At 42.4% G+C, this 121,896-nt stretch overlaps 1 protein-coding gene across 2 annotated transcripts; it reads right to left on the bottom strand.

Annotated features, from left to right (window-relative positions):
- Positions 1–365: 365 nt before the first annotated feature.
- On the bottom strand, positions 366–65,001 carry Sesn3 (sestrin 3). 2 transcript variants are annotated; one of them, XM_059267328.1, is made up of 10 exons: positions 64,687–65,001; positions 27,616–27,681; positions 25,225–25,422; positions 23,432–23,614; positions 20,629–20,865; positions 19,201–19,375; positions 12,912–13,030; positions 11,981–12,171; positions 9,704–9,848; positions 366–7,982 (listed from the first exon to the last, which is right to left on the bottom strand). In XM_059267328.1, the coding sequence occupies exons 1-10, from the start codon at positions 64,762–64,764 to the stop codon at positions 7,896–7,898; spliced, it is 1,479 nt and encodes a 492-aa protein (XP_059123311.1). In that variant the 5' UTR covers positions 64,765–65,001; the 3' UTR covers positions 366–7,895. The 2 variants fall into 2 exon arrangements, with proteins under 2 accessions (XP_059123311.1, XP_059123312.1); XM_059267329.1 differs by lacking the exon at positions 64,687–65,001 and adding an exon at positions 50,905–51,018.
- Between the last annotated feature and the right edge of the window lie 56,895 nt (positions 65,002–121,896).

Below are 121,896 nucleotides of genomic sequence, written 5' to 3'. Positions count from 1 at the left end.
CAGAATTCATAGATTAGATTACTCCCAGTGCCCCAAAGATACCAGAATATGACAAAAATGGGTTTTAAACAGTTCTGACCCTGTGCTGAGCACCCCTCCCCATTCTAATGATGATATTGGCAATAAGACACTAATAACACTGACTTGCCTTTTCTGAGACAACCCTTTAAAAGTAACAGTAGTTCTACATTCTGAACAACTTATGCTACTGTAGATCAAGAGATAAGAAATCAAGACTCAAAACCACTGGGAAAGACAGCAATTCCCACAACCTTCACATATCCCAGAGTGTATGTTTCAGTTGCTAAGCAGATGCAAACTGAGGTGAGAATATTCTTCATTGTAAGTAATGAGAGAAAGTGGGATCAGTTTTGCCAATTTTATTGAACCAATAAAATTCCTACTAATAACAATGAAATAAATTCTGCAGGTATAAACGTGATACAGTTTAACAAAACCCATTGTTCTGTACCTATAAATAGATTTTCAAAATGTCATAAAAAGTGCAGTTATGAATTGTTAACAGGTTAATACACAGTTCCTTTATTTCAGATGTGTTTGTCTTGATTCACTAACAGTTCCTTCTTTATCTGTTCAAATAATATTACCCATCCCTCCAAAACAAAAACAACAACAGCAGAACAAGAAGAGAGGCGTAAAAGCACTAGGATATTACACACAAGCTGGCCTGTTTGGGTCAGCTTTAGTCAGAACTGTCAAGTCAGCAACATAAGAACAAAACTAAGCCTACCTATACATACAAGAAGCTCTCATGGGTTCTGCCATCTCCAGAACTGCCAATGCATGTGGAGGGCATTATCAGTAACCACCATAGTCTACATCTACAGCAGGGTCTGCTCTGCTAGAACAAGGGTGAAGTGGCTGTTGATAAAGCCTGCTATTTTCAGAGCTGAAACTACAAAGAGGATGCTGCCACTTGACAGTGAACTTGTGGACCCTAAACTGCATCAATAGTCTATTGGAGAAAAGCTTATCCTAACTTAAACTGTATAGTAAGAGACTGATGTGTGTGTGTGTGTGTGTGTGTGTGTGTGTGTGTAGCAGTCTTCAAGATCATGTCATCCACCTTACGTGAGTCCAAAGTCACGTGCTTCATAAGGAAAATTACAGCAACAAAGCACAGGACTACGAAGGCGAAACATCACAGCTTTTGATTACATTGAATATAAAGTACCAAGGAACGCAAGGGTAACGCTGAATTAATACTGATGAATTAAGAACTAGGACAGGTGCTTCACAGCATGCTACATACGTCACTCACAACTCAAGGAGAAGATGTCTACATGGAAAGTCATGAAGTTGGCATCTGACTCGTGCAATTCAGCTACAGTCTTCATGGATACATTCATTATGCAGCTGCCCTGCACAACCAGGATTCCGAAGGATTTTCAAGTTCAACTCCTAGTTCATAGTTAAAAGCTACATCCAGTTCTTCCATGAGAGGAACGCTGCTTTCAGGTTTGAAGGAGGTAAGCCAAGTGGCGAGGCCATGCTTCCAGGGTGGCCTGACAGGTTTTGGTTGACCTTGTCCAGACTCTGTACCTATTCCATTAGTAAGGAGAAGATGCCAAGTGGCACTTGCTTTCACGTCCATCTTGTTTTGGGTTAAAAGAGTAAATGTGACAAGAAAGAGGAAGGAAAAAAAATCCTATTTTCTCTCTCTGCAGAGACATCCAAATACCAAGGAAATGTCTGCACTAGATGCAAATCTGGATCACTTTCCTTGGTGGACAAGGTACCATTTAACTCATCTTCTATTTTGGGAAACCAGTGAGATTTAGGAGAGATGTCTCTGCTTTAGAAAGGAAAACCTTGGTCACTCACCTGATACACTTCCCTCATCCTACCTTTTGTTCTTTTCTCACACTCAGGAGAGCCAGTTAAAGTTTGTATAGATGAATTAAGAAATCAAGTTTCTTCTGGATATAAGTGTACATTTAACTCAGTGGTACCCATGAGTAATGTTAATATTTTAACACTAATGACCACAGACTCTCTCTCTTTAACATTCTTTCTGTAGAAATGATACATTCATTTTAAAAGGTTACTTGGAGTAAGAAATAGACAGTTTTAGCAAAATTTTGCATACCAAAATTATGTTTATGATATTTCAATTTTTACTGTTTGGGCTCCTATGAACTATGAAGTGGGGTGCTCATTCTACAGGGTACTTTGTGGCACATGCTGGTTACCTCAAGGGTTTCCACATGCTTTCAGAAGCACATACTTCTTTACCCCTTCGATTCTGAACTTCACGGCAGTGCAGTCAAATTTAGTCAAAGCTAAATGAACACTTCATGGTGTGTTAAGTCACCAGGTCATTGCCTAACTAGGTGCCTCCTTCACTTTGAGTCTTTAAATGGATTAATTGGGCATTGCAAGTGCAGTGCTCATGACTGGCATGGAAACATCTGAAGATCATCTCAGATCTACACTCCCAAACAGGGGGGTTTACCTTTGGGTTAGGCAGCCATCTATCATCCTGTTAGGAGCCTGGTAGTGGGGAAGGAGCAGCGTTACTGCCTCTGTGCGACATCCTCCTTCTTCATGACAACTATCTGGACTTACAGAACGGGCAGCTAGGGGAGCAAGACTCAAGCCAGCACATTTCCTTCCTATCTCCCAAGGTAAGTTTTTCTCCCAGTGAGAAGGGGAGGGATGCGATTAGAAGCTTAGTTAATTGAGTCAAATGATCCTGTACTCAGTTTTGTGGGATTTTTATCTACATTACACAGCAAATAGGCCAATGTGATCCAATCTGACCCTCTAAACAAACACCTTTAATAATGTCCTTCCATGAGAAATGTGTTTTAGGGTCCAGACAGCACCAGTAAAATGGATGTCTGCACACTGCTCACCTGTCTGCTGGGGATTTCCTGTCCCATTGAAGACTTAGGTTAATCGGGACTGTGGGAGAATTTTAACTCTGCATTCAAGCAACTGGGACTATTACCAGTATTACCATCTAATACAGACCAAGTTAGACTAGCGATTCAATCACTTTGAATTCTTGCTAAATGCTAAATTCTGCATGGTAGAAATAGTTCAATTTCTGTATCATGTATAAATATAAAGGTTCCTACTTTGATAGAAGGCAAACATTTTATGATTTATTTAAAATATGGAGTAGTATTAATGAACAACAGAGAATGAACCCATGAGAAGGCTGGGTGCTCTGCATTTATAGGCTCTTTGGGGATGAGGTAGAGGAGAGCAAGATATTTTGGCAGCTGGGAAGAGGGTATGAACAGCTGGGGGTGAACAGGATACACCGGATGCTGTGATATATCTGGTAAGGTGTCCAAGGCAAAAATATAGATGGATGGTGGAGAGACCGGAAGGGGCTTGGGGAAAGCCATATTCTCAATGATGGGGGAAGACACACTCAGAAAAAGACATCCTGGTAATGCTCAGCGGGTGGCTGGTGATGTTCGATTGTGAAAGGCATTAAGACCCAGAGAGGCTTGGGGAGGGGAGGAGTAGGAGTGGTGGCTGAGGCACTTGGAGGAAGAGAAAGGCAGGAAAGGGTGGACGAAGACTGTGGGAACCTCCACCTAAAGAGCAGGTGCATGCGCCAAGGACAGCCAGAATCTCAGCTTGGTGTTCCAAGTGGTCCTGGAAAACGTTTTCTTCCTCACAGGGCTCAGCCTTGGTGCACATCCTCACTCCAGACCCACTTCACACCAGCCTTTTCTGTTTTTGGTCTTACCTAAGCAGGTGCTGTTGATGGGTCCGAATTAGCAATAAAAGAAACTACAGATGTGTAGGGTAAACACTCTGTAGACTGACAGGATACACTCCTGCTATGGCCTGCTTTAGGAAAGACTGAGTCTGCATCTGAGTCTCCACAGAGGGACAGTAGGGAACAGTGCAGGGTGATGGCCACCTAGAATTGGTTCCAGCTGCATGGACACGCAGCATACAGTACCCTCTTCAGAGGGGCTGCCTTTCTGCTTGCTGGTGAGGTACCACTAAGAATGCTCATGCACTGTGTATGTGGATCATCCTGCATGTTTTTATTCCATGTAGAATGGTCCGTTGTGCAAAGAATGAGAGTGGTGATTTAGAACTGTCCTTAAACACAACAAAGTAAAAACCTCATTTGCGGTCGTCGCAGCACATACCATTTATATGGTACACTGGATTTGTTCTCTGTCCTTATCTTACAGTTTAAAGGAGCCTTGCCATCATACAGGCATGCACTTGTCACTGGAAGTGATGACTATTTTAAGTAGTAATCTATAACTGTTTGCTGATAAATTTACTTTGGTGTGGCATAAAATTCTACGATTTTGGATAAGCAAAACTTTATGAGGTGGGGGAGGGAGTACTTCCCTGGATGATATCCATTAGATCTTAGACTTATGTAAAATCTTTAACAGACATAAATAAAATAGGGCTCTAGTTCAAATTTTACATGACCTTTATATAAATCTTACTTAAGTTTTCTCTTTTAAAAATAGCCCTGTACAACTGTGCTATTATTGGGTTTAAAACTGGTTTAAAAGGCGAAGGCTACATCCTGGACTCTGTGTTAGCAACCCCTGATTTACAGAGCACCCTAAGGGGTGGGGGACAAATTATTCCTTGGACCAAGACAAGGTACTTCTTTTAAAACGTAGTCCATCTCAAAAGCCTTTTCCCATCAGAGTAGCCCGAGTCTACCCAAGGAAGCCACTTGGGAGGCAGCCCCAGGCACTCTGACCACACCTACAGAAAAAGAGCAAGTGGGTTAAAGAGCAGACCCACTTTCATGGGTAAGGGACTTACATATTTCTTTCTCTCTCTTTTTTAATTTTTGAGACAGGGTATCACCATGTAGCTCAGGCTGGCCTTGAACTCACTATGTAGCCCAGGCTGGCCTCAAAACCACCATCCTCTTGCCTTAGGCTTCCATGCATTGGGATTATAGGTATGTACTACCAAGCCTGATTTCCTTGGTGTTTCTGAGGGTGATCTGAGAAATTAAGAATTAGCACAGATGCAGGCAAATGTGAAATTCCAGATTGGACAGCATTGTTCCAGCATGTCCATCAGGGTTATCAGGCTGATTTTAACACAAGGAGCAAGGAGTTGAGGGCTTCCCGATCAGACGTGCTCTTCACACACACTCGCATGCTTATGTTTGGCACAAGGTGAGGCCTGGGTGCAGCTCAGCTTATCATAGGCTCTGGTATTACACCGATTGAGTCACATAGCTCCTTTGAAAAATATCACATTTCAGTATAAAAAGCTACACTATAAATCACTACATTGTAAATTCAATACTCTGAAAAAAATGCCACCCTGGAAAACCGCATCAGAATTTCAAGTTTGCACTGGATAAAGCGGGTTGACTGGCAACTCTTCGAGCAGGGTCCACACCAGGAATACTGGGTGCGTGCTGTAGTGTGGAGGTGGGGCCACCGTCACAAACCAACTCTGTGAGGCCGGTTCACTGAGGTTCACAAATACACTGCTGTGTTTTTATTCACGGTTCCAAGTCAACCTTTTTTCCTGATTATTGATTGGTCTGTTGAACTAAAAGGAAGTTTTGCTAGGAGAGAAGTCTATTAAAGGCACTAATATTTCCACAGTCCAATCTCTACTTACATTTCTGGGGCAACACAAAACCAAAAGCAAAAAGTAAGTAGCCTCTTTACTTAACCCTTTTCTTCCCTTTTGGTCTAAAGCTTATTCATGGTTCTGTGCGAATTCCTCCTTTTAGTCAATACATAAAAACTATTTTCATTCTGTCGTTCAGTTCACCTGACCAGAAATACAGGACTATGAAATCAAAGTTTCCTAACACTTACAAAATGCAATCATAAACTAGATCCTAATGTGAAAGCCTTAGAACTGGGGAAAGCACATGGCCACTCCTGGCACCTCCTGTGTTTTACTGTTCTTCCAAATACTTTCCTTGTAGTTCACACATGGCTAAGGCTGAAATGAAGGCAGTCCACACAACAGATAGAACACAGAACCCTGCCACAAGCTCTCTGAATAATCTCTAGAGAAACCACCCTGTCTTCAAAAATCCTAGTGACTTGTTCCTCACACAGAGGATTTTAAATAAGATCCTGGAGTCTAAAAACACAGAACTACCCATGCTGACAAGTCTACAGCCATCATTGTTCTCTCTGGAACAGAATGCTAAGGGAAAGGAGCTAACATCCCAGAGAAGGATGGCAGACAGAAGGACAGCCTGACAGAACACTGGCCCACAGTTCTTTCCTAAGAGAAAAAGTCCACCCACACACCAGGGAGACCCTCAGTGAGCGCTCTGTGGGAGCTCCCTGGATGTCATCCTAGAGACGGGTATGTTCTAGGTTAGTATGTATGTGTAAGATGACGTCACCTTCCATCAAGCTGAGGTGCTTAAGCCGTGCAGCTGTGTCCTCTGGGTGCTACCGCAGCTCTCTAGGCACTTGACTGGTTCATTAACATAATACAAATTAAAGCTATCAACACATAAGGTTGTGCTCTCTGAAGATAGTCTAATCGAACAACACAAATTGATGCAAAAATGTGACTTTTTGGCTGCCTTTTTTTCTCCCCTATGACAATGCATTTTTTTTTTTAAACTAGTTGTCCAAACAGATTTTTCTGGGGAATGAATGCTTTGGCATGGTGAAATCGTGGTCAAGCTCAACAAGGTAAAACTGAAAAACGCCTAGCACAATAAAGAAATCTGAGGATCATTTCTTTATGGCTCTGTTTAAAAGGACACTTCTGCAGTGACATGATAGGGGAAGCTGAGTTGATTTTAAAAACATTGCACTGTTTTGTTGTTGTTCAATCACATTAATGCACAGAAACACAATTTTTACTTCTGAATAACAAATTATTTAACCTGTTATAAGAAGAAAGTCATGTAAAATAATTTCCAAAAGTGTAACAGGAAATAGGGTGTATTAACTAACCTTCCTCAACTCTCAGAAAAGGAGAATGTGCAAAGAAACATTTGGTCAGTGTTGTGTGGTGTGGGTTTATGTGTGCCAAGAGTGTGAGCTGTAAGCAGCACTGTGGTACCAGCTACTAGAGGTGATGGAGGACCACGGTGCAGGACTCAGGGGACTGTCCTCAGTCTACTGCTACACAGACAGCCTTGTGGGAAAATGAGGCCTCTGTTTTAGAAGACAAAGTAGCTGAATTTGGCATTTCAGTAGCATGCTATAGAATTCATCATAATTAATTTCACATTAAATTATGGACGATGTCTGTATCACATTTCACGTTATTGCCAATAGCAGTGTAAGAAAAAAAAAAAAAAAACAAACAGATAAACAAAACCAGAACAGTGCCTGATCATCTCCGGGGATGCAAGCTGTGTCCTGGGAGCAGCTTGGTTCCACAGCACATGCTTTTCCCAGACTCGGGACACACGTGGGCATTAGAGCGGTAGAGGACACCATTCTTTGCTGAATGTTGGTATCTGAAAAACAACTGCTTGAGCGGATTGTAAGCACTTTTCCTTATTTTTTTTTTAAGTAAAGAAAAATAATACACATACACATGAACTCCAAAGTACTGAAGTGAAGCATTAACAAACCAGTTCATGATTTATGGTCAGATCCAAAAATCCAACTCTAAGCAATGTAAAGTAGTGCTCGTCAGGGTTACTTTTTGCAATTGTTAGCAATGTTAAGCATTGAGAAATATAAAACACACCATTGCACATTACAGCCAGGAAAAAAAAAAAAACCAAACAAACAAACAACCCCCCTCCAAATCAAACCCTAACAACAACAAAACAAAAACAAAAACAAAACCCCGACAGCTCAACTTTGACACTAGGGAACTGAACAACCGCTGAGCTGCATCACAAACAAGTTCGGATGGGAGTCCTGTGGGAGAGGCCCTGACATGTGCTGCTGCTTCCTGGTGGTGCTTCAGGTCAGGTGCTGAGTTATCGCACGCAGGGCGTAAAGCAGCTCAGCCTGCATCCGAGCCTCCATCAGAAGCAGGTTCACGTGCACCTGGAAACCAGACAGCATTGGCTCAGTCACTACACAGCACACTGGAAGGATGCATAGAGGTTCTTAGGTGCCACATTTGCATAGGTTATGTGTATCCTGAGACTACACACAGGCCTGAGTATGCACATATATATGATAAACACTCAAACGTGCATTTGTGGATAGTAAATTTAAATTAAAAATATATTCCTAGCATTTAACAATTTAAATTAAGAAGTAAAGTTAAAAATGCACTCCCAGCTTTAACTGTAGGCCCTAGAGTGAAGCTGCCACTCAACTCGGTTTTTGTGAGTATGTGACCTCACCAGAAGCCCAGCACTTGCACAGACTGTGGTAAAATCTCAGGGCACCTCTGTGGGAAAAACCTCTCAGCTGAAAGGCTGATGTAATACCTCTACACGTTCTAAACTGACTGCAGGGAAATGTTCTAATTCTGAGTTATCACCATGCCTTCCTATCACTTGAACATGTTATTGGGCATATTCTCCTGATGAGAATATACAGTCTCAGGCTGGAGGGATAGCTCAGCCGTTAAAGGCTAGACTCACAACCAAAATAAGAGAATATACAGTTTCTAGAAAGGGAGGAGATCTACTGCAAATATTAAAAACAGCACAAAGATGCATCAAGGCTGAAGATGAATGAGTAATATGCCTGGTGTATGACTAACTTTAAGACTTCAAAAGTTATTAGAAGTTGAGCCATAACATACTTTGCCAAAGCCATACAGCTCACTGGGGACTGTTAGGATTCCAGAATGAGTTTCTTACCTCCAGCTTGAATATGGTAGTATAAAGGAGACTCTTAGATTCAATGTTCAAAGGCCTAGAACCTAAAGCCAGATCTGATGCTAAAAGATTCTTAATGCTTACTAGGTTCTAATCTAAATAATAATTCATATATAGTCCATCTACAGATATTCTTATATAACAATATATTTGGCTCACAGATCCTTCACTATACTGGCAAAATACTAAATTACAACGAGAAACTTTTGTTCTGACAGTAATGTGGTGGCTACCAAGAGTTTCTAAATGCCAGTGCCTTCAGTGCTGGGTACAATTCAACCCAACCCAGCACTGCTTCTTAGTGGGCTTTTTAATAGTCACAATGGTAGATTTATTGGTATTTATAGCCAGTCTCTCAGAGGCTGATGCTAAAATTCATGCTATGCACTGTGTGGGCTAGTTTTTATGTCAACTTGCCAGAAGATAGTCCATCTGGGGAGAAAGACTCTTAATTGAGAAGATGCTTCCATAGGACTGGCCTGTGGGCAAATCTGTAGGGCATCTTGGTTGAGAATATGTGGGATGGTCCAGCTCACTGCAAGTGGTGCCACCCTTGGGCAGGTGGTCTTGGGTGCTGTAAGAAAGCAGGCTGAGCAAGGCAGGAAGCGATAAAGCAATGTTCCCTTTCTTCTAGGCTCCTGCTCTGACCCACATGACCTGAGAGCTGTGAGCTGAAATAGTCCTTTTTCCCAAAGGTGCTTTTCATCATGGTGTTTATCACAGCAACAGAAACCTTGACCAAGATGTACACCATGTTACACAGAGCACACATCTAATATTTAGTGACTAGTCAATCTTCTTCAGATTAATAAAACATGAAAAACAATAGCTAGTTCAATGGCACCAATCTATTAATGCCTCCCTCCCTGTTTCATGGCTGAAATTGTCATGGTGAACACACGTCTTTGAGGACTGCTTGATGATGACACTGACCTTCTCTGAGTGTGTGAACTGCCGCCAGTAGCTGTCATACATGCGCTTTGTGGTTCTCTCAGGGTAGCAGGTCACTGTCTTGATATAAACCTTCAGGCTCCGTTCAAGTAGCTGGTTAACTTCCCCATAATCATAGTCGTCATACCTGTGAGTGACAGCACTGTGATGAGAAACCCAAGCTTCACTGCTTAGACCTTGCTATGCAATGACGTCATAAGCAAAGCTCATTGAGTCGTAGGAAGTATTTCCTGAGTGCCTGGTGTGTCATACATCCTTCTTGTTACTGGGGTTCTGTAGTGAACAGGAGAAAAAAATCCACCCCTAGCATCACAGAGCTTAAACTCTATTAAGGTGTAAAGAGAAAAACACTACAAAGCAAACACAGTTTGCAGGTGGTGATAACTACTTAGAGAAAAATAGGCCAGGTGGGTGGTGAACACCTTCAACACCAGCAATCCAGAGGCAGAGGCACATAGATCTCTGAGTTCGCTGCCAGCCTGGTCTACAGAGTGAGTTCAAGGACAGACAGAGGTACACAGAGAAACCCAGTCTCAAAAACCAAAAATCAAAACAAAACAAAAAAACCAAACCAAAAACCAAAGAAGAAAAAGAAAAATAGATTTGCAGCTTGGGAGGATTGGGCTGTGATTTTAAACAGGACAGGCAGGTGTTCTTTGAAAGAAGCATTTTAGAAAATACTAAAAGGTATTGACTGAGCAAGAGTAAGGCCAGCCAGGAAAGGCTAGTCGGATGTTCCCAGACAGAGGGTGAAACCCTGAGTCTAATGCATTGTTATGAGTCAGGTGACACTTCCGACCGATGGAGCAGAAAACAGCCTTAAAACTGAAATTCTGAACACTCCAAACTCCAAAGCCATGTGAACAAGAAGTCATGTTTACGGTTTGGGCATTTTCTGATTTCTCTTTTGCAATGATAGAGATCAAACCCAGGCCTTGCACATGCAAGGCAAATCTTCAGCTTCAGATGCCAGATGCTTTTCAGGTTAGGGATGTTAACCCTGTAGTGTTCTTTACATAACACGTTGCATTATTATATGTTGATACGTCAGGAATTTTGTGGTGTTTTGGTTAAAACTATAGAAAAGACTGCTTAACAAACTAAATCCCAGTTCCAGTCTATACCACTTTCTTTTATCATAAAGGATCTGGATGCACTAGCTCATGACTGCATAGTTTCTCTCTGCAATTCTATCTCACAAGGAAGTCTGCAGAGCCCAGCTCAGGCAGCTTTCCCTCTAGCCCTCTCCATCTCCTTCCCTCCAGTACTTACGGTCCTCTCCAGCTATCTTCGTCAGTTTAAAGGCTGTTCATTAACTTGTGAGCCAACCACCTCACCTTGGTGTTTTCGAGTGGCCCAGCATTGGGAGGACAGTGTGCCCTAATTATGATTCCTTTATAAGGCAAGCCGCAATAACCATACAGACCTGAATTTCTTTTTTTTTTTTCCCCAAGATTTATTTATTTATTATGTATACAGCATGTATGACTGCAGGTCAGGAGAGGGCACCAGACCTCATTACAGATGGTTGTGAGCCACCATGTGGTTGCTGGGAATTGAACTCAGGACCTCTGGAAGAGCAGTCAGTGCTCTTAACCTCTGAGCCATCTCTCCAGCCCCCAGACCTGAATTTCTTATTGCTACTTGAATAGACACTTTTTTTTTCTCCCCACACTGACCTGTTCTTTCAGGAAGGATTCTTAAACTTGCATCTCAGACTCTTTATTCCCATTTCTTAGTAAAGTCTTCCTATTGTACTTCTGTCATTATCAAGACTCACAACACACTTTTTATTGGTTTGTAATTTACTTACATGTTCATGTACATATGAAGTGCACATGTGGAAGCCAAGGCTGAACCTTAGCACTAGTCTTCAGATGCTGTCCACCTCAGTCTTTGAGACAGGATCTCTTGCTAGGACGTGCAGCTTGACAATCAGGCAAGGCTGGCTGCCCAGTGAGCCCTAGGGACCTCTCCCCACCTTCCCAGTGCTGGGACTACAAGTGGGCATTTAAGTAAGTGCTGGGGATTGAACTCAGGTCCTAATGCTCACATGGCAAGTTTTACCAACTGAGCCATCTCCCTAAATCCCAGACTCATAACACTTTAAATGAAGAAAATAATCTCTAAGATCAAATTAATTTTTAAATCAGGTAGCATTTCCCCCCAGAAAGATGTACTCCCAAACAGGCTATAAATGAAACAAATGCTTGCATTTCTACTCAGAAATGTATAAAATAATCTGCACAGTGAACATACCTGATTCCAAACATACAGTGAACATAGTTGAACAAAGCTCTGCGTAGCGTGGTCGTGTCAACATCCTCATGGGTGGCCATTGTGTTGTAGGTGAGATTGTAGACCATTCGAAACTTCTCATCCAGCAGATGTCCAATGTCAGAGTAAAGCCTGTTTACCAGGGAAAACCCGTGATTTTCCCAAGTGTAGTCCTGTCGCAGAAAAAGGGTCCACTTACAAAATGGGCATTCTCTGTTAAACCCTGCATGTTTTATTTTCAAAATAAAGTAAAACTATTGAAGAAAGTTAGTGGGGGCGTATTTCTAACTCAGGTCTAGGATGGCAGCTTTACCAGGAATGTTTCTGGTCAGGCTGTAGAGTACAGAGCCAGGGTGTGTCTCACAGGATCTAGGGCTTGGCATGTTTGTGATGAGCTCTAGCCACCTCCTTTGGACAGGCACTATGTACTTCCCTGAAAGGATCCAGAAGTTCTTGACTATTGCTATGTTACCAAACTTACTCAGGCATGAAAGAGTCTGAATTTAACTCCCGTCCCCAACAGAGTCCCATTGTACTGTGGGAGGCTGGTCTTGAAGTACAAACTTCTAATGTAGTCAAATATCAAAATGCCTTATTATAAATGTCATCATATTGTTTGATTTCTTCCCTACCCATCCATGAATGGCACAAATATATGTAATTATCCTGCATAATGCAGGCAACTAAATCAAGCATACTGTTTCCTAGTGACTTCCTAAGGGTGAATATGTTGAAATAATTACCTTCCTAGGAGAACATCAAATAGACTGGGTTGAAAACTAGGTTAGATAAAAAGTATTAAGACACTATCAAAATACCTATTGGCTACTTTAGAAGACACTTTATTTACATTTCAACATTGCCTTAGAAGGGCACAACTCCCTAGTTTCTCTAAGTCAAAAGCTCTGTGTACCTGGGCTCGGAATGTTGGCAGATGCTCTTCTCCTCGCCTGGCAAAGTCCTCATAGCCAAAACCTGGGTCTTCGATGTATCGAGAGACATCAGCTGTTAGGATCATGTCATCTTCAAAATCTAAGGGACAATGAAGGCATTCAGGACACTTACACAGCTAAGACAATGAGCCTGAAGCCCAGTTCCCTCCACTTTTTAGATTCTCAAAAGTGACAGTGTTGACTACTTGGCTTTTTTTTCCCCCCCAGAGTTAAAAGCCCAAAGAGGTCAGAGCAGTAGCTGAAAGCTGAGACTTAAAACTGCCTTTCTTACCCTCAGCTGCCGCTGTCGTCATTCCCCTTAGAAAAGAGAGGCCTACTTCCTGTGTGTCTGTCCTTTTATTGACTTTCTGTTCTGCCTTCTCATTGGTTCTAAACCCAACCACATGACCTCCTCGTCACTGCCTTTCTATACAGACCTCCAGGTCTTCTATGGTTGGTATTGAGATTAAAGGTGTGTGTCTCCATGCTGGCTGTATCCTAACACACAGAGATCTACCTAGCTCTGCCAACCAAGTGCTGGGATTAAAGGCGAGAGCCACCATTGCCCAGCTTCTACTATGGCTTGCTATTAGCTCTGACCCCCAGGCAACTTTATTTATTAACATACAAATAAAATCACATTTCAGTACAAATAAAATACCACCATAGTTGTGTGCTACAACACCCAATTTTTTCACTATTTTTCATTCCTCTTTAGAGATTTTTTGTTTTGTCTTGTTTTGCTGTTGTTGTTGTTGCCGTTTTTTGTTTTTTGTTTTTTTTTGTTTGTTTTTTTTTTTTTTTAAATGCCAAATGCCGTTTATTGAAGGAGGGAGGAGGTCTTAAATACAGGCTTACAGCACAATGGGAGAACCCTGGAGGGCAGAAGTTCGCTACAGATGTTTTACAATCTTGCATCTAAGCTGTTAATGCCCATTATGCAGGATACACAGACAAGGAACTTCCCTTAAGCATTCATATTCACATAAAATAAGTTCTAAGTACAATTTCCTTACCAAATATTGGGTATTAAGATTTAATTATAGTTATTTAGGAAAAAAAAACAACTAAGTTGAAATATTTAAACAACAGTAGCAAAAGATCAGTATGTCATATTTACTAATTTAGAAACAGAGGAAAAGGCTTGTGAATCTAAGATCTAAAGCTTGTTTGATCTCTTCAAGGAGATAAAGTGGGATATGGGGAAAGAGAAGGGACAAGGGAGACGATGACTGAGTCTGAAGACAGATCTTTTAGAATTACATCTGATTACATTTAACAGCAAAAATCTCTTCACTCTAGTTCACTGTTACCTTCCAGGAGGCGAGCCAGTCAAGAGATGAGGCGTAGAGTCTCAAGAGAAGGGGCCTTCTAGGTGCTAGGTCAGCCTCTCTGTGAAGTTAGTGAACACTCACACTAGCCCACCACGCACATGGGAGCAGAACACTCCCGTGCTGTTCAGAAAGCCACTGAGGCTGTGGTCAGGGCATCGCCCCAGAGTGCAGGGACACAGGAAGGCAACACCGCTATTTACAATAGGTTCTACATGCTCGATGGTGAAAACCCACGGCTGAGAAACTGCAAATGCTTAGTGCACGTTCTTTTAAGCCAAAGACAATTGTCTTCTAACTCACTGTTTTTTAGATTAGTATCTTTGTAATTATTCCATCCCCTCCCTGACTCCAATTATTTAACAGTGAATAAACAAACTTTGTTTTTCTTTATTCCATAAATGAACATATCATTCTCAAAACAAAAAAGCAGTTCCTATGCAAGGAGTAAGTTCTTTGTAAGTAATTCAATTAATGTTAAATTGATTCCGTCTTTAATAAAAAACTATAATTCTCATCTGGATATAATTTTTAGGAATTTGAAAAACAATCATACAAATTCTTCTGAAAGACTATACATAAAAATTCCAGTAAGAAAAAGTCCCTTTTTATCTTTAAGTTGGGGCCATGGACTAACTTCAGGATGCATGAGAGCAGCAGAGAAGATCAAATTCCTAGGTCACACAATGTTGACCACATGACACTGAAGTCTAACCCTTCATTACTCAGGCAGAGAAGAAACTGACACCTGCTGAGCACTTCCTGCATGGCAGGTGTGATGCTGTAACTAACAGCCGTCACATTTTTCTTTATTTCATTATATTAAAAAGAAAACTCCATTTAAGAAATAAGTAACAATTAGTTCTGATGTGAGGTCTTTCCCCAGTGAGTACAGGGCAAATACACATATAGGCCTTGTGCGTACAGAGCAACTACTACACCCAGGAGCTCTGTCTCCAGTGCCATCTAAGCTTTGAAGTAGTTTTCCTCTATGAGGAAAGCCCTGTATGAGGGCTTACGTGTAATACAAACTCATAACCACTGATTCTCCTACAGTCCAGACTCCATTCAAATTAACGTTAGCACAGCAAGGGAATTTTCAAAGCATCAGCTCCTGACTCAAAGAAGTCATACTTTCTTTCATCTACCCCATCACACCATAATCAAATGACAACAAACATATGTCAAAACGTAATCACAGCCAGACGAGCCTACTCGGAAAATTAGAGTTTTGTGGCTTGCAAAGTAAATCCCACCAAGCATGTCTGTGGTACTGAACTGTCCGTTTCCCTACGTTTCCCTAGCCCCGTGCCACTGATTCTTTGGCAAATGCTAACACTGGACTTGATGGTCACAGTACTTCCTCTGCCTTTGATACTAGTATTTTATTTGCTCATATACAATTTTAAACACTTTAATTTCAAAATAAATAGTAACTAACCACATAAAAGTGTATCCCAGGAAAAACCTCATAACTTAGAAGTAGCAGCAGATAAGACCCGTTTTCTAAGTAATCTGTCCATAAAAAAGGATGTATGGAGGCCCCTTAACTACTTATAGTTTACTACACTTGGGTCTTAACTGTTATTCCAATGTCCACATGGGAAAGGCTGGACCTGTAGGAGGTGGAGCCTCCTATGAGGTGTTTAGGTGGTTAGGGTTCCCTCAAAATAGCCGTTTAGGACCTTGTGTCTTCCTGGATTTGTGTTGCCACAGACCCAAAGCAATGGAGCCAGCCAATCCAGGCTGATGTCTAATAGGTTAGCCAATCCAGGCTGATGTCTAATAGGCCAGCCAATCCAGACTGATGTCTAATAGGCCAGCCAATCACAGGTTGACTATCTCAGTATTTGTAAGAGTCATAGAGAACTAATAGACACCATTCTTTCTAGATTTACCTTGAAGACTTAAAATTACTATTCTGGTAATCAGGTGATCAAAAACCTAAAATTAATTCTGATTTTGCCTAAACAAACATTTAAGTCTGTAATGAAAGCAAACAGCATTTTACACACACACATATATACAACTTTCTGGATTTTTTGGTTTGTTTTTGTTTCTTTTTTTGAGACAGGGCCTCTCTATTATGTGTGTATATATACAATTTTCAATAGATAAGTAGTTAGTAATATGAGACATAAGACACTCCGTTGTAGTAATGGAGTGATTTTCTCATAAAGATAATATAAACTAATACAATAAAGATGTATTTTCTTCAGGATTAAAAGAGTTCTTCCCTACATAGAATCTGGGAGCTTTGTCATACTAATATTTTTTTTAGACAGGAAAAATTAATTCTACTTTCATTCTAAAATTGATAAATATATATTTATATGTATGTGTGTAATTTTCTATCTATCTATCTATCTATCTATCTATCTATCTATCTATCTATTTATCTGAAACTCAATTAGCCACTGTACAGGATCATTTTTCTATACTACCTTTCCACAGTTGGCAAATTTGGTACTGGGATGGTTAATGGTAAAAATATTTAATACAATGGAATGACTGACATAGGATATGGCCTTATTTATTTAAATCAGAATGCAGGAGTTGGAGAGATGGATAAGCTGTTAAGTGCACTTGTTTCTCTCTCTGAGGACCCGGGTTTAGTTCCCAGTACCTATTTGGCAGCTCACAACCCCCTAAAACTCCAATTCCAGGGGATCCAATATCCTCTTCTGACCTCTCTGGTACCAGGCACACATACACTTGTTGCATATATATACACACAGAAAAAACACTCATATATATAAAATAAATCTAAAAAATATTTTAAATTAGAATATAATTTTTGAAATAGGTTCAAATTTTTTTTAGTTAAAATTTCTTCTTAAGTAGTCTGTGTAAGGGTTCAAGAAGTCTACTTAGAGCCTGGGGTGGCAGCGTACACCTTTAATACCAGCACTCTAAAGGCAGGATTCTGAGTTCAAGGTCAGCCTCGTCTATAGCATGAATTCTAGGACAGCCAGGGCCCCATAGAGAAACCCTGTCTTGAAAAGATAAAAAGAAGTCTACTTGGAACCTAAAATATCTTTCTATTATTTCAAAACAACATGAAGAGGTAAAGTATTTACATTTTGAAAGCTCCAGTGATCTTAAAGAAATGGAAAATGTTAGAGTAAATGGATATTAACTCTAGCATCATTGTCTGCCTTTTCTACCAGCAAGACCCCTCACTGCAGTATCAACACACCACTGCATCCCCACTGCAGTATCAACACACCACTGCATCCCCACTGCAGTATCAACACACCACTGCATCCCCACTGCAGTATCAACACACCACTGCATCCCCACTGCAGTATCAACACACCACTGAACCACTTGTTCTCTCTGTAGCTTTCAGTTTGTTGTTGTTAAAGTCGGCTGTTCAGCTCACTGCCACGCACCCAGCTCATTTCTTAGTTTCTGACTCAAGCTCACAGTGAGACATTGATACGTCCCACACTGTTCTCAAGCTTTGGACCCTCCTGGTCTCTGCTCTGCTCCTGGGTGCTGTGCAAAGGTGTTTGGTCTGTAGGCATGGCTGAGGGTGGATAGAGATTGGGGGCTGAGAGATGGCTCTCAGTTAAGAACATCAGCTACTCTTGCAGAGGAGCTGGGTTTGATTCACAGAACCTACATGTGGCTCACAGCCATTCATAACTCCAGTTCCAAGGGATAAACGATCTCCACAGGCACCAGGCACACATGTGACATACATACATACATGTGGGAAAAACACTCATACACATAAAATAAAATAAGTCTAAAAGTTTTATTTAAAATGATCAAGAAAATGACAAATGGTATTCTGTTCTTCCTGCAGCACTTCTGAGTTACTGTTCCATGCTCTTTGGCACACACATCTCTGAAGCACAACTCTCAGAACCTAAGACTGACTGATCTAGTTTCAAGAGGAATATGACTTAGACAACACCTTTGAGGCATTCATATTTGTGTTTAGTCCATGCTGCTGAGGTAGTATTTACTATGTGGTGCTCATTGCCTTTAAAAGATGGAACTGGAAAGTTGCCTACTATTCCAAAATTCCTTAAGCGTAAAAGAATAACTCATTTTTACATATATATAAATGTATGTATATGTATAATAATACATGTACAGTAATATATATGTGTGTGTGTGTGTGTGTGTGTGTGTGTGCACGTGCGCGCGCGTGCCATGGAGGATGTGTGGAGGTTAGACAAAAGCCTACAGGAGTAAGCTCTTGCCTTTCACTATGTGGGTCTCAGGATCAAACTCAGACTATCAAGTTTGTGGTAAGTACTACTACTAGGCCATCTTGCTGACCTCAGCAATTGACCTGCTTTAAATATGTATCCAGGACAGAATAAGGACAACAACCCTACAAATCTCTTTCAGGATTAGTGATAGCCATGTGCTGTGTAACAACACTTTAGTCAAAGGCTGAATGCATATATGAAGGTGGTTCCTCAAGATGACACTGGATCTAGAAAATTCCTACTGCCTCTGACACTACAGCTAACACATTGCAATCTCAGGCATTCCACATTTGTGGTGACAACCCTGTAAACAGACCTGGTGCCCTGCCAGTCACCCAGCATATACCATGATGCAACACAAAAACAGAGCTACTCATTTATGCACTTGCTGTCTGTGCTTCTCATGTGATTGTTGAACACACCCCTTTCCCTCATCAAACATGCACTGTAGAATATCATGGAATGTTCTGCTGGCAGCAGCTGCACACTCCCCTTGTTCAAAGCTGCACCATCTAGGTAAGTGGAAGTGCACTTCATAGTGTGTGCATAACTGCAGCTTTCTCCGAATGCACCCCACTACCAGTGAAGCATGAGTGCATAGGGTAAAAGAAAGATGGCAGCAGACTCATCTTTATGAAGCTGTACGGAAAAACCAAAGGCTGGTGGCTAATGGTCTCTGAACAACTAGCCAAGAGCAAGGAAGAACACACCTGAGTGAGGAAACGGATGGAAAGTCTCTCCAGGGACCACAAAGAGACTTTCTTTCTTTTCCTGTTCAAAACGCGTGGTCATTTCTTCGCAAGTCGTCTCTCCATCTTCCCTGTCTTCCTGAAGCCTTTTCATCCTTTCCATTAAGGCTTCTAGCTCACCCAGTGAATCCACAATCTGGAAGAACATCACAATGTTGGTGCTATGGCACTACGAACTGCTCCAGAAGCCCCTCCTTCTCCAGCTCCACTCTAGTATGCACAGAGGATAGTCATCTAGGCTACAGCAGAGATGCCGGTCAAATGATAGGAACTTTTAATTGCCAGGAACATTTAAAACATGGCTAGGGTAGGCAAGTACATAGAGATAGAAGGTAGATGAGTGACTGCCATGGGCTAGGCATCAGGGAAGAGGACCTGGGGTGTGATGCTAATGGCTATGGAGTTCCTTTTTACACTGTGGTAACATCCTAAAGTTTATTGTTGCCAAACTCTATGATCATCCTCAGAACTATTTGGTTGTACCCTTTTAACGGGCAAATTGGGTGATATGTGATTAACATTTCACTGAAGCTATTTAAAAAATATCTGGAGTTTTTCATTAACTCCACAGCAATTATATGACATACTTAAATATTTTCAGATGTATGAGTCTGCTTCAGGTATAAATATAAAAAAAATTATAGGTGTGGGGGTGTGTGTTTGTGTGTTGAAATACAGAATTCCAGTGTTTGGTTCACAGTAACTTGTAATTTACTGAAAAATCAAGCAGTCTCAAAATTTCTTCTTTCTGCCTCCTACGGTATGTTTTCCTTAGTTGTCCAGCATCCTACAGACAGATGCAGCATTTTGAGATCTGCTGTGTATGGGTGATAAAAGGCTGTGATACTAAATGTATCAATGCTCAGTTTTTGTTATTTCTAACAGTATCACTTTGCTTAAGGTGTCAAGAAGAAAGGTATAGGAAATCCAAAGAAGGATACAGACATCATGTATACAAAGAAATTAAGGCCAAGAAGTCACCTGGGCAGTGAAGCCAGAAAGACATTTAAGAAGAGAAAAAGTTAGTTTAATGATAAATTTCAGTATGATTTTTTACTGTTGGTGGAAAGGTGAACTCTGTAAATATGGGTGTGTGTTTAAAGAAGAAAGCTTAGAGTCTTCCTGGTTATAGTATCTTCAACATTCACATGAGATCATGAATGGGGCTGCTAGGAATCCCAGAGTAATAACAACTTAAAAGTTCAGGTGTGGGTGGGCAAAGGTATTGTATAATAAAGCCCTAAAGTTTAAAAAAAGTCAGAACTTCAGGTACTAATGAAACTGTTACAGTGCTACAAGCATCTTTTAGTACATAACATCCTATCTGGTCACAGCGAACTCTCTAGATAATATCAGCAAGAAAGTTCCGAGAGAGAGTTGAGAACGAACCCCGAAGTTGTTGCCCGCCAGGGATGCGTTGTCGATGTTGTTGTCATTAGCCAGGTCACAGACGCAGAAGCTGTTCACCGAGATTAGTCTGAATCCATTGGAGATTCCCGGCTCTCTCTCTGGGTTGATGCCACTACCAAAAACAAAGCTAGCCAAAGCGTGATAGTGAGCCAGGAGGACCACGGCGTGCACTAGCTCAGGCAGGGACCAATTATTTTCTCCAGTTTTGACAAGTTTCTGAAATGAGAATATGCGCCAAGGTCAACATGGAAACCAGAGGAAGCCACAGTCTCGCATGCTCACTTGTAGTAATGCAAACTAAAACTTCTTTTAAAATCCTTCACACAACAAAGTACCAAAGCCTCACAACATAATTATGTGGTGGCATCGCCTATAATAAATACTGAACTAAAGCACTTTAAAAACATAAAATGTTAAGAGAATCAAGAAACTTTAAAGCTAGAAGGGATTTTGACAATTTCTACCAAAGCCATTCATTTTCAGGCATTTTGGATATGTCCAGTTTAACAGGGTAGCTGTTGATTTCCCTCTAGATAGCATCTGGTGGAGACCCCCACTACCCCATGCTACAGGATTGAATATGACCATACACTTGTATAAAAACTTATGATATGTCAGTACATTTTTCCATATGCTATTTTATTTGGCCTGTATTTAGAGCCACAATTAAACCCATTAAAAACAACAATACCAGCCAGGGGGTGGTGACACACGCCTTTAATCCCAGCACTTGGGAGGCAGAAGCAGGTGGGTGGATCTCTGTGAGTTCAAGGCTAGCCTGGTCTACAGAGCAAGATCCAGGACAGGCTCCAAAGCTACACAGAGAAACCCTGTCTCGAAAAAACAAAAAACAAAACTAAATAAAACAAAAAACCAAAGACAAAAACAAAACAACCTTGTAATGCCCAGTCTTGGTTATCAACTTGACTGTATCTGGAGTCAAGTACAAGGCAAGTTACTGTGCACTCGAGTGAGGAATTTTCTTAACTGGATTACTTGAAGACATACCCTAAAAATGGACCAGGGGGCTGGAGAGATGGCTCAGTGGTTAAGAGCACCAACTACTCTTCCAGAGGTCCTGAGTTCAATTCCCAGCAACCACATGGTGGCTCACAACCACTTGTAATGAGATCTGGTGCCCTCTTCTGGCCTGCAAGGACACATGCAGGCAGAATACTGTATACATAATAAATAAATAAATATTAAAAAAAAAAAAAAATGGACCAGGTCCTGAATTGTATGAAAGTAGAGGAAAGCGAGCCGAGCAGTTGAAATGCATGCATGTATTCTCTCTCTGCTCCTGAAGTGTGGATTTGCTAGCTGCTTCAAGCTCCTGTCTTCACTTCCCTGCAATGACTGATGGACTACAACTTGGAATTGTAATTTACAATACATCCTTTCTCTCATAGGTTGCTTTTTGCAGGGTAACTTCCAAGGGTGAATTTCACCAATACTCCCCAGAGACTCCTTTCCATGAATTCAATATTCATTCACACAGGCAATGCTGTTCTTTTCTTTATTTTAAAAAATAATCATCTTTATATGACCACAGCCATAGACATATATTTTTCTGCTTTTCAAATATGATATTTTGACATGTTCATTTTTTTAAGGTTATACTATTATACTAATTTTAAACACAGGTACAATTGTAATGTGCCTAACTACTTCATTTCTGAATTGATGTCAAATTGTTCTTCTTTCCCCTTCAGTTATTTGCTACAATGAATAGCCTTTTCATGCTACAGCTTCTTTCAAACCCTGAAACGGGTCCTCCTCCTCATCATTACTTGCCTTTGAAATGTTGGCCTGTCCCGCCCTGTGAACAGTCCTTCCTCAGTCTTAAGACCTTAGGGTGATTGTTCCTTCACCTTGACTTTTGCTTATTTTCCCCCTTCTTTCCTTCCTATCTAATCTCCTTCCCATCATTTCTCTGATGTAACTAACACACTGTGAAATCAGAACACAGACCTAGAACAATGCTGTGCTTCATAGAGTCCAAAAGTTATCAAAATCTAATATTTAAAAAAAATGGAAACAGGATACTTGCTTTAAAAACTGGACCAATCACACTGATGTGGTGTAATAGGACAATTGTTTCAGAGGCATTTCTATGTGTTAGCACATTACATATGCATTTGTAAGCAAGTGTCTGAGATGGAGGTGAAGGTCTCCCGTGCTGAACACTGCTGAGCAGCACCGCAGCTGACGGACAGAAGGAACAAGGAAGTGTCTGAGACAGACACTACTTTCTGGTTAGTAATTCCCACACCAGCTGGCAAGCCACCTTTGATTTACAAAACTATTTCTTTATGAATCTTAAAGCTAGTGAAGGATTTAGAACTCACAGATCTCCCCACTTCATGGAATTTACTAACTAAAGCGCACATATTGCTGACAATAGCGGCCAGGAGTCAGGATCTATCATCTCGTGGACAACAGAAGCCAACTTCCTCCACAGCCAGTCACCACAGCACAAGTTCAGGCCAATGAGTAATGCTCACGGAGGATCAGTTTTCATTTGCACTTAAATGAAACCCACTGAATTTCTAATTATCTTTTCTATACGTAATACGCATCTCTTATTTCTCAAGTTGCTAATATATAGGCGTTCAAAATTGTATGTATATATATAATAAACCAATTGTATGTATGTATGTATATATATATATACATACACACACACACACACACACATATGCATGTATAATGGAAAAAGAGGGTATGAATAAACTCTCAAACTTCAAGTGTAACTGAGAACTTGTATAGAAACACCCAATACCTGAATGTGCTCTTTCGTGATCAGCCAGGGCCGGTGTGCCAGCAGCTTGTTAATTTCATTAAGATTTCTCAGTCGTTGTGGTACATATTCCAAGCCGTTCAGCCACTCAGCAATCCCCCCAGTCTTTAAAAATTCATCCACATGCATGTTTATTAGGTAGGAACACTGGTGTCTGGCTGCAGCCTAAAGCACAGAACAAGTTTCCTGAGAACAGTCATGAGCAGGCCTTTCCACAAGCGAGTCATTTAGATGGAGCCAGTACTATTTTTTACTCAGTAACTCTTTTCTCACAAAACCCTCCTTCTTCAAAAACGTTTACCACACTGTTGTTGCAGATTCTTGAATCAGTACATGAGGCGGGTATGCAGTTTTAAAGGCAAATGCTTGTCACATGAAGCCAACAACTTCTTTCTCAGTTTGGTACGCAGAGACCTGCAACTACACTAGCTGTTTTCAGGAAATGTACGGGCATGGTCCAAGGCTGCTTTGGGGAAGCTACAGTATGTTCTATTTAAAATTCAGGAACTTTTTAGTAGCGTGCATCCTAGTCAGGACTCTTGCTTATGTGAGGACCTGTAGCATAGCTGGAGTAACTATATCTGACCTCAGGCATCGCCAGTCCTCTCCGTATGTGGTCAGTGTCAACTGAGTACTGCCAATGGGACATTAAGATGAAGTACTTTTGCCCTCTGTTCTGTGGCTGCTGCTTGTAAAACAATCTGCTTTGTTCTTTCCAACCTCTGTGTCTGCTCTGTCTTATGAGGGAGCATTCTCAGCTGCTTTCAGCCTTTCTGTTAAAATCATAGTACTCATCACGCTCATGTGAGAAAGCACAGAATGCTGCATTTTTGTTCATCTTGCTGACACTCACCTCCTGAGTCCAGGGCAGCTCTGCTGGCTGCTGCTGCCTTTGCCTTCCCACGCACAGCACCATGGCCCCTGCCCCCACTGGCTGGCTAGAGCACAGCTTCTGCCTTCCTCCTACTGCTCCAGGACCTCCATCACAGCCTCCTCCCTGGCCCTCTACAGTGTTGCAGGTAACACTGACTAATTAGCCAACCTGTAGCCAGGTCTACACTGGAAGTGCTGTGATCCACTCACTAATTCTCCTCTTAACAGGTCTGTCACTAGTGACAACTGGTCCTTTTCTCCTACCCCACACCAGGGATCATCTTCATGTATGAGACAAATGGAAAATGCCCACAATCAGCTTATGCAAAAGAAGACCCAGGAGCCATCTTTAATCATAAGAAACTAGATATGAAAAATAATTCTACTGAAGGTTAAACAAGAAACACTTATTAAGTGGCTTAAAGCAGCTCTGAATGTATCCAAGGGATATGATGTTGAAAGAGCCAGAGGCTTCCTCGGCTTTGCCCCATGTAACTATACTCAGCTTCACACACATGCACATACATACATACATACATACATACATACATACATGCACACTCACACACACATATGCATGCATACATACACATGCACTCTCTCACACATATACATACACACAAACATATACACATACACAACCATGTATGCATTCACTCACCCCACACATACACCGCACACACTTACACATACATCCCACACATAAAATCTCTCACACACCCACATACACACTAACCCAACCCATCCCCAAACATTCATGCACACACATTCCATACATATACATACAGTCTTTTACAGGCAGACTCACTCACACCCCTCCCCCAAACACAGACTTTAGAAGGGACACAGAACAGTGGAACCTAGTTCATGACAGTGGGAAATAGCAGGAAGTAAGCACCTACCATGATGGCAATGTAGTGCCTGTCTGGGAGGGGGAGGGGGCCATCCATGCGCAGCATGTAGAACTGGCTCCGCAAGAAAGACTCCAGGTACTGAGTGTGCAAGCTCATCACCTGAGTGATGTTGTCCAGGCGACCGGATGTAGAGTACTCTTCCACAAGGAAGTTTGTTCGTTCATCCACTGTGTTTGCTTGGACAACCTTTGAACCAAGAAGCAGAGGATGCTGTGACCACTGTGACCTAAGACAGCTTTGGTTTACATAGACTCTGCCTCTACTGAAGAAATACGTATTCATTTGATGCTAACAGACACTGAAACTGTGCAGTTGCTCATACTAGAAACAGAAGTTTAAAAAGAGAAAGTACCATTCAGTTTTGGCTTTGGTACCACACTTTATTAAACAACAAATGGTAAGTTATCAAACATTAAACACACAGTTATAAAGCTGAGGAAAGAAGCCTCCATCTGTCTTTGCAGGCGAGCAGGCAGACTCCAGAGCTGTTGCCTGGCCATTGTCACACAGATGTAGAGAGGCAAAGCCAGCAGCATTTGGTCACATGCATTTGCAGCCTACTCTCATCAACTGACAAAGAAAACTAATTCAATTATTTTGTACAAATATCTGATCCTTTGTTGTTTTTGCTAGTCAACATTTTTAAAAGCTTTATGAAATCTGTTTTAGAGATACAGGAACACACGATAACTTGTGGGAAAATATTAGTTGAAAATTAATATGGACACTAGATCCTGTCATTGTTAGCTTAAGCCTATCGTAGTAATCATTAAAATCAAGGCATGAAAATAGAACTTACTTCCTCCATCTAGGGACCAAAAAACTTTCTCAAAATGGTAATATCCAGCCATATGCACCACGCCAGCTTGCTGTCATACACAAACTGGCTGCGGCGATGTGAAGAGCTTGCTAACGCTTGTGGGAAGATGCAGCTCCATGGTAATGGATGGACACGAGTGTGATTCCATTACTGGCTTATTTCTCATTTGTGTTTTAGAGCTATACTTCTAGATGTACGATGAACATGCTTCTCAGTTTAGACATAAGGAAGCGGATTCTGGATTTAATTCAACCTTGTGCATCTAGTTAATAACAAAGTGGTTTGACTAGACCCTGTGAAGTCCAAAGTGATGGTCTTTTAAAGACTCACACTACAGTCAGGAAACTGCTCTCTTCAGAGCTGGCTTCACAGTTCCTTTTACCCCCTGGGAAGTCTTCATTATACAAAGGAACTGTTTATGGATAAAGACTTATTCTTGAATGGCGCATATCTGAACTTGAGGCAGTGAAGAAATGCTAGTTACACTGGCATAAATAACAAAGGCTACTTCACCTCAGCTCATTATTGAACCCTGGGTACTCTCATTTGCCCATTTCTCTGTTCAGTGGCCTAGAGGGACTGAGCTAAGAGGATCCAAACCCAAACATAATTGGGGCTAGAATAGTCTACTATTTTGATTTGCTTTCTCTAGAAGTTTCTTAATTCTCACAGGATGTTCACAATAATCACTAGATTTGTATGCTGCAACAGATCCTAAGAATGCTCCGGAGGTCACTCATATGTGTTAGGCCACCATCCCACAGTGCAGCCCTGAGCTAGGAGGTAAACAGGCACATGCACAGCAGTGCCTCTTGTACTTGAAGCTGCCACGTTTGAGCTCTGGAGATGCACCACTGTCACTTTAGTTTGCGTCAATGACAAGGTCATTACAGCAGGGAAGGAAGGTGAAGTAAAGGCACCATCCTAGACATCCACAGACAAAGACGTCTATGCACAACTAGGGAACAGCAGCCGTGAGACAACTGCATCCCCGCGCACTGGGCACTCCTGAAGCACACAAGTTAAGTCCGTAACAGTGGCTCTCAGCCTGATGACAGCCAAGAGGCATCACAAAGACGCCAGACCTCACTGTCATCAGCCACCAGGATGTCTACCAACAAAACAGGCATAAACCTTACTCTGTACCACTGATAACCTCTCTGCCTTGCACTTAACCATCTCGTTACCAAACCCTCACCAAAGACACACAACTGTTGGACAGTCTATGGCATCCTGTCAATCAAACTTGTAAAGGAGAAGAAAGAGCAAATACAGACAATGAAGGCATTGTCTGTCTTTTAAAGGTATGGTTGGAAACTCACATCTCATTTCAAAATATCTTTTTATCCCAATTATGAGATATAAGTACTGTGAAATACTGGTCTCTTTAAACCTGAAAACCATCAAACTTTCTTAGTGAATCTGAAAAAACTCTGAGTTTTTCTGACATGAATAACATTAAAGAGCAAAAACACATCTTCTACTTTTTCATGAAAAAATGGATGTAGTTTTAGAGTTAGTTTCTGACTAGACAATGTATTAAACACAAATGAACTTACTTCCTTCTCTGGAATAAAGGCACTTGGTCCTCTTGTTAGGGGTTGAGACATTCTGATTCTTTTATCCTGTTTGCAAAAGAAAAGTTCAATGTGTTATGATGTCTTTCCCAGAAAATTTGATTGTTAGACATTTACAGCTAACGTAAGTCAACAGAACTATGTAACCCCGAAGAAGTTTGGGGTCCAGGTCAAAGAAAATCCAGAGCAGCACTGGTTGTGTAGAAGTGAGATAAAGGGACAGACTTCTACCACAGTGCTGGGGGAAACTCCGTCATCATAGCTCACAGGACGTTAGCCCACATTTTACACCACTGAAAGCCATTAACCTCTACAATAAATTCATACCTGTCAGTACACTGCTACGGTTGGACATCGTTGAGGAATATTAATATTTTTGTTCTCACTTAAGTCTCTCTATATAAATCTTGAAGATTCTAAAGAGATTGCTTCCCTCTTCATGGGCAAGCCTAGGTGCAGAGAACAAGGAGCCCTCTTGAATTCCTTAGCCAGGAGAAGACTTGAGGAAAACAGCCACTTCATTTTCTATCAAGGTAACACTCTAAGTTAAGAATCAACCTTTTGAAGTCACAACATGAACTATGGATGACAGCATGGTTTAAAAAAGACTGAGCAGGAAGAGTAAGGAATACAGGCCTTGTGCCTATTAGAAAAGTTTGTTAAGCTTTTGATGCCATAAACCCTCTCGAGGAAACTTGAAGCTAAGAAAGTAACTCCGGGGCTCCTTCTGTGAAAGTAAATGAGCCTATGCTAAGATCCAGACAATCACATGGAAGCTGACTGGTGGCCCATGGGTAGATACCTGGGTATAAACGTTCTGTCCAAACCGAATTACGGCTAATTAGCGTACAATAACAATTCCTCAGGACTACACAGTAGAGTTACATGGACATGATGCAACCAGAGCACTAGGAGAAACAAAATGTCACTCAAATGCAGATGTAGGAGGAAACAAAAGAAAAGCCCCGGGTGGGTATCAACAGAGAAACCAGTGGCGTTGCTATGGATTTCTGGAAAAAAGTAAAGCTTAAACATGGTCATTTATATTCATTCTCTCCCTTCCTCCCTCCCCTTGTTAGTGGGTAACTTTAGTCTTTTGTTCCTTACAAAGCAAAGAGCCTACCAAACACAAAATAGTTATTTAAATCCTTTAAGTCCCTTACTTCATTAGGAAGCAGTTTTAAAACAAATTGGCAAAAGTAGGCAGTTGGATATCCAACAATGATGTCTTTGAGAGCCTAATTGGATATTGTGATAGACCGAGGAGAGGGGTAAGAAAACAGACATAGCCCAACCCTTCTGAGCTTGGCACACACTAGCGAAATGTATACATCACATGACAACTTTAAGCAGCTTAAGTTTCCAAACAAGTGACACATCTAGATTACAAAGCAATGACATAATTCCCAATCGATTGCTCAAGTGCACTAGAGGATGGTACGTGAACTGGATTAATTCAGAATTTCTTTTTTTTTTTTTTTTTTTTTGGTTTTTCGAGACAGGGTTTCTCTGTGTAGCTTTGCGCCTTTCCTGGAACTCACTTGGTAGTCCAGGCTGGCCTCGAACTCACAGAGATCCGCCTGGCTCTGCCTCCCGAGTGCTGGGATTAAAGGCGTGCGCCACCACCGCCCGGCTAATTCAGAATTTCTTATACTGGTATTTCTTGTCTACACTGACCATAATTTAATTTGTCTAGAAAAAGAATTCAAAATGGAAGATGTGTGTTTCCCTAGCTCCCCTCTGCAAATGACAACAGCTAAAATGTCAAGACAATCGTGGAGGTGACACCTGTCCCAGACCAGCCTGGGCTACATAGATCAGCCTGTGCTACATAGACCAGCCTGGGCTACACAGCTATCTGATCTCTAGAAACACAAAAGCAAGAATAAAACCCCCAATGCACCTGTCTGTGGGACTTCATCAACTAGTATGGGAAAATCAAACTTCCTGGATAACTAATCATTTCCAATAAAAAAAGAATCTAAGAAGCTGCTATAAAGGGGAAATCAAGTTTGAAAAGAAAAAGATGTAAGTATGGAGATAAATGAACACTGTAAAATAAAAAAAATATATAAAATTCAGAAAAATTTAGAGAAATGTAGGGTAGAAAAATACACTTACTCTTATATGGAAGTATACAAGGGGTTTCTGGAGACAGAATGAGGTACTATTGTTATAATATATTTATAAAAATCCTGAGTTAATTCATTAATGAACCTAATTCATCTTTAAATTTTTGAAACTGTTACTTTGCTTACAAAAGTACTTTCTGGAACAGGCAACATCTAAATATGAAATGTGTTTTCATTGTAATATAGCTGCAGGCTCCTGCATGCAGATAAATACAGCATCATTTTTAACCCACTATGAAGAAGGCAGACATACACGCAGCTAAGTATACCATTTGCCTCACACTGGCAGGCGCACACAGTGTGGCTGGGATGAGTGTGTTAGCAACCATCATCTACCTCAAGGTTCCAAATGCAGGGTGTGTGCACTTCAGTCATGAGTAATGCTGGTAGGAACATCTTTATAGCAAGAGACCTATGGCATAGTTCTTGAGACTTAGCTTAGCTTCTGCTGCAAGGTGACTTCCTGGGGTTTAGATTATAATTAACATTAAAAGAGTTGCATAGTGCTACAGAAAAGCAAAAATGCCCATTTTCATCACCTGAGAAAATGTCCACGTAACACACTAATTTCAAAAGAGAAATGTACTTGGGTTCTTTTACTGTATGCTATTTGAGTACCAAGTTCATAAACAGAGATGAGGACCAAATCTGTGTTTGCAATGTCACTCTAGGGGTGACACTGCATCTGGGCCATGGAGAGGAAAATGGCAGTGCTCTTGTGAGAGCCCATGAGAGGTGGTACACTCCTACCTGAGGGCACTGTCTTTTCAATAAGTTGAATGGAGAGCTAATACCATTTTCTTTTCTCTTTTCTCAGATACACACTATATACATATATTTATATATCACATATATAGTATGTAATGGTGTATATATGCAAATATACCTACATGTCCATGTATACTATGTGTATATATGCATGGTTTTGTTTGAGACGGGTCTTGCTATGTAGCTCTGGCTGGCCTGGAACTCAACAATCTGGACCTGTAACCATCTTCCAGTCTCTGCCTCCTCTTGGATTACAAGCGTGAGTCATTACACCCTCCCTCGGTCACACTCTTTAACTGGTACCACTTTTGAAGTCACCACCCTGTTCCTGCTTCTGCATGAGACAGCCTTTCTGGTGTTTTTCTGCTACATCAAATGGCTGTTGTATACATTTCTAAAAAGGCTGAAATCAAATTTTAAAAATGGTCAAGTCAGATCCTTAATTTTATATTGAGTTCATTTTACTCTAAAAATAATTCTACCCATCACTTTTTATCACTGTATGTTTTAAGGTAAGATCAAACATAAGAGAAATAAAAAACCAAGATGACCATGAAATTTGCTTTAAACTATATACTAGAGTTCTAGTCAACCTTTCCTCAGCTTTTCCTTGGGTATCTGAAATACCGAAGGACTAGATTCCTACTTCATTCTTTCTGATAACCATCCTAAAAGCCTAGCCTCGGGTGCCCAGATGGCAGACATTGGCTACATTTAGCTACATTTAAATAAGTTTAAAGCAGTTTGAGTCTACACTAGTCACACTTCTGGTGCTTGAGACACACTACTTGACAAAAGCTGCCAGGCTAGCCAGTTCTGGCACCACTGCAGAGGAATGGCCAGTACTATTGTCCCCTCTTCCCTCAGCTCTGAAAATGTGTCTAGATTCTGTTCACATTACTCTCCACAAAAGTGCTGAACACTACTCCCCCTTTTTAAAACTAACACTACAAGGGATCTACCTTTACCCAGCATGTGATACCAAACTGTAAGTGACCAGCAAGGGCAGCTCTGTGAGCTTCTTAGTCCTGAGAAACTGAAACGCTAAACCCATTCCACACAGCTGAGCCACCAGCCTCCTATCAGACTCTCTTCTAAGCAAACTCCACCTGAGGGCCTTCTCACAGAAAGTTCAGTTCACGCTTGCTCTCAGCTCTCCCTCACTCAGCTTCCAGGACTCAAAAGCAACATGGCAAGTGGGTTCCAAGCCATGTGATTCTAGAGCATTCCATCATGATCTCTAAGAGCCTCATGGCCCACCGGGACACCCTTGCATTTCTTTCACCACAAGTGAACATTCTCTTCCATGGCTTTTACTGTCACAGAACAAAAGTCAACCACAATCTTTAACACTGGAGGAAGAGGGTGCTCAAGGACAAGGGCTTTAAGGGAAAAGGAACAAAAGATGTGACTGTATCTTCTCTAAGCGAGGAGTAAGCTCTCCGAAGTCCTTAAGCTGGCACTAGGGTGTCCTGGGATATTGTCAGATGCATTCCATTTTTTATACTACAAAATGACTTTGTCATTTATGAAGTATATTCTGGAACTACATGACTGAATGACAAAGAAAAAAATAATCTCAATGTTTTACCTGAGTTTACAATTTCATGTTCTGTAGCTGTCTTTGAGCACATGAGGTCCTGGGCTGCAACCGGGACACATGTAAAAACTCACAGGTTGGAAGTAGTCTTTTACTCCAAAGACTTCATGATGCTAGGTGATAAGGGCACACGACCCAGCAGTGACCCTGCTTCCACTCAGTGGAGGGTGATCCTGCATGCAGACAGCTGACAGTCCTGTAATGCCTTTCAGTCTTCAGTGTTTGCTCATGCTAAGGAAGATGTCAGCTCTCGGCTGTAGCTCCTGCCCTTGTTGAGAGGCTCTGGCAACACTTCCAACTGACACACAAAGCTTGGTATAAAATGAGGCACCGTAGTCTCCTTCTGCCCATTTTCCCCAATGGGAGAAAAAAGCTACATGGAAACTTAGGTTACTCTATATTACAGGGAAAATAACCTGCAGCTATATGAAATTCAAACTTTTATTACATTTATCCATTTATATGTGTGATGGGGGTATATACACCTTGGTGTATATGCAGAGGTCAGAGAATAACACTTGGAATCAGTTCTCCCCTCCCACCATGTGAGCCCCAGGACAGGACTCAGGTTGTGGGGCTTGGTAGCAAGTACTTTGCCAGTTGACTCATCTCATGGACCCAGCTACATTAATTTTAAGGGGGAAAATGTCCTGGGTCCTTTTCTTTAACTATCTGTGATAAAGTTAATGATTTATTCTTGGACTTAAAAGTCTTTTATCATACTAGTGAATTTTACCATGGCATTTACATCAAGAATCTTGTTTAGAAAAAAAAAAAAAAAAGGAAAAAAGCCGGGCGGTGGTGGCGCACGCCTTTAATCCCAGCACTCGGGAGGCAGAGCCAGGAGGATCTCTGTGAGTTCGAGGCCAGCCTGGACTACCAAGTGAGTTCCAGGAAAGGCGCAAAGCTACACAGAGAAACCCTGTCTCGAAAAACCAGAAAAAAAAAAAAAAAAAAAAAAAAAGAATCTTGTTTAGCTTTTCTGAAAGCCACAGGAAGCAAACAGCCTAGAGCTTTTCTAAGCTGGGCTGTCCATCACGGTAGCCACTAGCCACATGGACTGCTGGATTTTAAGTTGATTAATATTAAGTTACAGATTTTAAGCCTCAACTGCCTACCTACATGCCCAGGATTCAAAAGCAACATGGCAGGTGAGTTCCAAGCCATGTGATTCTAGAGTATTCCATCATCACCAAAGGTTCAGTGGTACAGTAAGGCAGGGCTGATTTGGGGGCAATGGATAGGTGGAAAATGGCTGTTTTTACGGGACTGAACCCAGTACAACATGTACAAGTGTGGGGGTTGGATGGGCAGGAGACAAGATGGAATTGTAGGAAAACGTAAAACCAAATTAACTAGCTAGAAAAGCTGGAAGACACCATTCCTCAGTCTTCGTTTGTTAACAACTTTGAAACCACAAAAAATGAAGAGAAATCATCTATAGTGCTGATTCCAGTGTTGAAAAACAAAAAGGAGTATAGGAGCATCTAAAGTACCTAAAACAGCAGGAATTTAACCTGTGGCTTGTTTTCAAATATTTTAGGCAACAGTCAAAATGTGCTTATTTTATCTATAAGACTCGATCATTTCAATCAAGAAAGAACTGGCCATAACCCAGGAGCTATAACCCAGGAGCTATAACCCAGGAGCTGTACTTCACGCCTCCCCTCCTACACACTCTGAGGGGCTTCAGCAGTGCTGCCAGCATGGCCCCTTCTGGACAGTGCAAGCAGAGAGGATCTACTAGACAGAAATCAGCTGAAATTATGCCCGGTAAGCAATTACCTGCTGGCAAACAAAACCCTGAAAGGATAAAGTTGAGATATATTTAGAAAATTAGTTATTTTGACACTTAAGAGCTAAGCACTTTACTAGATCATTTTATATAAATTAATCCCAATAGAGAATTAAGACACTTGCAAGCTAGGAACTCTGAAAATTATGAGTCTTTAAAATTAAGCAGCAAATTACTTGCCCCTAAAAGCCAATGAGATTTAAATGATTAAATTTAATTTTTACTTATCTTTTCTTCAGTTTGTGTCATTAGAAAATGCAAAAATAAAAATGTGCACTTGTACCTACTCATGTAAAGCTGTTCCTGCACTCACACCACAGAGAATATGAATAGCAGCATGTGTGATTAATTTTATAAAGACATTATGTGTCTTTTTAAGTGCCATCTGCTTAATGTGTAAAACCATTCTGGCAAAGTGAAATCTAACCCCATAGCTTTTAAAGATAGCCTCAGATGACAGAGTAACAGTTTCAGCAGTTTTAATGTACAACAACAACAAAAACATCTTAATGATTACACACTCCCTAAACAAACTTTCCTGTGAATATAAGAGATCTGATTGTCCCTGATGAGGTGAGTCATGCATTTCAGTTATTGCCTATCCTCACACTGACGACAGATGCTCCATCTCAGCAGAATCACTGAAGAAAGACCAGGGCTAGATGACAGGCACTGTGCTAGGAAACAATGTAGATGCTTCTGCTTGGGTTCTTGGTAGGCAATTTCAGCTATATGACTTTTGCAGATACTAATGACATTGTATATTTCAAAAGGAATGGTATTAGAGAGAAGCACAGAGGGACTGCTTTAACGACTCAATCCGAGCTAGGGAGATGACTTAGTGGCTAAAGCATTTGGCACAAAAGTGTCATTCCCTACTTTCAGTGTGTAACTGTTTCTACTATTTTGAGAAGAAAAATATAATAAACTTTTAAAAAGTCACACCTCTCCCAGGCTTAATTAAAATGTGTATTTGCATTTGCAATACCATAATGTCTGAGATCTACAGCCACTTAGTGAGAAAGATCTGGGAATGAGGAGAGCCACAGCACAACAATCTTTTATATATGACCTCTCTCCTCTTATTCTGAGGTAGTGTTTCAGGGAAGTGCAGAGCATCAGGAACTGGCCTGGGCACCACTGTTCTATGTGAAAGTTCACAGACACCCTAAAGAGCATCCAAGCTGTCCTCATTGTGGGAATGCCATCTTGTTCTAAAAAACCTTGGAAGTGTACCACTTGCAACTGAGCTACAGACGCTATGGCATTTTGAGTAAGAATGGCCCTCATAGGCTCACACATTTGAATGAATTGCCAAGATCATGGTGTCTCTTCACAGCAATAGAACATCAACTAAGACAGAAGTTGGTGCCAGGGAGCAGGGTATTGCTGTGACAAGCCTGCCTGACCATGTTGCTTTATTGGCAGAATGTAGACTTTGGGACTTTGGATTAGGAAAGTAGTTGAATGCTTTAAGCAGGACTTAATGGGCCATACTAATAGGAGCATGGATAATAGCACTGAGGACAATTTGAACTATGGGGGCCCAGCTTAAGAAGTTTCAGAGGAAAAGAGTATTAGTAAGTGGCCTAGAGACAACATGATATCTTGGAGAAGAATGTGGCTGCTTTCTGTCTTTGTCCAAAAAAATCTGCCTGAGGCTAAATTAAAGAGTTTTGAATTAATGGTGCTAGCAGAGGCGATTTCAAGACAGCCTAGTACTGACTCTCTCATGTGGTTATTGGTGGTCACTCTTATCAGATCTATAATGAAAAGGAGCAAGCTGAGCAAGGAAAAATGCAAAATGTACAGTTTGAGGAAAAAAGGAGAACCAGAAATTATAATGGAGCTAAGTCCTGTGCTCAAGGAGATAAAAAGTTTAAAGAAAAGCCTGATGCTAAATGCAGTAAAGGGAGTGATGGCCTCAGGGCAAGATCCTACCCAACTAAGCTTTCAACTTATGAAAAGGAATTAAAGAAAAGCTTAAGCAGTGAAGAAAACCACTGAAAACAGAAAGCTGATGAAAACTGTATTTGAATGAAGGGGCCCAAATTCAGCCTCAGCAAGAGAAGAATTTGGCAGCTTCAGCTGCATGGTTCTGGCTTTAAGTCAAGGACACAAGAAAGGGGTTATGGAATATCCCTCCACAGCTAAGGAAAGCCACTGAGGGCAGCAGGCATGTCTCAGGGGAGTCCCGGCATGGAGGCCCAGAGAGGCCAGAGTGAAGCTGTGAGGGTGAAACCAGGTTTTGTTGGAAACTCCAAGATGTTGGAGATGCCACAGTCATGGGATACCAACCAAGGAGAGCTGCTAACAGGGTGTAGAACCAGCCCAAGAGAAAGAAGTGTGTTACATTTAACAAAGCTAAAAGTGGTTAGAGATCTGAAGAATGCTTTGACATCAGACATGGAGATGCAGAGTCTGGAGTTTGCCCAGCTGGTTTTCAGTTTTGCTTTGATCCAATATTTCCACATTATGCTAACTTTTGGAATGGTAATGTACACTCCGTGCCATAGTATGTTGGAAGTTTGTGATCTGCTTTTGGATTCTGGTTTTACAGGGGGTTACAATTAAGAGATTGCCATGAAGCCAGGCAGTGGTGGTGCACACCTTTAATCCCAGCACTCTGTGAGTTTGAGGCCAGCCTGGGCTACAGATTGAGTTCCAGGAAAGGTGCAAAGCTACACAGAGAAATCCTGTCGGGGGGCGGGGGGGGGGGATTGCCATGAGTCTCAGGAGAGACTTTGGACATTTAAACAGTGTAAGACTATTATAGATTACAGGGACTTTTGTAGTTGGACTGAATGCATTTTTGCATTATGATATGGCTACAAGTCTATGGGGCCAGAGAGAGGAAGGGAGTGGTTTGAATAAGAATGGCCCCCATAGGCTCATATATTTGAATGCTTAATCATCAGGGAGTGACACTACTTAGGATTAGGAGGTGTGGCCTTGTTAGAGGAAGTATGTCACTAGGGTCGGGCTTTGAAGTTTTAGAAACCCAAGCCAGATAAATTGGCACTTTCTCTTCCTGCTGTCTGCAGATTTGGATGTAGAACTCTGAGTTCCTTCTCCAGTACCATGTCTGCCTGCATGCCACCATGCTGATAACAGACTAAACCTCTGAAACTGTAAGCAAGCCCCAATTAAATCCTTTCTTTTATAAGAGTTGCCATGGTCATGGTGTCTCTTCATAGCAATAGAATACTGACTAAGACAGAAGCCAAGACTATTAAGTGTTTCCTGGTCATGTTCTAATTCTGGGGCCATGAAAGCAATATCCCAGAGATCCTGTTATAGGACAAAATTGAGCCTGCTTTAATGGTTCATACAGATTTCTTAAGTGGAAATCTGAAAATATCTGTACTCAAAAACACTGCATTCAGCAACTGTACCACAATTTCTTTACCGTCACCCTCCCCAAGCCACCAGTCCCCTTGCAGGCTGGGACAGTACTCTGCTCATCTCTAAGCACTGGTATATGACAGAAATTAGTGGAACTCCTTGTAGTGGATTAGTTCACAGATCCCTAGGAATCGTCATCTCAGGAATGAAGGGACATTGTTATGTGAAGAATCAAAACATAGCCACAAAACAAAGTGAGGCTAATAATAAACTGTATGCACACTGAAAAGAGCTGCAGCTAAATGAGTTCTCCCTAGCTTAGCAACAACAGCCCTTTAAATTTCACTCATTAGATAATGCAGAACTGGGAGTCGGTGGTGTATACCCATAATCCCACCCCTCAGGGGCTAAGCAGAAGAACTACTCTAAGTTCAAGGCCAACCTGGGCTACATCGTGAGCCCCAGAGTCAGAAAGTGTTTCTAGTTATAGGATGGTCCTTAACTGAACAATGGTTCTGCTTAAAAATGAAATGTAGTTAGTAGACACTGTACTTGAACTTAACCAATATTCATGGTTCTCATTAAGAACAATTCTGGTTTCCCCCTTTAGCTTTTCATACAGTGTTCACTAAGAAACACAAGATATTTAACACTTTTTAAAAATATAGACTTTATATGACAGAAGACTTTGCCCAACTGGAGGCTAACATTAAGTATCTGTGCAGTGGAGGTGGGGTACAGAGGAGAGGAGGGAGAGGAAACCATAACCAGGTGTAAAATAAATAAATAAATAAACAAACAAATAAATAAATTTATATAAAAAGTATCTGTGAACATTTGAGGTAAGGTGAGGCTAAGTAGGTTGGGTATTCAATATACTTCTGATGTAAAGTATTTTCAACTTATAAATGTAGCCTATTAAAAGTCAAGAAATGCATAGACACAGACTGTCTTAGGATTTCTTGTCTTTTTTTCTTCTCTTTTTCTCTTTTTTTCTTTGGTTTTTCGAGACAGGGTTTCTCTGTGCAATAGCCTTAGCTGTCCTGGAATTAGCTCTGGAGACCAGGCTAGCCTTGAACTTACAGAGATCTATCTGCCTGCTTCTGCCTCCCAAGTACTGGGATTAAAGGCATGTGCCACCACCACTGGCTGTCTCAGGGTTTCTATTGCTGTGAAGAGACACCATGACCATGGTAACTCTTATAAAGGAAAACATTTAACTGGGGCTTGCTTACAGTTTCAGAGGTTTAGCCCATTATCATCATGGTGGGAAGCATGGTGGTATGCAGGCAAACATGGTGCTGGAGAAGGAGTTGAGAGTTCTACATCTGGATCGGCAGACGGTGGGAAGAGAATGTCACATTGGGTCTGGCTTGAGCATCTGAGACCTCAAAGCCTGCCCCCAGTGACACACTTCCTCCAACAAGGTCACTCACACCTACTCCAACAAGGCCACACCTCCTAATAGTGCCACTCCCTATAAGCCTATAGGGGGCATTTTCTTTCAAACCACCACACTATGGAGCACAAGCTTCTAAACAGACAGACTACTTGAAGGTACCTGAATCCTGTACCTCTAGAATGATTAAAAAAAATATCCAAAAGTAAAAATAATAAATGAAATACTGGGCCAGACCACCTTTAAGCTTTAGAATGAGCATTGCACTATTTAGTTATTGAGAACAGAACTAAACACAGAATCCCACTCATGCTAAGAGTCAGGAGAGGTGAATTCCTTCTCACCCTCTGTGAGAGGTCACAGGGTAGCACCAAATAAACCACATGCTCTATACATTAGAGATGGTGGGTGGAGTTCAGTCAGAGGGATGCTGCTGACCTCTACTTGAGACAGTATTTCCTGAGCTTCTCTGTCCCCTTACTCTACTCTTTACTGCCTACCCACTCTTCCTTTTAGACCCATCTTAAATACCAGCTCTGTGGGTCTTGCTAACTTTCAAGTTCTTCCATGAATTCAAATATATTCTTAAGATTCACAATCGCACTGTTTCCCTTCCTCAGAGATACTAAGGTAAACCACAATCTTGTCACTTCTTTATAACTCTATAGGATCCACATCAGCAGCTCCAAAATCACAGCACAATGAAGAAAGAACAAATTCCTCACAAATTTACTGGACTTGAATTAAAAAGTGGGAGGTGGCCAGCCTGAGGCTCTTCCAGTCCCCTTCTCTTCCTTGCACATTGTAAGAGCATGTTGTTACCTGAGGAAGGTGACATTCTAGAAACATAAGTAGCTTAAACTAATAAATTCAATGCAGGACTGCGCATCAATGTACTAGTCTCCATGTACCATCTGGATCCTCATTTACTTGTTTTATTCCATTAAAACAAGCAGGATCTGCAACTTGCCATAAATTGCCCTAAGTTCTTAGAGACCAGTAATAAATAGTTTATATGCTGTAACACCAATTTGAGTAGAAAAACTTCCTTTTAAGCCTTTAAGTATTCAGAGATGAAGGGTACAAAGATACTTGTTGAATATGCTATTAAAATTTTTGGCTAAAGTTCAAGAAAATAAGGAGAGAACTATAAGTCTTTGTACCTGAGATAATACAAGCCCATTAACAGCCACCTAACTCAATGTTTCTCTACTAACATACAATGTACTTTCCTACCACTAATTATAAGGTCCAGTTCCACAGAAGTATTAAGAAGACCTGCATTTCTACAAAAACATTTAGGCTTCTGGACTGCACAACAACAAAACCTTACTTTAAACTGTAGAAAGCTTTCCCTATTAAAATCACACCCCAATTAGATTCAGAGGACTTAAAATTGGGAGTTCTGGAAAGTAAAAGTTCCATGATTATTGCTACAGAGAATTCCCATACTCAGTCAATGCTCGGGAGCTAGCTAGTCCTTCTGGAGAAGCACACGAACAAAGGCAGCAGGCTTGGTACCAGGGAGATGGAGTTCTGTGTCAAGCGTCTACTTAGCAGCTTGCCAAGACAAGGGGAAAGAGCTTTCGTTACTCCAGTGGAAACAGGACAATTTTCAGGGTTTTATTTATTTATTTTTAACAACACAGACCATTTACTCAGCTTAAAGAAATCAGGGCTCTAAACTAAGCACATTTGATCTCCCACAGATTCACAAAATGTGTAAGCATTTAGTTAATGAAACCCAGTCATTCTTTATACACAGAGGAGTGGTCAGGAGCAGCAAGGACTCATCATCACTTAGACTGAAAAAGTCATTTTCACAGAGTCCTGGGAACACAACTGCACTAGATAAAATGTTTGACTTTATATCAAATCCTGTTAAACTTTGATGATAAGAAAAACACTAAAACCAGAAATTTCTACTCTTAGTTTGAAGGAAACATCTCTTAATTTTCGTCTGGAACAGAACACTGTCCTATATAGTAAGCACCCATGGACTTCACCCCTGATTGTGGACTACAAGATTATGCCTTAATATATGTGAGTAAATTACAACGGATTGTAATCTGAATTAAACTCATAACTGGACCCACGGAGATGGCTTAGCAGAAGGTGCTTGCTGCCAAACCTGACAACCTGAGTTCAAGTTTGAGCCCAGATAATACATGATCACAGGAGAACTGACTTCTGCGAGTTGTCCTTTGACCTCCACACATGCACTGTGGCACGCATGCACACACACACACACACACACACACACACACACACACACACACACACACACATAAACACACACACTGAAATAAGCTCCCTTCAAAAACTGCTCATAACCTTTTAAATATCAGTACCTCTTTATTTTCTTAAAAATATGGATCTCAAACCTTTTTGCTTAGTTATATCAATAACTATATTAGAAACTAAATCAAAGAAAACTTGAAAAACACTTAATTTATTAATTCACTGAAAAATAAGAATAGAGGCTAATGGCATAGCTCTGTGGGAGAGGATGTAGTTAGTATCTGCCAGGCTCTGGATTCAAGCTCCAGCAACCCTCACCCACCAAAATGAACAGTGAAAATAAGAAGAGACCCATTACATACCTGTTGCATGAACCTTAAAGTCTTATTAATAAAATCAAACGTGAGCCAGGTATTAGGGTGAATGCTGGAAGATCAGAGAAGCAGAACAAGCCACAGCTACCTTACCTCGCCAGTTCCTCAGCTGATCCTGTTTCCTCAGACTGAAAACCTCTGAGTCCTCATTCAGAATGGCTCTCAGCTGAACTATTGCTCAAAAGCCTAAAAGCTTAACCAGCCAAATGCTTCTAGTTCCTGGTCTTCATGCCTTATATTCCTTTCTGCTATCTGCTATCACTTCCTGGGATTAAAGGCTCACTTTCTGGGACTAAAGGCGTATGTCACCATGCCTGGCTGTTTCCAATGTGGCCTTGAACTCATAGAGATCCAGAGGGATTTCTGCCTCTGGAATGCTAGGATTAAAGAGTGTGCTACCACTGCCTATCCTAAGTATCTAGTGGCTGTTCTCTTCTCTAACCCTAGATAAGTTTATTAGCATGCACAATATTTTGGGGAACACAATACCACCACATTTCTCCCCTTTTTGTCTAAAATTAAAAAAAAGCTTATAACTAATACAAGAAAAACTACCCAATAAGTATATACAATATATACAGTCAAGAATTACATTAACGATGTCTAGTCCATTAACATTTAACAGATTCAGATAAAAACTTCATTAACATATAACAAGTTCCAGTCCAGTAGTAACATTTAATAAACTCAGACAAAAATTTTCATTACTTATCCTACTTAAAACAAGTAGTTTTTTAAAAGTAGATTCAAAAACTGATCTTTTTATCTTATCATATTTATATTCTCTTTTTTCTTTTCATAAAAGTTCAATAATCTACCTTTTGTCATTTTTATATCTTCCCCTTTTTCTTTTTAGTGTAGATTCAATGATCTACCCATTTATCCTATTATTTCTTTATCTTTTTTCTCAGAGTAGATTCAATGATCTACCTTATATCTATATTCTCTTTTTCCTTTTTCTTTTTCTTAAGCAAAACCTCTGAATCTAATCTCCTTGTTCAGCTTTTTTCCTGACCATTAACAATTAACAACTTGTAACCAACCATCATAAACAATGACAATATCCATAACTCATTAAACGACCAAAAAATACCCACCCCACCTTTTGGGAATACAGGCATAGTTTTCTTAAATTTACTTCCTGCTTTCTGGGGGTAAAGACATCTTTAGGGAATCCTGAAAAGAAATTTTTTTGGGTTAATTGTAAAGTCCTGTATCATTTGTCCAGTCTCTGCATAACGAGAAAGTGCAGGGTTTGTTTCAAGTCCTTGTTCGAGTAGTCTGTCAGGCTGGATCATCTCAGCTAGCCATCTCAAACTTGTCCTGAGTAGTTTTTAGTCCAAAGTCGATCTTTTGGTGGTGTTAATCAGCTTAATGGCTTTATCATAGTCCATGTGGAATCGTCATTGTGGGCTCCTGTCATCTTTTTGAAGATTTCAAAGTTGCTGTTAGGCATGGTCATGGTTCCCTAAAGAATTTTTTTTTTTTTTTTTTTGCCTCCTCTGTGTTTTGGTGCAATCACAGTCTGATTAATGTCTATCTCTTGGAACCATGCACATGCTTCCCTAGAAGAGAAAATCTTCCCAGCAATTTCTCCCCACCATTTGTTTTGCCAAACTTTTCCAAACTGACCTTTGTCGATGCTTTCTTGTAACATGATGGTCCTGGCAATTCTTTTCTGAACAAGCAGCAGTAAACCCTTCGTCCCAGGTAGCAGCATCACTGCAGTCACCAACACGATGAGAAGAAGCCAGCAACTGGGAGCAGCAGCCGCTGCCTCCATGTTTGTGGCTCGGCCCCACCACTGTTTGTGGCTCGGCCCTGGCCAAAGCTTCTCCTAGGTTGGCCTCAAATTCAGGATCCTTCTGCCTCTTTCAGCAAATCCTATTTTATTTGTACTGAAATGTGATTTTATTTGTATGTTAATAAATAAAATTGCCTGGGGGTCAGAGCTAATAGCAAGCCATAGCAGAAGCTGGGTGATGGCGGCAGCAGCAGCACACGCCTTTAATCCCAGCACTTGGTTGGCAGAGCTAGGCAGATCTCTGTGTGTTCAAGGATACAGCCAGCATGGAGACACACGCCTTTAATCTCAATACCAACCATAGAAGACCTGGAGGTCTGTATATACAGGCAGTGACAAGGAGGTCATGTGGTTGGGTTTACAACTAATGAGAAGGCAGAATAGAAAGTCAATAAAAAGGACAGACACACAGGAAGTAGGCCTCTTGCTGAGAGGAAGGACAGCAGTGGCAGCTAAGGGTAAGAAAGGCAGTTTTAAGTTTTAGTTCTTAGCTATTGCTCTGACCTCTTGGGCTTTTAACTCTGCAATTGGCTCTGTGTTTCTTATTTAATAAGACTGTTCATCTACACATATCAACAAAAGTGATTGTAAACTATAATTTAGATAAAATTAAGGAGTTTGTCTTATATTTGTGCAAATATTTGACTGAATTAAACGCAGCTGGAGTCTCACATACACTCCAGTATTTCATTTGCTATAGGTCATGGTGACTGAAAATCACAAAGAGAATCTGGGCTCAGAACTATGTGACTGGGAAGCAGAACAGTCTTACAATTTTAATTTATTTACATGTGTGAGGGTGTGCATGAATATGAATATGTGTGTGTGTGTGTGTGTGTATGCTCATGTGTGTGTTCATGTGTGTGTGGAGGCCAATAGTCAACCTTGGATGCCATGAGATTACTAGTGCACACCCATCATGCCCAGGTTTTGCAGTGGGTTCTGGGGACTGAACTCAGCACTGTACTACCTGAGTTATCTCTCCAGACCAGAATATCTTAGTGGTCCTCTAAATATAATGTTAGACATTCTTTTATCAAACTCTCAAGCTTCATGACAGAGCTTTTAGAGAAACATGGTGCTATGTAGAAATCTGATACTATATCAAATTTCTTATGCAATTACATTAAAATCCATTGGTTCACCAGATAGTTTGAATGACTTGTTTTACCCATGCTTGATTTCATAATACTAATCTCTCATCATTTATAAAATATCGGTTCACTGAGCTCTGCAAGTTGCAGATGTTGATACATTTAATACAGTATTAAAAATAAAATTTGTTAGCATAATATCACTTCTGGTAAGTCTTTTTTTTTTAAGGCATGTGCCACCACCGCCCGGCATTTTTTTTAAAGATTTATTTATTATGTATACAGTGTTCTGCCTACACACCAGATCTAATTATAGATGGTTGTGAACCATCATTGGTTGATGGGAATTGAACTCATGACCTCTGGAAGGGCAGTCAGTGCTCTTAACCTCTGAGCCATCTCTCCAGTCCTCTGGTGAGTCTTTAAGTGTTGAGGTAGTCAAGCTCATGGCAAGATACACATTTTCTAAAATGCTTTTCTTCTCACGGCCTTGTCACCAGAAGGAAATCCTGCTAGCTGTTTTCCTTTAAGTGAGAGTCTGACTTTGTTCATTTTTGTGAAGCTGTATGCCAAAATACCCAAGTCTGAATGCTCACAATTATGGTGCCCAGCAGTTTACAGACATGGCTCACACTCCATCACAGGACTGCTTTTGCTGGACAAGAGCAGAGCTCTATGCATTTTCTCCATTTTGAAGCACAGATTATTAAGTCATAATCATTCCACAGTGGAGACTTGACTGAACATAGCATTTTTCTGTTTCATCAAAGACTTTCTTGAATAAACTGGCATCTTTTCATGTGAGCACTGAGTGGTGAAGAATACAGTAGTTATGGTGGGGCTGATGCATTCTATTCTATGACCTTGTTGAAGATGTGTCTATGTCCTTGTCCTGGGGTTCTCCTCCCACATACATCCCTGTAACTGGAAGGTTTGGTCTTGTCATTGTGCCCCACATTTCTCATGTGTTCATTTCCTGTTGTCTTCAAATTGTTCATCTTCTTTGCTTACTTCCTCTAGAGCCTCCTCTTTATCTTCGAGTCCTGATAGTCTACCTTTTGCTTGATTCATTCTACTTGTAAGGCTTTTTTTCTTGAGTTTTCTCATTGGTTTACTGGGTTTTCAATTCCATTTTAATTTCCACTTGAGTCTTTAATGTTTCTATCTCTTTACTGAATTCTGTTTTCAACTCCTGGATTGTCTTTGTCATTTCCATCAGCCTTATGTTTGTATTTTCTTGGGCATCACTCAGAAATTTACTCTCTTTATGTTCCTTCTCTATAATTCACTGCTTTGTTTCTTTGTGCCTTCTCCAAACTTTTCTTTGAATCCTTTGATGAAACTCATGATTGTTCTTTTAAATTCTGTGTTCTGGAGTTCATCTACGTCATTCTCACTGGTGAACACTTCTGTAATCTGGCAGATTTTGGAGGACAGATACTGCCTTGATCTTCCATGTTGTTTGTATTTCTGTGATGAGATCTGGACATGTGGACTTCTTTTGTTAGTTCTGTGTCTGATATGGACAGAGTAGGCTGATGCAGCAGAATACAGGATGTTGTGAGCTGGGTTCAGGCTAAGGGTTAGACATGGCTCGGGTGGAATGAAGTCAAGTGAACATAGGGGATGGGGCTATGTTATCATGGAAGATGTGTGTCCCAGCCTAGGCTTGGGGTTTGGAGATCTGGAGATGTGGGGAGGTGCAGGTATGGAAGGGAGGATGAGGTAGACTTGCCCAGTCAGACTCTGGGGCAAGATGTGCAGGACCTGGCTGGGCAGAGAAGTTCAAATATGGAGCCTGAGGGACCTGCAGACTGGAGGTGGGTAAGGCATGTCCTGGCAAGTTGGGAGCTACACAGGCAGGAGTAGCCAGACTAGGCCAGGTTTCAGGATGTGGAATCCAGACTAGATGTTTGGGGTTGATGAGCATGCACAGAAGGGAGTAGACTCACTGGGTTCGATCCTTGAAAAGGTTTCACACGATGCGTTCTGATTTGTGTGTGAGGTCCACAGAATACATTTTGACAACCACTGACTGAAATGAACATTACCAATACAGCTCATTTCCTTTCCTGCAATATACATTTGTTAAAACTCCTTTAGCCACTTGAAAAAACAAATTAACAAATGAAAAACTTCCCCAAACAAACCACCCCAAATTACTTCAACATTCACATAAAGACCAAATACTAAGAAACTTAAGAGCAATGGCTATTTCTTGCTTTTATATCAAAGCCTTAAATTTCCAAATGAAGTATTAATTTCTTTTTGTAAAATAAAACTTTAAAACAATTTAAAAACACAAGTGACATGAAAAACCTGTAAAAAGAGCAACAAGGAAGGGATATTTGGCCTGCCATACAGTCTGACTCCATTTACTACACTGTTAGTATGTAGCCTTTATTATTTGGAAATATGTTCCATCTATTCCTAAAAGTCTCCAGGACTTTTCTAATTAAGGCATGCTGAATTTTGTTCAATGCCTTTTCAGCATCAATCTAGATGATTGTGCTGGCTAATTTTATGTCAACTTGACAGAGGCTGGAGTTATCTGACAGGAGAGAGCCCCAATAGAGAAAATACCTCCATAAGATTGAGCTGTAGACAAACCTGTCAGGCATTTTCTTAATTAGTGGGGGAGGGTCCAGGTCATTGTGTGTGGAGTCATCCTTTGGCAGGTGGTCCTGGGTTCTATAAGAAAGCAGGCTGAGCAAGCCATGGGGAGCAAGTCAGTAAGCAGCACCCCTCCATGGCCTCTGCATCAGCTTGGCCTCCAAGTTCCTGTCCTGACTTCCTTCAGTGATGGGCTATGATGCTGAAGCATAAGCCAAATAAACCCTTTTCTCCTCATCTTGCTTTTAGTCATGCCGTTTCAGCAACAAAAACCCTAACTAAGATGGTTATGTGGTTTCTGTCCTTAAGTTTATTCATAATGGTCTGTTACATTTATTGATTTGCATATGTTGACTCAACCTTGCCTTTCTGGGTTCCTATCTTGACTTGTTCACAGTGATAGACTGTAACCTGGAACTGTGAGCTAAAATAAACCCTTTCTCCCCTAGTTGTTTTTGTCAGGGTATTTTATTTCAGCAACAGGAACACGAATCAAGACAACAGCTTAAAAGAGAACAAGTTTGCTTTGACTCATGGCTCTGATGGTTCAGTCCTTCATGGTAGAGAACATGTATTGGAGCTTTTATATCACAGTGACAGAAGGCAGATCAAAGGGAATACAGGAAGGGGCCAGGACAAGATTTAGCCCAAAGAAATGCTCCCAGTGATTTACTTCCTCCAACTAGGCCCAACCTCATACCTTTTTACCAATTCCAAATAATGCTATCTTATTAATACACAGAGGATCAATCCATTCATTAGCCCATAGCTTTCAAGATCTGTCTCTGGCCATACCTATAAAGACATATCCAGAAGCGTGCTACTCTAATCTTCTAGGCCAGCCAAGATGACAGTCAAGACTAACCATGGCAATATGAGTAACCATTTCAGGACAGTAGCCATTCTAAGCATTGTTCTGACATTCTACACACACACACACACACACAGACACAGACACAGAACATACCATACTCTAAGAAAATTAAATCCATTTTAATAGATATAGTTTAATGTTATAGTGCTTAATTATTTTCCTCTCTGTATTTTTCTTTTCTTTATCAATCAAGAGATAATAAAGTTATATAAATGAGCATTCTTTTTAATAATCTTTATGATCTATTATTATGAATAATTTAAAAAGGTCTCACAAAACAATGTATGGATATACTGTCCTCAGGTATTTCCATTAAAAACATAGTATGGAATTTTAGCTTCAGCCTTAAGCATTACCTGATCTGGATATACTGTAGGTTTGTGTGGGATGTGTGTGAGCACATGGGGCTAAAGGTAAACTTTGGGTGTCATTCCTCAGGAGCTATCCCTCTTGAAGATTTATTTATTTTTATGTGTATGAATGTTTGCTTGCAAGTATGCATGTACACATGTATGTGCCTGGTGCCCACGGAGATCAAAGAAAGCATTAGATCCCCTGGTACTCGAGTTACAGGTGGCTGTGATATGCCATACAGGAGCTATGAATCAAACCTAGTTCTTCTGCAAGAGCAACAAGTGTTCTTATCCCCTGGGCCATCTCTCCATCCCCTCCCCCTGCTTAGATGGAATCTCTCATTGGATTGGAGCTCAACAGATAGCCCAGCTGGCTGGGTATCGAACCTGAGAGGTCCTCCCGTCTATGCGTCCTGAGCGCTGGGATTAGAGTGTGTGCCACCATGCTTGGCTTTTTACCTGGTTGTGGAGCTCAAACTCAGGTCTTCATGCTCACACAGAGAGCACTTTTCCAATGGAGCCAGCTCCCCAGCTCAGTACTGTGTTTTAACTTTTCATTAAGTTTGTTAGGGAGTTCTCAGGATCCCGACAGACCTTCCAAGTACAGCTGTTCCTGCCTAAGAATGGCATCTCCCCAAACCACAATTTTCTCTGATAAAAGGTAACTATGTGATCCCCAATGTGCCAAGCTCATTTATCACTGTCACAGCACATGGGTGGGCTGATGGGTCAGGATTTCGCAAGCTAATGGCTGGTCCCTGGAATACTGCTGTCTCAATATCCTGCTTTTCCCTCACAGGGACTGCTCCCACATTCTCTAGCCATGGGGTTTATTCCCCCAAAGAAGTATCCAAATAGGCAAAGACCGAAGCTGCAGGGTCTCCTGAGAAGTTCCTGTTGGCTCTTTGGACTAATTCTACTTTCTAAGGCACAGCATTTGAGTTCCCAAGTATACCCCAAATTATCATAACTTTAAGACTTTTCAGCAGTTACCTAAGTGGCAACAAGACCTTGGAGTTGAGTTCCACATGACAAAGTACATTTCCAGATCAATCAATACAGTGGACTTACTGACCACTCCAATGGTGGCTTTATCCTGTGAATGACAGCAGAAGTCAAATTACCAAGGCATACTTATCACTCACCCATAATGCGAGGAAAATCATTTTAAGTTATAGTTTGGACAGGCACATATATTTAATAAGCAGAATTTAGTTGGCAAATGTTTTCAAAGAATTAACACACCAAGACATCTGGACTTCAAAGTGCACATGTAAATAAGGATCTCTTATATTTGTTTTTTTGTTTGTTTTTTATTAAGAGATTTTCTATTCATTTTCCATACCAACCACAGATTCCCCTGTCCTCCCTCCTACTGCCCCCCAGCCTTCCCCTCCAACTCACCCCCCCATTCCCACCTCCTCCAAGGCAAGGTCTCCCATCGGGAGTCAGCAGAGCCTGGTACATTCGAGGATCTCTTATATTTGAATGCTAGTTGATTTCCTAGGGAAAGACATGCAGGCATTACACACGAATGTTGTAGGGAACAAGGGATCAGCTCAGTTCCATCAGCTCTGAATTAATAGTTCTTTCTCTATTGGACAAATCATGAAATATCGATTCTCAAGGCTATATGGCAATGAAACCCTTCTGCACAAAAGCTGACAAGTATTTTCCCTAGAAAAGATGTGCTTTTTTCTAACTTAGAAAACAAGATAGTTGTACTTTTATTATAAATAATAACTTTAAAATGAAATTGTTCCCTTAATCAACATTTTCCTAGAGAAGGAAAGTCTTATGTTATCACAGTACCATGCCAGTGCACATACCAGTGCACCACTGGACCAGTAGGAGAACATTCTTTGATGAAGTGGGGATGGCATCTCAACTCCATAAAGTACTTATAGAAAATAAAGGAGATAAGCTGTGAAGAAAATTCTAATGCCGCCTCAAGAAACTGTGACCTCAAAATGATACATTCAAATTTCAGTCAGACCATTTCTGACAAGAAACAGTAATTTCCCTCATTCTAGAGGACTATGCTTTTCCTCAGAAAGACATGTAGGAAGTTTACAAGAATTCCATATTAACTACTCTTCTGTTCCATATAGTAATATCTTTGAGTAGCTGGAGTTGTATCTGTTCTGTGACCACTGTTAATAGTAATAAGCGAATAAACTAATCAGTTATAAACCCCAGTGGGGGATGTTGGGAATTAGAGTTCAATTGTAGAGTGTGTGCCTCACAAGTGCAGTAACAGCTTTAAACATGTTTATCAATTCATGCTTAGTGATAAAAACAACTCTTAAATCAAGAAGAATAAGCATTGCTAAAATAGTCTTCCATCTCAGCATCTCCAATTAACCTTGCCAGTGTGGACATTCCTTCCTCTGTGTCTGTCTTTTTAAAAATGAAAACATCACGTACTTGAAGAAGCTAGCCTTTCCCATCCTGGACTCTGTTGTGGCTGCACCCTGACTGGCCCAGCACTAGTCAAAGACTCTGTCTCTCCTATGGGTATGGGCAGAAGCAGAACCCAGAGGCCCAGGGTGCCAGCTGTCTTTTAAATAGATAAGTGATCTGAAGACCACAAATTGTAGGGACCAGAAAATACATTTTTATTAAACTTTAAATATTGTCATTACTTCCACTATTTCTGAGATAATTCTGCTTAAACATAATCAAGAATAGCCCATCAGTTGGTCAGTATTTTCTTTCTTTGCAAGAATACAACCAGAGATAAATAACACCTTTTCTCAGGCCCCGGCCCCAGTTCTAAGTTTGTAAGAGATTCTCGAGTTTACTGTCACCCCTTAATTAAGAGGAGGAGTTGTCCAGACTAAAAATGCTCAGATCAAGCGCTACTCAAAGAAAGGCACCTTATTCTGGTGGAGTCAAGGGTGCAGCGGCTGATGGGAAGCACTCTCACGCTTTCCTGATGCCATACTGCTATTTCAGACCATGAAAATATGTTTTTAAATTTCCCTTTTTATGAGACTCCAAGTCAAAAGCTGACTGTCCATTGCCATGGAGACAGTTCTATTTAAGGCATTCTATTAGTCCTTTCCTCACAGAAGACAGAAAAATGGTCAATAGAAAAACATCTCTCCCCACGGTTTTGAATTAAGTAACTGCAATTGCTTCTCCAGCAGCCAACACCTGAGCATCTGGAGGTGTGATAGGGAACCATGTAATGAGCCTCCTCTTTCCTAAGATCAACAACAGCCTCAAGTTTAGCACTAGAGACAACACAAGGAAAACACCCATTACCACAAAATTAGAATCAACCAAACAGAATAAAATTAGTTGTGATTGCTACTGTAGATAAAACTGTGATTGACTGAAGCAATCTGTGCTTTGAAAGAGGTAGCTTCCACTTAGTGACATGTGCGTGCATGTGTGCATGAGCATGTGTGTGTATGTATGTGTGCACATGCGTGTAAGATACAGCTGTGTATCCTGGGGTTGTTCTTCATTTATAGACTTCCTAAAGTCACCATCTGATACTTACACAAGGCAAGTAAATGACTATAAATGAAAACATACCTATAGCATATATAAACAATCCTCTCTAAGGACTCAAAACAATAAAACAAATACATCAATCCTTGGTCTTTCCTTAGGATATATGTCCTAGTTCTCTTTAAGGGAAAAATTACTTTTGTTGTGAGAGTTTAAATGCCAGTCTTTGGACTCAGCAGTTAAGAGCACTTGCTGCTCTTGTAGAGGAACCAGGATTGATTCCAAGCACCGGCACGGTTGCTCACAACTCTAGTTCCAGAAGATCTGACTCCCACTTCTGGACTCCTCCAGCAGGCACTGCCCACACGTGGTGCACATATATGCATGCAGGCAGAACACTCACACACTGGTCTCGATTATTGTCCATATGCTTCTATAACTAGGGTCATTTTAGAATCCCCTCATGTTAATACTTCAATCTTTCCAAAATGAACTTTTAAAAAGAAAAACGTGGTTTCAGTGGGGTGAGGGGGCAGTCAATCATAGTAATTTAGAGAAGGTATTTGCTTTGGCTGAGACCTAAGTTACTTCCTACAACTTGTCATTAGTGGCCAGTGAAGTGCTGTAACAGCCACACAGAAACCAAACCTTGAGTGGTGCTGAAGAACATGCATCCTATGCATTCACTATTCATTCAGGTCCTACTGCTAGGAACTGAAGAGGAACTTACTACCTGTATGTAAATTTCTCTTAGAAATAACTGAAAGCCAATTATGCAGTATTCATATTCCAGAAAAAGGCAAGCATCTGCCTCTTGTGAGCCTAATGCAGGTTTTCCATACTCACATCTCTATCTTAAAGCTCCTTCATCTTGAATTGATTGATCTCCAATAGACTGCACAGCATACCTTTGTTTTCAAGCTTTTACAGTTCTTGCCAAAGTTAATTATCCCTAAACACTAGAGTGCATTAAATGACTATGGGGAAGAAAAGAGGGAAATGGGCTCCAGGCCTCTGCTCTGGGTGTATAACATATTCTACATACCTCCCATAAAGACAACAGTTAGCGAGGAAAGTAAAAGAGAACCACCTAGACATTAGTGAATAATCAGTAAAGGAAGCAAGGTACAAATACATAAATTTAAAAGTTCAAAGACAGCGAGGAGTAAAATATTTTCCATTTCATATGGCTGCTTATGTATCATCAAGTTTTTTTTTTTAAACCAACATATTGGTTAGTGAATATTTCACAAGAGTAAACAGACTAAGCACGATCACCCATGTTAACATACGGGTTGTGTGTACTCAAGTTCTACGTGGGCATCATGGCAAGAGCTTGTCAAAGTGCTTCCTCCAGACCTAAGTGCAGGGTTGTCATCTCTGCATTCAGTGAGAATTCTGACCAAATAGGCTTGAACTGTGCACACTGAATGGCTGTGTCACCGCTCTGAGTGTCAGTAGATTTCTACCATCACATCTGGATGCTCCTACATCTGTGACTCAGATAAACAGTACCATATTACAGTCACTGATCAAATGCTTAGTACCCCATTTTAAAAATTCACCCTCATCAGAAGTATTTGGAACACTCCTTAGGATTACCTTCTAGTGACTATCCCCCTTCACTACGTCCCCCAGGCCAGCACTCATGCAGCCTGCATCAGATGTTATCCTTGTCAGCTCTGGGGGATGGAGGCATTTTTTTCCATGACACACTTCATGGGTGCTTTTGTCAATGTTGGTTAAGGAAGGTAGGCAAAGAACCAAGCCAAGATCAGAAAAAGACATACACTCCATACTATTTATTGTGGCTAAAGGTACTATGTTTGTGAGTATGAACTGAAGCCCAAAGTATTACCCAGGTCATTACAGAAAGTATGCAAACCTTCTTTTGTACTATAAAATGAAGGATATAACCATAAGCCTGAAGGATTTTTGCAAGACCCAAAGGTACACTGCAAAATCACTGCTTAGGTCAAAATGATAGTCTTCTCGTTTTCTGTTCTTTTGGTACCTAGCAGGTACAAGGATTTAATGTATGAAGGAATAAATAAATTAATGGAAGATACATAGTATTGAATGGTTTATAGATACTAACAGACAATATTTCTTGTCTGAGAATGTGAGGGCCATTTAAAAGAAATAGTATTTGACACAGAAACATACTGTTATTAAAAAATCTACAGTTTTATAAAGAAAGTGTTTCTATTTACCTAAACATATTTTTCCCCCATTTTAAAGAATGCCAACTACTAAATAGGTTTCTACCATAGTCAAATGAAATCAATATTTTACAGTAATTTCTTTTATGTATTATTGGGGATTAAATCTAGAGCCTCAAACATGCTAGACATGTAATCTGCTACTGTAATCTGATTCATACTCTGGCTAAGCCAAAATAATTTCCAAGTATCAACAACTTAGCCTAGATAATATTTCAGAACCTATATTTTATAGCTACATTTAATATCTATACTACTATATAGTACTAACATGATGTATTTAAATATAATATATACCAAACATAATGTACTTAAACAACAAACTCACACTATAAATAGGTAGGCTACAATACAACTGAGAATTCACCAATGTCAAGTAATACACAGGAAAGTTTTGATGAGAAGTTAAATAATTTTCCTTGCATGTACACCCAAATCAGTCCCCTTCTAAATATTCGTTAGGAAAGATGGTTTGTAAAGAAGCTGTCACTTCCATCTCAGGACTTCCTTTCTTCTGGAAACAATACCTAGTGGCCAGGTTTGCAGGCTCATCAGTGAGCACCTCTGCAGACTTGCAGTATCCACAGCAATCTACCACACAGAGGCATCTTAGGTGTTTCTGTGGGAACTCTTTGTTGTGGGGTATTTGTACACTTTGTGAAAACGTATTGCTGTGGTTGGTGTAATAAAAAACTGAACAGCCAATAGCTAGGCAGGCGGTGTAGGCAGGACTTTAGGGCAGAGAGAGAATTCTGGGAAGATTAAGGAGGAGTCACCAGCCAGCTGAGGAGGAAGCAGCATGAGCAGTACGGAGAGATGAGGTAACAAGCTACGTGACAGAACATAGATTAAAATAAATGGGTCAATTTAAGTTATAAGTTCTAGTGGGACAAGCCTAAGCTAAAGTTGAGCTTTCATAATTAATAATAAGCTCTGTATCATTATTTGGGAGTTCTGATCTACTACAGCAGACCTGCACCTTCCAGGAATCCCTTTCTCCAGACAAACCCAGTTAAAGGATAGAACAGTGCTGAGGATACAGCACAGCAGCAGATGCAGGGAGCTGGGGTAGAGGGGGGCAGCAAGCAGGAGACACCACCTTTTTAACTAATGCTCAATGTGAATGCTGACCTGAATGTAGAAGTGAGCACTCATGTCACTTCTTACCTTCATAAAGCACTGCAAAGGAATTTACCAAAAAGCGAGGATATTTCTTGGGGGTCCTATTCAAGAAACACAATACTGAAATATTTCTAGACAATGCTTTTTCAAAGATACGATAGCAGTCCTTGGTGATACAGTGAGATTAAGTCATGACTGGCTGGTTGGCAGGAAGAGGGGTCAAGTGTGCTGGGCAGTTTGAAAAAGACATTCTGAGATCAGGAAAAACTGGCCACATAATTGGGGGTTTGAAAAGATAAAAGCAAAAACTAACAGGTGAAAACTGCAATAAGCACTTCCACCGTCTCCCATGTACACAACCCTGGGTTCAACTGTCACTACAAGAAAAAAAAAAAAAAAAAAAACAACATCCTAGATCTGTCTGAATCAATCTTGTGATTAATCATATCAACAGAGTATGACCCAGATTGTTAATAACCTCATTTAAAATCATTAAGAATGAAAAAAGAAAACATCTAAATTTGAGATCACACCTATTAATAATCTCTTGAGGCTCTGGGTTCCTATCCAATACAGTCATTTTACTTTATAAGACTTGATGAGTTGTTCACATCAAGAAAACTGTGGAATATACAGTCATGCAATGTTTCTATCTGTATACTGTGCCACACTTGGGATCTCAAACTTGTTTCAAATGCTCTTTGCTTGTTGGTACTGTGATGCACAGACAATTCCTAAAGCCCCCTGAGTCCGTTTTTCCACTGTTACAGAGTGAGAGCTGGGTTCAGTGGGGAAAGTGCTTGCTGTGTGAGCATGAGGTTCTGAGTCTGTCTCCAGCGCCCATGCAGAAAGCTGGCCAAGGAGACACCCGCCTGTACGGCCAGTGCTGGGAGAGGGAAGAGAGAAAGGAGGACCCCGGTGGGGCCTTGCTGGCCAGCTTCTTCTCTCGCTGCATTGGTGAGCTTCTGGGTCAGTGAAAGGCCTGGTTTCAAAAAATAAGGTGGAGAGCAATTGAGAAGCTATTCAATGTCAACGTATGTCCTCTACACACATGCACAGATGAGCGAAACACATACATGCACATATAAACACGGGGAAGGGGGAGGGAGAGGGAGAGGAAGAGGGAGAGGGAGAAGGGAGAGGAGGAGGGGGAGGGGGAGGGAGAGGGAGAGGGAGAAGGAGAGGGAGACGGAGTGGGAGAGGGAGTGGGAGAGGGAGAGGAGAGACTGATTCTTCATGGGTTTACTATGACAAATGTGAACATACACAGACCTCAACACCTAGTGGGAGCTGGCAACCCAGGGAGCATATACTGAAAGCTGCCCTGTTATTGATATTATAAAATATACCTGAAATGTGTCACAGCCTCAGATAATTATAATGATCTAAAAATCCAGTTTTAGTTACCCCTGTTGGGAGCTTTCTAAATATTGGACACACATCTGTAATCACAATGACGAAATTCATTTCTTCAACTGTCCTGCTTTAGCTGTTGTACAGGGAAAGGCAAGAATGAAATAAGACATCCAGATGCATTCCTCTATTACAACTAGATGATTTGTAGAAAATAAAGTGAAAATATGCATCTTATATTGGTATAAGAATAACCCAGTTCTAAGCTAGGCATCTTTAAATGCTTGGTCATGCTTGTTCACATATGAACTTTACTCCTTAAGTATCTGTCACCGCTTATCCAAAGTTCCTGTGATAGAATGTGTGAGTTTTCAACCCACCATTGACTTCCAAATAAGGACGAAATGTCCTGCAATCTTCCTATCTGTAATATCTATGTCTTCTCCTTGGTGACAACCAATATCCTGGCTTACAGAGCAATGGATGAGTCATTCTTGGGTGGATCTTAGAGGTAAAGGCTAGTTATGGGGTAGTCAGAGCCTACAAAACGTTCTGTTTCATGGTTACTACAGGAGTGCTTGATGACCAAGGTGCCTGCAGCTGGCGTGGGAGCCTTGTAAAGGAAAGGGCTTGGAGGAGGAGAAAGGAAAGGTCAAGTAGAACCCTTTACTGAATGGGAACTTTCAGAGATACCCACAAAGCATTTTGGAAATTGAAGATATGCCCTTAACTTCTCGTCTAAAGCAGTCATTCCTTGCAGAACACTGGCAAATTCTAAGAGATATAACTTGAGTTCACACCAAAGCAACAGCGATTTTATACTTCTAAGCATGACTAGCAGCTGAGGCTGGTGTCGGCACACTTTCTCAGTAGACATTCTTACTCTTTATGACAACACTGTCCAAAGACTAGTAGGATAGTTGAAACCGTCTCGTGGCCACAATAACAATAAAATAGCAAAACAGTCAAATAACCAGTACACTTTATTTTTCAAGGCATCTTTGTTACTGTACTTCTGAAAATGTTTCTTATAACAACAGTAGAACCAAGCTGGAAAGATCATACACACACTGGATATATTTTGGAAATGGTGTGATTGTATTGTATCTGCTCTACTGTACTGCATCCAATATGAATACACTGCCAATACCTATGTGTTTAAATAGAAGTCTCATCATTTAAAAGAGGGGAGAAAAACCTTCATGAACCAGATCCCAAATAAGAGACCATCTGGTAAGACAAAAATCCATGTCACTTGTTAGTGCTAATGAAGCATGTGAAGGACAATTGATGCCGTAGTTGGACAGCCTGGCGTCCAGGCAATAGCAGAAGGAAAAGGGTGGGAAGATTAATAGCAAATTATACTTTCTTTCTCACACCTATCACAATGATATCTAAGATAGGCCAGATGCTACTAGCCACTTTCAGGTCTTAGTTAATCACAGAGAGGAAATAGATCCCTATCCTGTACCCTGGAGAACACAGGATAGGCTGCTATCCTACTAGTGATGGCTACTGAGCTTCCATGCACTCTTACACTGCATCTGCATCCTTTCCCTGACACACACACACACACACACACACACACACACACACACACACACACATAACTTTCCTGTGAAGGAAGCAGCCAGCAGCCCTGACTGCAGAGTTGTGCTATTTCCCACCCACACCAGTGGTCTTGCTTTCCTTTGTCATATAATGCTATCAAAGCCTTGGGTTGACACTTCTCTAGTCTGATTCTCCCTTGTTTCTCTCCTGCTTCGACAGGCCTCTGCTTCCAAGCCCTACAAGCTAACCCTGCAACTCAGGGTCTTCCTTTCCTTTTCTGCAAACACCAGTCAATTAGAGTGTAATGAACACATCCCTGGACCAGACCTTTCCTCAGTTGCTTCACATAGCAGAGAGAATAGTTCTTCAGAACCAAAATTTTGCCCTGTCACCTAATTTCTACCACATAAAGGGATGCCCACGAGAATCAGTTGATCAAAGTCTTACCATGCTAAGAGAGAAGCTTCTGGAGCATCAACAAAAAGGTGCCAGGTAGTGTCTACAAGCATCTCCACACAACAGAGATGACTGGGTGGCCTTATCCATATCTTCTGCCAGTACTATCATGGCTTTCTTTTCATTTTCTCCATTGAATTCCTTCTACTTGTACCATACTCTACTGTCCATAATAACTCCAGCTTAACAGTTTTCAGATGTCCCGCTCATGGATGCCCTTCACACTCAAAAATTATTGCAAATGCCAGAGAAGTTATAACTGTCAATAGTTACTGTAATAGATATTAAAGCCAGGGAAAGTTTAAATGTTTAATTCACCTAAAATAAAAGTCTATTGCATGTTAACATAAATCACACATCTTTATGGAACTTTATTTTACATAACAAAACAGTGAGATTCACATTTACATTTTTGCAAATCTCTTCAATGTCTGTTTATCATAAGACAGCCGGGTTTTCTGCATTCATTGGCTGTGATGTTTTGACTGAAGAATGTTTAAAGAAAATCAGATATGTGGTTGGAAAAAAGGAGACAATTATGAATACTTTTCTTTGATATCACATCAAACCTTATAAATATCCCTTCTGAAACCATATACATGAATTTAACATTTTGTATTATATTAAAATCCACCTGTCCATCTTGCATTTTGAATAGATATTTTATCTCTATGTGATCTTGATAAACACCTCAAAAATGAATAATATGATCCTGAAAATTCAAAGAAAACAACTGACAACATTAATTGTCAATGTTAAAACAATCAATAGCAAAGCCCAAAGTTTATACCCACTGTGAGGTAATGATTTGGTTCTTGGCCGAAAAGTATCAGGTGGGACGTGGGGTGTAGCAGCTTTCGCAAACTGGTTCACTGGGTTCTGTGTATATTCCAAATGTTGGTGCACATGTGTTATCAAAAAATCACATCCATTAAGGTAATCCTTCACCTGAAGAGGAGAGACCTTAAAAAGTGAGAAGCTTGCACCTGGTATGGTGGTGCATGCCTTTAATCCCAGGATTAGGGAAGCACAGGCAGGTAGATCTCTGTGGGTTCCAAGCCAGACAGGTCTACATATGAATTCTAGGCCAGCCAGGGCTATATAATGAGCCTGTCTCAAAAACAAAACAGATACAAGAAACTTTCTAATTTAATGGAAACAAATATAATTTTACAAAAATTTGCTCATTTTAATGTATGTGTTTACTTAAGCACTCAAATCTGAGGAAGCAAAGTCTGTCCGTCAGTGCTCTTCTGAGTAAAGTGGTTTAGATGAAAAACTGGCTGATTCAGGTCGTTACTAAAGCTACTGCCCATGTTTACACATGAGACAGGCAGCTTGCTACACAGAGGTACTGTGCACCTTCCCACTGCCTCACACATGTGAAAGGAAGGAGCCTCCAGGGTGAAGATTCAAAACATAAAGCTTACTCCTTCTTCAACAGCATTCTTAAATGAAACTGTTCATTTCCCCCATGTTGAGTGGTGCCACTTTCTTGATTTACACTGAAGGATCATCACTTTTATGCCCTCACAGCTTTTATACACAGTAACAAAGAAAAATAAGAACAGTTTTGAGGTTCTAGCCTCAAAAACAGCTTTTGAATATGACTAGTATGTCCTAGACATACTCCCAGAGTCCAGGGCCCAGAGTGAGGAGTGATGGGCCTACAAGCATTCAGGAGCTGAGAGGGATAACTGACTGCTGCTCTTTCCCCTTTAGCTTCTGCAACCCAGTCAAGAAGGCCAACTTTCCTAATCCCAGTTCTAGGATCGTTGGAGCATTCCACGGAGGCTGAGTGTGGAATGGAGATATTCCCTTGCAGCCTCAGCACTCAGGGAACAAGGAAAAGAGTTCATCACAGCAACAGAGCCTGGCTTAAGGGGTCTTCTTAGTTGTATGGCAGAGACTCTGCCACCCAAACCTCCTCAATGTTGAGAAGAACCTGAGATGATGCAAAGGCACTCTATAAACTAGCAAGGTCACTGTCTTCAATGGAAAAATCAGGTGGTAAGATTAGGAGACTACTGCTTCAGAACTCTTCTCCTAAACTGAATAACTAGATGCCCTTGCTTTATTCTAGATCTTCTCTGTTACTGGGCACATCAGCTTTAACACATCGTCTTTTCAAGCCAAATATCAATTTCCCTTGTCAAAGACATTTAATTAAATTATCGGAAAACCCAAAAGCAATGGATCACATTACTCTTTAAAGGAGGGTGTGTGAAGAGAGGAGATACAAACGGAAACATGAAACCAAAAATATGCATAAGGGTTACTCTCAATAAAAATATCATCATGACCTCTCTTTTACTAGCAATCATTAAAATTCCTATGAAAAATGACTACAAACCGAATTATTCAGTGTATATTAGTGGCTACAATCCTAAAAAACAGGAAAATACACAGACTGAGCTTTTTATTCCTGTATAGTGACATCTGAGGGTTTGCATAGTGCTTACATACATTCTCTCTAAGCCACCAAGCCACCACGAGACAGGTAGAAACCATGTGTTGTCTACAGGAAAAAACTGGGTTTCAAGGAAGTTAGCTCACTTAACCCCAAGTGAAAGACCAATGCCAAAGATCCAACTGTAAACATCTGATAAACTATGGGAAGCAACAGAAACCATGTCACAAATTAAATCTTACACTGAACTTGAACTATGAAGCATTAAATGCACAAACCAACAATTTAAATACGTATTTTGTTATAAATTAATAATTATTATATTACTAAGTTCTTGGTCCCAGAAACAAATATGTGATATTTGCTTTTTACAAAGGCTAGTGCCTTCACAAACAATGACAATCTTCCTAATCAATAATGTAATAAAAAGTTCTAAGGTATATAACCACCATTATCATCATCATCATCACCATCTTGTAACAAGATAATTATGACAGATTCAAATGCGTTAAAATTATGGGTACATTTTTTAAGTATCTATATTTTAATTACATTAAAATAACTGAACACATACTTAAATACTTAATCCAACTCAAGCATTTTAACACCCTAAAGCATCTTAGGACTCCACAGAGAGCAGTCTGAAGAGAACTGCATCTAAGGTTGCTATCACAAACTCACTACTTGACCTCTACTTGGGTTATTTAAGATAACATTAACTGAAAACTACCTCACAACCAAAAATATAAAACCCAATAAAGCTCATTAGCCAAAGGCAGAAGATGGCTACCTGTCCATCACGTAAGTAAATCCATTCCACTGGATAAACTATATAAAATTTCTAATACTGACTATTTTGATTGTATTAAGTGAGGATCATATGGGTCAAACTAACATTTTTCATTTGAGATGATAGTCTCTTTGCTTATAAAAACATCATGAAGTTGTAAGAGTACCAAATTGCATAAGTGAAAAAATACTACAGTCACAATAAGATGTATCAGTAGAACTACTTAGAATCATGTTAAAAATTGAAGCTTCTCAGCATGGTGTTGCACACTTGTAATCTCAGCACTTGGAGGACTAAAGCAGGAGAATCAAGAGTTCAAGGCTAGCCTGAACTACATTGAGGATAGCCCAGGCTACAGAGTGAGAGCCTGTTTTGTTAAAAAGGAAAGAAATTAAAATATTAGATCCTTTAATTTTTTATATCAAAAAATTCTATTCATCTACTAGTTCAACACTCAAAAGTATGTAAGTATGCCACCTTACTTGGAAGTGGCAGGTGAACGGACTGACAGTCAATTACCTTCCTCAATGTGCTTTGCCACTTCATGTTTGAAATTAAAGATCAGATCCCTGCAGCTGTCCCTGGAATTTCTTAAAGTCAAGTGTTTTACATTTCCAGTCTTGCTGTGTCCCAAAAGTAAATGGTTTTCCTCTTATGAAAAAGTTCATTCAACTGTGTAATGGTGACAGTGCAGGCCGACTTAGACCTACGGATCTGATGCTCTTGCTTTCTCCTCTGCTCTTCTATGACTCAAATTACCAAATCAGATACATCAATAATTCTCTTTATTTTGCAAAACAGTCAACCTAAACGGTGAAGACACTTCCAAGAATAAATGAGAGTCTCATACAATATACAATATACAACTGTTCAGACACCGAGTTAAAACAAATTATTTTCTTTGAAGGTTAATTCAGTTCCTTTTTAAGTTTCCTCAGAATCCATCATACATATTGCATAAATTAGGTTGTTCACAGCTGAAAAAAAGCCTTCTGCCATATATAAAGGTAAAGGCCTTCTCTCATCATTAATGTCATTCTGATAGCAAAGGGTTACTGACATGAATGTATGTGATGGTGACTCTTCCATTGCAATCGACACTCAAAACCCAAAGTGCTGTCACTCATTTGTTTATTACTGTATACTATTAAATGGACACAAGACAGTGTAAAGAATCGGGCTGTGAGAGCTGTAGGTAAACTTTACATAGTCATACTCTATCAAAAATAAAAACATGTCTTTATCAGAAGTCAATCTTTACGTGGCATTTTTAGAATGATAGAGCATTTTCTTTCTAGAATCCTTAAGAATGGAAATCTTAAAAAAGCTTTAAACGTTGCCAGGTCATGCCTTACTGGCACAGACAATTCTTTCCCCATCTAAACTCATTTCATGCTACTACATGAGTCCAAACTAAACACCTTGTCATTACTGAAAACTGGATACTGGCAGAGGTGGGCACCACAGTTATAAAATAGGAATATGTGTGTGCCCTGTGTGCCCATACTTCTCTTTCTTTCAGTGATGGTTACAAATGAAGGAGATCTGCCTAGGTAAACAGAATACTAGTGCCTTAATAACTAGAAGAAAATCATAAATATGTCCTTAGTGCTAGTGTATGGATCCATAACCAAAGCTCTTTCAAAAAAAAAACAAAAAAGGTGTGAAGCCTAGTATCTATTTGAAGTATCCTATTAGCCAAACAAACTGCTATTAACTTTTTAAAAATTTTTATTAAAATTTTAATGTGCTTTTATTGAAACAGAATTATATCACTTAAGCAAGTCAATTATAGCACCTTTCCCCACATTCAGTTAAAAAAATATAATTTCCTTTCATTTTAACTGAGAGTAAATTGAATTAAACAGGTCTCACTGGCATTGTTTTTCCTGACAAAGACAGTTTCGGTTTAAACATTAAGAAACAATGTTTTTTAAAAGCTAAATTCAGATGCCATCTGGTCCAGCAGTGAAAGAGTTAACATTCAACTGCGCTGAACAGAGCTTCTGATCCATTACATTTCTCACAAGCTGCCCTACAATGAGCTGAGCAAGTATCAACTGTAATTTGATCCAGGAGTTTATGGGGAAAAAAATAACTGCACATACTCAACATGCACATTTAATAAAAATCAGTTTTAAGAGAAACATATCCAATAAACACAATTTAAGGCGTATTTAATTGTTTGATTAACTTCAAACCTGCAATCTCTTTGCTTTCCTGACGCTCTCAAATAAAATAGGAGAAAGGAGGAAAAAAAAAAAAAAAAACAGCTTCACTGCAGGGAAAAGAGGCTTGAAAAACAACTTTGATTGGCACTTGGCCTGACCCACAGAGGAAGAAAAACAGTTTTTGGACAAAGAGCGCAAATATTTGAGCTTGCTTATTTATGTGCTTGCTTGCTTGTTTTTCTTAATACATAAAGAACAATCCTAAAGTGACTGTAGATCGGGAAATTGACAAAAACGGCACTGTATTCATCATAGCTCTCTCTCAGATATGCACAGCTCAGCAATTTTAATTCATTGGTGCTGGACAAACAGAAGCACCTAACCTAATGATCTCACTTCATGCAATGTAAAAATAGAGTGCGGAGTAGAAACGGATTATATTATTCAAGGAAGCTGTTCAGATCTGTTAAAAACTCTTCTGCGCCTACAGGGACATTTTGTCATCCTTTCTCTCCCTGCATCCCCATCCCCCACGGAGCGATTAAGCCAAGTAAGCTAAACAATACTGGAGTAAACTTTCTATCAGTCACTCTGGGAAGCAATAAGCCGATCCTGGGTCGGATTTTCTGGATCCACACCGCGGTGGGGGATGATAAGGAGGGCGAACCCACGTCCACTTCAGCCTCCACCTCCACCTCCACCAACCCCAGCCGAAGGCACTGGAAGAACCAACAGCGTTTCCCATGGGCATAAAGTTCAAGATGCCTTCACGGTGCCTTTCGGGAGCCACCAAGAGAATGTCAAGAGGGGGTGCCGGGGCGCGGTAGGCCTGGCAGAAGCGACCCAGGCAAAGAAAACAGCCCCCGGAGTCAGCCTCGGCGGAGAGGGAGCCAGGCTCCTGCAGACCAGACAGGCTGCAGTGATTTCAGGCCAGCCTCCATCCCCAGCCGAGCCGGTCCCTCCCAGCATCCCAGCATCCCTTCAGCCTCGGGGCAGAGCGGGCGGCAGCCCAGGGCCGGGCGCGGGGACCCCGCGGGGGGACCCTTCGCGTCTCGCCCCCCTTGAGCTCCGGCCGGACCCCGACCCTGGGGAGCGCCTCGCCGCCGGACGCGGGCGCGCCGTACCTTCCGCAGCACTTTCCGGCAGTTGGTGCAGAGCAGGTAGTTGGCCGAGGCCGACGCGCTGCTGCCACCGCGGTTCATCGCGCCGACGCCGGGTTGTCACCGCGGCTGCTAGCGGAGGGCCTCTCCAACGTCCTCTTCTCAGGGGGTCGGGCGGCAACTACAGCGCAGCGGCTGCCCGCGCGAGCTCGGCGGGGACGGCGGCCGTGGCGCTCACCGGCCCGTTGTTCCTCCCGCCCCCATCGCCAGACCCCCGCCCCGCCAGCCAGGACGAGCAGCCGCGGCCGTCTCAGCGCCTCAGTGCAGCCCCGCCCCCGCGGTTCGCCGCCTTCAGGGCTGCCGCGCTGGGAGCCGCCCCCTCCCGCCAATCAGACGGTGCCGGCCACGCCCCCTTCCGCACCCACAGCCAATGAGTGGCGTCGGCCAATCGCGGGAGGCGAGAGCACCTCGAATCTCCGGGCAAGTTAAGTTTATCTCCGAGGCTCGGCGGTGAAGGGTGACCGCGGGTTAGTTAGGTAGTGGGGTGGGCGGGACTCCAGTCTGCCAATGAGAAGCGGAGGGTGTGATGTATGCAAATTAACCCGGGACTCTAGCGCCACCCTCAGGACAAGCCACGCCCCCTCTGCGAGGTCTGGCCAGAATGGAGTGAGATTAAATAGCTGGAAGCTAGAGCTCGCTAGAGGATCTGAGACCGGGCTAAACATTTCCTGATCTCTCGGGGGTGGGCAGGCTGGACGCTAGAACGTTCCTTCCTCCGGGGCAGTGGTTCGGCTTTCTCTCGGTCGAAATCTAAGAATAGCTGTGAGGAAGACTATGGTCTTGCATCACTTTGCACCTAGAGATCTCAGAGAACTTTATGCTTCGCTCTGTGAGTCTTGAGCGAAAGACCAGCTAGCTACCTGAGGCTGTAGGGATAGAGGTCTGAGTTCTATACAGCTAATGGAGTTGGGGACCCGGAGACACATCTTTGGTTTAGGAGATTTTCCCCCTCTCTGACGATCATTCTCACAGCAAAGAAAGTTCCTTTATCTATCATGAACAGGTCAGAGGTTCCTACACACACACACACACACACACACACACACACACACACACACACACACACAAATTCTGTCCGAGGCAACTGGTTGGAGATGTGCAGAGCACAATTCCTGCTTGGGAAGGTAGGTTCTGAGTACGAGTTGCCATTTAAAATGATTGGACCCTCCTCTCCCAAAGCTGACAACGGTGAGTCAGGGTTTAGCTTCTACGATCCAGAGACAGAAGACAGAAGCCACTGCGGAAATCTCTTCTGGCCCGATGCCCAACCCAGGCAAGTCAGGGAGCCAGGTACCCCAGGCAAGTCAGGGAGCCAGGAACCAACCAAGGGACGAGGATTGTAGACCAGATTCCGGCAGCCGGCTCCCCAGTGAGAACAAAGACCGTGCGGAACGAACACCTGATTGGTGCCCAGTGCTCACCGGTGTCGCGGGGGGCCCATGGCAGGGTGCCTCTGCCCCTGGTGCAGAACACCAGGCTCCCAGGAACTGCAGTTCCCTCGTCGGCCTTGGCGGTGACCACACCGCACTGCGTGCTATGACATCACCTGTTTTCGCTCCTGAGAGCCTAATCAGTATTCTCGGCTTCTCCCCTTCTAAAGGTCTCAAGTGTGTCAGGATTTATGAAGGCCTGCAATTTGCAGAATGTATCTGTGGAGATGATTTAAAAGAACTGACCCACTGGTTTACATTTCTTGTATTATTTTTTATTTAACACACTACCCTGCGTTAGGGATTTAATGTAGTATGATGCAAATTCCGGAAGGCGCACTTGGAGGAGCTCGCACTTCTAGCATAACAAAGCCATTAGACCAAACTGTGCTGTTCAAACTGCCAATCTCTTCCATCCTCAACATCTGTCTCCCTTCCATCCCCTTTAGAGACCTACACCTTAAACAAGCCTACACAAAGAACAAAGGAAATGGAAATCTGCCCACATCGGGTTTAAATAGACTGGAAAACCCCAAGGGTCTAGGTGATATGGTTAGGTAAGTGTGAAGGTCTATTTAGCTAATGATAGCTAGCAAAGGGTGGCTTGATGCTGGGTAGACCTACATAGCCTAGAATAGCGGTGGTTTGGGTAAGATGCTAAACATTCAGTTAAAAGAAACCATAAAAGCAAGAAAACTCAATGAAGGAAGAGATTACTGCCTGCCCTTCATTGCAGAAAAGCAAGAATGTAGGTAGAAAGTCAACAAGGCACAGTTTTGCATAAAAAATGAAACCTATGTTCTCATTTTGCTGAGTTTCTTGGGATATATTCCTGGCTGGATTTCTCTCTCTCTCTCTCTCTCTCTCTCTCTCTCTCTCTCTCTCTCTCTCTCTCTCTTCCTCCCTCCCTCCCTTCCCATCCCCCCCCCCCCCCCACCCGGGTCCCACTATATAGCCTCTGCTGTCCTGGAACTCACTATGTAGACCGGGCTGGCCTCAAACTCTCATAGACTCACCTGCCTCTTGCATCCAATTGCTGTGATTAAAGGGCTGCATTGCCATGTCCCTTGGTCTGTGTTATGAAGCTGACTTTATGTGAATACGTACTTAAGCAAAGGAGAAATTAAAGGATGAAGCAAATTTAGTGCAGAGATTGAATTTCCCTCAAACAGTAGTTTACTTCAAATTGTTTTCTAATAGTTTATAACCTTTTTTTCCACTCTAACAGCAAAGAGATCTTTTACATTCTTTACCAAATAAATCCCCCAAAATGCTAGCCATTTAGGCACAACTAATATCCTCTACCTAATAGCACACTTTGACATAACTAATATCTCCTACCCAAGATTACTAAAGGAGATTTGGTCCACCACACTCCACTTGCCTTTAGTATCATTTATTTTGCTATAAATCAATATCAGTATAGTATCAGTCTTGCCTTTAGTATCATTTATTTTGCTATGAATCATGTACTGTGCTGTGACATTTCTTTTTGTTGTTCAGTTTTGTTTGTCAAGGCAGGGTTTCTTTACACAGCCCTGGTTGTCCTGGAACTCATCCTGTAGTTGAGGCTGGCCTTGAACTCTGAGATCTACCTTCCTCTGCTTCCTAAGTGTTGGGTTGAAGGTGTGTGCACCATGCCTGGCTTTTGTTTGGTTGGTTGTGTGTGTTCTATGTGACATTTCTTATATTGAACCATGATGTGTATGTGTATGTTCCCCTCCTGAAGTGCTGCTCAGTGTCATTGAGTCTTTCTCAGGACTCAGCAACTGGCCTTTTTGGTCCTTACACCATGGCTTGCATCATACTTGTTCTCTCTCCTGGTAGAATCCTGCTTCTAGAAGCCCCTCCTTTCTCTTCAGTTCTTTACAAGTTGAGGGCTTCCTTCATCAGCCAGCTTGACTAAAGAGGATGAGACTTAGAGTGATTTACCAATCCAAGATCATACTAGTCACTTAACAGGACAGAAAGGAAAGTCAGTTCTTTTTTATTTTACTCATAATGGGAAGAAATGCCAATCCTTTGTTGTCTGATATGTCTAAAATAGGAAAGAAGTTTTAAAAAATCGGACATAGGTGAAATTTGCTACCAGTGTGGAGAATTACTTATTTTTACTTTATCTTTGGATTGTGTGCATATGGATGTGCACTCAAGTGCAAAGGCATGGAGGTCAGAGGACAACTGGAGGAGTTGGTGCTTTCTTTCTGCCATGTTGGATCCAGGGATCAAATCCAGGTCATGAGGCTTGGGGGCAAGTACGTTCACCTGCTGAGCTGTCCTGCTGCACCCTATTTAATTTTTTCATTAAGAACTTAGGGTGGTACTTTATTAAAGATTTTTACATGATTTGAAATTCATGTCATAATCATGTTGCTGATTTTGAAATATTCTTCCAAATGTGATTTTTTTTTAAACAAAGTATGCATTAAGTTATAGAGCTTGGATGCACCATGACTACTTTGCCATTACTCTATGGCTGAAGTTTTTACTGTTTCTGACTGTTGTAATGCTGTGCTAAATGTCCTCATTTATAAGTTTTTGCTAGTATCTCTCTTTGCTAGGTTGAGCATTTCAGAGTACAGGGGTAGAGATGTATTCTAAGGCTCTTGAGCATTTGCTGAGCATATTTTCTGGAAAGGTTTGAAAAAGACAGCAATGAGAGCAGCCATTTAAACACCCAGATCTGATCTGTCATCTCCAGAGCCAGTCCATTAGTATTCCGCCTACCGTTAATATATCTCTACCTTGAATGTCCTCCCTCTCCTGCTGAGTCATTGCCTTTCTTCTGTTGAAAGATTTCCTGATGAACTCCAGTGCTTGTCCAAGTATCCGTGGTCCCCCTCTAGGCCTCTTCTTCATCATCCAGCTCTCTGCTGGAGTGATGCAAAAGGCTTTCTCACCAGACCCTGAACCCCTGGAGGGTACAGATGGAGTCCTGTGACATCCCTAACTCCTACCTATGCTCACAGCTGAGTGCTTAGAAAATCCTGGAGAGGAATGAGTTTGCATTCTTACTTTCAAACATTCTTTCAGGGCAGGCCTTTCTCATCTTTAATAACAGTGATGAGATCTTATAAAAGGATTCCAGTAAATATTTGTAAGTAAAATGGCCCATAAAAACTAAAGCTGTGGAACAGAAAGCTTGGGTCCAAGTCTATCTGTCATGATTCCTTATTTGGATTGAACATGATTATTGCTCGGGGCTACTTTTACAGAACTAATGCTCTTGACACAAATTAGGTGAGTAGGCAGTGTTGAGGGAAATGTTTTATGTTCAGCTCTCTTGAAAGGAAGAACCCAGTTAGTGACACCAGGTGAATTTTGGACTTATCTAGAGACTCTCATTCATTGATCTATTAGCCTCTATATGATTGCTAAGTAAGGATTCAGTAGTGAAAAATCAACTACTAAAGACATCGTTAAAATTCTGTTCCTGGTTTATGATTCATTCTCTCTCTCTCTCTCTCTCTCTCTCTCTCTCTCTCTCTCTCTCTCTCTCTCTCTCTCTCTCTCTCTCTCACACACACACACACACACACACACACACACACACACCACACATTCAAGGCATTTGGTCTGCAAAGAAAGCCTGCAGAATTTACGTATTTGCAAATTCTGTGATTTGTTTGCTTCCTTAGAGCTGTTAGATTCCTGTTATTTCCCCCCTGTGGCCCAAGAGCAAGACAACTGCAAGGAGGTGAAATAAAAATCACTATAGAAAGGCCAGGGCTTAGTCCCATTCTGTCCCCTCGATCATCCACCAACACAACTATTGTTAGGAATATCTGCTAAGGTTTGGGTCCTACTAGCCTTCTCCTAACTGCCATACTGGGTTTTCTACCCCACACCCCATTATAAGGCTGATTACGAGGGAAAATCCCACAAATCTGGTGTTAGTTTGTTTCACTGCCCAATGCCGTTTGATTCCATGCTTTTTAAAAGTGAATTTAGTTTTAAACATCTATTGTTCAGGAATTTCATGTACCAAAAAAAATATCATTTTTTTGAAATTTTGTGAGATCTGGTCATGCTGGGCTCCCTTCCTTACATGCTAACTTTCTGTTGAGCTCAGTGGCAGTTGCTGGGCTGCATGCACTGTCTGATGCAATCTCTGCCATGCATTATTGATTACATGTTTTGCTGTTTTATTTGTATTATTTTCCCAGCCTTTGTAGGTTTACAATATGCCACCTATATAAATTTTCTCCAACATCTAAATTACTCATCTGTTTATTTTTACACTTAACTTTATTATGAAGTGTGAATTAAAATTAAATGATATATTCCAACTCCAGCAAAAGTTGAGAAAAGGGGTCAAAAGTATAACAATGTGACATACCCTGATGAGTGTATGTAGATATTCTGATGAGTATATGTGTGTGTGGGGGGGGGATCTGCCTGTCTGTCTGTGTCCCCTCCCCATGTTGGGAAGGATAGTTGTGTAACGACAGCTACTATTCTTTATGCCATCAACCCCACTCCTTACCCTAATTCTGCTTCCATCCCCTTTTTAATTGTTACTTTAGAATAAAGAGAGCACAGAAGATGGACACAGCAGAAGTGACAGGGTCAAAAAACCACAGAGGATGGAACAAGTACATTGAAAGTTTTCTTTGATGTGCCCAAATCACTGGGTACCAATGAGTTCAATTTGACGGTTAGTTTTGTCTCTTCCTAGATACATGGCATTGGGCCAGACACCAAATCTCTTTATTCATCAGTTTCTTCAGCTGTAAGAGGGGATAATAGTGGTACCTGTCCTCAAGGGTGGCTTTAGAGATGGCATGAGCTGATGCCTGTGCTACGTACAGGGTGAGCAGAGCAGTATGGCAGCAGTAGCTGCTGAAGCAATATGAGGGTATAATGCTTTGTAAGGACTCGAGGCATATACTATAAGAGACTGTCTTTAAGAAAAACATAAATGCTACAAATACAAAGTTAATAATAACAAATCATTGTAGACATTACCAGTATATACAGAAATGACTGTGATCTCCATGAAGATTGTCCATGTTGTCCAGACTAGAGAGCTATTCTCGTCTCAACCTTCTTAGCAAGCCAAAGATACTCTGCTATCCAGTGCCTCCAGCACATAGGAAAGTGGGAAGGAGTGAATTGGAACAAAGAAAGACTGCAGTCTTTGCCAATAGTGGGTAAAATACTTATTTTTGAAATTTAATTAAAATAGAACTATGTTAATACATGGCTTGAAGCTCCCCTGGGGCCATAGAGGGACAGTCTTGGCGATAAATCCTAAAGTTTGGATTTTTATTAGCCTCTCAAGCATACTTTGAGGTTGTGTTCATTTTTCTTTGTGTCCTGGGGACATGTACTGTCATCTGCTCATCTCCCTAAGACTACAAATTCACTGCCCCAAAGTCTTTTGGGGAGCAAATATAATATAGAGAACAAATTGTATCCATAATGCTCATCTACAGCAAAAATATTTAATTTTTTTGTAAAGATAACCATGAAGTATATTGGCTGTCTAAGTGTTATAAAAGGAGGATGGGTGGATAATTGGGACATCCATGTGAGAATAAGGCTGTTTATAAATCAGGACTGGCTAATATGAACACAGAAGAGCTACTATCTAAGACCTAGAGATCATAGAAGAGTATTGCTTTTTAAAAGATTTTCAGGAATCAGCACATCCAAGTAAGACCAGAGGGTCCTCAGAAGGACATGATAATCTACAACGCAGTTTTCAGAGCTTTTGAACAGCTGTGATCTGCTTAGACTCCAGAATCCATCTCCCAGGAAAACCTTACTCTGCTGGGTATTTATAGAACTTGAAAATCTAAGAGGTATTCAAAAGCTCTTCAAATGGAAACAATGAAATGCACCAGAGTTTGCTAACTAAAATCAAGTGGACATATGATTTTACCAATCAAAGTTCCCAAATAGTCTGGAAGTTGTAAGTATCTTTGTATACAAGCATAAAGTCCACCCATTGGCCTTGTTAGCAAGGAGATAATCTCCCCTTCAGTAAATGATACAACCATGCAGCACTTCAGAGATGTAATGCTGATTTAAGATGATGCATGCAAACATGAATTGCAAGCTTGAAACCACAACAGCAGTTTATGAGATGCTAGAAAACTTCAGGTTTGGAAGCATGTGCTGTGAAGTATACGTGGTCTAAATACCCCTCTATTCACAATTTGTTTTTTCAACCCTTACCACATGGTAAGTTCTGGTGATAAAACTGACAGAGGACAGTTTTATGATCTAATGGTGTGGTTGAGGTATAATCTCTGCATTGCTAGAGAAGAGAAATGGAAAATGGAGGCCAGAGAGGAAAAGATGAGTAGCAAAGAGCTCAGAGAGACCTCTTAGACATTTATGCCTCTAACTAGATTCCCTTCAGTAGTAGTGTTGGGGACATTAAAGAAGAATTCCCATATATTCATGCAATTACAACATCAACAAGAAAATGGGGTTGATTTCTTACAAGGAACAGAGAATGATGCGGAGCAGTATCACAATGGGCTTGCATCCTGGTTTCATGTTCATTACTTAATGCTTCCTTGCATTATGCACAGTGCCTCCCATGTGCTTCATCATAGAGCTGACATGAAGAACACAAGAGTCACAATTTAAAACAAAGCCAAGAAAAATGAACCTTTAGCAAGGAACGCTAGTGGCTGCTCTATTAGAAAGGACACCGGCAGGAAATAAACAGCAGTTGGTCACCTGATTTAACACTCTTAGTTAAAGTGAAATGTAAATCCAAGTAGTGGCTGCCTTTTCATATCCAAGAGGGATGCTCCGGTACCCCGTGTGGGAAGCCCTTTCCTTATGCAGTTCTCATCCTAGTGTTTCAATTTCCCTTTCCATAAGTTCAAGCTCCATTTACAGAATTCCCAGGAACCCTGGTTTTGCAGCCACCGACATCCACATAGTGTGAAATCCCTAGTTATTTCCAAAGAGCACTACCCTTTAAACATTAAACAGTCTTTCCTCCTTTCCTGATGAAAGACTCTTTGGTTAACTTTATTATCTCACATTTATGCCATTATACTGCCGAAGTACCATCCACATATGTGCAAGTTATATGTATGCACCACTCCTGGTATGTTTACATGCATTAAGAATATAAAGTTCTTGAAGATATAATCCTACCCCTGCTCTGTATTCTCTAAACCTTATAATACCACAGTGTCAATCATAATCTATACAGTAATAGGAGCAACTACCACCACGTGCTGAGATCTTCTGTGTCAATCACTATGTAGTAACCTGCATACATTATCTTGACTAATATTTGTAAATCCTCAGAGAACTGGTTGTATTGTGTCCATTTTGTATATGATTTATATTGATAAAGGTCTAGTGAGTGTTCCATCGTGGTTTCAAGGAAGAATTGTGATTTGAACTTGTATTTACAGTGTTAAATGATTCCAACCTTGACATTACTGTATTCAGCCAGTCATTACTGTAATTATTATTTGAATGAATTCTTTGTGTTATGCTATCAAACTTCCAGATATGGATTGGCTTAGATCTGTCATACATTCACCAAATATGTTTGGGTACCTCTGTGACATTTTTTAAATAAACATTGAGATTGGGCAAAGAAGTAGTACTCACCATTCCCTATTTTAATAACTATAAAATTAATCCAAACTATTTTACTATTTATTTATTTATTTATTGTGAATGTTCGCTGGCACATACCTGCCACAGCACACTGGGGGAGATGAAAGTATAACTCGTAGGAGTTGGTTCTTGCCTTCTTCTGTGTGCGTTCCAGGAATCCATCTAAGTGGTCATGGTTGATGGCAAATGCCTTTGCCCACTGAGTCTCTTCGCTGGTCTCTGTTCTAGTATCTAGTTCCTACTGATATGTTGCTCTAAAATGAAGCAACTAGATGGCCTCTGGGTAAGGAAACTACTTTTGTTTGAATGTTAGGTTAAAATTCCAAATATCTGAGTGTTGGTGACTCATGTGAATATGATAGACATAGAGATGCAGAGATGAACGTAAGTGATAGTGCTGGGAAAGGTGGTGTTGCTGTTCTCCATACTGAATCAAGGCAATACCAGAGCGTTTGCAATTAGTGGGATTAATTACCAAGATGAATGAACTGTTTCCAGACAGCCTGCCAGCAGCATAAGATATGTATACCAATTTGCCCCACTCATATCCTCCGCTAAGGAGACCATGTGGCTGGTAGCCTCATTCTACACAGTTGTGCTCAGTGCTCTGCCATGTGGTCATTTCTTGAGATCTGTCCATCATAGGATAGACTTTTGACTCAAAGACAGACAGCCATTCTATAACTTGGTTGTCCATCTTTATAAAATGTTTTAAAATAATCATCTCAGCCAATCAGATTCCTTCCTTGGAAATTTGGCATTGGAAAACTAAGCTAAGCTAGTTGTCAGAGCCTGAGAGGATGTTACGAACCATGTACAAACTAGGAATGCTGATTGAGGAAGGAGGGTGGGACCACTCATGGAGAGAAAGCACCCTAGTCTTGGAGCTGCCCTCGGTTCTGGCTGTCTCCATTTCTGGGCCCTATTTATCCATGCAGGGATTTCTTCTACCCAATCAAATCTCTTGCCACTACACTCTGTGAGTAACTGTACTTGTGTTTCTTTTGAGCAAATGAGATTAGCTGGGTCAAGCTTCCTTCTTTCCCATGTCTGACACCCCTACAGAAGAACTATACTCTTGGTTCTCTCTGGGAAAAGGTTGTAAAAGTAAGGTATTCCAAGAGAAAGAACTAGAACCTAGTGGGCTCGAAGGCCCCATGTTGGTTTTTACACACTAAAAACTTGTTACAGTTTCATTAAGAAAGTGTGGTGTGTAAACCCTCAAGCCTCTTAGAACCTGTTTTTGTTCCTTAATGAGCAGTGAGCAGTAATCTATTATCCATAGTGCCTCTCTCTCCAGGCTCAAGGTTAAAGTGGTTCTCATGCCTCTTCTGTTAAGTGCCTGAAAAGAAAATGTTGAGGCAAATGCTTTTGCCCTTTCCACTCATTATCCTTCATTCAGACTTAATGCCTGGAGATCCAGTCCAATGATTTTCTAGAGTTTATGAGTCCCAAGATTTTTTTAAAAATGTACAGACAAACAGAAATCTGTTAAACTTCTCCAAAAGTGTCTGAAATTTCAGTAGTCAAGAAAAAAGACAAAGTGATTGAGAGTCCTGCCGTGTCAGGCTGTGGGTTAGTCATCTCTGTGGTATTCCCACGGGGTGTGAAGGGGCCCACAAGGTCACTCTGCATTACAAACACAAATGTGTCGAGAGGTTTTCATTAGATTCAGTTTTCCTGAGTGGACTGTCCCTGAACAACTAACTGTCCTATTTCTATAGAACCAACCACTAGCAACTATGGAGTGGTTTGAACGATAATCAGAACCAGTCAGATTCATTTCTCGGGCATTCAGCCTTGGTACCCTGAGACACTAAGCTGGTTATCAGTGAAGTCGGAGTGAGAGGGAATGTCACAAACTGTATACAAGCTAGGCCTGAATCGGAGCAGGTGGAGATAACGGGCAGATGCTGGCCCAGAAAGGAAGAGGAGGCCCTCTGTGGAAAAAGCCGTTTGAGCTGGGATTTTCTGCTCTTCTTCCTGCACCACTTTCCTTGTCCCTCCTTGAGAGTCTCCGTCTTTCCCTCTCCTACTTTCTATTGGGCTCATTCGAGGCCCCCCAACCCTCACGCCCTTCTCACTGTCTTCTGTGAGATAGTTCTCAAGCTTTGTTATGCCTTTGCAAATAAAGGGATCTTCACTTGGTGGTGTTCTCTTCACGGATCAGGTGAAGCAAAGAAAATGGTCTTCCTGGCGATCTTAGGATGGTGGCCACCGGCCCAGATGCTGGTGAGATGGCACTATTGCTTTATTATAGGGACAAGAACGGACACTTTGGGCTTTCTATTTCTCATTAAAGATGCTAACACCTAGAGATTCTCCAATCTGCGGGTGAATTGAAATGCCCACTCCTAGAATCCTATGGAGACACTCTTTGTTACACAGTATAGCTTCAGTTGTGACCTGAAATGGACTGCCTTGGATACCTATAAGGGTAAAACTGAAAATTCTTTTTCTCTTTATATCTCCTCCAATACTATATAAGCTAATCACTGTTTAAAACCTCTTTAAACTTTGTCTTGTAGTGTTTATACAAGTTTTGTGAGAATTAAATTTTTAAAAATGCATAAAGCGTATAGAATAGTCTCTCCTACTATGAGCACTCAATAAATGTCTACTACTTTTGCTATTTAAAAATTCTTCAGAGTGCTGAGAGAAGGGAATATTGAGTGCTCAGCCCTAAAACTGATGTGTATATTAACCCTTCTAACAAAAATTCAGAGATCGTCACAGGAGAAGGGGCAGGAAGAATGTAAGAGCTGGAAGATGGGGAGAAGTCACCTTTGAATCGAGCACATCTGACATGTCACCTTTGAATACAGCACACCTATTGCATTCATGACCCCACAGTAGCTGTAGTTTTCTGCACAAGATCAAGCCAGTGAACATTCTAACATGGACAGGGGGAGGGCTGATGAGACCCCAGCCCTGGCTGAGGAGCTGCTGGCAGTTGACAGCTGTGGGGGAGGGAGTCATTTTTATTAGGATGTGGTTACTGGTAGGTTGTCTATGCTCTGGTGGGGAGCCTCACACCTCTGTGCAGGCAACTAGCACTGACTGGACAGATGGGTTATTTTTAAAAGAACCCATTGTGCAGCGGGGGAAGTGTTGGGGCAGTGGCACGGGCTGATGACTTTAGGTTGGGTATGATCAAGATATATTATATACATGTATGAAACTATCAAAGAATAATTAAGGAAAATGCATAATTTAAAAGAAAGGCTGGAAGGGAGAAAAAGCCTCATGCAAGAGTAATAAACCTTTTCACTAGCAATTGAAATTTACTTGAATTTTGATGTTCTGGCCTCCCATATGACTTCCTGGGACAATTTGTTCTGGTTGCTAGGGTCTGAAGTGCTTTTATGATAAACATATAGTCAGTCAGTACATATAGTACACCCAGTCACATTCTATAAGATAGAGACTTCGGCGTTGCATGTAGCCCTGGCAAACAATGAAGAAACCACACACTTGCAAAATTCAGTGACAGGGATGTGTCTCTCATTTCTGTCTCTATGGAGGAAGAAAAATGGTGTCTGCAATTTGTGTTTGTATGTGTTAGTGTATATGACATACATGTGTATACATTTATGTGTCCTGTTCTCAACAAATTCTCTTCTAAGCTAGTGATAGCAATCCTTATTTAAGCTTTTAGGGAAAGAATTATAGTTTGACCGTTAATGAAAAGGGATTATTATTCCCATTGAACAGCCAGAAACCTAGGCTACAGTGCTTTAGGGGGAATTCAAGCACTTTGCCTACTAGTTATAGCTAAGGATTCCAGTTTTACTCTGCAGGAGACAACTACCTTTTTGTAACATGAACAAAAATTACAAAAGGTGATGTGCTCAATATGTTCCTTGTGACTCAAGTAGGAAACTGACTATCTTATAAATAGGTCTGGACTGAAAGACACCTTTGAGCTGTACGATGGACAGAGCGTGAAAAGCCCATACCAAGTGCAGCAGGTCTGTCTTTGCCTTTGATGACCGCCTTCTGCTTAGAGAGGATTATCATCAGTCTGAACTTGTCATCAGACAGATACCTTATTTGTTTCCTGGTCATTTACAAAACTAGGCACCCAGGCTACAGGATATTTACTCTGTTGGTTATGACAGCGTTCACTGGGAAAAAGAGATAAGCAATTCACTTGCCAAATGGAACTCTGGTGGCTCATGAGTTATGAGTGCATGGACAAGATGACTGCATCACTGCATGGAGCAAAAGTAAATGACTGTCCTCTTAAGTTAATGCTGTAGCTCATTTAGGCTCATTTCTCTTCACCTGGATTTATGAGCATCATTCAGACCTGCTCCTGCATTCCTTTGCCTGGGTGGCCTCTCAGCATCCCTGAGCAAGGCTTGGGTGGCACAACTCTGCCCTGTTCTGAAGTGAGAGGTGACTCCCTCTGTGGGTCCCAGTGACAAGCCAGCCATGCTGATGGTGTCGCACTGCTTTTGGTTTCCATGAGCACTGTCAGCAGCATGCAGTTACAAGGTGCTTAGTGTTTCTTGCCTTTCCCCTGTCACTTTTCTGATCTGCCTCCCATCTTTCATGTTCCAGTCTCCTACCCATTGTATTGATCTGTGGCGTTGGACATTGGTTGCTGTATTTCCTGCTAACTTCTCACCGTAGCAAACCACCAGACCCCAGTACCTTTGCTCTATTGTTCAGGTTTGTCTCAAAGCCACTCACATTGTCCTGCTAGCAAAGTAGAAGAACTTAAAGAGGGTTTTGTTTTTGTTTTTGTTTTTTGTTTTTTTTTTCAGTGTAACTCCTAGAAATGACGTACTAGGAATGGCCTGCTTTCCCCTGTAGCTGCTGCTCCTCCAGAGGGGAATGATCTGCAGGAGTTGCCTAGACACTGTCTGTTCCATGTCTTATGCTACCCAGACTGAATCACTATTTCTTTTTTTTAAGCAAATATCCCTGAAGAGTGGCAGAACAGGCACAAGTAGTATTCTTGTGGCTTGTTGCTTGCAGCTTATCTTTGGCATGCACGTGATTTGACTCAACACTGGCCATATAGTTTGAAAGAGAAGACCCTTCCCACTGCCAACTGTAAGCTCCATGAGGCTGCCCCCTCTGTTCAGGTTCCTGTCCTTTCGTATATACTGTATGCAGTAGTCTGGAGCCTCGTCTACATATCCAAGTCAGTCTGTTCGTTGGAACGCTGACCAGATGATGTCATTAGTGGCACTTCAACAAAGCTCTTCCATTAGCCTGCTCAATATCAAGTGAATGTGGTGGAGGAGATTTTCATTTACACAGAGGAAATTTTGTAAACATGCATTTCTCAGGATCAGAAATGTGTCTGAGAGTGGGATTAGAAATGAATTAGAAATATGCTAAAATATCAGGAGTAGCTGTAACATGAAGGGGACTAGATAAAGAAAATGTTCATTTTTAAAAACTATTAAAGAAATGTGAAATTAATGAAGAGTTCCATGTTTACCTAAACACCAAGTATTTTCTTGGGACTTTAACCTGTTTCTCCTAAAAGATACTTAAAAGAAAGAGAGAGGATTTATATTAGAGAAAATCTATAATTCTCATCATATTAAATATCTTATGAGGTTGTGATTGTAAGTAATCAAAATTATAGACAATCAGTAAAGCCAAGGACTTTAGTCTTTCCCTTGGGAATGGGGGCTTATACCAGGCTTTTTCTTTAGGGTCACCAACCAGCTCCCAAATCATGACACGGAGACTTATTAGTTATGAATGCTCAGACTAGCTTAGGCTCATTTCTTGCTAGCTCTTATAACTTAACCTGTTTCTCTTTATCTCTGTTTTGCCTTGGGGCTTTTTACCTTTTCCTTCTGTATGTCCTACCCCATCTAGCTCACTGGCAGCTGCCTGGCTTCTAGCCGCTGACGTGTCCCTCTCTTTCTCCCTTGTTCTCTTCTCTCCTATTTATTCTCTCCACCCACCAGCCCCTCCTATCCCCTCCTGCCTAGCTATTGACCATTCATCTTTTTATTAGACCAATCAGGTGTCTTAGGTAGGCAAGGTGAAACATGCAACACATGTTTACATAATTAAATGCAGCATGAACAAATGTAACACATCTTTACATCATTAACAAAGGCAGCATAAACAAATGTAACACACCTTTACACAGTTAAAGTAATATTCTACAGCATAAACAAATGTAACACATCTTTGCCCTGTTAAAATATTATTTCACAACAGGGGCCAGCCCTAGAACAAAGTTTCTGAACCTGGAGTCTGTGGTTGTACCTCATATCTTTAAGTCCCTAAACCTGCACAAACTTTTGTGTATGAGTCCTCTTTCCATTGAGGAGCAAGGGTTCAGTTTTCATCGATTCCCAAGAGAGTGTAAGCCCCCAACTCTCTAATTGTAACACATGTATATATTATAATTATATATATGGGGGTTCGAGACAGGGTCTTACTATGTAGCTCTGGCTATTCTGGAATTCACTCTGTAGACCAGGCTGGCCTCAAACTCAGAGATCTGCCTGCCTCTGCCTTCCAAGTGCTGGGATTAAAGGCGTGCATCACCACTGCCCAGCTGTAATATTTTTGATTGAGGCACAATACTTGCTTTCTGTATCAGGCCTTCTGCTGAGTCTTAAACATGTTAGCTCCTTTATCCCTAGGTTCATGACGCCATTACTTTTCTGGGGAGTAAGTAAGATTTCTCAGTCATACAACTGAGGAGTGTGGAGCTGAAATAGAGAACCAGCAGAACCAGCACACGTTCAGTTTTGGTTTGGGTTGTTCTTCTCGTTACACAGGACTACCTTTGGCAGACAGAGCCTGTTTAGCTGCAGCCACCATTGTCCTTTGAATCATCCCTTGTGTAGTGACTGCTTCCTGAGCATCCTGCCCTCACTGGGCTCCAGCAGCCTTCCCCAGCCCTGAAGCCTCGGAGCAGCCTCTCCAGACTGCTCACTCAGGGTTTTCCCGTTGTGCGGCTGGCTGCGGGAAGCAGACCTTTATGGTAACTGTCTATTCTAGACGGCACAAATGGACCAGCCTTGCATCTGGACCATCTCCAGGAAATCCATCCCAAGCCCTGAATGGTCCTGGCTCTGCTCCAAAACTGTACTAACCTCCCACAAATTGTGATTCCAGACACGTTTATACCTTGGCCTCCAGGATAATGGAAGCCACAAAAGAGGCAGAAATTAAAATGTCAGTCCAGCTGGGCCCACAATTGGGCCAGCAATTACAATGGAACCTACTGTCTCTTGGGGCACCTGAGGGTACCACTCTTGTGCTTTCCGTAGTAGGAACAGAGTCATCCAGAGCCATTTCCTAGATACTTAGCGACTGCAATTATGCTGTGCTACTTATCAACCAATATTTTAATGAGCAATTGGAAAAAAGGGACTAAGTAAAAAACAAATACCAGAATTCTGGAGAGCTTTGTCACACAGCTCCCACCACATTATATGAAAACTAAACAACCCAAACTATTGCTTGATGGAGGCTGGAAGATTCTTACCAAGAAGAGTGAGGACCAGCCAGATCTTCTCACTGACCTTGGGTCCTGAAAGCAAGTAATATATTATTGCAGATGGAAAGAATATCTACCTCAAAGGTGACAGGTCTCAGCTCTGTGGGGCTGTGACAAGTTCAGAGCACCGACTTGAGAAGAATAAGTGAAACCAAGGACATAGGGTGACGTAAGGGTCCAGACTGTGTGGATGTTGAGACATTACCAATCTCATTTTTCCCTGTCATTCCTTAATAGCCCCAGCCACTGGCAGGGGCCACTCATTTTATCCAAAGCTGTCTTGTGTCTTTTGTGCTTCTGAAGATGCCGATTTAGGAGCTGCAGTGGCACATTTGTGAGTCTTTCTAGGTCTGAACGCAAGAACTCCAAGCAAGAAGCTAGTACTTCTAGTGTGCACAGAAAAAGAGGAGGCAACTCCAGCCAAGCAGAGCTTCAGCTAATCTGTGTTTGATCCAGGGAACAAAGAAAACGTCACCTCTTTCCTAGCAGTTGAACATGCAGAATGGACACAGGGTGTTTTCTAACAGACCTGCTGCCCACATGTGATCTTTTAAAAACTTCCTTCTCTGCTAGATTAGATCCTCTGTGAGGACAGTTTTCTTCACCATCCTATGTTCAGTATGAAAACTTTGGGGACAGAATAATCAACTCAATGAAGTTCTCCTGTATATTACAGCAACAGTGAATTCTTAGTGGAAAGTGGATTCATTGCCCATGGTGGCAGACTGCTTTCCAGTGTGTTGACCTCAGTGTTGAATATAACTTGGAGGTAGGAGTGAGTGGTAGTGTGTAGTGAATTACGGCACACACACACCCGCCCCATATTCTATGTGCCCCAGGGAACTCTAGGGCAGTGCTTCTCAACCTTCCTAATGCTGTGACCCTTTTAATACAGTTCCTCATGTTGTGCTCACCCCAACCATAATATTATTTGCATTGCTACTTCATAACTGTAATTTTGCTACTATTGTGAATTGTAATGTAGATATCAGTGTCTTCTGATGGTCTTAGGTGACCCCTGTGAAAGGGTCCTTGGACTCACAAAGGGGTTGCAGGCCACAGGTTGAGAACAGCTGCTCTAGGGGGTTGATGGGCACTGTTGCTGTGGGGCCTTCTCAAGAACAGTGGGTCCAGTATCTGTCAATCATTCTGTTTCTCCAGCCATAGTCTTCTTCAGCCATAGTCCCAGCTGGGCTTAGTAGAGAGGATCTGTACAGGAGGCTCATGGCTTTGCTTGGGAAAGAAATGCACTGGACCTGTAGGACCTTTACACTGAAGCCACACAGGAGGAGGGAGTGTTGAGGGCAGAGAGAGAAAGAGGGAGAAGAGGTCCTTGAGACACCAGTAGAGCTGATAAATCTCCCATGGCTTCATTTTTTTAATGTTAAGTGCTACAAACAAATAATGCTAACCTTGAGACCACGTGGTCTTATAATTTTCTAAGGAAGAAGTCATTTAGAAGACTCCCAAAGAAAACAGCATTTGCTAAGTCATAGTCTTACTAGGAATCCATCATTTTATTGGGCTGAAATCTACTGGAGCTACAGAAGGCTCACATCATGTAACCTCTCTTCTACCTGACAGCTCCGTATGGAGACAGTGGTTATGACCCATTCGTTCCCTCTTTCATCCAATAAATACTTATTGAGCACTTACTGTATATAAGTAGCCCTTTTCTCAGTTATATATTTAGACCATTCTTTGAGCTGTTGCTCACATCAAAGGGATTCTGGACCATTTCTTCTGTAGAGGGACTTGACTGTACCTATCACCCCTTTTAACAGAGCATTTGGAGCAGAGTGCACAATGACATTGACACATTTGTGTTACGTTTTTCTTAAGTGTCAGTCACATGTAGGCCTAAAGATGATAAGGGTGAAAGACACTGTTGTGCTCTGAGCTCTGTACTCACAGGGACAGGCTGCTGTGGGAATAAGTTGGCAGCACAGGGAGCTAGCATAGAACCCACATGTTCAAATGTCCCCTTGGAAAAGGGAACCATTAAAGTGCTTTCACACAGGAGGGGAGTCAGGATAGGAGCGGGGACTTGTGACAAGTGTCTGGGGCTGGGAAAGGGTACTCCAGGGAGGGTCTGAGGTAAAGCTGAAGAGAAAAAGAACAGTCTGGGCCAAGAACACTGTGGGAGCCTATTTTCAGGTTCCTAGTGGCTTTACCCAGCAGGTCTGCATAGAGAAGATGATTGGACCACGGGCCTGAGTGCAGGTGTCTGAGATGGTCTGTACTTGGCTGTGCTGGGGGAGGTCTTTTGCTCCACCCTTTGGCATTTCTATAATACTCTAGGGCAGAGACAGTCAAGGCTCGTTGGAATAGGTTCCAGGCCCTTTTGAGGGTATTCTGTATTTTCTATCTGTTTATCTCCACAATCTAAATCCTTCTATCTAATATTTCCTGCTACTCTCACTCAAGAAAACTCTGGGGAACTGTGGGGTTGGTGGGTAGCTACCCTGCAGAACCCAAAAAGGCTTTGCCAGCACAGGCATGGACAACATGAGGGAGGGTCAAGAAAGCCCCAGACAGAGCTCAAGAAAGCCCTGAATGTCATACTAGAAAGGTGGGTGTTTTTCCTGTAAGAAATTGATGGCGTCTCAAAAGTTTTCAAAGGAGGTGGGGGTAACATGATTGGCTTTACATTTGGAGAAGCCAGTTTGATGTTATTGGACCTCTAGAAAACCAAGGTTGCGAGACCAGCTTGAGACTTAATGGTTTGGCTGAAGGGTACAGTGGGACCCTACTAAGGTAGTAGCTGGCTGGGTAGGAAGAAGGGCATGGTCAAGGCCGTGAAGAGACGTAGACGGCTGTGCTACAGGCCTTTGCTTTGAGTACAAAGTGGATCAGGGTACCCATAACTTCAGTGCTTCTTAGAAGCTTGCAAGAAAGTGTGGACCTCAGGCCCCGCCACCTCAGCCCCACTGAGTCAGAGCCTGTAGTTCACAGAATGCCCCAGATTTCTCCAGGGGCTATCACAGCTTAAGGAACTCTCACGTAGGCCTCAGCCTCCAGGGAAGAGGAACAAGACAGCCGGAGCTCCCACCTTCCCAGAAGTCTCTCTCGCACTGAAATCGTGAAGCAATTCCATAGTTGTCATTGAGTGATGGCTGGGACTAGTGCTAAGAACCAGCAAGCATCCAATAGAGAGGCTCTGCCTGGACTGGGGGGGTCCAAGGAGGCTCCCCTGAGATGCTAAGCAGACAAGCAGCAGTGGGCTAGGTAAAGCAGATGGGAAGGGTGTGTGTAATCTCCCACGCAAAGAGCCCGGTGTGGAGGAGACACGGGACCGGGGGCAATGGTGAGCGCTAGTGCCTGTGAGCCATGGAGAGAACATGCAAAGTAGGGAATGAGGTTGAATGGGTACTGTGGAATTGTCAACTCCAGCCCCTTGGTGTTTATATTCAGAAGAAAATGGGAAGAGAAAGGCCTAAGCAGCATGGGAGGAGCATGTGCAAGAAGAGACATGGCCCAGGCTCTCTTGATGGCTCTAAGCACAGTCTCTTCTTCAATGCTGGAGCCATTGCTCTAGGGGCTTTCCCCCCCCCCCCCGAGACAGGGTTTCTCTGTGTAGCCTTGCATCTGTCCTGGAACTCACTCTGTAGCCCAGGCTGGCCTTGAACTCACAGAGATCCACCTGGCTCTGCCTCCCGAGTGCTGGGATTAAAGGCATGTGCCACCACTGCCTGGCCTTTTTTTTATTATTAAGAAATTTTCTATTCATTTTACATATCAACCACAGATCCCCCTCTCCTTCCTCCTCCCACCCTCCAGCCCTACCTCCCAACCCACCCCTCATTCCCACCTCCTCCAAGGCAAGGCCTCTGAAGGGGAGTCAGCAGAACCTGGTACAGAACAGAACCTCAGTTGAGACAAGTCCAAGCCCCTCCCCCTGCACCAAGGCTGCACAAGTGTCTCACCATAGGCACTAGGCTCCAAAAAGCCAGCTCATGCACCAGGGACAGATCCCGATCCCACTGCCAGGGGGCCCCCTAAATTGTTCGAGCTAAACAACTGTCTCGCCTATGCAGAGGGCCTAGTCCAGTCCCATGGAGGCTCCACAGCTATTGGTCCACAGTTCACGAGTTCCCCCTAGTTTGTCCTGGCTGTCTCTATACCTTTCCCCATCATTATCTCAATGTCCCTTGCTCATAGAATCCCTTTCTCTCTCATTGATTGGACCCCTGGAGCTTGTGGATCTCTGCATCTGCTTCCATCAGTTACTGGATGAAGGCTCTATGATGACAGTTAGGGTATTCACCAATCTGATTACTAGGCCAGTTGAGGCACCCTCTCCACTATGGCTAGTAGTCTAAGGTGGGGTCATCCTTGTGGATTCCTGGGAACTTTCCTGTTTCTCTCTATTCCCATGATGTCTTCATCTATCATGGTATCTCTTTCCTTGCCCTCCCACTGCGTCCCTGTTCTAGCTCGACCATCCCATTCGCTTATGTTCTCATCCCCCATCTAGGGGCCTTTATTTTGACCAGTTTCAGAAAGATTTACTGGGCATCCTTTATATGAGGCCTTGTCCTAGATAAGAGAGGAATTAAAATACTGAGATGTGATCCCTACCCTTGAGGTATTAGGTGACATCTGGCTTTATCATAGAAGTGTATTGGTAGAGCAGGGATCATTTTCAGTTGGTCCCTCGCTGTCTTGTGTGGACTGCTTCAGATCCAGTTTCCCCACCCCTGGTTTTTATAGGCAGTTGTTTGCATTTTTCATATAGACTTCTACATCTTTCTGATTTCAGGCACCTTCTCAGCCTGCCGTGCCCTTATGAACCATACTTCAGCCTCCACTTTACTAGTGTTCTCTCTCCCAACTGCAGTACATGAAGATATGCAGAGTATGTTGCTGTGGAATAATCCTTCTGTAGGCTGTGAGTATGTATTACTCTCATTGGTTAATAAAAAAGCTGATTGGCCTATAGCAAGGAAGAATAAGGCTAGGCAGGAAACCAAACTGAAAATGCTAAGGGGAAGAAGGGCAGAGTCAGATGCCAGTCATGGGGAAGCAAGATGCTAGAGGACAGGTAAAGCAGTGAGCCACATGGCAACACATAGATTAATAGAAATGGGTTAAGTTAAATGTAAGAGCTAGTTAGTAATAAGCCTGAGCTATTGGCTGAGCATTTATACTCATATATAAGCCTCTGTGTGTTTATTTGGGATTGAACAGTCAGGACAGGAAAACATTTGCAATGTGTCTTCTTTGTGTTGCCCTAGGACTCTCCTTATATACCGATGACAGGTCTCAGGGTCCTTAAGGATACCCCTTAGCATAGCAGCAGTAGAAGTTAATCAGTGCACATGGTATTCTTCCTGAGATACCTCTTAACCTGTAGCTAGAGACAAATGCTCTATTTAGGGGTGCCCATAAGACCTGTGAGTTCCCATTTCCCGGTAGTTGTGACATTACATTTTAATTTTGTTATATACCTGATAATCCATAAAAGGTTCTGTTTTACTCACTACCATATTGTCAGTTGGAGCACAATGAATGGTTTGGGGTGGACATTCAGTAACCATTTTCTTAATAACTTAACCCATACTGTTTTTAGACTTGCAGGAAGCATGCAAATCAGCCAGGATGTCTGGTAAATTTTGAGCGTGGAAATGTGAAACCCTGGCAGGTCTGTGGCCAGTTTAGCTTTATCTGGGTTACTGAGCAGGGCTTACATTCATTCCTCGGAGTTCTCCCACAGTACTGCAGGTTCTGCTTTCCAGAGCACTGCCTAATGGGGCAGAGAGACACTTAGTCTCTTCAGTAGGTTCAGAGACTCTACAAGGGATGCAGCAAATCCAAGGATACTTGTTGGTGATATGGCTCAGCTTGAAAAGATGCTTGATATGCAAGCCCGATGGCCCAAGTTCAATCCCCAGATCCCTGGGAAGGAGAAAGAAGAGAACTGAAAAGTTGTTCTCTGACCTCAACACGTGCACCTTGGCACATCCACACCCACAAATACATGCACACAACAGTAATAATAGTAAATTATTATTTTTAAATCTGGAGAAAAGAGAGGTAGAACTCATATAAATCACTGATTCTTAATTTTATAGCACGATGTGTCAAAGTGCCTACAATTTGCAGATAGAGCTCCCGTTAACTGGTACAGAAAAGGCAAATGCTGTTGTGTAACATCGGAAAGCTTATTGTTAAATTTAAAAGAGAAAAAAATGTAATCATTTTCAACATTTGTATTTTTTCACTGTCTCCTGGCACGTTTCACTGTGGCTCCTACATGAATCCTCACCACCTGAGTTTTTCTTACTACATTCAAGTTTCTATATGTCTGGCAAAAATACTTGAATGCTTGATGACCTTTACTGAGACTTTGTTGTTGTTGCTGTTAATATAGTGTCTCACCAAATTGTCCTTAGACTCAGTACATAGCCCAGGCTGGCATCAAATTCATGGCAATCCTCCCACAGGAGTCCCTAGAGTACTGGGATTACAGGCATGCTGTCACACCTGGCTTTTTGAGACCCTTCTGCCCCATGCATCCCAGTTCTGTGATGCTGAAGTCAGTTATTAGCTTAGTTAGATCCACCAATAAGAGATGGATATACTGCTCTCCCTAATTTGTTTTTAAAATGAATTATCAGAAAAATCGTTGGCACATTGGTTTTGGTTGCCATGCCTGCTCTTGGTGTGCTGGTGTGTCACAGGGGTGAGGCGGGCAGCTAGCGACTAGGTGTGACGTGGGTATCTTCTTTGAACCCCTGTGGGTGCTGACTCAGTGTTGTTTTTAAAGAGCTGCACAGGCAACAGCAAGGATGCTTTGTTCACGGATGGCTGAGGGAGCTGAGGCAGAGAATGTGTGTTTCCATATGACAAATAACACAGGAAAGCAGATTCAGGAAAAGTATGAAAATCAGCATTATAAAAAAACCCTAGTTTCAGAGGGCGTACTCTGCAGAAACCGAGATGACACCCTACATACCAGGCAGGCAGGCCTGAGGATCAAGGTACACGGACGGATGGGGCCCACAATGTCACACAGGCACAAAGCCATCACTGGGAAAATGAAAGAGGTATCAGAAGCTCAGTAGAGTGTATTAGAGACAACCCCCTGCACTCCCTCCAGGAGGCTTTCTGTTTTAGGGATATAGTCCAAGGTCAAGAGAGAAAAGCAAAAAAAAAAAAAAAAAAGCAAAAACAACAACAAAAAAACCTAAAGCCACCCACTCCTTGTGTTCCTCCTACACATGCTCTTTCTCCAGCCTTTTGGTCTCATAGCCTTGGTTGAAGTGTCCTCTGAGCTTCTGTCTACTTTCAAACTCAGGCAGCTTTGGTTTACTGAGTGAGCCAGATGTGGCTGTTCCCATGGAGTAAATTTGAGGTGTGTGTGTGTGGGGGGGAGGTTGCATTTTCCTTTGTAAAAATCACTTAGGAAAGCTGAACTATTTCACATGTGCATTAAAGGGTGTAGAAAGGAGGGGTGTACAGCTGTGAATGAGGTGAACGAGACGGCTGCCGTGAGCTGGGCAATGACAGCCAAACAAGGCTGTTCTCCACGCCCTCCCTCCCGAGGCACCCAAGAGCAACCCTTTCTCTGCAGGGCCCAGGAGGTGCCTCCCATCCACTGCTCTGACAGCCCAGTTACAGAGCTGCTATTTCTGCTCTGTCAAAGTCATTCCATTAAGACTTAAAATAAGCCTGCAACTGGATAATCTTACCCTTATAGAAGCCTTATGTAATACATGCAAATGTGTGTTGAAATTATTAGGCTTTTATTTTCTCCCCCTCAGAGCTGCCTTAAGTAAAAGCTGGAAAAGCCCAGAGATTTCTATAATAAACGTGTACCTAAGAGCATCTCCTGAGGTTGTGTTGAGAACTACCCAAGGGTTCAGAAGCAAAGGCTCGGTGGAGATGGACTGGACTGGGGATTGATGCTTGCTGGGTTATCTATTTATGTCAGACCACTCCTTGCAAATCATTTCACTGTCAGCCCTGAAAGTTGTTCTGTCCAAGAGGAAAGTATTCCAAATTTGGGTCAGAAAGCCAGGGGTGGAGTCCCAGCCTTGCCTTCTGTGAGCCCCCTGCCTTAGCTAGCAAAGGATGCCTTACCTATACAATGGGAGAGGTAACAGCCCTGACTCACAGAGCTGCTGGAGAGAGCTTGGAGACATCCATCTATGGAATACCCTGCAAGTTATAAAGGGCAGAGAGGTGGCCAGCACTGCCCAGGCATTCTTTGCCTCACAGAATGCTGGATGGCTACATGAGAATGAGAAAGCCACTTATTACAAAAAGCCCTCCTCCACAACCAGTGTAGCAAATGCTGACACACTTGAATTCTGCCCATAAAGGCAGATAGAAAGTAATCAGAAAGCTAAGCCGTTCTAGGAGATGTGAAACCGTCTTCCATCTACAAAGGGAAGAGAAAAGGATAGGTTTCTTCTGAGATTCTAAAGGGGATTGGGTGGCTTGAAGGAGAAAGTGCCACACAAAAGCATTTGCTAAATTATGGGGTAGAGGGCTGTGCAGTGACTGAGGCAATCACACAGAAAGATTTCCTAATTCCATTTGAGCTATAATCTGATTTCGCTGTCGAGTACAATGTCCCTTTCACGAGAATCTGAAGTCAGTATAGAGGACTGTGGTGCAGAAGTTTTCCACCCAGCAACAGGATGACGTCAGCAGCCAGGGAAAACAACCAATCAGTAAGCAGAATGAATCAGAGCGTGCTGGGATCTTACTCTCCAGTCTCCTAGCAAAAGCAAGCTCAGCTGTGAAGTGCAGGGGTTATGTGCAGTTCCTCTGCACTCAGAGCCTAGACTGAGCGGCTCCATAAAGAGCACTGTGAGCGCAGGCGTTGAGGCCATTTGCATCCAGAGCCGGTCCTGCAACTCCTAAGAGTCACACTGATGTGTTTCTGCAAGAATTGGGGGAGCATGAAAAGTCAGCATTAGTGGATATTTTAAAGGCTTGACTTATATGTGTGCCTTGGAATCGTTTGAAAGCTGTTTTGTTTCATGCATCGGATGCTGCTGGGAGGCTAAGAAGCTAATGGCACAGGGGCCATTATGCAAAGTTCAGTGCATGCTCCATAAACTTCAGAGAGTTTGAACTTGCCTGTGACGTTTCAGGTCTTCTAATGACAAGCAGCCTGAAAATCAACAGCTGTTTCATCTCTGGGTCAAAAGCGCAGCTTTCTAATTCACTACAATGTGTCCTCTGTGTGCACTGAAAACAAGTTTACATGGGGAGTTATGATGTGGCCTACAGACTGCCTCCCAGGCAAGGCAGGCAGGCGGCAGGCCTTCTGCAAACATCAAGTTTGTCTCCAAACCTTTCTTCAGTCTTCAGAGCTTGGTAGGCAGTGACAGCAGCATCAAAAGGGTGCAGATGAAGGGTTAAACCCACGTGTCTGCCTCACTGTCGGTACCTCCCAGGTGCACCTTGTTTGCATGAGTGAAGGCCAGAAAGCTTCCTCTCCCACGAGTGGTGAAAACACTTCTTTGCAGAGGGAAGAAACACTGCCAAGGAGATGGTGGTTTTCCACCTTTTTTCTTTCAGAGTTGTTGGCAGGCTTCAGGGAGCACCATAGACAAGTTACCAGTCTACATCTGACACAACCTTTCTCTTTTGATAGTCTGTGTCTTGGCTGAAATGAAAACAAGATTTATCAAATCAGGTTAATCTGAGCCAATTCGGGACAAACCATTCTGAACTCCTGAGGCGACCGAATTTGAGAATCTAGAGAAAAGCAGAGCATGTGGCCCAAGGGGAGCACCTGCTGGTACAGGTGCCTGCCTGTGCTGGCTGTCCGTTTTTCATCACTTAGAAGCTCTGAAGCTCCAGCCCACAGGGGCAGGCTGGGCAATGCTCAGATCCAAGGAGGGCTAGGAAGATAAACAACCTTTCACACAGAGGTTCACTGGCCGAACACACAGTGGTGGAGTAGAGAGTACTCAATAATTCATAGCCCTCGCTTCCCTTTAAACTGGAAATAAACAACTTGTTGGCAAATAGACATCCCAGAGAGACCCACTTTCACAAATACTGTGGGATTTGTAATTAGCATGTAAAAGGATTGCTTCCAAGGCTGAAAGCACGTTGTGCCTTACAGGTTCCTGGGCAGACTGGAGAGGCCTTGTTTACACTCCAGCATTCATTTGCTTAGCAAACGGTCACTGTAGGGGCAAAATTAAATTTCAGTTTTATTCTGTTCGGTTGACCTCAGATACCAAGTGAAGGTGTGATCTAAGTTCCACTGTTCTGAAAACTATGAGAGTAATGCCAGGGGGCTCCTGATGGTTCTATATCACCCTTTGTGGGTCTTTACAAGAGAGATATGACAGATAAAATACCTGAAACAAGGTCATTATTCCCTGTCTCCATCTGAATATCCTCAAGGACAAATGCTCGTCTGCTCCTGTGCAGAGGGCTTTAGAGAGGCTGTTAACTGGGGCCGACCAGGAGCCTGTGTGGAAGGGAAAACCCCAGGGGCAGGTTACAGGGCACAGCAGTTACAGTGCAAGAGAAGTCAGAGGAAGTGGGGTGTGGGTGCACTTCCTGGGTGAGCTCAAACCAGCTATTTTGGACTCTGCTTCCTCATTAATCAGTAGTCTAGAAGACCACGGGACGTGGCAACACTGTTTCCACCCAGCCTGTTTCCTATCGAAATGCACCTGCTGACTAAGATAATGCGCTGGACCTGGGGATTAGCTTCCCACAGCGCAGAGAAGCCTCCTTCTTCCCACTGGACAGAGACAGCCTGAGCATGTTTAGAGATTTATGGCGGAGTACCGCATGATGGCAGGACAAGGAAGCTGGCAGGGAAACAGGAAAATTGAGACTTCCCTGGTGCACTGCCACGCCCTCCTGTCTGCCCTGCACCACTGAAGTTCAAGTAGAGATGGCATAAATAAAGATTGCAGCTACAGCTTTGGCTGGGAGTAGAGATAGACCTGAGTTTGAATCAATAGGCCATTTATTCTCTTACAGGTGCTATCAGATCTTGGCCTATATTTAAGCAAGGGGAAGCCAGTTTTTTCCAAGAGAGCTAGCCCTGGAATCTTGCCTGACACAGTGAAAGACCTACATTTTCTAACCAGGCATCGCAGTGCTGTTGAACTTTGGAAACCAAGCCCTCTGCCCACCCTCCATGAGTGAAGAGAAAAGCCTGGACGGGAGGGTGTCTGAATTGTTTGGATGTCTCTGAGTGTGACTTACTTACAGAAGCAGTGACCACGAGGAGGAGGGGAAAGCTGGGGGACTCTGAATGTTGCAGCTTTTGAAGGGAGCCCTGTCCCGAGGCATCTGGCATTCTTCTGTCTTTAAAGTCCCAAATAAGAAGAGGTTCAGTCTACACAGAGAGTGTCATTCTGTATGGGAAATCATGGCTATGTTGTCATGGATTACGCTGACATGGGTCAGGTCAGCTCCTTATTTGCAATGTTGCATGTGAAGGTGAAGCTGGACTTGGGCAGACTTCTTATCCATTGTGGCTGAGGAACACTGCAGAGGGATTGCTCCAGCCCAGCCACAAGCCAGGGACTCCAAAACTTGGTGGCTGACTAGGCACAGACGAGGCCAAGCAGAGTTCCCCTAGAGTTTCTGAATGAGCTTGGCCATTCCTGGACCTTAACTTTGGATGTCTGTTCTCCATAAGTATGAGACAACGCATTTGGGTTGTTTTAAGTTGCCTAGCTGATGATTCTTTGTTAAACAGTCTTAACAAGCTAACACATGGTCACAACTAAAATGACTGATGCCATCTCATGCCCAGTAAAGCTGTCATTGTACGGTGATGGGTCAGGCAATTTGCCTTTCTTCTCTCTCTCTTTTTTTTTAAAGACAGAGTCTCTGTGTATAGCCCTGGCTATCCTGGAACTCACTCTGTAGACCAGGCTGGCCTTGAACTCAGAGATCTGCTTGCCTCTGCCTCCCGAGTGCTGGGATAAAGGCATGCGCCACCACCACCCAGCTTGAAGAGAGTTTTCTTACTTGTGCTGTAGGAGTAGAATAAATGGCTCAAAGGACTCTTGGAACAGGGATTTGGTCCCCAATATTCTGTGGTTCTTCCTCCTCTGACCTCATTCTAGAATCTTTTTTCTCTCCCCATCTGTACTCACCCATGTCCAAGTTGGGGCTCAGTTATTTTCTTCTTTGAAAGCTGTAAAATGATTTTTCTGCTCAATCCATATGCAACTGGTGCCTGAGAAATCTTTGTCGACACAGATCTAGGAGTAGGTTCCCTTCTATGTACCTCTGCAGCCATCCCATGAACCAATTCAGAAGAATAGCTGCATAACATATCAGAGCCTAATAAGGCACACACACACCTCAGAGTGGAATCAGGAATCAAATTCATTTTTAACATGAAGTCAGTTTTCTTTTTACCACATTCTATAGTTCATCTGATAGTGTTTTCAACGTGATTTAAAAAAATAAGTAACTTATGAATTTACTTAGCCAACATTTACTGTATGAGGAGTATGTTTCAGATGTGTGGTAATCAGAGCAACACAGCCCCCTCTGTGTGCCTTCTTTTGTAGACCGTTCTGTCTGCCTATCGTTGCTCCACAGATAGTCTTGGATAAAAGTCACATAAAGTCACACCTTATGCTGAGAGTATGAGTTTTAGAAGATACTTTATAAGCTAATCAGTGGCTCCGTGTGCAGAAGCATAGGGACTCAGAGTACTTGGTCGTACTAGGAGTCTGGGGTGTGGTGACCATGTCAAGAGGGAGCTCTGGGGCTGAAGGTGACATGGAAATCTAAATTAGTGGCAGTCACTCTTGTAACACTCTCTAGACAAAGGGTCAGCTAGTGAGAAGTGGAGGCAGAACTTGTTGGAATCTATGGAGTAAATATTTTTAGCTGAAAATGTATTAAGTGGTGTGTAGAGTTTTAGCAACAAAGACTGATTCCTGGGAAATGTCCAAGTGGAAAACAGATAAATGCACCCCATGGGTCATGTGGCGTTTGGCAGTATGGATACTCTTGCCCTACAGTCCTGGGGTGAGGGTGACACCATTACTGGTGGATATAATGTCTCAGAGTAAAGCGGACTCTGCCTCCCCGTGTACTCAGTCATATAGGCTTGGATAGAGTATTGGCCTTCTCTGAGCTGTAGCTTCCTCAGATGTAGCAATAGTTCTGACTTCAGAGCACTGTTGTGAGGATCAAATGCAACTACATCTGTTAAAACAAACACTGGATGGTAGGAGCTTAATTAAGCATCGCTTTACCAGGATGGCAAAGGGGTAGCAGCCTGGAACATACTCTCCTTCTGAGCTAACCTTCTACACCTCTGCCTTTTAAATACTTCTGAAATTTTATTTGTACAAAACATGGGATCTTCAAGGACAAAGAGTTTCCCTAGTTAATCACCTGTGTATTCACGGCACCTGGACACTATGCTAGGCCGTGGTGGATAGGTGATATGTTATTTGACTTATGGCTGACTTGCTTGGATCAGCAGCTCAACTTTTAGTTGTTCCTGAGTCGTTCTGTAGGATCCCAAACTGAAGATCAGAGATGTGACTCCCTAGCAGGATATTCCAGCTAGAGGAAGAAATGTGTAGCTTGAAAACAACACTCCAAGTGAACTTTGTGTAAGATAACCTGAGGCTCAGAGGAGGAAGGAGAGAGAGGGAAGGCGAGAGCTGAAGGAGGAGCTGTTTGAGTTGAACTTACAAAGACAGAAGAACATTGACAAGACGAGATAAGGGGGGTCAGCAGGAGGGAAGGCAAGGAGTGGAGATGGCTTTCCTGGAAGTAAACAAAGGGAGCAAAGTCTAAAAGCAGGAAACTAAGAACCAGGTGCATTTAGGATAAGGAGGTCAGTTTCACTAACGAACCAAAGACTGTGAGTGTAGGCACAGGTTTGTGTTACTACAACACTGTGCAGAGCCCAGAACCTCAGCGACTTAGTAACTGACCTGGGAGCCACTGCAATGGAGGTCTGAGGCATGAGCACCTGAAAGCCCTGTGAGAAGACTGCATACTGGCAGTGTGGGGACAGGCGGCGACAAGTAATGAAGCAGGGGAATGAGTGAGTATCTTGTTGCCTCCACACCTGTGGAAAGATGCACCAGTCTCTAGGGAATGAGGACTCAGGAACTCTGGGCTATTATTAGCTTGGGAATATCCTGGATCTGCATTTGACTCTAAAGAAAAATTATTTCCATCCCATGAACCAATTCAGAAGAATAGCTGCATAACATATCAGAGCCTAATGAGTGGCATTCCCCTTGTCCCCAGCTCCTAACCTGGGTGGTAGAGCCAGTACTATCAGAGTTATGCACGACCAAACAGCATGGGGCTCAGCTGCAGTGGGGTTTAGCTGCAACAGAGAAATGCTGAATCACCAAGTGTCCAAGGTTTTGATTTGATATCAACTATTCTCAGATTAGTGAAAGACAATGGCAAAAGCCAACCGTTCCATGTTTGAGACACTGGACATTATCTCATTTAACTCAGTTTTTGTAACCACAGTGAGGAAGGTTCTTGTAGTCCACTACACAAAAGGCCTTGTGGACTTACCTCCTTAAAAGGTGAAACTCAAAGCTGACCTATTAGATGAGTTAATTACATGTCATTGCAATAATAGAAAAACTTGTTTTTAACTTAAGGATTTGAATCTTGCAGGTATAAGGAGCTAGACGAGGGGAAAGGTCCTCAAAGGGCTGGGCATGGGAGACTTGGGATGCACAACAGGCAAAAGTCAGAGGTCAGCAAGGGAGCAGAGATAAGACTAGAGACCCCTCCCCCTCTCCTCCTAAGGTATCAACAGCCTTCCTCTTCCATAGGCAAGCATGGTGGCGGCTTCAGGGTCTCCCTGGCAAAGGCCGGATTTTCCATCAACTTCATGGCCTAGGCTCCCCGGGTAAGGCTTCCAGCCTCACCGAAATGCAGCCATTCTTGAGTACACATCTTGCACAGGTCTCTGGTGTCATTCCAATTAATCATTAAGCCTGAAGACTTGCACTTAGCAGACACAAGACAAATTCCAGATGCATGAGCTAAGAGCTTACATCTCTTCTGCCACACCCAGCAGGTGCCTCTCACAGAGTCAACTCTCCACCAGCTCAGTCTGCAGCCACCTTTGGAGCCATGGAAAGGGACAGGAGAGGGTCACATGAACACTGACGTTCCTTAGGACAGGAAGTGGAGTAGGAAGCAAGGAAGGCAAGCATAGTGAGTACTTCTGAGACTTTCAGTTTGTGATAAGGTCTGAAGAGCAGAAGTGACTCCAGGCAAACCCAGCACTCAAACAAAGAGATGTCTTCATGCTGTTCTGTTTTGATGTTGAAACCTAAGGACTCAACCAAAGGTGTTGGTAGTGCAAAGTCAGATGTCTTATGGAAACTCCAGCTTCTCAGTCATATAAATTATCATTGGGCCTCAAGGTTGAGTGACCAAAATGAGAGAGGACTGCAGCTCAAGTGACTGAAATGTTTTGTGAAGATGGAGGGGAAATGCTTCACTATGCAGACAGTGCTCGTCAATGTTTACATCTAGGGCAGGAATAATCAAAGCATCATAAGAAATAGACCTCCAACTTGTTTGCCACTGAGATACCTCGGTTGGATGTATTTCATTTCTATAATTGACTACATATTCAGATATTCAGGAATGGCCATCTGTATATCACTACCCTGACTAAAATGCCTTGTGGAAGAGAAATGCATGTCTCCAGTGTGTCTACAAACCCTACACACTCTGGTCCTATTCTTTCCATGGCAGGCTGCAGCCACATTGCCTTGCAGTTCTAGGAACATGGTAGCTCCAGGCTCCAGGTTACATGCAGCCTTGATTTTGCACACAATTTCTCTACCACCACACGCTTCCATTCTAATTATCTTTCCATCATTAAGAAGTAAGAGGAAGAGGAGGAGGAGATGAAATAAAACAAATTTGTCTCTCTTTTCTCCCTTTCTCCTCAGAAGTGGATGCTCGAACTTGAATGCAAGGACCATGTTGTTCCTGTTCATGCTCTATCCTTGTGCTGGAACAGCATCTGGCACATGGGCACTGCCCAATAAATATTTGCCAAATGAATGACAGAAGCCATATTGTTTCCAACGTTACAGTGGCATGGTATGGAAGCAGTCTGTTAGCTACTGGCATGTCTCTACAATGTATGGCAAACAGATGCCAGTGAGTAAACAATTCGAACCTATAGAGTGCCAAAGGCCATGCTTGATGTTGTCAGTTTGACAGTTAGACCATTTTCAGACTCCAAAGAAAAGCCTTAATGAAGAGGGAAGAGGATATGCGTCTGTTGGGAGGAATTTAATGACAGTGCTTGTGTCTGTTCAGGGTCGGGGGCAAGAATTAAAACAGCTGTGTGGTATTGTCAGTTCATGCAACAAAGGAGCTCATGGAGTGATGTAGTTTGTTTCGGTATGTATTCAGTAACTATGGATTGGTTTTGGTGAAAGAGTACCAAACAAAACTGGCAAGCCTGGTGGAAGGGACGAAGCTCTGCAGAATTATCCTTGCTGATGCTATAAACTCTGGCTTAAACGGCCTGGAAGGCAGTATGCAGCTGCCCTTTCTTTGCTCAGCATCTCATTCTCTTCGCAGTAACTTCTATGGATGGCCCCCTTCTCATTCCTGCCTCTCTCCTCGACTCTCTCCTCTAAATACTTAGCACATGACCTCATCTATGCATCACAGCCTCAACTGCTCCTACTTCCTGCCTGTACCTGGATATTTGTTTTCATCTCATCTCAATCTTTCTCATTCAGTCTTAGGAACTGAAGAAGGTTGTCATTCACCGGGTCCTTCTTAGTTTGTGGGCCATGGAATCAAGCTGGCAGATCTGCATTTGTCAATGAAATAAACTAGTAGAGAAAGTAAAAGGCAGGGCTCACAAAATGCAGACAGTGAATATTCTCTCCTAATTTGTTTTACATATAAACTTGATTAAGAATATTCATTGTGCTGGGTCTTGAGTCACGTGTATTTACAGTGGACAGGTTAGAATGTATTAGGAGCCCAGCCTGTCCAAAAGTGTTCTCTCTGCTCTTTATATTTTCACACTTTGCATTCCCTTGACTCTCTTCTCCACGTATTTCATTTCGACTCATTCTTACCCTTCAGCCTACAGGTCCCTCTGTTTCAAGCTGTCTTTTCTTATCTGAGACCATCTTCAGCTCACTCCTTTTCTTGGTGCAGAAACACAAGCCAATGGCAACTCTCCTCATTGGTGCATGACTCCCACACACTGAGTACACTTCTGGAAAACTTGCAAAAACTCTTCATGGCCCTAAATGGAATGGATATTACTTTTGGCTTATTTAATTGTGTTTTTGTTGTTATAGACCATATGCTTAAAACTATCAGTATTATATTACTTCTCCTTAGTGATCATTTCTCGGTGGCCCATTTTGTCCTGCCCCTCACGTCTGGGTGTTCCACAGGTCCGAATCTCACCATCTGTTATTTCCCCTGGTGTGCCTCGTCAGCTTTTTCCTCACTTGTCCAGCAGTTGATAACTGCCAGATCTACATCTCTAGCTCTTAAGTGTCCCTGGGATTAGGGTTTTTATAGCGGATTCCCATGAGTCTTATTTTGTCCTCACATGGCAAACACATCCATGCTGAGGTCACCATTGTCCCCAAAGATAAGGTTCCTCCTGTGTCTTTAGTCAGGCTGGTCCTTGGGTCTGGAGTGCTTTTCCTTTCCCTTTTTATTTGTTCACACACACACATTCTCTCTCTCTCTCTCTCTCTCTCTCTCTCTCTCTCTCTCTCTCTCTCTCTCATCTGTCTTTTGTAGGTAATGATTCCTTTTTTTAGCCAGAGTCTTGTTGTGTAGCTCAGGCTAGCTTTGAACTCAGAGTCTTCTCTGTCTCAGCTTTTAGAATGCTACAGTTGAAGGAATGCGCCACAGTTGGTCTCCCGTGTGTCTTCAGAACTAGCCTCTCATGTACCTTCAGAATTCAGTGCAGTGTCCTCCCAGAGACACCACGGTGTGGAAAGTTCCACATACCATGTCCATGTGGATTTTGTATCTGTCTGTCTCACTATACTCCAAGCACTTAAAGGAAGATAAGTTAAGAGAATTTTTGTGTGCCTGGTGCCTAACACCTAAGTGCCTGGCACATTGTAAGGGTTAATAAACATTTCTTAAGACTTTCATCATAATAAACTGTCAGAGAATATTTGGTGAGTTTCCCAAAATGGGAATGAATGAAAAATCCCTGAGAATGAAGTTATCTCTTTTAGGCAGATCTGGAGTCTGGTCCAGGCTGTTGGCCAGTCTTCCCAGGTTTCCTGTAGTGTTGCTCTGGTTTCTAATTGTTCTGTGCTGTGTAGACAAGGGAGAGACATAATTTTGATATATAAAAAAAACTAGGACTGAATTGGCTATTAACTAAACGTAAGGGCTGTGGGAAGTGATGGTATGTTTATCTCTGAGTGTCCCAAAGGAAAAGAATCAAGGCAGGGTCCAATTTACATGACCTAAGAAGAGACACTTACAGAGTGGGGTCATCCTGCTCTCCAGCTGCCAACAAGACAGCTTGTTCTCTTTCAGGGCTGGCCTGTGCTGAAACAATAGCCTATAGCAAGGTCTGCCCAGTCTCCCTTCCTGTGCTTCTTCACCACGAGGCCGCTCTGAGCTTCTTCCTGGTCCACTCTTCTACCAACACCTTGTATCTAGGTGCTTGGCTGATCCTATTGTTATAACCCAATTGGGAACTTGGTGTTGGGGTGAGTGGGAACTAGGTCTAGATACAATTTTCCCCCTTTTGGCCTCACAGGGGTGGGGCACGTTTGGGGTAGGGACAATAGGAGCTTAGTCTATGTGATTAGGGCCATAAACTGCTTAACAAACATTTGATTAATGAGAGCATGCTCTGCCGATTTCATTAGTTCAAATAAAGCTCACAGTGAGGCCATTTAATTGCCCCACAGGAGTTGATGTGTAGGGTCCAGGGCCAGTGACATCCTGAAAATGCTATTGTGTCATGGTTTGGATTTAGACTTGAGCTTCCTCTGTAGTCCCATCAGGATTGCATGTGGGCTCACCATTAAAGAGAAAACCTTGAGGTTTGATAAAAAATAATAACAATCCTGCATATTAGACTCAAATTATATAGGTTGCCAGAAGTTTTATGTGCATTACATTATTTAGCTCTTAAAGGAGCTAAATAATAATAAAAATAAACCTTCCTAATTATTCCTTGTTTACAATAGCTAAGTTAAGCTGAGTGTAATGACATTTGTCTCTAATTCTAGTGCCTGAAAGGATGAGGCAGAAAGAGAATTGCCAAGATTTCTAGGCCAGCCTATACATGTAGTGAGCTCTAGAACAGCCTGGGCTACACAGTGAGATAATTAATAAAATCAATAAATAAAATAATCAGAAAATTAAATCTGAAAAAAAATCTAGTGGCTGAGACACAGTGGTTATGACTGATCTAACAACAGGATTTGTGCCAGGGTGACAGTGACATTGAGAACAAGAACCCAACAAGGACCTTTGACCTCTTCTTCAGAGACAGTGTGACCAGTCACTAGCTTTAGGGTAATCTGCTGTGCACACCTACACCACCTGTAGCCATTACCCGAGAGCAGTTCATTCTTCCTGATTTATGGTTTTCATAAAAGTTTTGGTTGTTTTCCTTAGCCCTTCTGTCTTTTCTGACTCTGCTGGTGGTGTTGACAAGGACGTACCCAGGGTTTTCCTCTTTCTGAGAGGCTGAAACAAATGAAAACGATTGTGCTGCCTTCATCCCAACTCACTAGCTCCATAGTAGAATACATATTCTAATCCTGTGTCTAAGCCTGTCATAGAGTGTCAAAACACTGTTGAATGACGCAAGAGGGCCTTCAGCGCCAGGTACAGCAAGTCGCTCATCACTCTTCTCTTGAGGACGTTTCCAAGGCATTTTGTTGAACAGGCTTAGAGACTGTGCTGAACTCAGTGGAAGCACGAGCTGTAACGGATGAGTGCTGACAGCCATTGCTAAGCTCTGGCTCCTTTCAGTGCCCATTTATCGTCAACCCACCAGGAAGTCCTGTGAGATCCGTCTCTGAGCTGCTTCCTAAACCCGATCACTCATCTCCACAGTCAGTGTCCACATGTTCGAATCTGTTGCATGGTTCTGCAGTAAAACACAACGCTCACCCTTGTGCTTTAGACACTCACACAGTCATCTCCATAGTCAGTGTCCACATGTTCAAATCTGTTGCATGGTTCTGCAGTAAAACACAACTCCTACCCTTGTGCTTTAGACACGCAGCATTTGCTCCACTCAGGCCAGAGTCCACGCAGGCTGCTTAAACGTGAGGGGCTCTGCCCCGTCTTCCTCACTAACTCCTCATTGAAAGGCTTCCACAATGTGATGTCACCAGGCCCAGGAACTGGTAAGACAGTAGGACACAGAGAGATTCACCTCACATCAGCACTGGTCAGACATGAACAGGTTATTTCTGCCTATAGCCCATGGGTCAGGACTAATCCACAGTGCTACCCAACTCCAAACTAGTCCATATGTCTGGATAACCAAAACGTTTGTTAGAATTCCAAGCACTGCCACCTCTCCTATGGATTCCTCAGAAGTACTCCAACTAGGTTCTTTCCTACTATTCTTAACCCAGTGATGTTCATTTTTCCATAGGACAACTAGAGAATGCACTAAACATATAAACCAGAACATCTATTTCTAATCAATGGATATAGAGAGCTTTGTTTCCCAAGCATCTATGTTGCTGTGTTTCTATACTAACCAATTTCCTGAATCTTTGAAGGACAGACAAGATCAAAGTGTCTCCTCACAGAACCTTGTGGAAGTCATTGAGAATGGTCCTTAGACATAGTGGTATTCTAGGTGGCTTTCTTTGGGAAAGTGTAAGAGATGCTTCTGGAAGGGAGGTGAAGGTTGTGCCAGCACTTCTGTCAAGTTCTCTGTGAGACTGAGGGTCATGGCTTTTCCTTCTTTTCTATATCCTGTGCCCTGGTGCCAGGTATCCTGGTTCAGCTTGGCCTGAGATTGTAAAGGAAGTGGAGCGGCTAATTTTCCCTCCACACACAGCCAGCATAAAATGAGTGCCTGAGAGCAAACGCGGTTGCATGGCATCTTTCTTCAGCCCTAACTCACCCTACTCTCCTAATGCACCTTGATGGAAAGCAAGCCTCGAATGTATTTGCTATCATCTTGGTTGAGGCAGCCATTTCTGTCATCCACTTCTAGAGGCAGAGCTACCTAAACTAAGAGGGACACAAAGAAACAGAAAAAATAAATAAGCTATGCTTTGCCTGAAAAAAAAAAATCTCATCTCCCCATGATTCTGGTCTTTAAGACTCCACTCTCCAGTTTGTAACTACAGATACTGAATCTCTCTGTCTGGACGTACAGCACCCCTAGCTCCCTGTGCTGGCTGATCTGCTTGGACCTGACTTCTGACCCGTCAGATTTACATTGTCTGCCCAACCATTTCAATCTCAAGTTCTTCTCCAGAATCATTATCCAGATTTTTTTTCATCACATAATTTCATTTCACTGTGTCAACTATAATTTCTTTGATTATATATGAGGCTTAAACATTTAAAAGTAATTCTTACGCAAGAATTTCTCAATATGAAATGTTGAGCTTTTGTTGTTGTTTTGGTCTGTTGGTTTTTATTATTGTTTTGTTGTTGGTTTTTAGAGTTGAACTTAGGATCTAACACAGGCTAGGCAAGTGCTCTGCCACTGAGCTGTGTTCCCAGCCCTCAACATGATAGGTATTTCAGGGGAGAAAGTTATGCTTCATCACACCACAAAATCCTAGAAAGAAATTATCTGAGAAGTATTTACTATGGAATCTCTGAGATCTTTCTCAAAAGCAGTTACAAACATGTTAAAAATATGAATTGCAGAGCTAGAAGAAACACTAAGAGCTGGCCAGTGGTGGCGCACGCCTTTAATCCCAGCACTTGGAAGGCAGAGCCAGGCAGATCTCTGTGAGTTCGAGGCCAGCCTGGTCTACAGAACGAGATCCAGGAGAGGCACCAAAACTACACAGAGAAACTTTGTCTCGAAAAAACAAAAAAAAAAAGAAAAAAAAAAAAAAAAGAAAAAACCAGAAACACTAAGGATTGTTTGGTTCTAGTCTCTTAATATATAATTCTGAGGACACTGAAGCCAAGAAAGAATAGAATGTGCAATAGTCCATCTGTTTGTTAATAGGTCTCCCCACTCTATGGTGCAGTCTTTGAACTGCACAGTGTAACCGTTACTCAAGGATGTGCTTAGTGGGCATAAGGCCCTGGGCTCAACTCTCAGCACTAACACGGAAAATGGTGTTCAAGGCATTGACAGCCACGTATTCTTTACTATAACGCAACATTTGAAAGGCTTGTTTTGTGAGGTTCTGCTTTAGAGTACAGAATCGTCCAAGCAGCAGTTCCCATGATCCCTCTAGCAAACCTCTATATCCAGAAATATTTACATTCCAGTTCATAACAGTACAAAAACTACAGTTATGAAGTAGAAATGAAAATAATTTTATGGTTGGGGTGACCACATCATGAGGAACTATACTAGGGGGGGTCACAGCATTAGGAAGGTTGAGAACCACTGGTCCAAAGTAAGCAAGATAGCATAGCCATCAGGAGACTGTAGTAATAGATTTTAGTTTTATTATAATCTGGGGATCACGTTGCAAATTTTGTCTTTTATACTGCAGACTTAACGAAATAAACTTTTTCTATTTTCTTCTTTGGTACCAAGTCCATTGTTTTCAAGTGCAAATAAAATCTAGATAGGGCCTGAAAGTTCAGTGCATTCTTTTGACAGAAACAAAACGTAGCAGTGACAGAAAGAACAGAGCAGTCAATGTCTACCCCGTATCCTTGTTTCTGACTCCTTTGCAGGAACTGGCAGTCCCTTGAGCCACAGTTCCAGTGTTCTTTTCTCTCCGTTGGCACTGTGTTGAGGTGTTGTCTGTCATCTGTTCGGTTTATAGTGCATCTGCCTACTGATAACCTCTGCTTACTCATTCGGACCAGGAAGAAAGGGTTAAACATTTGGAAACCAAAATCTCCTTATGACGAGATAACACATCTCCAAAAGAAATGAGCAGTCCATTCCTCCCAATATTTGACAGTTTATAGATTTCAACTCTACGTACCAACTGACCCAAGTTTCACTTAGACATGCAATGACACTGTGAGTGTTACCCATGGGAGATGCTTCTTACCAGCATGGTTTTTGTGCCATTCTTGACCAATAGAATCAGACATGGATGGAGATACTAAAGCCAAAACCAGTTTCTTTCCAGGGCCTTCACTCTCAGTAAAGGTGAGAGCTGTGGATTTGTACAAGACAACAGCTCCAAAGACTTGGCTTGGCTAAGGAATCTGAAATGCTTAAGCCTGATGAGAAAGTGTTATGTGGCCTTGGGGAATAGCACTCAGCATCTCTGGATGTCCTCATCAATCAACAGGCTAGGTCTACCTGTCTCCCTGTTGTGCAGAGAACTTACTTAAGGCCCAGAGGGCAGTGAAAAGCACTTGACCCTCACCCCACATCTACTTGGAAGCCAGATTCTCATCAGAATGTGCAGGGAGAGCCAGTTTGGCAAAAGAAAAGTGACTTAATTACCTTTTAATTTAGGGATTATTTATTTGAGATTAATTGCCCATCTTGGTTAACTGGGGGCCAGCCACAAAACATGATTTTGCCATTAAATTTTTTTCTGAGTCTTTTCTGTGTTAGTAGTTTTGTTCTCAATGTGACCAAATATATGACAGAAACAAGTTGATTTGTGTTGGCTCATGGTTTCAGAGAGATTTCAGCCATCTTGGCAAGGAAGGCATGGGAGAAGGAACATGGGGCAGTGGTTGTTCATGCAAAAGAAGCAGGGGGGTGTGGGGAGTAGCTAGGGGTGGCCATAATCCTCAAAGGCCTGCCCCACTGTCTGCTCCGCCATCAGAGCCCATTCCTAAACCTTCCATACCTTCAAAATAGTGCCACATACAGGGGAGCAAGCCTTCAAACAAGGGCCCATCTGGGCATTCCAGATTATGAAAACAATGTATGATTGTAGAGTAATATGAATCCTGAGAGTGGAGTTGGACAATTGCTGTTCAGATCCTGCTTTGACCATGTGGAATATATTAATTGTGATTTAACCTGAGTGAGATTGAGTAAATCAGCGATAATGGTTTTGTAACCTGGTTATGAAGGTGAGAAATTAAAGTAAATTTACAAATGGATAAAGAATGTCAATGCTGAGCAGTGGTGGCACACACCTTTAATCCCAGCACTGGGGAGGCAGAGGCAGACGAATGTTAGAGGCCAGCCTGGTTCACAGAGCGAGTTCCAGGGTGGTCAGAGCTACACAAGAAACCCTGTCTCAAAAACAAAACAAAAGAATGTCAAGCAACAGGTTATAACTAACCCCATGTCTCACATTTGCTTCTTGAAATACAGGGGGTGTGGCAGGATTTTTATACCAGGGATTTCTTTTGAGAGAGTGCTCCCAAGTAAAACTGCCAAGGAGGGAGAGAGACAGAATGAAGAGGAGGCAGACGTCTCCATCCTGACCCTGTGGGGAAACTCTAGATGGCAAACAATAGCACAAAATTTTCTTCTGTTAATTGGGCCATTGGCCATTGGCCACCTCTAAGGATAGTATGCAACCTCCCTGCCGTTTCAGAGAGAGCTGTGTCTGCCCACTGAGGGCAGTAATCAGGAGAGGGAGCAGCTTTGGGCTTCTGGCAGCCAGCAAGCTAACCAGCGCTGGGGTGAAGGCTCTGGCCTGTTGTCAAGGATCTGGGCAGAACCCCCAAGGAGTCTTCTGTGCTCAAGACACTTCATGCTCACTGAGGGTAGAGGCTGTGTCCACTGTGCATTTTCATTTTCCAGTCTTTCCTCCTTCAGTCATTCCTCCAATGACAATTAGTTGATTGTCCACCACTTCTTCAGGAACACGGGTTGCCTCAGCAAGTGAGAGGAAGGCCGTTGTTTTATATTCTCATGGAGAGAGACAACAGACATACAAATGTAACAATTACCTACCATGCCCTATGGTGAAAAGCACATGGTATGCTGATAACAGTTTACCACTAACACACACAGTATGGGAAGTCTTGATTTCCAGAGGAGTGTGTGATTCAGTGTATAATATGTATTCTATATAATCACCCAGGCATTTTCAGTGAGAGAACTGATTGGACGTACTGCTCTCTAGACATGCGCATGTTTGATGTGACCTAATGCCTCCACCTGTCACTTCCCTTCAGAATTTGTGTTGATATTTTTAACTCGTGCTCTCTAGTAATTTGAATGTATCCACTTATCCATTAATTTTATATCTGCATTTTATTTTATTTTTTTACATTTATTTATTTTGTGAGAGTGGGACCCACACAAGTCACTGCAGGCCTATAGAGGTCGAAGGTCAACTGTGGGAGTCCCTTGTCTCCTCCCACCATGTGAACTCCAGGGACTTGTGGAGCTGTCTCTCCAGCCACATAACTGCATTTTTAGTATCTATTGTTTGCTAAACTCTGAGGGTGTTTGAAGATGATGAAAGCTTTGGAACATAGTCCGTTCTGACAGGTGAGCTGTTTACACTAATAGATCTCCCACAGGGGAGAAAGCACAAGCAGGGACCAGGAGTCCCTGATGACACCCTGCAGAAAAGGCAGAACGTGCCTGCAGCCATTGGTCCCAGAAGCCATCTGAAGGAAGTGCCCATGGGAGTCAAAGGCTAGCTGACACCCAGTGTATAGACAAGTAGGCAATGAGTCTTTGGAGCTTAGAGAACCCAGAGCGGGGAGACAGAGGCAGCAGCAGCAGATCTAATACATCTGCTGTTTTCAGGGATCTCTCGCTGGTTCTGACTGTTGAGATGAAATAATGGGTCACAAAGATGACTTTGTGGTAGTCAAGAAGGATCTGGAAGCAGTTTAGCCAAAGACCTTTCTTCAGGAAATAGAAATCCATCAGAGTGAGCACATCTAAAAGAATTTAGTAAAATAAATTGGGGGACTCCAGACAGAAAGGTTATTTGTTCCCCCTGAACTTGAAGGCAATTAGAGTTTCAAGGGTGCTCTTTTTGTACCCTAAGACTGTGAGATCTTGCCTCAACCTCTTGTTAATCTGCTTTCTTCTTCTCTTTCCTATTTTGTTTTTCTGGCATTTTCTGACTTTCTCTTGGCTCAACCCAGGAAAGCTACTAGTCTGTGGCAATGAGCAAAGGCCATCTCATAGCACAGCATCCTGTGGGAGAGACTCTAGTTGTCCCTGGACAGTGTGTCCCCATCCCAATCAAGCCACCTGGGGCTGGGAGGGGAGCATAGTGAACCCGCTGTCCTGAGCAGGGGACAAGGCAGGCTGAGCGGAAGGTAGCACTTATAGTACAGGTGGCCTGGCCTGAGTGGCTGTATTCTTCCAAAAGAGGGGATGGCCTGGAAACCTTTTTGAGGAGGAGGTTCTAACTGACTGATTCAGTAATTGATTGACTGACTGATGGCTGTTTTATTTGCTATAGTTGCTTGCTTTTCAGTTTCACAAACTTCTAACGACACCATCACCCTCTAAAATTGTGACAGTGAAAAACTGAACTACCTGTAAAGAGTGCTTAGCCAGTGCCAGAGTCCCTCCAAAGCTCAACTGTACTGAGTGCCAATAGTGTGAAAGGGTATGCAGGCCTCTCTCACGACTCACTGCATTCTAGCAAATGTGCACCTGAAAGTCTTCCTCCTTGTGAGGCTGTGGGTTCCTTAGAGACAAATATTGCATCCCAGAGTCCCATGGAGGAGAGCCCGACATACAGCAGATTTCAACAGGCACTCGCTTCTGAAAGTGGACTTACACTGTGTATCCAACACACAAAACTGCATATGTGTGGAGAAATGATGTCCGGCCAGTCACACTCTGATAAATACAGAAACTGTCAAACATGTGATTCTATCCTTGGGCATTTCTCCTAAGGAAATAGTAAGAAAAAAATTTAAGCCAGACAGTGGTGGTGCACACATTTAATCCCAGCACTCAAGAGATAGGCAGGCAGATCTCTATGAGTTTGAGGCCAGCCTGGTCTCCAAAGCAAGTTCCAGGACAGCCAGACTGTTACATAGAGAAACCTTGTCTCGAAGAACCAAACTGAACCAAAAAAAAAAAAAAAAAAAAAAAAAAAGAATTGAAACTGCCTGGGAAAATGTTGTGGACTTTGAAATCAACACCTTTGGTTCTGAATTTCAATTTGCCATAGACTGGCCGGATGAACCAGGGCACATTACTTATTTACACAAGTTTACCTTGTGTCTTCTCATTTGTAAGGTGGCATTCTGCAGTTATCTGAGGCTTAGAAGGATTTGCATTGTTTTGAATTATCAAATATTTGCATGTATACAGTGATATGATAAGGCTTAGGATAAAATATGATATTCACCTGTTTATACTTTATAGAGCCTAAAGGTAAAACATTTAAATGTTACTATTATCTTGGTCTCTCCTCTCCTTTCCTCTCCTCTCCTCTCCTCTCCTCTCCTCCTCCCCTCTTCTCCTCCTTCCTTTGTTTGATTCTCCTTTGTGTGACCTAGTTGGCCTTGAACTTGAGATGCTCCTTCTGCAAGCCTCACTGTGTTCAGCCCAATATGCAGCATTTCCAGTGTGCCTTTATTTTTACTGTGGCCCGTTTCATGAAGTTAGGCGTGGAGTGTCCCACTTGTGGCATTATGCCAGTGCGCAGGATGTTTCAGCTAGCAGAGGCTCTTGCATGTGGATGTTTTTGTTTGTGACGCTCAAGCTGTTTTGCTATTTATGAACATGTAGTTTTGTGTGAGATAGTATGTGTGACGATGTCTGATACGTAAAACTTTCAATAATTATAGCTATCATCATTATTGTCTCAGGACTTGTTGCCATGAAGAACAATGATCAATTATCTTCGTCTAGAACAGAATTCTGAGAATGTCATGGGGCCACAATATCCACTGTTATTATCCATAGTATAATGCTATGTAATCATAGCATTATACTATGATTAATTACTGGTTCTTTTTGTTAGAATCGTGTTCTCAGTAAATTAGGCCTTACTTTTCTCTCCTGCAAAATGGGGGCTAGTAAGAAAACCCATTTCTGTAAGTGTTGGGAAGAATCAGAGAATTAAGTAAGAGACTTCATGTAAAGTATCCTTTTGTGTGCATGGTACACAAAAATATCTCAACAACATTGTCATCATCGCGGCTATCACCACCAAATATTTTGTCTTTGCTTTATCTTGGCCTTTTCCCACGGGGATCAATGTGGTTCCACAGTCATTAATAAGCATTTCAGAGGAGGGCAAAGAGAAACAGAGAGAATGCTGTCAGTGTATGGGAGTAAGGGAGAAACATTTCAAACTACCTCAGGAGTCACAATAACTGTTCCAGAGACTGAGTTGAAGCATCTAGAAATCAAAGCAGCTCAATTCTCAATTCCAAGCTAAGTGTTTCCCTCCCAAGCAAGACAAGGCTGCTGGGGAACAAAAGCGAAGTACTGCAGGGCGCTGTAAAGAACCTGTCCTTCCAGCCTTCCAACCCCAGAGCTGCCTCGGAAGGAAGCTACCGAAAAGCCAGGGGATTTAACTGTTTGTGCCATGGGCAGAACACCAGGAGAGAGAACAGCAAGAGATCCCTTCCCATTCCCCAGTGAGCTGTAGAGCTCAGCCTGCTCTCTCTGGGACTCTCTAATGAAATGCGATTCAACAAGCCAGGCCCCAGCATGCTTAACCTTTGGACCACAGATGCCAACGTTTCTCCGGAGAAAGAGCTAGTTGTGCTCGTCTTGGTGGCTGTGATGCAACTGAAGGGGAAAAGGCTCATACCCACTGTGATTTTGCAACGCCTCCAACAAAGGGCTTAAAGGATTTCAGATGCATTTGGAAACGGGACTGTGCTGGCTCTCCTGAGCCAGCATCTTTGAATACCAGAGGGACAGACAATGACAGAATCCAGACCTAACTGCTGATGCAGGCCTGGCGATATTTGGGTTGTCTAGTCATGACAAAGCATAGACAAGTCTCCATGCCACTGTTTGCATGTGGAAAAACAGCACCTCATTCAGCTGTGTTTTACCCAGCTCCTTGGCTAGTACCCAATTGTCCCCATCCCAAGTCCCCAAGCAAGACTTTGGGACAATGACCCTGAACATAGAGCATGGAATTTCTAAAGAGGATTAATATTCTCACTCCTTTTCTGCTTCTACAGATACTTCTAATCCAGATGGATGACAGTAAGGGGTCTGTGACAGCAGGCCAGGAGGTCAGCTCTTGCCAGCATCAGTTGAGAGGGGGGCAGATCTCAGAGGAGGTGTCTGCCCTAGAAGGAAATAAAAAACAATGATCTTTTGCTACAATGACAAGACTTCTTTCTTAATTCTAAACAATGATATTTCTTAACATAGCAATTTCTTCGGCAATGTGCTCTGTAGATTGTAAGGCAGGAAGCAGAAATCTGTGACCTCTGTCAGAGACTGTGGTGGTGGCTGTGTGGCAGAGTCCGAGATGGAGCAGCACTAGACTTTCTGGCCATTTGCAAGGGCACAAAAGCTTATACAGGGAGAGGCTGGCCTCTGCTTTTGTTTGCTCTACTTCAACTCAGGTAGCCTGAGATGCTAGATTCAGTACTTTTCTCATCACTATGGTAAAACACCTGGCGTTTAACTCAGTTTATGGAAGGAAGGAAGGAAGGAAGAGCTCATTTGGGCTCACAATTTGAGGTAACAAGGAAGGTGTGATGGTGGGAAGGTGAGGCAGCCGGTCACATTGCATGTGGGGTCAGGGAGCAGAGAGAGATGAATGTTGATACTCAGCTGGCCTTCTCCTTTTTATTTAGTCTGGGATCCAGGCTCAAGGAATGGTAACACACACCGTTAGAACGGGACTTCCGCCTTAGTTTAATCACATCAGGAACAGTCTCCACTCACTTCTATAGGTCTTGGGAAATGACTGTATTCAAAGTCATTCAAAAACAGTATTCAAAGATGCTGGCTCAGGAGAGCCAGCACAGTCCCGTTTCCAAATGCATCTGAAATCCTTTAAGCCCTTTGTTGGAGGCGTTGCAAAATCACAGTGGGTATGAGCCTTTCCCCCTTTTTCCTCTCAACAGGTATGCCCAGAGTCTTGTCTTCATTTTGATCCTGTCAAGCTGATAGTCAATGTTAACCATCATAAGTGAAGAGGAAAGGTTTGGTTGGATGATCTCCATCTTAAAACATTTTCAGCTTTGCTGGACTGTAAACATGTAGAGGCAGGGGTCATCTCAATTGCACAGGAAATAGCTGTTGAATTGGTTTGCATACTGATGTTTTCTTCCTGTCACCGTGACTTTATAATGGGAAACACAGTCTCATCGTGACATGACTCAGCTACACGCATAATCAATACTGCATAGCACCCACCACTTCAGTACAATCCTGCACATGGACAGAAACTGCAAGGAAAGAAAGGTGCAGGCTGTCTCTGAGCTCCACCTGCACGGGGCCGCCTCCGCATCCCCAATGGAGGAGAGTTGAGTCATGCCTGTGTTACACAAGAAACTACACAGCCAGTCCCTGGTAGACCCCAAGGCGTTAGCAAATTACTAGAAGATGCTAGCAAATTGCTCTGTAAGCAAGGGACTAACTTTATTCCTGCCTCCCTATCTTTAATAAAATGTTATTTATTCTTTCTGTGTATTCAGCTTAGTTATAGTTTTACCTTGGAACATGCAAATGGATTGTATGATATGAGTGACAAAGAGATGAGGGCAGGAAACAGGACAGGAGATGGAAGAGGAGAAGGAGGAGATGGAAGAGGAGAAGGAGGAGATGGAAGAGGAGAAGGAGGAGATGGAAGAGGAGAAGGAGGAGATGGAAGAGGAGAAGGAGGATATGGAAGAGGAGAAGGAGGAGATGGAAGAGGAGAAGGAGGAGATGGAAGAAGAGAAGGAGGAGATGGAAGAGGAGAAGGAGGAGATGGAAGAGGAGAAGGAGGAGATGGAAGAGGAGAAGGAGGAGATGGAAGAGGAGAAGGAGGAGAAGGAAGAGGAGAAGGAGGAGATGGAAGAGGAGAAGGAGGAGATGGAAGAGGAGAAGGAGGAGAAGGAAGAGGAGAAGGAGGAGATGGAAGAGGAGAAGGAGGAGATGGAAGAGGAGAAGGAGGAGAAGGAAGAGGAGAAGGAGGAGATGGAAGAGGAGAAAGAGGAGAAGGAAGAGGAGAAGGAGGAGATGGAAGAGGAGAAGGAGGAGATGGAAGAGGAGAAGGAGGAGATGGAAGAGGAGAAGGAGGAGATGGAAGAGGAGAAAGAGGGAAGGAAGAGGAGAAGGAGGAGATGGAAGAGGAGAAGGAGGAGATGGAAGAGGAGAAGGAGGAGATAGAAGAGGAGAAGGAAGAGATGGAAGAGAAACAACCCACAAAGGAAAGAAAGCAAACAGTTCTCCAATGTCAACCCACGGTACAGCTGGATACTTACAGAACAGTCATTTCCCAGAACCCATAGAAGTGAGTGAGAATGGCACACATCGTGTGTGTGCACGTGTGCATATGTGGGGATGGACACATCCTCTCAGCCTCAGCAGTTATCAGTTCTGTCACCTACAATGGAAACCTAAGCCATTTCAGAAGTTTCTCCTTTCTTTGATCCCATGTGAATTACTGGACTCTTTGACTTCTGCTTTAGCCTAATTTCTACCCAAACAGCCTGAGAAAAGTCCCATGGATACTGGATGATTTGATAGTAGGCTGGGGAACTGTGGCAGGGTGAGCAGAAGGCGGTAAGCTGAGGTTGCATTGTGTTGCCAATGGACGTTCTTGCTCCTGCAGTCTCTTCTGAAAGGCTTTATGAAATGCAGAGAACTGTTTGTTCACAGGACTCCTGGGCACCATTGTTAATACTTTATCCCATTAGCATCCTTACACTTCCTAGATGTGCATAAAAGATCACCGCAACTCACTCAGAGACATTCTAGTCAAGACACATGCAGTCCCGGGCCTGTGACCAGGGTTACGGGGCTATGCCCTCAGATTGCACTGCCAAAGCTGGGTGGAGTCTGTGAAGAAAGGTCAGGGAAGCGGTGGGACAGGAAGGACTTGATGTAGTGTACAGGAAGCACCATTCTCATGGGCACTGCTCTCGTTTGGGGCAGGTGGTATCTGGGCATTTGCACAGCCTCCTTCCTGTGTTCCCTGTCTGCTGATCTCCGGCCTCAGTTCTATTACTCAGACGTTGCATGATCATGCTCTTGTTTTAATTTCTCAAAATTAGAAGTATGTATTCATGGAAGGCCTGGCCTGGCATTAGTATGGACATGAAAGGACAACTTGCAGGAGTCAGTTCTTTCCTTTCACTGTGGATCTCCGAGGTATTAAACTCAGGACATTAGACGTGCTAGCAGGCACCTTCATGAACCATCTCACAGGGCTCAGACATCTTTCTAAAGCTCAGGTCTTGCTACATCATTCCTTTTACATGCTTTAAAATTTACATGCTTTAAAAACATGCTTCTCAGGACCTGGGTCCTAGAGGCAGGAGCCCACTACCTATGATGGGACAACTCGTGCAGCCTTGAGGCAGGGGGAAGGGCTTAGACTTGCCTCTACTGGATGTGCCTCCCCATGGGAGGCCTTGCCTTTTTGTAGGGGTTACTGGGGGGTGGGTTGGGGGAAGGCTGGGGGCAGGAGGAGGGAAGAGGGGGATCTTTGATTGGTGTGTAAAATGAATGAAAAATTTTTCTTAATAAAAAAAATACTTCTCCTTATATGTCAACTCTTTGTTCCCTTCCTATCTTTATGTACCTCTCCACTATCCTCAGGACTTTTGACATGGCATAAAAATGATATTCAAAATCTTGCCCCAGGACCTCTCTGACATTTTTTTTACCTCCCTCAACCAAGTATCCTTTAACCCCTGATCTTTCCAAGTTGTGTATTCCTGTGGTCTAATTATAAAAGATCAGAATATCAAGAAATTTGCAGCCTAAATGTGACGCAAACACATATGGTAGGTTCATGAATCTTAAATTCATTTCTCCTCGGTTAGGCATGGATAATGGAATCTTTTAATTCCCCTAGGTCCAATCTACTTTCTTTGGTGAGTGATCATTCTCCATTGCCCATTGCTATTAGTGTGAATATCAGCCCATATGGAAGGAATACCCTTGTTCTTTGGGCATTGTCCTGGGAATGGGCTAAGAAAAGGGTCAGAGATCTATTTTAACACTGATGTGGGGCACTCTTACGTCTAGGGTACTGTCCTTCCTCTCTGTGGGCTGGCTCCAGGTGTCCTCTGATGGAGGAGCATACCTCCATCTAAGCTGGTCTACCCCAAGATCAAGTTTCAGCAGACCAGAGGGAGAGAGAAGCATCCTTCTCACCAGTGAGGCCTCAGCTCCTACAGAGCCTGGTGGCTGGGAGTTGTTTTTATTGGCAATCTTCTTCTCATGTACCTCACAAAGACCTCTCACCTTGCAGTCTTAGGAATCTGTTCTCTATTTCAGTTTTAATGGGACACTACGCGAGAGAGGTGGTATATGTGAATTTTAAGTCTAACATCAAGTAATACCATTTAACTGTAAATGTAGTAATTTATAAATGAATTGTTCAAGAGTTTACTAAATATGTGATGCATTTTTCAGTGTTCTATTTCTCAATTAGAGGATGCTAATGCCTTGACTATTTTGGTTTGGGGTAGATGGGACTCTTCACTAGTAGGATTGACAGAAACATCATCTTTCCATACTACCCTGATTACCTGATCTGAATTACATATGTGACACCTTCATACTATTGTTGCTAATTGGAAGACCCCACTTACCTTCCAATGCAAAATCATAGCATTCTGAAGGATGAACTTGGTGATCAACTCCTCTCCTCCATTTTTAGAGATGGAATTAACTGCTCTGTCTTCATTACTCCCTGAACACTGCTCATCCCTCCCTAGAAATTACTACTTTGCTTATATCCTCTCTCTGTACTCCAGACTGATTAATCTTCTTATTTTAAATATAAAATATCTAACATTTATATTGAATTATATTGGCTTTGCTCTTGTGATTTATAATGGTTGTCACTGACTGAAAAAATGAAGGACATACAAGAAGGGCTGTCTTCAACCTCTCTTCTGTGAAGACTTCCACAGGTAGACCAGTTATCTAACCTGTCATTCCTAGTTTTTTTTTTTAACAGACTTATTCAAGAGAGAGCTTGCTTATGTACATTGCCCAATATTATTTAGTTTTCTCACAAGTGTTATCTAAAAATATGAGCAGTGTGTCTTTCTTAAAGATCTTTAATAAGGAAGAAAGGATGGCAAGAGTTGGGGTGCTGAGAATAAGCTAGAATTCTCATCCCATCATCTTGCAGTTCCTAGAGGACAGGGCTTGGAATCATGATTGCCTTTGTCCCACTTATCCATCTACTTATTCATTCATCCACCTATTTATCTATCTATCCATCCACCCTTCTATCCATTCATCCATCCATCCACCCACCCACCCATCCACCCATCTACCTGGTAAATGTTTATTGAGTGTCTATGGTTTGCCAGGCCTTGAGAAACGATGAACATGGAAGACAATGTTTGAAATCTCAGCGCAGTCCACCATGCCATTAAATGACTCATGTGGAAGTTACCCCAGAGGCATTAGTGGTGTGCTTTGCATATTTCCTGTGTATTTATGCAAGGCTTCATAAATAGTTTCTAAAATAGAATCTGGGCACGGTGGCACACACCTATAATTTCAGCATTTGGGAGGCTGAGGCAGGAGAATCACAAGACCAAGGCTGGCCTGGGTTACATAAGACCCTGTTTCAGGGGGGAAAAAAAAGAAGTAAGCTAGATCTTCTCTGTAAGAAATTTAGAAGTAAAAGCAATTAAAGTCCTGTATAGAGTGGCATAAAGAGTTAGTAATTGAACTATTTGTTAAAAAGGGGGTTATCAGCAGGGTAGACTGAGTCCCAGGAGTCCATTTGTTAGGAAGTGGTTATAGATGGGGGCATTGGAGATCTTTGACGATCCCTTAAAACCCTTTGCTACCACTTCTCGCTCTACCCTAGTGCCTAGCACACAGACTGGTCTGGAGAATTCAAAAATGTTTGCATAGTTGGAAACCCACGCAATTATATGTGGATCAAGGCCCATAGTCACATTTTATAAGAAATTATAATGAACTTGAGGCATGAAGGAAAAGAAATAACTGGCTTGTGATGTGGCAGATCATTCCAGGTTGAATGAAAAACATTTGTGAAGAGCTGGGCTGGGGGAGGTGGGGAGCTGGATTTCTAGGACTTCATTGTACCTGTGTGGTTTTGAAGTAGCATGGGATGAGGCTGGGACAATAGTGGAGAGCTAAGTCATGTAGGCTACATTACCTAGACAGTGTTATATAACACAGCAGCCAGCCAAAGGCCCTCAGCTTGCCTCACACCCAGTCACAGCTGGGCCCTGTCTGAAAGCAATGTGTTCTAAACTCATTCTTGATTTTAAGCTTCACTAACACACACACACACACACACACACACACACACACACACTTACACACACACACACAAATAGACTGGGTTACATAAGTGATCACTTGACATGACTACTTTTGTGTGGGTTACAAAGTCCTCCAAAGACAAGATGCTGGCAGTTCAGAGGTGGGTGGCTACTTGTGTTTTCGCTTTGCAGTGTCGACAACAGAGAAAGGCAGCCGGGTCTCCAGATGACATACGTCTGCTGAAGAGGGCAGACAGCCAGGCATGAAGACAAAGCTCAGGGAGAGATCTGGGTGGAAAAACAGTAACGGTGTTCTGTCCAAAACACCTTTCCGTGACTCCGTCCAGCGTGTAGTGAGTTCTATTCTGGTCCCATTACAGGAGGCATCTAGAAGGACCTCATCCTTCTCCCGACCCCCTTTAGGTTTACATATAGATGGGTTTTCGCACTTATTACAGAAGGACAGAACTTGTCTGGAGACTTCTGAGCAGGCCAGTTACAGCTATAAGCTTGCACGCACAGACAGCACCCAGAGACTAAGGGAGAACAAGAAGGACGGGGAAAAAACCCAGCAACAGATATCCCACAAGTTGTTGTGTCTTGGCTCCTGAATGAATCGTATTGTTTCCTCAAAGCAGATTTGTGTTCCTAATTATGCCTTGCTTAAGCTAATATTAAAATGAATTTTCATTTCCAGAGAAAGCACACAGCAGCTGGGCAGAGAAAGCAGAGGGTCTCCTGAGAACTGGCTTCATGTGGGATAGTCAGAGGGAAGAAACCTGGACTGAGTATTTTCAACAGCTGTGAGAACGGGTCCACCGGCCTCTCCTAGCCTCCAGATACGTGCTGTAGGTGCTCACAAAGGGCTCAAGCTTGTTGCTTACACTAGAAGCAGGCGCAAAATAACTTCTTGTTTAGGATCACCCTGTATCTCAAAATCTAAATCATGTTTTTTATCATATGGGGTGTGGAAAGGAGGGATCACAATTGAAGTTGCCTGTTGCCTGACCCCAGCAAAGGCAGAGTTCCAGGATGGTTTGGTTTACACAGTGATCTCCAGGCCAGCCAAGGTTACAGAGTGGGACCCTGTCTCAAAATAAAATAAAATAATAATTATCACTTAACCAACGAAAGCTCTGCCAACTTACCACAGTAAGACCCTTGAGGTCTGCAGTGAAATTTCTGCCCCTGTGTTCCGTGGGTAAATCCTGCAAGAGGACTAGATCCATCGTGTAGTGGCAGAGTGCTTGGCAAATGGGTTCCAGGCCCTAGGTTAGAGCCCCATAACACACACACACACACACACACACACACACACACATACACACACACACACACACACACACACTGACCGATTATTTGTGTTGGGCTCTTGCCGGCTTGTTTCACGCCATCTTAGAGGTCATAAGTCAGGTTTGTGAAGCTAAAGGACAGCCACCAGCCCTGATGTGGAAGCAGGGACAGGAGGAGGCAGACCAGGAGTCTAGCTCTCCTGAGGCTTTGTCAGCTGAAGTCTTATTGGTTGATGTTCACATTTGAAGGCTTTAAAACAAATTAGGTCCTGGAGATGCTGGGAAATTCACTAGTTTTAAACTCTGTCCTGCTTTTGAGCACTGGCCTTCCATTTCTCAGCACTCAGATGCCTCTGTGGCTATCTAGAACGAAGTCCCACTGCTGTTTGCTCTGTGACACTGGCCTGTACTATCTGGCAGCCTCTCCTTGTTCCAGTTCACCACTGTCTGCTGTGGGCACCATGTGCTGGGTTGACCTCATAAGCAACTTTGCCAGTCTCAGCTTCAACCTTGGCTCCTCAGGGGAGTCCTGGTGCCTCATTGAGCAAACCAACTCCCTCTCTTCCATTGCTCATGGCATTTTTGCCCATCCCTGGTGGCTCTTACTCTAGCTACAGCTCACCAGTCACTTGTGTACTCCTGTACAAATGATAAGGACTAGGAAAGGCAGCTCCTGTTCAGGACTCCTAGTGCTGAGGTTCCTCAAAGACATTTCGTAACTATCACACCGATGACCCAATCCTGCGCAGATACCAAGCATTAGGAATTGTGTGAATGGCATGCTGACTTGAGGCATCCTGCCAATATCAACAATGCAGAACTGGATAAATGTGAATTCCATCCCTATTCACCTTCTCTCTAGGACAGCACCCCTAGTAGCCATGGAGCCCACTGAAACAGTTTATGCCTTTGGAGTATCAGTTGCCCACTGAGGTGCATATGTCCAGCTGAAAAGCTGAACTTTTCAGCAGGGTACATGACTCCCTAACTAGATAGAAAGGCAGGGCCAGCTACAGGCACGTCTCTCGGGGTCAGGACCTTAAGCCAATGCTCCCATTGTGCATCACACAGGTATTGCTTACAGATGTCTGTCTTCAAACTATAGAGACAAGGATGAGGTAGCTGTGGCTTGTTCTGTCTCTCTGATCTTCCAGTGTTCACCCCAATAACTGGCCTCAGGTTTGATTTTATTAATAAGACTCTCTAAGATTCATGCTATATCTGGCACCCAACGTTCATGGTATGAATTCATGAAAAAGCTGGGGCCCACAAGGATTTACTGAAGGAGGCAGAGCCAGGAGGATCCCGAGTTTAAGGCCGGCCTAGGAGGCTTGCTCAGGAGAAGCTTCGGCCAGGGCCGAGCACAAACAGTGGTGGGACCATGGAGGCAGTGGCTGCTGCTCTGAGTTGCTGGCTTCTTCTCATCATGTTGGTGACTGCAATGATGCTGCTACCTGGGACAAAGGGTTTACTGCTGCTTGTTCAGAGAAGAATTGCCAGGACCATCATGTTAGAAGAAAGCATTGGCAAAGATCAGTTTGGAAAAGTTTGGCAAAACAAATGGTGGGGAGAAATTGCTGGGAAGATTTTCTCTTCTAGGGAAGAATGTTCATGATTCCGAGAGACAGACATTTATCAGACTGTGATTACTCCAAACCACAGAGGAGGCACAAAAAAAAAACAAAAAACAAAAAACAAACAAACAAAAAAAAAAAACAGTGACTTTGAAATCTTGAAAAAGATGACAGGACTCCACAATGATGATTCCACAAGGACTATGGTAAAGCCATTAAGCTGATTAACACCACCATCGACTTTGGACTACAAACTGCTTAGGACAATTTTGAGATGGCTAACTGAGATGATCCAGCCTGACAGACTACTTGAACAAGGACTTGAAACAAGCCCTGCACTTTCTCATTATGCAGCGGCTGGACAAATGATATAGGACTTGACAATTAACCCAAAAATTTTCTTTTCAGGATCCCCTAAAGATGGAAGTAATTTTAAGAAAACGACGCCCACATTCCCAAGAGGTGGGATGGGAGGTTTTTGGTCGTTTAATGAGTTATGGATATTGTCATTGTTTATGATGGTTGGTTACAAGTTGTTAATTGTTAATGGTCAGGAAAAAAGCTGAACATGGAGATTAGATTCAGAGGTTTTGTTTAAAAAACAAAGAAAAAAGAGAAAAGAATATAGATATGAGGCAGATCACTGAATCTATTCTGAAAAAAAAAGATAAAGAATAATAGAATAAATGGGTAGATCACTGAATCTACACTAAAAAGAAAAAGAGGAAGATATAAAAATGACAAAAGGTAGATTACTGAATCTATTATGAAAAGAAAAAATACTTTTAAAAAGGAATTACTTGTTTTAAATAAGATAAGTAATGAAAATTTGTCTGAATTTGTCAAATGTTACTGGGCTGGACATTGTTATATATTAATGGAGTTTTTTAATCTGAATCTGTCAAATGTTAATGGACTCGACATCGTTAATGTGATTCTTGACTGTATATACTGTATATACTTATTGGATAGCTTTTCTTGTATTAGTTATAAGCTTTTTTAATTTTAGACAAAAAAGGGGAAATGAGGTAGTATTGTGTTCCCCGATCTATTGTAATAAACTTATCTGGGGTCAGAGACAGAACAGCCACAATATTAAACATAGAGGATAGGCAGTGGTAGCACACACCTTTAATCCTAGCATTCCAGAGGCAGAAATCCATATGTTCAAGGATACAGCCAGGCATGGTGACTCACGCCTTTAATCCCAGAAAGCAATCCTTTAATCCCAGGGAGTGAGGCAGAAAGCAGAACGATATATAAGGCGTGAGGACCAGGAACTAGAAGCATTTGTCCTGGTTAAGCATTTGGCTGGTTAAGCTTTCAGGCTTCTAGCAGCACAGTTCAGCTGAGAGCCATTTGGATATCAGGACACAGAGGCTTCTAGTCTGAGGAAACAAGACCAGCTGAGGATCCGGTGAGGTGAAGTAGCTGTGGCTTGTTCTGTCTCTCTGATCTTCCAGTGCTCACCCCAATAACTGGCCTCAGGTTTGATTTTATTAATAAGACTCTCTAAGATTCATGCTACACAAGAAGGCTGCTCAGATCTGTGCTTACTGACCCTCTGGCCAGCTCTCTTTAGGGAGAAAAGCTTCCACCTCCCGCAAGGATGGGATCCTCAAAAACAATGAACCCCATTTCCTTTCCAGCCAGCTCTTTTGTAGACTGCAGTACTGCTTGGGCCCTGAGCCTTCTGTGAAATTCCACAGCAGGTGTGGGAGAGGAAACACTGGGATTGGAGCCCCTCCCCCTGTTTAGACACAAGATGATGTGGAGCAGAACTTGTACAGGGATGTAGGTGACAGAGAACGCATGTCACACCCCACCCTGAGGAACAAGCTATGAGCCGGGTAGGTTTGGATACACCTTAAATGGAGAGGAAGATTTTAATGTACTGTGAGGCAATGAAGTTGGTGTTAAAGACCATTTTGTAGAACCTAGACTTAGAAAAAGAGGACTTTCTGGTTGTTTCAACCACTTTCCTTTCTCAAATCCAGCTCACAGCCTTGGTACCTGCGTTGTCGCAGCAAACTTCTCCTGCAAAGGACTAGGTAGGAAATATTGTAGGCTCTGAGGCATGTGGAGTCTTTTTGACTGTTGCCTTGTCTTTCTGTTGTTGTTTATAAACCCTTAGATGTGTACAACCTAACAGCTTGAGGGCTACACAAAACCAGTCCCAGGGGCAGACTGGCAGCCCCTGGTCAGGATTAGATCTAATGAGACAATACATGCAAAACAGCTTGCACAGATCCAACCCACCAGGCTCTCGAAGAGCAGTGGCTGGGATTGCTCCTGTCTGGAGATGGTGTAGAAGGTGGGTAAAGGCGATGGGAGATGCGGGCTTGAGGAAATACAACTTGTGTAAG

Source organism: Peromyscus eremicus, chromosome 7 (genome assembly GCF_949786415.1).
Source record: "Peromyscus eremicus chromosome 7, PerEre_H2_v1, whole genome shotgun sequence".
In the NCBI taxonomy this organism is placed as follows: Eukaryota; Metazoa; Chordata; class Mammalia; order Rodentia; family Cricetidae; genus Peromyscus; species Peromyscus eremicus.
This window is presented reverse-complemented; position numbering and strand designations above follow the sequence as displayed.

Coding starts and splice junctions, on each gene's coding strand:
- Sesn3 (XM_059267328.1), bottom strand. CDS start 64,764: ATGAACCGCGGTGGCAGCAGCGCGTCGGCCTCGGCCAACTACCTGCTC. Junction 27,682..64,686: donor GCCGGAAAGTGCTGCGGAAG/GTACGGCGCGCC, acceptor TTTTGCAAACAG/GATAAAAGAATCAGAATGTC. Junction 25,423..27,615: donor CCTTTATTCCAGAGAAGGAA/GTAAGTTCATTT, acceptor CTTGGTTCAAAG/GTTGTCCAAGCAAACACAGT.